A 144,179-nucleotide genomic window follows, 5' to 3' on the forward strand; every position below is an offset into this window, starting at 1 on the left:
CCTAGTTGTGCAGAAAACAGTAGTAAAGATTGTTGATCGTTTACTTGTAATCAGTTTAAATTATACCTATTTTTTTATAAGTGCATAAATTTACTATAATTAAAAGTAAGTTAGCATCAAAAAACTTGAAAAGCATATTTTACTTATTTAGCGTTTGTTTTTTTTGCTTTTCTAAATTTTGGACAAGTTTGGTTAATATAAACTAGACAATTAAAAGTTAAAAAAAAAAGTTTTCTTATAAACTAATTAAAAAATGTCTTTAAGAAGAAAAAGCTTGTGTGTAACATCATATCATAGAAAGTTTTAACAAGATATCGTAAATTTAACTATTTAATATTCAAAAAAGACATTTTTCAATTGTATTGGTTTGTAAATGATCAGCACACTTCTATACAGATATTAGTATCAAATTAAAACAACTAAATAAAAAAATTGATTATCTTCATATGTTAAGAAGTTCTTACTAAGAACTACAACTTTAAGAAAAGAAACCTAATCACCATTAAATTTAATGTAAGTTCTTAAGCAAAAGTCATTAATCATTCAGTTTCCTACAAAGTTACATTTTAAATGTAGATAATAATTTATAGTATAACATAAGCTCCTACACACTTAATGGTAAAGTTAAAGTAGTGGTGAGTAAAAAAATTTGAAAAAGAAAATAAAGCAAGAATTAACAAACAAGTTTTAACAAGACTTTTTTTGTGAATTATGGATTTACTGCCAAAAATAAATTATAGAGAATTAAAAAAGTATTTTGTGAAAAAAAAGCGAAAGTTTGTTGTTCTTGTGAAGTATAAAAAGAGAATTGCAAACGAGGATTGGAATAAGAAAGTTACGAAGAGTTTGTATGCATGCAAAACTATTCAGAAACTTTGGTTCACACGAAGTAATGGACTTGGTTCCAGTAAAACTATTTTGGGCAAAATTTTGTACTCACGAAGCTTTTATGAGATTTGAAAACGTTGAAAGTTTTAGAACTGAAGGGTAACAAAAAGAAAACAGAAACGTTTAGTACTTAAAAATATAGAAAAACTATATCATCTTGAAGCTTATTTAAGAAAATTAAAAAAAAAAACAAAGAAGTTAAAAGAAAAAATTAACTATAGTTAGTTATTTTATTTTCATAAAATATCATTTTTGTTAAAGAACTTTATAAATAAAGAGGTAGGGCCGGTAAGTTATTTCTATGAAAGTTCAGTTTTTTCCCTTCTTAAATCATGTCTACTAACTCAAAATAATTAAAATAACAGAAAATTTATCACAGACAAAACTATTTTTTAGTTTAGTGCAGCATGTCTAGTGAAACATTTATGTTTAAAAACTTTCAAAAAGATACAAGATATGGAAATTAAACAAATCTATGTATACATATGTGTGTTTAAAAGATGAAACCTCACTTTCTGTAAAAAAAAGTTATTTTGTTCTTTATTTTCATTCTAAACAAGCAACTGTTGTAATCATTGTTTTTCTAATAGCTACTTTTTTGTTGCTTTGTATTTCACTCTTTAACTTTTGCTTGTATTAAACAATAACAGTTATTTTAAATATCATAGATAGAAAAACATCCATGGCATTTAAAACTTAAAGTTTATCCATGTTTTAAGTTAGAAATGCTGTCTATGTCTATCATTTTGCATAAAACTATTAATAATATCTACTTTAAAATATTGTTAACTTTTTGCAGTATGTAATTCCCTCAAAATACTGTTACTCACTTTCTTGGATAGTTAAAGTATTAAATAGAGAATAATATAAGCTAATACTTGTAACAAGTACAAAACGTTAAGATAAAGTAATAACTAGTAAAAAAAATCAGAAAACTTACCAAAAAAAAAAACGAACAAAACACTCTCTTGGGTACTTTTCTCTTTCTAGAATTTTACCATAAGTAAATTGTTTAAAAGAAAAACTATAAAAGAACAGGAAAACAAAGAAAAGTTTAATGATTTTATTAAGTGTTTGAAAAAATCTCAGACAATGATTAAAAAAAAAAGGAAATTTCAAACAAATAATGATTCTGGGTTGATATGATTGTATTAAGAGATTTTGATTCTGAACAAACTATTGAACTGTCTAGAATACATAATTGGAGAAAAATTGAAGTTTTTAAAATTTTGAAAACTTAAAAACTTTACAATTGAATGGATCATAGTTAACAAAAAATAGAAAGGTTAAATAATGTGAAAAAATTTAGATAAAAAAGCCTGTTTCAAAAATAAAGACACTTATACTGCAACACGAGAACTTTACAGCAAAACGAACGAGGTTGTTTATAGTTTTGCATATCGAAAAGTTTCTGTGGAATACTATTAGATTAAAGAGCCGATAAATTATTTTTATCCATAATTTAAACTTAAAAGAATCTTAACCATAACTTTATGATTATTTAGTCTTTTACCTACTCAAATCATGCTTACCATTTAGAAATAATTAAGTTTATAATACTTTATTCTAATTGCAGAACTCCAAAAAATATTTAAAGATTAGAAAATTATGCTTATTGTAAGCGTTACAAATGAAATATTTCAAAACTGTTTACAAAAGAATTATCAAACCACAATTTTGGAGATCTCAAAACAAAGTTATTTTTTTCATTTATACTATTTTTTTACTTACTAGCTACATTTTGATGATTCATGTTTTTGTTAAAAACTGGTTTTATGAATGCTTTCGTGCACCCAGGTCCTTGCATCAAAAATTTTTTAGCATCTTAGTATTTGTTCAAAAAATTCGTTTATTTTTAAACTTTGCTTTCAGATTAAACCTATAAGTCGATTTTGTGTATCATAGATTACGAAGTTACTTTTATCATTTTCAAGTTTTAATGGATCTAAAAGCTAATTCATGTTAAGAAACTTCCTTATCTCCTGGCCCTTTATAATTTACGTTCTACTAGTTGTAAAAACGATTCAACTTTTAAATTTCAAATATTTTTAGATGTAAGTTATATAAATTTTGTATTTACAACATACTAAGTTGCTTCTAGTGGCATACTAGTTTATTATAAGTAGTACTCATATAGGATATTAATAATAATAATACCTATCCTTCATGAGAAGCCCATTAGCAAACTTATTACTTATCTAAATTGTTTTAGTTTGAAATCTGTAACTACATTACAAACTGTTCAAAAGAGGCTTAACTTTGAAGTTCTTTGTATTCTGGGTGTTTTCTTTTGAATTTATCCACGCGAAAGTTCAAAACTTACTATTTAAATTTAAAACAGGTTTCGTACATTCTAAAAATTTCGTGAAGCCCAAAATAAAATTCGTGCACACCGTGAAGACCACTTATATAAGGATGGGAAGTTGAAACAAATTAAAAAGTTTATGGAAAAACTCTCTTGAACTCAATTGATTCAACTTCACCACCACCGTAAAGCAGTGAGTACCATTTTACTTTAAAGCACGAAGCGGAGTTGAGAAAATTCCATATGAAAATAGTTCTGGAAACTAAAAAAAACGAACTCTTTACTTAAAATGACGTGCTTCTTCACCGGTGGAAAACGTTACGGTTGAATTAGTCGAGCAATGAGCAAACAAAAGAAGCACTTCCGGGCAGCACAGTGCAAATAAATAGTGGTTGCTCTCAAAGAGTCCGTCATGGTCGCTGGCGAAACCAAGAATCATTCATCGCCCAAGTTAACGTCTTAGACCATTCGGATAATCTTGTTGCTGAGCAGTAGGGTTGCCACTTTACCTGAAATCCTTGAATTTAAGAAATTTTGAAAAAAACTTAGAATTTGAGAAATTTTGGAAAAACATGGAATTTTTGAGAATTTTAACATGTTCAGTAGTAAAATTTCGGTTGGACTCAAAAAAATTATCATATAGATAAAAAATTTGTCATCACCAAAAAGTTTTTTATTAGAAAATACATTTAAAGTAGCTTTACAGTGTCTTTTCAATCTTTTTATACTATTGAACACGGTTTCTTACCTTAAATTTAAATTAACACTAAAAATAGACCCAAAAATGTGTACTTTTAAAAACCTGGAAGAAATTTGAAAAACCTGGAAAAATTTTGAAAAAACGAGTGGCAACCCTGCTGAGTAGTCCCAGTTTTGGATGATCAAACTGCCCACGTGCAGTATAAGTTCGCACAACTGCAGTTTTAAGTGGGCATCCGTTCAGGCAAAGTGCTAGAAAAAAAAAGAAATTATTGAAAAGTGGAGACTTGCGCTGGTTAAGCCCGTGCCATATGCAGACTCTGTGTTGAGACTTACAAAGACTTCCGTCGTTAGGTTCGTTATTAGTCATATGAACTTAATACTGTGAATCGTGTTATAAATTTAATGCAAAAGAAAGGTTGAAATCAGACAGAAGGCAAAAACCAGAATAGAACAAAAAATAGTAATGACTATCATTAGCAGTTTAAATTACCCGGATTAATATATACAGCTTATTGAACGACAAAAAAAGAAGCTTAAAATGTTTGGCCCTGGGATCTAGTGCACAAAAAAACCTTTCGGTTATCTGCTTTATTTATTAGTTATTTGCTTTTCCAATAAAACAGATGTTTGTATATATAAAGGATATATACGGAGCTAATGTAACAAAAATCATGTTTAAATACTAAACAATATCCTTTAATAATGCAAGTAACATTATAAGTTTTTATTTAAGAAAAGTACTAGGATATAAAATCTGGAGTTATGTTATAAAGGTATTAAATTAATACTCTTTAAGCTGAACTTTTAATGTTAATCAAAATTGTAAAACAAATAACCAAAAGAAACAAGTTAGTAAAGTTAAAAAACAGTTTTATACAGAAATTATAGTGCATTTAAGATAGACTCTGCACATTTGGCTAAAGGAAAGTTTACGTTGTTAATTTGTTATATGCTGAAGTATTGCAATCGAAAACAAGCTAGAATGAAACTTAAAGCCACTATTTCACAAGCATTAGACTAAAGCAGTAGTTTCTAAAGTAAAGAGGCGATATTTTGAACAAGAAACTGTTAATGCATTAATAATTAATGCTCCAAAAGGGATCACCCCTTTTATATTCCGGCAACTAAGATTGGTGCCATTGATTTTCCAGCAAAGTTTTTTACAACAAGAGGGCGATTCTGCCCATTATTTTCCAGATTTTCTTAATATATTCCAACTTTTTTGGTGCATTTTTAGTATAAAACAAAATTTAGGGTGAAAAATGTTTTATATAGTAGAACAACATTGAAAATAAAATGGAAAACTACCTTAAATGTGTTTTTAAATAAACAATATTTTAATGATTTTCCCCCTATATTATGGATTTTTATATGAAATCGAATTTTCATTACTTGACGTGTAAAGATTCTTTTAAATTTCAGGTTTTTCAAGTGATTTCTGTTCAAATTTCTAGGTTTTTTTACAAAATTTATTTAATTCCAGGTTTATTTTACCAAAGTTGTGAAATTTCAGATCTTTAGCAACTGTGTACTTTAGTAACTCAGTCTTTTTTTCAAACTTTGCTTAAAAATCAATAGTACCAGTCCTGGTTGAAATAATACAAAAGAAGTTGTCCTTATTTAATAAATAATCAATGGTTGACAACCAATTTCTTTAGAATACAAATAGTTTTCTGAATGAGGCGATGAATATAAATTGCCCCCTTACTTTCAGGATTACTAATTGATAGGGGAACGAGTCAATTATACTCGAAGACACTTTTGTACGAAGAGATATTTTTGCACGAGAGTAAAATTATATAAATATATTTATAAAACTAACAAAAAATAAAAAAATTATAAAAAGAAAAAAAATTAAGTTACCAACCGAGGGAAGGGATAACAGTGAAAGTAAAAATAACGAACTAAAACCTAAAAAAATAATTCAAAGAAAGAAAAATAATATTTTCCGAGGGTAACAGTAATAGTAAAAATAAATTAATTAAAAAACAAAATTTTACTCGTGCAAATTCAAAACCTACCCGGTTTACATAATAGTGACTAATTTCCTTCTATGGCGTTCCGGAGTTTCATACTCTAATAATTTAACTTTCTGTTACACTTAAGTTTTTAGTCACTCGTCTTAATACATGAAATCAAGCTTTGTGATTGCTTTATTTTCTAGTACTTACTTATCATGACAGCAGTAAACTACGTTATCCGGCGCAAACCTTACTACTGTTAAGTACCAAACGCCAGTTTAAAAAAAAAATGAATATGCAGGATTACCACTGGTTTTTGAGAAATTTCTTCCAGGTTTTTGGGCCTATTTTTAGTTTAAAGTCAAGTTTGAGGTAAAAAAACTGTGTTAAATAGTATAACAACGTTGAAAAGGTACTGTGAAGCTCTTTTAAATGAGCTTTCCTATACAATAAAGTTTTTGATGATGAGAAAATTTTTTTATATTTATGATCGAAATTTTACTACTTAACATGTAAAATTTATTTCAAGTTCCACGTTTTAAGTTATTTTGTTCAAAATTTCTTAAACTCTAGGTTTTTCAAGCCTAAATTGTAAAATTAAGGCAACCGGAGGTTGTTGATTACTTAATTTATTGGTACTCATCATAACTATTTAATTACTAGATGCTATTTTGGTCTACTTTATACAAATCAGACAGACAGAGTAATGTATCTGTTATAAAAAGGACCCCAAAACACTAATATAAAACTCTATTTCAAAAACATAAGTTGCTTATATAAATAACTTTGAATAAATAAATCTAAGTTTCAGTGAAAAATACTTTAAAACTTCAACTAATGTGAGCTGTAAATATTTTAGAACTTTAAAACAATGATTACTGTTGAAACAATGACACACAATAAATATACGATTAAAATACAACATAGTTCTACAAATACGTCTAATTATTACTTCAAGCAAGATCTCAATACATTCATTTGACACTCAAACAATGGAATGGCATATGAAAGATGCATCTCATACTACTTGTGAGAACCATAAATAAAGTTATTCAGTCTTTATCAAGGATGTCCTGCACCAGTCTATTACTCGGAAGGGACAAAGCTGGAGAAATATTGTAATACTAAAATTGGGATGATGCAAAAAATCTATCTTAAGTTGGATCGATCCAACCGAAATTTGTGAATAAAACATAATTAGCAAAAAACTGAAAAAAAAATACTGTAAACCAACCTTTAACATGATAATCAACCATTAGAATTAAAACAGAAAGAATTTTAAGAAGAAAAACTACAACTTAATTCTTGAAAAAAAAAACTTTGTATAGCTCAACTTTTCTAAAACATTAGACGAGTCTGAGATACACGTAAATGATATTGGAAACTGTAAAATGAGTATTTCAACCATGTTTGTTATCAATTTTTAACTTGGATCAACTTCAAAGTATTACAAGGGCCACAATTTGAAATATTGAAAACCTTATTTAGTGCTCTTTCATAGCGCTTGGTCTAAAAGAAATTATTAATTTTTTCAACACCAAAAAGTTGAACTACGAAAAAGACCTTAAATGTACAAACTAAATTGTATCTATTTTCTAAAAGGTACAAACTGAAATTATTTGACATGAGAAACTCGAAGTCAATGTAATGTTAAGGCATCAAAATTATTTTTTTATATCAGGATTCCCCCAAGTAATTCATCTTGGTTATCTGGGACTATACAATAAAGACCATAAAGTAGATAAGGAATCAACTAGTGAAGGTATCTAATAAAAAAGTGATATAATTATATTTTTAATATTTGCAAAGTGGAAAATTATGAAAACCAGATTGGGAACCCTGCTCTACAATAATCATTTATCTTTTTCAGAACATTATTAAACTTATTTCTCATTTTTATAAATAATTTCTTTATCTAAATTAATAGCACCTCATAAAACAATTTGTAAAACTTTCAATATTATATAAAAATAAACAACCAAGTAATTAGAATTTGTGTGTTTAATAAACTTTTGAGTGAAAACAAAAACTTTTGAGTGAAATACATGTTATGCAATTAAAAAACAAGTTTTAAAAAATAAAATGCAAATAAAATCAAAGACTCCTTCCAACCATCAGTTCTTTTTTCTGTTTCTATAGAACTTCAGTCTACCTACAAAATATAAATAAAACTTGCTTTATGAATTTGATTTACTTATATTAAATGTACTTAAAAATATATGTAACCTTGAACTTTGATATTGGTTAACGAAAACTAGACAAAAATTTGTATTGATACTTGATAAACTTTTATGAATAAATTTAATTTCTATTCTTATGCTGAGAAAAAAGTTTTAGTAGTTTTAGAAGCAAAGTGAAAATTTAGTTAACATTAAGCTTTTAAGTATAAAAAAAACTTCGAAATAAACAATAATTATACAAAAGTATTAAACTATAAAATAATACAAAAATATACTATATATATATATATATACATATTATCACTGCTGGTTATTAAACTCTAAAGATTCACAATTAAAAAAAACTTTGAACTAGAGTCAGAACAAGATTTTAACAGTTTAGAAAAATGTTGAAATTATTTGACTTGTATTAGTGATTTATATTTAATTTAATTTTTTTTGAATAATAAAAATCAACATATCTCGATTGTAACAGATATATAGACAAATTGTGAAAAGACAAAAGCAAGATAAAAACAGATTTATAAACAATTTTGTATTAAAAATGGTATATGATTAAATATAAAAAGTTTTACAGAATCAATATTTATTCAAAAAAATACTTTAGATCAAATGATAACAGGCATATTCATACTTTTTTACAAACTAACTTTTTTATTTCAATAATAATTATCTTTATTCTAATAGGTTCACCCTAAACTTTAAAAAACAATTTAATCAAAATATAAATAAACAGTTTTAAAGCAAAAATTTTTATGAAACGAAAGTCAAATATTTTGATGGTTTTAAGTAGCTTTATAAAACTTATGACCTTCTTATTTCAAAAGTTTTTTTGAGAAAATTTTTGTACAAGTTACTTGTATATGATTACAAATTTTAAACATTTACAAACACGTTTTTACAGGATAGGCTTTTCACGCTTAGTAACTTAATGTTTTGAGAATTATTTTTTGTAATTAAAAAAAACTAATAAAATTAAATAATTTAGTTTATAAGCACTATAAAAACTTATATTTATGACTACATATTTTCATTACAACTTTTGAAATAAGCCCAATTATCGTTGTTTACAAACAAATAGGTATTTTATTTTGTTGAAACACGAATGAATTAAGATTGCTTAAAAAATAATAAAGGCATCAGAATATTAAATTTTAATCTTTTTTATATACAAGATTGCCACTCGTTTTTTCAAAAAAAATTCCAGGTTCTCTAAACTTGTTCCAGGTTTTTAAAAGTACACTTTTTGGGTCTATTTTTAGTTTAAAGTTATGTTTAAGGTAAGAAACTGTGTTAAATAGTGTAAAAACATTGAAAAGATACTGTAAAGCTACTTTAAATATGTTTTTAATGAAAACATTTTTTGATGATGACAAAAAAATCTTATATATATGATAGATTTTTTGTGTCAAATTAAAATTTTACTACTGAAAATGTTAAATTTATTAAAAATTTCAGATTTTTTGATAAAATTCCAGGTTTTTCGAGGATTACAGGTAAAGTGGTAACCCGTATATACATATAGGACTTAATGAAAAAAAAAAGTGATGGAGTTTACAGTATTACATTTAGTTGAATTAAGTCTGTGAAAATAATATAGCAATAAAATACTTTATAACTAACAACTTTAGTGAATTATGACTTAAGCGACAAAAAATGTAAACAAGAAAATGCATAAAAAAATGTTGCAATTTCAAATTATATTATAGTCTTTACTTTACGTTTAAAGTGGAATAAAAAATAGAAACCTAATATTACTTGATGCTTTTCCATTCATTCCTCCAAATTTTCAGTTAAGATTTTCATTTTTTCCTCAGTATCTATAGTAAAATGTTTTATTTAGTTATAAATCACTTGTTAAATTTTCTGTGAATATTTAGATTATTAGTAAGTTTATATGTTTAAAAATAAGTTGCATTAAGTGATTATTGCAATGAATCAAGCAAACAAAATTGTAAACTAGCAAACAATCTTTAAGTATATTTATTTTTAATCAAAGTTTAAATTGTCAAATAGCTTTATATTTCATCAACAAATGCTTTAAACTAAACAAAAAAATGCTACTATTAAAATAATCAGACATGTTTTTGCTACATGCTTATTGTTACAAAAAACTTACTTCATAAAATGTATTTAAAAAAAGAAAACAATTTGACCAAAATTTTATTTCAATTATTTTTGGGTTAAAAAACATTGTAAATGCTTAATGTATATAATAAAAAGACTCTAGACACAAAAGCTTCACCTTAAACTAAAATACAGTTATTTAAAATTGTAACACAATTCTTGCTTTATTAACTATTTTACTATAAACGAACATATATCAGGCAAAAATTTTACTTTAATTTAGGGACAAGTATAAAAATATCATTGCTTATAAATTAAATTTTTATAACAATTTTTTTTTGAAGAACCTTACCGGAAGTTAAAATTTGCAATTAAACTGTCTTAAAGAAAGTTTTTTTTAATAACTATCAAAACAAGACACACAAAATACTAAAAAAAATTATCAGCTGAGATAATAAAAGATAAAAAACCAGTAGGAAAAATTACAACTTGTATCATTAAATACTTGAGAATAAACAAAACAAACTTTGTTGGCATCTTTTTAGAAATTACTCTCGAAGTTTTTGAGCAGAAGTGAAGTCATTTTGTGATTAACAACTTACTGAAAAAAAATAATTTTGTTAGTTAACAATATAAAAAAGAGACTATCTCAGCCATAAGGTGAAAATAGAGGTTTTACCAAGTTCTAATTATATGTTCATATTTATTTATTTATATATATAATAAGGTTATTGTTCAAACTTGAACACATTCTACAGAGCCCACTTGAAGGGCCTTTAAATAATTTATTGGAAAACTACAATTTTAAAAATACTGGTACATATGTTTCATAAAGCTAAACGCTTTAATCATCAGCCAGTTAAATTTAAACTATAAAGCATTTTACTAAACATAGATGCAAAAGTTATACAATTAAAAAAAAAACAGTATGACGTTTATAGTGCATTACAAAAATCGATCTTCCATCTAATTAATCAAACAACTAAAATTCACAAAGACCTCAATTAAGTGACTATAAAACACTTCAAAATTGATTGTATTTTAAGAGGAACTTTTTCAAATGTCGACAAGCTGATATGAATTCACTACTCTTATAACAACCTTCCTTTTTTAATGCGTACATAACGGCTGTTGATTCTTTTAAGTACAGCCTACAAACAGGTTTTACCATGTGCTATTGGCTGCGCTCTTTTTATCACCTCCCAAGTTAATTTAAAATCAGTTGTTTAAATAAGAGGAGTGATATCATATCGTCTTGTTGACATATGAAAAAGCTCCTCTTAAAATACAATAAATTTTGAAGTATTTTATAGTCTTTTAAGTGTGGTCTTTGTGAATTTTAGTTGTTTGATTAGTTAGATGGCAGATTGTTTTTTGTACTGAATTTTTGTAATGCACAATTATACGTCATACTGTTTTTTGTTTTTTTGCATCTATGTTTAGTAAAGTTTTAAATTTAACTGGCTGATGATTAAAGTGTTTAGCTTTATTAAACATACACTTAAAAAAGTCTATCATGATTTAATTTTTTTCTTTTAGTTTTTGTTGTTTCTAAATACCTTTAGTTTACTTAGAGAAAATAATTTATTTTAAAAAACTAAGTTCTTATTAAGAAATATTTTAGTAGAAGCACATGAAACTTTATTTTTTGCATGTAAGTTTGTTTATTATAAAAAACAGCTATTTTATGTTGTCAGTAATAACAACAACTTGTAAGTTGCAATTTACCACAACCAAGTCTCATTAGTATTTTCTAGTTTATAACCTTTTCCTATATAAATTTTAAAAAAAACTACTGTCTGCTAATGTAAAAAAATTTAAATCTACATACACAGTTACTTTAACTTTTATTTAATCATTTTGCTAAATTTAGTTATTGTTAATTAATTTTAAGTCAAATGTTATAATACTTATTCAAATAAATTTTTCATGACTTCAAAAAACTTTTTTTATGTAAACAAACATGATAATTTTTTTATCTATCCAACTAAAAAACCAAGCCCTAAACAAAAATGTTATTCAAAAGTTCAACCAACTGAAGATCATCCTGACACTGATTCCAGAATTGCACCTTGACTATCAGAATTCACTGGATCCAAACTATTCCAGGACTGTCCACATTAAAAGTCGAGAATTTACCTGAAATTTCATGAAAAGAACAATCGTTACTTGCAGCATTTTATTTGTCAAAAATAATTTAAACTTTTTGACCAAGTTTAGTATACCAGAAATCTTTATATGACAAATATATTATAGCAAATGTTTTTGTTCAGGGCATAGGGAAGATAAGGAACTTATTAATTAGTTTATCTCATTCACAGATTTTAAATTAAGCTTACAATAAATATTAAAATCAAAAAAAAGTTCATAAGGTGATATGATCAAAGTTGTAGTTTAATTATGGTCAAAGAAAACCTTAAATTTATAAACTTATCTTTGCCAACCTTTTAAAATATCCATAAAAACAAGTTGATTCATTTTAGTAAATATTACTTTCTAGAAACTGAAAAAATAATTTTTTAACTACTGCAATATAATCTTAACTTCAAAGTTTTTAACAGAAGTAAATGCTATTTCATGATCACCATATGGCCAGTCTATTTAATCTAATTAATGTTTAATAATATTTGATTTTTTTTAAATAGTTAATAAACTGTTGTTAAATTTAATATATGTTATAAAATATTTTATGTATTAAACTGGATAATTTTCCTAATTACTGTAGTGATAAGACTCATCTAATATTCTTATAACTTCTCCTTATTTAGGCAAAATTTTAGATATTTAAACTGTTTATGAATTCTATGATTTTACTAATCAATCAAAAACATTTAACCTTTTCCATTTTCTGAGATTTGACCTTTTATAGTTTTCTTTCATAGTTTGCTTTATTTGAAAATAAGCTTTTCGTGTTGATGCTATTAGTAACACAAAATTCTACTAAAATTTTCATAATTACAATTTTTTTATTAATAACAGCATCAGCAAAATCTTTTAACAAAACTTTCATTAAAACCATTTTGCATAAAAGAAAAACTTTCAAGAATTTTTTTACATTGATATTTTAAGAACTTTTAAAATCTAAGTTTTATTATATTAGCTTGACATAAAAAAGCATCTTTACCTTTTTTTAAATTTAATTTCTCCAGTAAAACTTTTATCAAAAACACAAATTAAACCTATAAAATTTATTGTCTACTCTAAAAGTGCACAACACTGAAACGTTAAACTATATTTACAATCAATAATCTATATTAGATTCACTTGCTGTTCTTTAAGAACAACAGCCTGATTTATGTAAAGTCATTTATTTCTTTACTGGATGCCTAACTGCTTTTTGTACATTAACATCAGCACCATCAACATTGTGCGGACCTGAATTCAAACAAATATCAACTGAATCTCTCTTTTGATAAGTGACAAAACCAAATCCCTTTGAATCGCCTGATGGGTGGGTCATGACAATGTGGTCGAAAATCTCACCAAACCTTGAAAAGTGATCCCACAAGCTGTCACTGTTGGTGCTCCTTGCCAACCCACCAATGAAAACCTTGTTTTCTTGCTTGTAATCTGATCCTGGACCAGACTTTCTGCCTTGCTGTTGAGGTCTGCCCATTGGGTTGAAACGGTCTCTTGGACCACCGCGGTTTCTCATTGGTCCTTCTCTCATTGTTGGAGGCGGTGATCTTCTGTTAGAATACCCATCATAATCCCTGCTTCTTCTTACTGGAGAATCTCTGTAGTCGTCCATTCTTGACCTTGGCAAATCTGGCTGTTTCTTCACAAGCACGTACTCATAGCCGTCTCTGTCAGATCTTGGTGGACTTCTGAAGCTCCTAGGTCCATCACCACTGCCATAATGTCTTGGCTCATCATAACCTTGACTTCTTCTGCCATAGTCACCTATGCCTGAAATTTTTCTTGGCTCATCATAACCTTGACTTCTTCTGTCATAGTCACCTACGCCAGAAAATTTTCTTGGCTCATCATAACCTTGACTTCTTCTGCCATAGTCACCTCTATCTGAAGATTGTCTTGGTTCATCATCATACCAACTACCATATGAATCATCATGGAAAGATTCCCTCCTTGGTTCCCTGTTAGAATGTCTGCCAGCGGGGTAGGGTGCCTGTCTGTTAGGCTGTGGTGGTAAATCTTGTTTTCTACCACATGGACCATAGCCCCTAGCGCTACTCTTGTGTTTGTTTTGCACAAACTCTGTTACAAAAATTGATTTTTCTCCCATTTTGTGTTGCTTTCTGTCAAGGGCTCTTAATACTGCATCTCTTTCAGAAAACCTAACAAAACAAAAGTTTTTAGGTCTATTCATAACTTTGTTAACGGGAATAACGCAGCTAACAACTTTTCCAAACTGAGAAAAGTACATTGAAATAGTTTCTTTTTCCATGTGTGACCCAAATGGAAACAATACATGAATCTCACAATTATCATTGTTGTTGCCCTTTTTGCCTGCATTAGGCGTACTGGCTTTTTTGACATTGACCTCAGCACCGTCAACTACGTGAGGGCACTGATCAAGACAATTCTCCAGTGCACTTACTTTTGAAAAAACTACAAACCCAAACCTTTTGGGTTTGCCAGTGATTTTATCAAACATAACAATGCTATCACAAATCTGACCAAATTTCTGAAAGTATTTAACAAAGCTCATGTCATCTGTACTATCTGCAAGACCACCTACAAAAATCTTGCGTGATTGAATGTCTTCATCATATACTAACGTCATTTTTTAAATTTTACCTGAATTTATTTTTTACCTGAAAGAAAAATGTAAACTAATATTAAGGCTAATATTTCTACTGACTAACAAAACAAGTTTTATTAAATATTTTAAAACTTTACCATGTTTTGTTTGCATAAACTTTACTGTGTATAAGATTTCCTTATTTTAAACCTAAACAAAATTTATTCCTGGCTCTAAGTTTGTACAAGAAATGTATAAAAAATCAATATTTAGTTCGAAAGCTAATGCAAAAGTAATTATCAAAAATTTTGTTTATACAAATATTTACAACATCTTTTAAGTCTTTTGTGATCTTTCTATTTATTAATGAATAAAATGAAGTTACAATTAAATCCAAAAATTAAATAATGAATCCATTAAACATTGTTTACATGTATATAAACTAAGAATAACACTAAAACAGACAAGTTATTTAATTAACTTGTTTAAACTTATGTTACACTGAAAGTATAAAATGGCCACTTAATTTTAATTTAGACAGATACTTGCTTGTTGGTAATTTATTCATTTGATACAAAAATAAAATCTCATAAATCAACTAAAGGTTGCACTCAAGAGTGAATTTTTTTTCAGAAGTGTGGATGTTGGATAAATAGAAATTAGTGTCCAGATTGCAGACACATACAAAATCATGACTGATTGAAATTGGTGCTTTTAACACTTGTGTTTTATTTTTCAGTACAACTGTTTCAAACTAATATGTTCCACAAAACACTTAGACAGTGTTGACACACTTTGAGGTAGAAATTCCAGGCCGAGTTATAACAAGCTAGCCTGAGTTAATGAGAACATTGAAAACAATATAAGCCTAAAACTAAAAAAATACTGCTAATCAAGCTTAAATTATTATAACTATCAAAACAGCACATCTTCTAAGAAAAACATGATTTTAAGTCAAAACTAGCCAAGAGACTTAAGAAAAATATTCAAACTAGCCTGAGTTTTGTTAAAAAAATTCATAAGCTTGAGTTGGCTTGAGTTTTTTTTAATTATACTAGTCTGAGTAATGCTTAGTGTAGCAACACTGTTATTAGTAGATAAATCTGACAAATAAAGTCTTTTAAGTAAATATAAAAAATTTTATTGAAAATAATGTCCACCTCTATTCTATCACACTATCTTATTAAATTTACCTTATTACAACTTTATTATTAAAGTAGACACTACGACATTTTGTATGGCTGTAGTGGTGTCCAATACTAAAATTAGTTCTTACACGGTTTTATAAAAGGTTAAGCAGTGTTACATATATAACACTGCTTGTATGTACAATAATACAATTATACTCAGTATTACCAGTTAATTTTGACTTAAACTTAGCTTAGAGAAATTCAAAACTAAAAAATGGTATGACAGCCTAAAGAGTAAAACTAACTCCCACTGTTTGAGTGCTTAAAATAGTTTCTTTAGAAACTTTGAGCATATTGAAGATTTTTATTTTGTTTAGCATTTGATATTTACACTAAAAAATAATCTATTTTTTTATGTTTTTAGCTAAAAAAGCTGAATTTACTTTAAAGACTTAATTCATATTTTGAATTAGGACACACTCTAAAAATAGATAAGTTTAAACAATAGGTTTTGATTTTTCAATTAAGAAAGAAAGTAAATGGAAATTAAACAAAAATGTATTAAATGACAAAATATTTTCCATAAAATTTTAAAATTATTTTAAGATAAATCAACAACTGTAAAAACTTGAAGATTGCTAAAAATATGTAGAAGATAAATTTAGTGAAATAGTTTTTTTTGTTTTGTCTTTAATTGTAAATTTAAACATTAAGTTTTTATAAATTAAGGGCATATGGGGGTTAACACTTATTTCACAATTTGATCTTATTTTATATAGTTTTTACTAAGCTACACGATGTTTTTTCCAGATTAAAAAATTCAAAATAGTTTTCAAGATATAGCTGGTCAAAGTCAGAGGCAACAATAGGTTCCTTATGGGAGGCCCAAACTAAAACAGCAAATAACTAGAAATCACTGAAAATCTATCTCCTACGTTTTTTGAGACAACTACCTTAAATTTTCAGGAAATGTTCCTTGAATTATTTAGAAAATTCTGTCAGAACAAAAATATAAACACTATATTAAAAAAAACTATTTTTTGTTTTTTTTTATATAAGTTTTTTAAATTAATATGCATTAATAATTAAAAAAAATTCTTTTTGACAGAATTTACTAAATATTGCAAGAACATTTCCTAAAAATTTCAGGTAGTTATCTCAAAAAACATAGGAGGAAATAGATTTTTAGTGATTTCTAGTTATTTGCCGTTTTAGTTAGGGCCTCCCATAAGGAACCTATTGTTGCCTCTGACTTTGACCGGCTATATTTCAAAAACTATTTTGAATTTTTTAATCTGAAAAAAGCATCTTGTAGCTTAGTAATATCTATACAAAATAATATCAAATTGTGAAATAAGTGTTAACCCCCTATGCCCATAATTTATAAAAACTTAATGTTTAAATTTACAATTAAAGACAAAACAAAAAAATTCCGCTTTTTTTGAAAAATATCAAAATCTATTAAACAAAACAATTGAATGTTCAAAGAGACTCTATCATAAACAAGTACTTAAAAAGAATAAAGAAGATTATGGAAAATTGTGAATAATGTTGTTTTAATGAAATATACCTCTAGTTGTAGAATTAAAGATGTGCTTGATGAGTGTGGAAAAATTGTGAATGACCCAAAATGGTAGGCAATCTAATGAACAATTTTTTTTTAATATTGCTGACAAATTGTTAGAAGAGAAAAAATATGTTGTTGGTGTTAAGAATGATGAGTACTGTTCTGACTCAGTAAAAATGATTTTGTCTTTAATGAAATTTCTGATAGAAAGATTCAGAATTATATCAAAATTATAAACCCAAGTAAAAGTGTGTGTTCTGATGCCCCTAGTAATTGTTTTGTGAAGCTTAGTGCAAAAAATAATTTGTCCTTATCTTTCTAAATTATATTCGAGTATGATATGTTTCCTGAATCTTTTAAATTTGCTGAGGTAATCCCAATATATAAATCTGTTAAAAAAAATATATTAATAATTACTGACCTATTTCTCTTTTTTCCCAATTTTTTTAATTTTTTGAGTTTTTAGCGGTTGAGAGATTAAAAAAATTATTTTTGTTGAATGAGGTAGTACATGAGACCAATATGGGTTTAGAGAAAATAGAACAACTAAACTAACTGTAATCAGATCTTTAATGAGTTAAGGCCATAGGGGGGGGTCCAACATTTTTTTTTACTTAAATTAACTTTGGCTTTTATATGAAAGCTTAAAGTACAAACTATAAGCCAGTTTTTATAGAATTCAAAAATATCATTTAACTTTTAAGATATTTAACTTTTTGTAAAAATTTTCCAATATAAACGTATGGACCGCAAATTTTTCGGGGTCAATTTTCTTGAAAATTTTAAAATTCACTAAAAACCTATCTCCTCCTTCATTTTTTGACCTAGAGACTTCAAATTTTCAGGAAATGTTCCTTTTAATACTTTAAAGAGATCTATTGTTGGAATTTTTGAAATTTTGAAAAACAAAAATTTTATCCACAAAAAACTAAAAAAAAGGGTAGTTTTTTGACAATAATTTTTTTTTTACTCAAAATTAAAAAAATTCCTACAATAGATCTCTTTAAAGTTTAATGATACACATTCTGTAAAAATTTGAGAAAGATTACTCAAAAAATGAAGGAGGAGATAGATTTTTAGTGAAATAGTCTTTTTTCGCATTTTTAGTTTTTGCCTTCCATAAGGAACCTATTGAATGCCCTTTCTTTGATCGCTTATATCTCAAAAATTACTTCGAGTTTTTTTAAGCAGTTAAAAGTGTCTGATAGCTCAGATTAAATTCTACAAAATAAGATCAAGTTGTAAAAAACAAAGTGGACCCCCCCCTATGGCCTTAATTAAGGCTAATGAGAAAAAATTGATAAATTCTAAACATTTTAAATAAAATATTTAATAAATGATTTTTATAAATTATTGAAATAAATTATACTTACTGTTAATTTATTTTGATGTTATCTTTTTTAGTACTGTGTTAGATTAAATATAGTTCATTTCATTATTATTAGAAATTAGTTGTAAAAGTATGACATTAATACAAATCTATTATTATTTATATTTTTATTATTTTTTGAGTTTTATGTCAAGCTAATACTAAAAAATTTATAAGATACTTGTTGTTTTATTGATTTTATTATTGATACACATATTTTTTACATAATTGCAGTACTACTATATTATAAATATTTTTTAAAGAACTTAATACATTCAATTAGATATTGGTTTATTTGAGTTTGCAATAGCTGATTATGAGTTCACATTGGTGGCAGTGATCACATGATTGGATTGTTGATGTAGCGTGGCAGATACTTGCTTGAGGATTTGAGCTTCATGATTTTCCCACACTTTGTATTTTTAAAGTTGAGATTTTAACCTTGTGAGTGATTGCCAAATGATGTGTCACCAAGGAAATTTTGATAATTACCTAGGATAATGTCCCACCAATATCAAATTGATAATATATTATATTTGATGTCTTCCTTAAACATATTTTTCAGCTAAAAGTTTATATTTAAAAAACACATTAATAAAATTCAACTTATTTATCATAAACTAATAAAACTTTAATATTTAATCGCTTTTATTTGACAATATAAAGCAATTATATCAATACAATAATTTATATTGATTATGATATTGTAAAATAAAGTTGATTAAATATTTTAGTCTATCATAAATAAATTTAATTCTTACTATGTATGTATTTATATAGCTTGCTTAGAACAAAATATCTTTAGATTAAACATATTAGCCATAAACATTGATTTTTAGCCTATAATTATGACTAAAAAAGAAATCAATTAAAATGTATTTTCAGTTTGATATTGGTGCAACATCATCCTAGGTAATTACTGGAATTTTTTCAGTTAAATAGATAGATTTTCATTATTTTATTTTCTTAGTTTGTTTAGTGTTAACTTTCAAGGAGGAGGTAGAATTACAGGTGTTGACAAATTGCTTGCTAGACCTTCAAAAAACGTTTATCGTTGTAGAGGGAAGAGTAGGTCTGATGTTTATTTACCAAAAAAAAATAACTCATTTGAAATGTCATTTACACTCTTACACTATGATTTTTTTTAAACAATAATTGCACAACAAAAAAACAACAGATTGTTTATAATACTTTAGTATAAAACTAAAATTGAAAATTAAGTTGGATTTTAAATGTAGAAAACTTTAATAAAATATTTTAAAAACTCAGAATGAACCATTACTTTTATTTGAAATGTTATAAAGTAGAACACACAAATAATACAGTAGTAATAAAAATATATTCTTATATAATTTTAGTTAATCATATTTACTTTTATAATTTCTTGAGCTGTGATCCCACTCTTTATGGAAAATTTTCTCATGAAGTATTATAGTTTTTCATGATTATCAGAAGTGAAGCATCCCATTCTATTTCTTCTCAAAAGTCTTCTTATATAAACTTAATTACGATTTTAAAAAAGCCATTTTATTATTAGTAAGGTCGGGTCGGCTGCAAATGTAAGGTTTTGATTTTTTTCATTCATAACATAATATTATGCAAATGAGGTAAAGTGATAATATACCAGTATATTAAGAACATATATGCCCTTATCTACCCACCTTACCAAAATATACAAAATAGACCAAAAAAAAAATTATTATTATTATTATTTTATTATTCAAAATACATATAAGTAAAATATAAGCCAATCAAAAGCGACCTTGGACCTGCAGCCGGCGAGTTTCTAAATGATTCTTTTTGGCAACTCTTAATTTAATCCATCTAATCTAAATGAATAGCATAATTTGTACTTTCATCAATAGTAGTACATAAGATTAAAAATAAAATCAAATTAAAAAAATATATTTCATAACTTAAATATATTATAACACCCCTTCATAACTTTTTATAAGAGGTACAGTTATTTTTTTGTACCGCAATGCTGTATTCAGCTTTTAACTGAATTTAATTCAAAATTAGACGTAGACTTTCTATACTTTAACGTTATTTTGATAGGTTCAGTAATACATCTCAATCTCAAATACGATTGACTAAAATGTGATTGTTTTTTATTTTAAGTTTAATTAATTTTCAAGTTTCATAAAGTCCACTTAAATTACTATTTGTTTCATTTTAGGTTTAGGTAGTTTAGCTGAGTAAGGGTTTATAGTAGACTAGAAAACTTAGATAAAACAAGTTAAGGATAGCGGTTTAAATGTTAGAACTGTACTGCTGCTGTATTTTACTGTTTTTCATTTGCATAAAAAAAATGATTAAAAAATTTCAAACCAGTACTACTGCAACTAAAACTGACCCAAATATAAACCGTTTTTATTTTTTCTCCTAACTTTTTTTTTATGAATTTACTAAGCTTTAAACTTAAGAAAAAATAAAAACAAAATAAACACGCTTGATTGAACAACTACAATTAGTGAAATCGTTTTTCTGAAAAGTATGCTTTTAATCATAAGTGCCAGAATTTTTTTCTTTTAATTAATTAATACGTTTATCTCAACCTAGCGCGGTAAAGCAAAGATGCCATCATTTGTTATAACTAATAATTAAATTATTCAAGTTGTTTAATCAACTAAGTTGGTTTTACCGCTGCTGCTAACGTCACAACAACCAAGAAGAAAAACTATTTCTTTAAAAAATATGTCGGAAAAAAAATTCTACCGAGTGATTTATCGTTAGTTCAAAGCTTTGAAAATAACGTAAACAATTATTTAATTATATCTTCGTAACTACAAGTTAAAGGTAATACTAAACAAAACTCGTTTCAACAAGTAAGTTCACAGCTATCTAATACTCAAAAAATTTCATTCGTTTAATACAGCGGTTCTTAACCTTTTTTTCACGTTTTCCCCATTTTGGAAGGTAATTACCCCCAATCTAAATAATAGTGTTTAACTTTGAGGAAAAAAAAAACTAGATATTTTAAGTTTTAAGCTTATTAAATATTAAAAGTCATGTAATTAAAAGATTTTGTTTAAGTTTAAAAAAATTACATTTAAAACTAACTTTTAAATTAAAAAGCGATTTATAAACATTAGTTTACACAACTTGTAATAAAGAAAATTTGCCCCTAAAACAAGGGAATTTACTTCCAGGTTAAAAATCACTGGTTTAATAGACTACCAACATTATTTTTAATATTGATTCAACTTTTTTCCGGAACTTATCGCGTATTTTACTCAGTGTTTATACCTTTTTTAATTTGTGTAGCTCGTAGTATACCTTGTCAATATCTTCCACTGTAGTTACTTGAATTTTATAATATATATACAGTTATACATTATTATACTTTATAGATAACTTACTCTCTAGTAACTAGTTCCAGTAGTTCAATAATATAGTCTGAAGAGTTCTATTAATTCAAAATATTTCAAAGAAAAATGTGCTAAAATTTATTTCTTATCTACTAAAGCTAGAGGTTTAAAAAAATTTAGACAAATAAAGTTTTGAACTTTCAAAATACTGATACTATTATTTAAATAATAAATGTTATAAATATTTTAAAATATTTAAATGTTTGATTTAAGGGGTTGCTTTTTAATAATTAAAACTTCCACACAGGTATTTAAACTACCATTTTTGTTAGGTATAAGTTATGACTATTGACCATCTATAAAACCAAGGTTTATATATTATTAATGATTTTCATTGTATTTTAGTATAGGTTTGTATTGTTGTTACATTGCTAACATTTAAAAAAATAACTTACCAATATAATTCATTTTAGTTATCTAAATATAAATAAAAATTTTAATATAAACATTTTTATTGTTTTGAAAATTCAAGAAATATTTTTTACAAATTTAATTTTACCATAATAGTTTATATGTATTAGCAGTTATTCAAAATATACTTTTTTTAAAGAAGACCCGAACACATTAAATGATTTTAAATAAATGTTTTTCATTAAACGTTTTAAATATTCCTTTACCTAATTTCAAAAGTAATAGTTAAAGTTTACAAATTGAATTTTTGAACGAATAAAAAGCGCTAAAAATTTGGTCCAAGGACCTGGTGTACGAAGTCATACACAAGGATACAGTTTAAAGTCATAACCAAGACAATATGAACCTAATGACATAAAAACAAAAATATCACTATAGATTTTTTAATAAAACAATGTTTCACTCAGCTTATCGACGAGATTATTGAGATCCTAAATTACAATTAAGTTTTTATTTAAATATAAAAATCGAACAGAATTCTATTTGAATAAAAATTTGATTGTAGTAAAAGATCTTTTTTATCTCATTTAGTAACTGAGAAAAAATTTAAAAAAAATTATGAAATAATAAAGTTGTAGCACGTTAAGATAAAATGCGCATTGTTTTTGAGGCATATAACTAAAACTGAAAAACAATATTAGATGTCTTTATTAGCAAATTTTTCCTATGAATAGTTTCAATTGCTTGTTTTAAAGCTTTTGAACATAAAATATATAGTAGTACTACTTGTATTTATTTTTTGTTTTTATTTCATGCACTGGATGTTTACAGTTGGTTTCAATTTTTATTTAAGTTGTTGTCGTCGTGATCAAAAAATTTAAATTTCACAGAAAATTACCAGTATTTATTAACAAAAAAAAAGTTGCAAGAAAAAGGCATGAAAAACATTATTTTTTCCTCGTGACCATCATCATCGTCTTCTTCAAACTCGTGACGTCATCGAACGTCATCCACTTGACGCCGTTGGCGAAACTTCCCCCATTCCGATACTCGCCGTTCAGGTTGCACCTGCTGCACCTGTTGAACCACCAGCCTCCACCGCCCCCCTTCGACGCGGAGCAGTTCACTGTGAAGTATTTCGGTAAATTTTGAAACTAAGCTCTGGGTCTTATCAATTGTCGCAAATAAACAAATGCTTATTTTTTCTTCACTTGGAAAAAAATCAAACTTGTTAACAATGAATTTTAAAAACGTTATATAGTTAAATATTATTTTGCTAAATGTTTAATTGATGCTTATTCTTATTAGTTCAAAGTTTAAGTTATAAGTAATGTTATCCTGTTTATAAGTTCTCACCATCTTCATAATTGTCGTTGTCCTGATCTTTCGTTGAAAACTTCATGCCGTTTTGATACTCCAAAGAGTTGCCTGAAAAAAAATTTTCGGTTCAAACGTGTAAGTTTAACGTTGTTCGATTTAATCAAAGCTGTATTATCTTTAAAGTTGTAAAAAAGTGCGCATTAACGAGTATACAAACTATGAGAAAATCATTAATGTTTTATAAACAAAACAAAAACGAATTCCAACCTGCGGTTCCGTTGTAGTTGTCGACGTGTAAAGTAAACTTTTCCGATTCGCTATCTATGTAGAACTCACTAAAAATAAAAAAGAAAATTGATTTATCGTATTTCAAAGTGGTAGCCGAAATCGGTTATTTTTAAATAGATCAGTAGAATTCAAACACTTGTAAAAGTAGCATAACAAGTTATTAACCCGTAATCTGCATACGCTGTTTCTTCTCTGACACTTTGCATTACTATTCTTAAAACGTAATCGTTTTCTTTCACCAATGAATATATATTTCTCAGACCTTAATTTTTAGAGTTATATTTATAGATAATAGCTGCAGAAGGTAGGCTCATAAACTTTGTTTTGTACTTTAAAAACGTTTAAAGTTTGGTAATAAGTAAAAGTAAAAGTCTTTGAAATAGTAAAAACATTTTAAGTATGACAAATGCATTTACCCAATAGAAAAAAATATTAAACAATTTTTTAAGTTGTTTTGTTAAATCTAAAATTAAAAAGTAAAACAACTTAATTAACGATTTTAAATTAACCTAAACTTTATTGTTGTAAAAAGAATTGTTTTTGTTAATTTCAAAATGAATACACACACTATGAAACAAAACTAATAGAATAACAATATAATGTTTTTAACATTTTGTTAAATTTGGACATAGTTTTTAAATACAAGCAACTACTACACTTTAAAAACTAACCCAGCCAATAATCTGTGTCTCCGAATCCAGTTAAGTAATCAGACCAATTTCTTTTAAAACTTGTTGTTCCTTCAGTTCTTGATTGTATTACCTTTTAAATTTGATTTCTTAAATGTACATGTGTAAAACTAAATTCCACAATTAAGTTTTCTAAATAAGTATAACATGTTAGTTATTTTTTTTCTATTAGATATTATGAAATTAAATAATTCTTGCAAATTATTTTTAGTTATTAATACTCATAAACAACTTGATATGTTTTATTCATCAGCAGAATTAAACTAATAAAGTATATTTCACCTAAGATGTTTATATAGTTAATTGTATGTATAACTTACAGTCCATGGAGTGCCATCGGAATTAAACAAGCAATTAACTTCAACTTGTTTTGTGACGTCATCAAACGGATAAATGCTGTAAACACCGTCTTGAGCGTCTACGTCGATTTCAATGACGTCATTACAATCGCGTGGCATGCCTTTAAACAAAAAACATTTATAAGACATGTTTTAGGATTGCCATCAACATAGTTGTTGTTAATATTAAGTTAAAGGGTTAACAACGCAAATCGTTGTTGAGAGATAACAAAAAAAAATTATTTAATCTTATTTATTATTAAAATTCTAAGCAATACCGAAAGTATAAGATAAATGTTACAAAAATAGTTAAACCTAAATACCACTTCAACTAAAACAAATAAGTAGTTAGAAAACTATACTACGTAGTTTACAAAACCAACTTAGTTTACAAGCATGTAGCACACTATCTGGTTTTATTATTTCTCCGTTTTGACAAACAGGCTTGTTGTCATTCACTAAGGAGTACCGGGAATAGCAGTTGACAAGCTCATGACCGGACGGTACTAAACTGCCCACGTTTTCAGTTAAATTTCCATTGTATATTTCAATGTCCTCGACAACACATGGCTTTTCTATCAAGTTATTTAGTTAATAAACAAAAAAGAAAACAATAAAAGTTCTTATAGTACGAAATGTTGAAACTTACAGTTTAATAATGTTAAAAACTTAAGTTTTAATGTTGTTTTCATGAAATAACTTTGGAAAATTACTGTCAAATTTATGAACAAACCTAACACAGGTTTTTCAAATTTTTTATTGTGTTCTGTAAGTTTTTCAAAATTAATTTTCAAATTTTCATGTTTAGTTTGTAGTTCATTTAGTTTATCACTCAATTGTTTTGTCATTCTGGTTAGCACTTGAATTTTATTGTTAAGTTCTTCGTTTTCTGCAAAAATTATATGATATACTGTATAAAAATACTGATCTAATTTGAACTAACATAGTGTATTTAGTGTAAAGTATCTGAATAAAAAAAAAAGTTGCTGCAACAGCATTATTAAAAGATCAAGTTTGTGTTTTCTTGTAGTAATCATTGAATTTTGCTACTTATTTTTAAAATTTACATCTTCATTTATAAGCTTTAAAACTTCCATGCGTTTTAAATTTTTATCATTTATGATCAATAAAAAAAAAACTCAACTAACGAATGAGTATTTAAAACCTTTTAAAAGAAACCATCAAGTTACGATAAAATAACACGTAATCAATAAAAAGTTTTGGCTGATGTCAACCTTTCAGCTGCTGAGAGTTTTCGTTTTTTTTAATTTCTCCATTCAACTCCCTTTTCTCATGATCGCCACCATTTGTGGACGAACCACCTAGTGGTGGAATTTCATCGCCGCAATTCAGAGTGGTCCGCAGTCGACATTGGCTCAAGTCGGGAATTTGGCCGAAACACGCGGAACAAGACAGGAAAGTGAACAGCAGAAATGTTACTGCTTGCATTTTATTGGCTGTGTTTCAAAAAATATTTTTATAAACTTTGCACAACAACTAAAAATAAAAGCTAAACTTATTTACTAGAAACAAATTTTCCAATTTCGACAAACAAACTTTATTAATAAAGTTGAAATTTGTTAAAAAATAATCTTACGCTAAATTATAAAAATTAAGCAATAAAGTGTTCAGCATAAAGACAAAATACTAATTTCACTTTCTTATAAGTGAGCCTAAATACAAAATTGTAGTACTTTATAATTGATATTTTTTTCCGGATCAGTAAATTTTAAGCTAATGGTTTCAATAATAAAATAAAATCAAGTTTACAAATTAACAATTTGTATGTCTAATAAAATACTTTAATAAAACATTTATCTGTTTTTTAACAAACTAAAACCTTAATAAAAGAACTTGAGTCACTTACTTTTTTTTTGTTTTATTTAAAAATTTAAATGTACATAATTTTTTTTTTAACTTACGATTATTAAACACCCAATTTTATTTTCATTGTAAAAAACTATAAGAAATTAATCTTAGATATAGTACTCATTAAATAACAACTATTTTGGAAAGCTATTATGAAACTTTATATACAAAACCACATATATCACTTTTTATTTGATTTCAAAGTTTTTAGTTACTTTGTAGAGTATACAAATTTTTATAACTAAATATAAATTCAAACATAACGTAAAACTTTACAACATGGAAAATTTCAAAGTTTACTCTTTTTTTGAGATTATTTTACTTGCTATATATATACTCACAATATGTTTGTATGATTTTAGTAATCCAGGATAAAGATTAAGTAAAATAACTATTTTGAACTGTAATGGAAGTGATTAGATTAAAGATATTTAAATCAAATTATTTTTTTCTCCGCCTTAAGTAATTTAAGTTAGCGGCAAAGTTTTAGGATTAAGTTAGAATAAGATTATATATGAGTAAGCTTATTTTAAGCTCAGTTTAATTTAATAATAGTTTTTTATATAAATACTTGTAAATGTATTTAATCATAGGCATTTGTTGTTTTATAATTTTAAATAAATTTTACAATGATTTTTCTATTTTAAAGAAGTGAACCTTCTTTCATACTTTAAACCTCGTATAAAACCTCGTAAAAAATCCTCGAGACTAACGCTTTATAGAACAAGTCTTTTGCAGGTCGTAATTATTCAAAATATTTGCAATAAATATATAAAAAGACCATTTTAAAGAAAAATGTGAAAAATAAACAGAAAAAAAAAGTACTCGTGTTTATTGATTATTAACTTATGAGACGACTTGAAAGTTTTTATCTCAGTATTTGTAATACTTAAAATAAGTAGTTTTTCGATTTAAAAACTATTGCCAACCCCTATTAGTTTAGTACCTTATACTGTACAAGTTCTACAATAGATTTGTTACAGTAGGCTTGAATTTGAATAAAAAGAAATTTAGTAGATTAAATAACCATACTAAATAATAAATTTAGAACTTATTTATTACCTGTAGTTATTATTTTTGTTAAGGTGCGTATTGTTAAATGGCTTATACATAACAAATATACTTCAAAAATTTTTTTAATAAAAGTAAGTTATAATATTTCACATAAATGTTGATATAATACTTTTATAGAAAAAAGATTTAGTAGTTGCTGAAAAAAAGAAGAAGTAAAAAACATTTTACCTTTTTAAAAAGAACCTTACACAATTAATACCAAAACTTGTTGTTTAATCAAAACAAGTAAATTTTTTCAAATTAAAATAGAGTTGTTGTTCTCATTAAAGTAGTTTTGTTTAAAATGCCTTAAAAACAGATAAAGTTGAAATTTATTTTTAAATTATATCCAAAATTTTTTTTTACAAAGAACTTAGTATAAAACAAGTGCATAGAAAAAACTTTAAACATTCTGCAATTTATCGTAGAGATTTAAAATTTTGTTAAACTACATAAAAAGTCCATTCTAACTAAAGAAATAAAGTAAAAACTAGATCAAAAAATTTAGCTTTACTTTCTAAGTTTCCTTCGTAAGAAAATTATAACCAACTTTGCACATTTTGTTTAACGGTTGAATTCGTTACATTGCTTAGCACATGCGTTGTCGCAAAAAAAAATATTGGAAATGTCCTAAAGAGTTTTTGTCGAGCTTAAGAAAGGAAACAAAGTTTAAAGAAACTAAAAAGTAAGTTTTCGCTAGAGTTACAAAATCTAAACTAACCACACTATAGCCTATGTTGGTGTAAAAAATTTTAAAATAAGATAAAATATATTTATGAATTATTTGTTTAACAATACTAAATTCTTTTGAAACCTTAAAAACCTCGCATACTATTTTTATTAAGTGTTATTATTTAATAAAGCTAGACTTCACCGCATAACATTGTTCTAGCATAACTGATAAGATTTATCTCATGACTAATATTATCATAATTTTTTCAACTTTACCCACAAACGGTCGCTTCAGTACTTTGTACTTAAGCCCGCTTGGTTAAGATCACAACAGCGGTTTCTCGCGACTATTCCTGCCCGATGAGTCCTAATTAGGACGAAACCGGTCGTAGGATTGTCTCGGATGCTGTTGTTGTTGATTTTGCGGTGAAGTTAATTGTTCAATATAATCATGAAGTATTAATAGTGTTTAGATTAAACCATTTTATTTATTAAAGTAATTTAAAACACATTAAAATAAATGCAAAGTAGTTAGATATGTTTTATTGACGAAGTAAATAACAACTACAGGTTAATTAAACTGTTAATGATAGTTCAAGCAGTTTTCAACAATAACAATATATTGCTATACTTTAGAATTTAGATATTAGATTACTATATTAGATATCAGACTACTTATTTGTACCAATTTTTATATAAAACATTCAATTAGCTAAACTTTTCTATAATTATTTCTAATCAAGTTTTTATAATTAAAAATGAAACCAAAAGGTTAAGTATTGTTTTTTTTTGGTTTTACGTTTTATAAGCTGTAGTAAAAAAACAATTACAAAAAGCAACTAATAAAAAATAACTAATTAAAAAATAAGCTCGAAAACTTTTTATTTATTCTTATTTTTTTTAATTATTTACGTGCTGTGATTAAATTTCAATTTCAAAATAGTTTTAATTTAACAAATAATTGAAAAAACTAAAACAAGTGTAAAATAATATACTCAGTTTTATCAAAACTTATAAGCATTATTTTATTTGTAAAATACTGCATAAACTTTTATTAATAGTTGACAAGATGCATAGTTGGTAAATTCAATAAAACTATTGAAGTATATACAAAGAGATTTTTGTTTGCTAAAACATTTAATCAGTACTGCATGGAAATTTCATTAAACATTTTATTTCTTAAGACTTTAACTTTAGACTTTTTCAATGAGGCTGTAACCCTTTTCAGTTTTTTAGCAAGAATGACATCAAGTGTTGAGTAAATAATCGGATTAAGCAAACTGTTAATCGGCAAGAGAATAATTGTTCTCAGTTAATGAATGATATCAGAAATTGGGTAGCCAAAAATTTTGCGAATGAAGACACAATTATTGGTAACCAGCAGCATATGCCTGTTGCCACGGTTAAAGATACTTTGATAAGCATAGCGTTTTCGTTTTGAACTATAAAACCCAAATATTTTCTTAATACCAACACTTGTATTTGGGTGCAGATTTCTGAAACTGTATGAATTTAAATGCTAGTCTTTGTAGTCTCTAATACTTCTAATAGTTTTCGAGTATGGTATACTTTTAGATTTTGATGTTATTAACAACTTTGTACAAATCTTCAGGTGTTATAATTCGGTCTAAGTCTTTGTTTGAAAGCAAAATATTGCTTGATATAACCATTTCTTGCGTAAATTCCTTTAAAAAACTTCATGTATAAGTGACGAAACTAGTGGGCTGATCCAACAAGTTAGCAATAAAAAACAAACTTTATTATTTTTTATATCCAAGCTTTTGAAAGGCTTATAAACGGTGTAAAGACGGAACCCACAACACTAAAATACTCAAAGAAGTTTGCGATGAAACTGAAATTATTGTTCCAATTGCATTGCAAATTAAACTGGAACGCAGTTCAAGATCTCTTGTACAAAAAAGTCCGACGTAAAAGACTATTCCGACTTGTTCGACTTAAAAGCCATTGAAGCTAAAACAAACCCGAAAATAACATCAGAGAATGATAGGTTTAAAATAAACAGCGAATTGTAATACTTTGTTGATCGCTCATCAACAACATTTTTAAGCTTTTTGAAATTATTCCTTAGTACAAATGCGTTTGAAAATATAACAAAAATAAAAATAATCCACACATACCGACTAAAGTAATAATTTTTTATCATTTGCTCTGCTGAGCTGATAGAATTTTTTACATTCATCAGAGAGATCAGCGCAATCTAGCTTTTCATCGTTAATTTTTTTCTAGCAATTGAAACAGGGTAAATACCAGGGGCTTTCAAGCAGGTTATCCTTGCACGTTTAGACAAGTTACTCTTGTCAAAGGTGAAGTTTAAGTTTTTTAGTTTGCCAGTAAAACTTATGGTTCGGTTTTTCAAAACTACTTTTTAATTAGTTCCGGTTTCAAGGAAAGGGATATAGTTTAGCACTGAATCATTAAAATAAAACTGAAAAAAGCTTCACTCGTTTGTTTCCAGTAAAACAACTTTTATTTTATTTTGTGTTTTCTATAACTAAAAAGCTTGCAGCGTTTGTCAACAAATTTATTTATGTTTAGTCAAGGTTAAACTACATTTTAGCTTGTTAATCATACCCATGTTAATCTCAGGTACAATGTAATGACGACAAAGGGGCAGATTAATTTTTCTTACCTTATTAAAATCTGCAACTATGTTATAACTGCAAAAAAAAAGCTAACCTGAAACATTCAAGTGTGTTATAAAACTGTATTTGGGGTATTAATAGTTATCTGATAACATTTAAAGTGCTAAACCCAGTTTATATTTATAACAATAACACGTATGATTTTGTTTTTTCTTTCACCAAAACCAATCAATAAACGCTTTCTATATTATAGGAGAAAACATAAAACTTAAAGCAAGTAATGTTTTGTTAAATTTTACTATTTATATTTATTTCTCTTTACGTTTAGGTTGTTAGGATTCGCATAATCCGGTTTACATTTCGTCCAAGTCTAAGCCACAAAAAACTTTTTATTTTACTTAATATTGAACTCGAAGTTTATACAATGATAAGTACTGCTAAAAAGTTTTATTTTAATTATTTAGCAAAAGATTGTCTGTTAAAACTTAAGTTAATTAGTTATGTAAAGATATATCTAAGTGTAAGATATAAGCCCAAATAATTTCGTGATCTTCTTACCATGTACATTATTTACTCTCAAACAAAGTTTGACGTAATGTTTTTCGAATCCACGTTGAGTTTCTACGAGAAAACAACTTTTAAAAGTGAGCATTAACATTATGGCCGGTCAATTACGGTGCTCAAGGCTTCTATAGTTTTATACATTTTTGAATAAACGTTTTAGTTCATACGGCTTTAATACATGTTGTGCTTTAATACAAAAATATCTTAGTTAGCTAGTACATATTAAATACATTAAGAAACAAAAGACTACTTTTTATTGTTAAAAAAACAATGATTTTTTACATAGACTTATATGCTAAAGTTTAGATCTTCAAATAAAAGATTCTTATACACAGCCAACTTTCAGTAAAAAGTTTACTTTTTTGTTTATTGCTTTAATGATAAATATAAGTGTTTGGATATAATTAGAATTTTTGACTTTGTTCAGTTTTAGGATGTCCTTTTAAAGAATTTAAGTATCCGTACAATGTTTCAGGTAATTCGAACTCTACGTTAACATCTTCTCTTTTATCAGCTGTTGTTACAAACAGTTCGTAATCTTCTAGTTCATGACTGTATGAAAACAGGTTTGCCAAAAACGTAGATTCTTCTTCCACAAAAAGTCTAAACACATTTTCATCGAAAGCAGATGGCTTTATTTGCTGTTTAAACGAAAACACGGATTTGTGCATGTCTTTAGAATACAAGCTATTAACTTGTACCCCTCTTTTTTTCAAGTTGACCCAGAGTTACCCAAGAATTTTCCTTATTCTTATCTGAACCTTCTGTAAGAGGCAGTTTTTTATTTGAACCACAAATTTTAGCACTATACAGAGGATCGTAGAGTTCAAAGCTTTGCGTTCGTAGCTATAATCCACTACAACGTATCCGTGACCGGTCTTTTTATCCGGTTTGCAGTTCAACGCCAGTATGATTCCAATTACCACTGAACTTTTGGTGTCTACCAAACACTTGATGCAGTCAACTACGCCGTCCTTTGAACCCTCCTTTTCCCAATGACGAAAACCAGTCATGCATTCGCTGATAGAAGAAAACGCGAAATTCGGATGAATATTGCTGCAACGATCGTAAGAGCCGCGGCAAGCTCGCTTCACAAAGGACTTTTCAAAATAAGAAGGCAGACTGATCTCGCCTTCACGCGCCGACCTGGCATACGCGAGCGAGTTGTTTTTACGAACCGGCAATGCGTCGTCGACGGTGACTTTCGTTGGAGCTCCCTCGCAATACATGGTGAATTTCATTTTGTCGTTGGTGCGATTGTTGGATGTAGTTCATCCGAAAACTCAGGCCGCTGTGAAACTGCTGCCAGTGCGGAGACCAGCCCGCAGTTTGGAATTTCCGCTTGAAGTCGCTCGGCAACAGCTTCTTGTTTTCGATCGACTTTTTTCTTTTCTGGTTTTTATCGCTAGGAAACTTGGATTTGCGTTTTTTGTGCTTTGCCATGAGTTTAAAACAATCATCCTTCTTTAACTTTTTCATTTTATTACATTTTTGTTTTGTATAGATTGATACTGATTAAAAATTTCAATAGTTTTAAAACAAAGAAAATAAGTAAGTGATGCTTTGATATTTGTACTAAATAAATAAAACAAACGATGATTTTTTAGTATTTTTATTGTTATTTACAAACTATTATTTTATTTATAAATTGATAATTTTACTAGACTTAGTTTTTAGTTTTGATTTTATATTTATAAAAGCTGACAAAGTCGTTACAAATTACTGTCAATAACAAAACTATCTTTAAATTGAAATTTCAAATAAAACATGTTTTATCATATTTTATTTAAAATACACTTTGATAATGTTAATGCTAAAAACTAGTGATCTACCGAATCCAAGATTCGAACTCGGATTCGGACGATCCATAAAGTTCAAAATAAGACTCGGATTCGGATTCGACCGAATCTGAAATTTTTAATTTTGTAGACCACTTTAAACTTTTTGAATTTTAGTTAATTGTTTGTCAAAAGTTAAATGAAATGTAAAACTAATTAATTATTTCACCTTTGAGTAGATAAAAAATGTTTTTTTGCATTTATAAAAGCCTTATCAATTCTATTTTAGAGTTTTGCACACAGTATAAAAACTATGATAAACTGTTTTTGTTAGACTCTCAAATAAAATTAAGTACATAGTAAAGCATTTAATCTCTGCCTTTCGGATAACCGCTTTTATATAATCATCATATGTTTAGTTTTTTTATGTTTGCTCGTTGTAATGAAAATCTGCATTATTTATACAAAAAAAAATGCAACTTAAATATGTAAAATTAAAGCAGATGCTTCCATACTTTTAGCTATATACTTTTTGTTACTATTTTATTATTTATTTAATTGATAATCTTAACTTATGACATGTATGTTATAACTTCAAACATTTTAATATCTTATTAAAAAACAATTTTCTAAAGAAAAAAAATTTGTTACTAATAAAATATTAATTAATTTGTAATGAACTGCTGCAACTACTTACAATATTCATTGTTGAACTCTGAATATTAAGAGAATATTTAGAGCCTGTGCAGTTATTAGAAATAAGGCATAAAATCAATGATGCAACATTTCATCAAAAATATTTTGCCTAGTGATTTATAAAAGATTTAAAAGCAGCTTATATTTTTTGAGTAAGAAATTTTGTAATATTGTTGTGTTGTTCTTTTGTATAATTAATACATAATCAAAACTATCTTGCCTAATTTATACAAAATAGTCTAGAATAGTCTTTAGTATTGATAGATAAAAATCACTGATACAAAAAAAAGTTAGTAAAAAAGCATTATATACTCAAGCTGCCGGCAGAGGGTCCTAAGCACAAACGTGCCTGAAAGTCACCCCGCCTGCAGGAAAAGTATTGGCAAAAAGGCCAGGTTGACAATCTACCCACAGACAGTCAACCAGACCTAACTGAGACTTTGGATGTTGGTCCATCAACATCTGTAGCTCATAAATTTTTAAATTTTTTTTATTTTATTTGATGCTCTGTTTTTGAAGTGAAAGATTGTTATGAAAACAAAATCCTAAATAACTGAAGTTATATTATTCTTATTACAGGGTTGCCAAAAAACCTGAAACCCTGGAATTCGACAATTTAGACTAAAAAACCTATAAATCTTGAATTTGAGAAAATTTTGAAAAAAAAAACCTGGTAAAACTAGAATATAAACAAATAATCACTAAAAAACCAGGAACTTTAAACAATTTTTACATGTTAAGTAGTAAAATTTTTATTGACACAAAAAATCTTTCATATAGATAGAAATTTTTTGTCATCATGACATTTTTTTTGATTAAAAACCATTTTACTTTACAATGTTTTTATACAACTTGACACAGATTTTATCCTTAAACTAAACTTTAAACTAAAAATTAAACCCAAAAACAGTTTTTAGTGCCGAAGTACAGTTTACAAAAACCATACGATTTAAAATAATTTGTTTTTTTAGCTTTTATCAATTATAGCAATCAAGGGTTGCAAAACACTCAGGGTACTCAGGGAAACGCAGGGTATTCTGAATTTTAGAAAGTCTTTCGGAGACTCAAGGAAATTCAGAGTAGTTTAATTTTTAATAAACATTTTAGGGTAGTTTTAAGACTTTCAAAATTTTAGGCTAGTTTTTCATATATTTTGAATGAGATTGTAAGGTCTCTTGTAATGTACAATTACACTAAAAACAATGATTAAATTTAAACTTAAACTATACTGAATGTTGATAATAAATAATAGTTAGGGCTACTCTATATAAAACTAGTCATGGCAATGAATGAACATATTGTATTAGAAAACAACTGCAACCACTAACAAATATATAAAGAATATCGTGCTTTAGAAACTACCTTAAATGTAGCCAAAACTTTACACAAGAATTATTCTAACAGGAATATAATTTAAGAATCTAAAAAACAAAATAAGATTCAACTACTTAAGATTTGAATAAAAATTAATATAAAAAGTAACATCATTGAAAAAGTACTTTAGGTAGCGCAAGAAAACAATATAAATATCTATACAACATGAATAACATGTTTACTGCAGCAGGCTGTGGCTACAAACACCCCCATCACTCTCTGTGGCTGGTTTATATAGCAATGGACTTCTATATAAGAACAATTTTAATCTTAAAACTATTTTTCTTACTAGATTTTACTTAAATTTTAGCTTATTTTTTATTAAAAGTTAATAGTATAGAAAAAAATACCTTGCAATGCTTAACTGTAGACTTTTTGTATAAAGATCTCAATTATATTAATATTAAATTATCTTTTAAAATTGTTCTATATAAAGTCTTAACTTAATAAAAAGTATTAAGAAAAGAAAAAATATTTCATTTTCTCTTTTATCTTTGATGGAAAATGATTGGTTTTCTAATATATGTGTCGATATAAATTAGTTAAAAGTAATTGTCTACGTTACCTAAGGTCGGTTTGAGAAATTAAGGCATCTTCTTTAACTTTCGAGATTACCAATAAAACATAAATAATATACTTACAAAACTGAAAAAAGAAAACAATCACTGTAAGGTCTAATTTTTAAGTGCTTTATCCAGCTCTAATGTTATATCTGTATCATCAAATGTAAATATTTTGTATTGTAAATTTGCTTATAAATATAATATATTCTAAAATAAAAAAGTGCTGGTTTCAAAATATTTTTTGTTAAGTAAGATTTATATTTTGTTGAACTTAATAACTGATTACAAAATTAACTATTATTGACTACTAATGGATTTTGTAAAGAGTAGTTTTATACGTTAAATCCTTATTATAAAAGTAGTTATCATTAAGTACAATTTGTTCTCATTCGTACAATGTTTATAAGAATATGATTTTAAAAGCTATTAACTATTTAATTTATATAAGTACAACATTTTCCTATTTCTAATTTTTTATCGTTACACTTTAAATTATAAATGCAAAGTAATGGTATTCTGTGCAAAAGTTGATAAAGCTTTGTAACACATATTTTTATTAAAAGCTCTAAACTACGACTACTTTAAAATGAAATATTTTGGATAAATAGATTATAAATTGTTGAAAAAAAAATTAAAACGAAAAGTAAATAAAACTTTAAGTAGCAAAATACTTTAGTAAGTTTAGTTCCAAACAAAATAAAACTACATTTTTAGACTTAAGTTAAACTTTGACTTACAAATTTGTTCTGTTTTATCAACAATAAACTGCAAAACTAATTTTTCAAAATTTCTGTTAAATGTTTAAACATGTATGCTTAAAGACAGTGTTCTCATTCAAATCTTAAATTTAATGAAACAAGGAGACGTTTTGTCAATAAAAAGAAATGAAAACAAATAAAACTGTAGTTGGTTATAACATGCTGTGTGTAGTTATCTACAATTTATTTTTCCTTTTATATTATGCGCTTATAAGGTGTAGGAACTTCAAGCGGTTCGAAGGGCGTGATTTCGCCCGTTAGTTCTGCTTTTTCGCCCGACAGTGGCTTGAAAACAAAAATATCAATTGTGCCTCCTTCGTCGTTTATTTCTATCTGTAATTTAGAAAACAACTTGTTAAAAAACATTAAACTTTGCTAATTTATGACTTACATTGAGACAAACATTTGAAAAACATTTTTTTTTGAAAACTGCTAAAGTTAAACAAGTATGCTAGTTTCCAAAAGTGTAAAAACATCAACCTTTATTATAAAAGCAATTCCGTTTTTAGCATCAATACTAAAATCGAACGCAACTACTTCGTATTTCTTGATTGTCACTTTGAATTCACTGAACTTTCGTATTACTGAGTATTTGACCTAAAAAAATTTTTTGGATAAAGGATTTACTTGTTTAAGTTAAATTGATTTTCTTTGAAGTTACTTAAAAAAAGAACACTGTTTAGAAAAAGTTTCAGTACAAGCGGTTTATGGCAGCTTTATATACCAAGTAAAACTTTTGTTAGAACGAAACAGCAATTTTGGGAGTTGTCAGTTTTTCAAAACTAAAAATGCTTCTCTGCGCTGCTTGTAACACGAAGCAACGTCCTTATTTCTAATAAATTGAGAAATTTTAAACTTATAGACTTTTAAAATTCCAATGAGCTTATTTTGTGTTATTTTCTATTTGCAAACATTAGTAAAAAGCAGTTTTTTAAATACCGTTAAAACTAAAATATGAATTTGTTCATACATAAAATTAACAAACATAAGAAATGTATATTTTTACCTCTTCAGCAATTTTTTGAATTGTATCGTATGCTGTTTCTGCTTTAGTAGATACCACGGGTGGCAAAGTTGTTGCAGCTTGAGTTGTTGTCGGCGCTGTTTTAAGTTTTTCAGTTTTAGTTGTCTATGAATTATAAATTTTTGAATTTATAATTTTTGATGTAACAAAATAAGTAAAGCAATTAATAAGTATATAAAAAACAAGCTGTAAATGTTTTAACTAGTTAAAAAATTCCAAACACAGTTAGAAAATACTTTAGATTAATAAATTTAACATATTATTTATCTTAATTAAAGCTCTAGATCTGGAGAAGTTTAAAGCTGGCACGTAAATCAAAAACGACCGGATTGCTACTTGTTCAAAACAGCATTTAAACAATTTTTTTATTTTGTATATACTTTTAAAAATTTGTTTAAACTGCGAATAAGATTTACAAGTAAGAACAGTAATATGTTATTTTAACTTGGTTGTTAAACACAGCTTTTTCTTCGGTTTGAAAAATTAAACGTTCATTAGATATCCACACTTGAATTTAGGTTTTTTTAAGCGCTGATTTATGTTTTATGTATTCGCTTATTATTTCTTTTGTATTCAATTATTTTATTAAGTATATGTGTTTTTTAAGCCAAACACTTATTTACTTGTTTAGATTCAAGTAATTTCTTATTAGCATATTTGAATATATTTTAAATTACCTTGAACTGTAGAGAGTGGTCCTTGTCCTACAAAAGGTCCTAGAAAACCTTCAAATAAAACTACTGTCCTTAAAGTTGGTACAAAAACTTTTATTCCAATAGCGTAGTCATAACCTATTTGTATCTGCAATTAAAATAACAGCTAGTGTTATAAACATAAAGCTTTGAGTTAAACAAGCTATAGTTAACTTTGTGTTAATTTTAATATTTCGTTTAAAAATCGTGTACTAAATTATCAAAAAAGCCTTGAATATAAGAGAAACTTCTCAGTTACATAAATTTTATGTAATTATTACCGCTATTATGTATTTAATTCCACCAAAAGGTCCAACAGAAGTTTGATCTTCATACTGAATTGCTTTGTATATCTTCATCGAACTTTTATACCTCCTTTTAACTATGTATTTGACCTAAGTTGACAAAAATTATATATTAATACTTTTTATAAGCTTATTAAAATTAACTTAAAATTATATAATGAGTTGTTAAAGTTTTGTATTTTCAGTAGAATCGTTTGTAAAATAAAATTAGTATTCAGTAAAGTTTATAAATTGAAAACATGTAGTAACACTTTTTATTTTACCTCATCTGCGATTTCTTGAACTTCTTTAGTTGCTGGTTTAAATCCACTCCACCTACCATGAATCTGGCATTCTGATACTAAATGAAAAAAAAAAGTTTAGTAATATAACATTTTGTAAAAAACTTTCCCGTTCTTTAAATTTTTGTAGAGTTCCCAAACTTATACTGTTGTTTATGAGACATAAAAAAAAGTTCATAACTTAGTTAAACTATAATTATAAGATAAACCGCAAGTCTTCAAGCTACGATTAAAGTGAAAACATTACTTTTATACAGATTAAAAATTTTAAAGATAAATAAATTTAACGGAAAAATTTAATTGAAATCAAGCTCTAAGTCTGATGAACTTTAAAAGCGATACATAAGTAAAAAATATATTTATTCTTTTATTTTGAAAATAATTTAGATTAAAATATTTTTATGAATTTATTATACTGTTTCAATTTTGTATTAATTTGAATTATAGTATTTTAGTAGTAGGAAAAGTGTTTAATATTAATTTGTTTATTAAATACAATGATTTTCTTGAAATGAGGGAACTTTATTTGTAAATTGCACCCTTTACTTATCAAAAGCAGCCAACCTTTTTTTCAAACAGTTAAAAACTCTTTTATTTTTTACTTAAATTGCATAGTCCTGAATTACCGTATTTGTTTTATTTAAAGTTTTGGAAAATTAAATTTAAGTTTATATACAAGTGTAATTCAAACTGTGCATAAATGTTCAAACGTATTAATTAATATTTTTTAGTTAAATAAAATAAAAAACGAACATTCGAGTTAACATTTATTTTAAAAAGGACTAAAGTTTATTGTAACAGTTTACAAGCAAGATATTAAAATTTGCTTGCTTTAGACTCAAAGATTTTTTACATTACTTTTGAAACAGAGTAGCCTTTAAACAATAGTGTACAAACAGATTTAAAATTAATACTGTATATAAACAACTCTAGTTTAATTATAAACATGGTAAAAAATTTTAAATATAAAGAGAATAATTAATTACAAACTAACCTTTAAAAAGCAGTACCAAACTGAGTAGTATCAAACAAACTTTCATTATAGCTGTTGAGAAAAGCATAAAGATAAATATTTTTTTTTAAACGAGAAAGTTATTATTGTAAAAGTAAGTATGGTTTCTTACCAGTATTTTTTGGACAAAGAGTTTTAATCGTTTTCAATGGAATAAAATACACAAAAATCAGGTTATTTAAATGCTGATGATAATGTTATAGAATAATGTTTTAAATAAAACTTAAAAAAGTAAAATCAAGTTTAGTTTTATTTATAGAAACTTTTTGTCATATTATCATTTAACAAGATTTTAATAAGTTTATAAACATGTATAAAATTAATTTATTCATCTATTCAGAAAAATTAAATGATTTATAAAAATAGGTTAAATAATTTTCACATATTTATACATTATTAAATAATGTATTAACACACTTTGAATAACTTTATAAGTTGCCCTCATAAAAATGTTTTAAAGATTTTGTAAAGTATACTTTTCAAAATTCCCTCAACCTTATGCATGTATGTTCACTTATTTACGAAAAACAACTGTTCTAACTAAAACTATCTAATACCCTTGTCTTGAAATCAACAATTTTATTATAGCAACATTCTTTCTATTTAACAACAAGTCTTTTGCCTTTATGCCAATTTTTTTTAACTAGTTAATACGTTAAGACACTAATTAACCTTAAGAGCTAAAAAAACATGCCGATTTTAGTACTGCTTTTCAGATGACGGCAAACCTTTAAAAATCTTTGTAGCTCGGATAGCTTTAGACTTCTAACTGTAAAACTTGCGTAGTCAGTGTTAGTTTTATAGTTGTTTTTTTTTGCCGCAAGGCTTTTACGTGTCATAAAATAAATAAAAAATTCCTGCCACGTTAAAAGTATTTCTACTTTTTTCAAAAGCCTTCACACAAAACTTCAATTGATAAGTTTTCTATTTTTTTATTTTTGTTTATTGCTTTGATGAAAAAATTTACAAAGTGCCTTAAATTTTTATTTATCAACACTCCCTTGTTCCCAAAAAAAAAAAACTTAACTTATTGAATTAATGAGGTTAAAAAAACACAGAGCTTGCGGTTTATACTCGTACGGTGTCCTTGCAGACTTGAGTATCATGCTTGCAGTCAATCATGTAAACCACTAATTTGGTTGGGAAATTTCGGACAAAATTTTGTGATGAAAACCGATAAGCTTTTAAGCTATTTAGAACACCTTGCTTTAAGTAATATTTTAATTAAAAAACTGTTTTTTAACTGGATTTAAAAAAAAATTAGTTTTGTTTACGCTTTTAAGAAAACTGATTGCACAAATTTCTAAGCTCTATAGGTATGTAGTTTTAGGTCTTGATTTTTTAAAGTTTTTCATACATTTATTTTTAGTTTTCGTCGTAAAGCAACTTAAACACTTTTATACTTTTCCAGTCAAGATAAGTGATAAATTGAAAATTAGTCAGAAACTGAAACAAATACATTTAGAAAAATCAAAGCTTTTTAATAGTTTCAACGCGGATCGGACATACTAATAATTGAAAATAGAATAGGTAATATTAAAAAAAAACGTATCTATTAAATCTATTTTTCATTTTAGTTAAGTTTTGAATAGTCTAAAACTAAATGCTAAATTTAAGATTTTATCTTGTTTTTCATTTTTGACACAGTTAAATTTTTAACTTTTTAAAACTTTAATTTAACGTTTATAACCTAAGCTTGTAAACTTTTATGCCAACAATTTAAGATGAAAAGTTATTAAACTGTAAATATCAACAAGTTACGTTTATTTTTTCAACTCTTTAAACAACAAAACAAAAAGTTTTATGTAAAATTAAAACTAATGCATAAGCTAATGAGCAAGCATAAAGTCGTGACATTTAGAATATTTGGAATTAAAAATTAAACAATACAAATGTTGTGAGATATAACAGTATTTACGTAAAAACAGTTTCACTGTTAAGCTGTAGTAAGTAACAAGTAGATTGTAATTTCGTGAATTTTAAAACCTCTTTTGCTCATAAGTAATTAAATATCTCAAATTCATTTTAATATATTCATATTACAAGTATAAATGACTTGTTGCTTTTACAATTCTGAATAAATAAAAAAGTTAAGGAACTAAGTTTCATGGAGTTTTTTAACGTAAAATTATAGAAAATTTATTGACTACTTTTTTTTTGAAGGACAAAAAAAAAACGCGCTCAAAGTGATTGGTCTGAGGAACTTGTTTACGAAACCACTTTACTTATAAAAACTGTTATGAGTAACTTTTAGTTTATTTTTATTTGCTTTCTTGCTTTCTTCAAAACTTGTACAAAAATTTTAAATTTTAATCTATACATATGTTCTTACTCCAATCAATTATTCAACTTAGTTTGATGAATCAATGAGGTTTAAATTAACACGCCTGCGGTTTATACTCGTATGATGTTTAAAACACTTTACAGACTTAAGTATCATGTTTTAAGAATATAAACCACTATTTTGGTTGGGAATTTTCGAACAAAATTTTTATAATAAAAAACCAATGATCTGTTGAAGTATTCAGCATACCTTGGTTTTAAGTAAAATTTTAATAAAAAAACGTTTTTTTTTAATAAACTATTATTTAGCATCTAGTTAGTTCATTTTAAAACAATATTTTTAATTCATTTGTATTTAATTACACTAAAATAGTTGAAATTTTGATAATTAAATTTTGTTTACACATATGCCAATAATGTAAAATAACAAAGTGCTAAACTATGTCTTTAAATAAGCTTTATATAACCTTTTCAGCCCTTCAAACAATCTATTTAAGTTTTAATTTAACGTAAAAATTGATGAGAAAGCATAAAGTCGTGTCATTTACAACGTTAAAAAAAAAAAGAGTACATTCGTTACAAAATATTTTTTTTTTTACTTATAACAATTTTCACATTAAAGCGGAAGTAAGTAAAAAGTAGTTATTTGGTAAATTTTAAAAGCTCTTTTGCTTGTATATAATTAAATAAATCAAAGGTAATTCTAATAGATGAACATTTACTGCTTAATTTTAGTAGAAAACGAAATGTTGGATATACTATTTTAAATAAAAACAAAATCAATTAATTTATTTTTATGGACTCCTTAAACATAAAATATAATTGAAAATTATTGGTTATAGTAAAGTTTTATGTTTTAGTAATTAATTATTTGACGTTTTTGTTTTCTGCTATTATTTGAAAAGCCATACTTAAAGTATTTCTAAATTTTTCGAAACAAAATTCGAAACAAAAAAAAAATGTTTCGTACAAAATTGTAATGAACTCTAGCTTCTTTTTAAGCTTACTTTTTTTTTCGCTTTATTTATGTGCTCTTACTTTTTGGAAGTAAATATTTCTAAGGCATATTTTTTCTATAAACCAGCTTTTGCTTTCAAACCAGCTGTTGTTAATTAGCTTAACTTAAACATATATTATCTAATAGATTAACTGATTACTCCATTGTAAAAATTACACTCGTGCAAAAAGTAACAAAAATATGTATAGATTATTTTATTATCAGAGAAAACTGGTTGTAAAATAAACTATTAAACAGCCTTATAATCTATTTTATTTATTTTTTGAATTAATTTTTTTAGAATTTTAATTTTTTTTAGCATATATCATGAAATTTTGAATCATATGTTATAACAACAGAAGTTTTATTATTGGATTTGCTATAATATTGATTAAACTATAGATTTTAAGCAAATGAATTAGTATTGATATTTATGGTTGTTGCATTTACTTTTTGTTTATCTCCAACAATCTATTGCAACGTTTGTTTTTACATACATAATAAAAACCTTCAGAACTTGTAAAGAGAAAATATTTTGTACATCAATTGTTTAACAACTAATTCCATTTGGAATTCTTGATTTATAATATTTTAAACAAAATATTTGATCTGCCTCTATTAAAGTTTGTTACAAACGTAATTGAAAAACTTTTCACTACAAATAGCTATTAAATAAGAGTTATTTAAAACTTAATATTGTAAAAAAAAGGTTTATTGTTTGATTAATGGTAAAACAAGCATCCTTTCAACGCTTATAATTAAAACTTTTTCGAATTTTTTACAAAAACAGAACATGTATATTTCTTAAACAGGTCTATTCTAACCTCTCAACAAAGATATACTTATTTGTTTAGATTTCTATTTTTCTGTTTACTAATTAGAACAATGATGCTTTAAATAACTTTTTATTATAAAAATTCTTAAACTTATAACTTTATAGTTGAATCCATTTGGCTCAGTTAAATGAACGAATTTTGTTGTTAATGAATTTAACCTTAATAGTATGCTTTAGCATGGTTTTTTTTAATACTATTTCATACTTTCAGTTGTATAGTCTTTAATTATATTAAATAAATAATGAAAATTTACATTTAGGTGCTTAAACTAACCTCTAAATACTTAATTTAATAGTTTTGTTTTTAGTAGTACTCTACACACCAACAATTTAATGACTTTTTGTTTGTTGCTTAAAAGAAAAAAAAACTGAGTTTGCACTTTCGAAAAAGATTAACTAATAAAGTTCGTATGTTTTAACAGCTGGGCGCTTTGGCAGGCGCCTGTAATCTTGATACTAGAAACTTGAAATGGCGACGACTTTACTAAATTAAAGACAATAACAAATCACTGCATAGTTGGCACAATCCTAAGAGTTCTAACTAAGGTAAATACCGGATCCGTTTTGTTTTAGAAAACTTTATCAAAAACTATATTATGAGGTAAAAATTAAAAGTTCTTTTTTTCAAATTAATCTAAGCTTATAGTTAGAAACATCATTAAAGGTAAAATATTATGCGTAAAATTGGGCCTGACCAATTTTTATAAAGTATTTGCAAATGTACGATTAACTTAAAATTGAAATACATCTGTGATAAATGATTTGCTATCCAAAAGTTTCTATTTATAATAAAAGTTCTGTAAACATTATTTATTTTTGAAGCACAGTGCCCAAGTGACGACTTGAAAAAAAATTTAAACAACTAGTTTATTCGATTGATCAGATGATTTTAGTTTAGCTTTTTTTACTAAAAGTTTTGTACTTAATTAGTTGTTTATTAGGTGTAAAAAAGTTATTTATAATCTTTCATAAGTTCAACTTTTAGCTTTTACTAAAGTTTTATTCGTTTTTTGCAATTTTTTTTTCATGCAATCAAATGCAAAACCAAGTACAAAACAAACGCGCCACCGCTCAAACAAAACCTCCCATTGGCTGAACTTTCCTGGGAAAGTCCCGAAATATCGACTTCCACCTCTTTTCCGTTCGACGCCTTCTTCGTGGTCGTGGTTTTCACAGTCGTCACAACGGGGGTTTCCGGTGTCGGCAGCGGGTTAGGCGCGACGTTGCATTTTTTTTTGTGGCAGCAATCGGCGTACAAATGTCCAGGGAATAATCTATTCAGATTCCCGCACTCGTTTACGATAACGCTGTTGCACGTTCCGTACAACTTTCCGTCGCTCTGCACCACCACCAAGCACGTGTTGGTCAGCCGGCAGGTCCTCTGCTCTCTTCTCATTTGCTGGCCCGGGTAGTTCGGGTCGTCCACCCACTCGTAGCACGTGATTGTGAACTGGCTCGCGGCTTGTCGGGCGAGCAGGGTCAAGAGGAGAAAGATTGTTTTGAACCGGAGCTTGATTTTAGTAAGAAGCATTTTTGATAGAAATGCAGACTGCAGTTTGACAGAGTTATGAATTTAAAAACGTTTTCATTTTATTTGGCAACTACGTCACAATTAATGACTTTCAAAAAACATACTGCTATACTTTTTTTGATGAAAGTATAAATTTAAACAAGTAGCTTCAGTAGCTGGTAAATAATTGCCTGTAAGTCAAATTGTTACACGATTTATCTTTAGTACAAACATATTTTACAAACGAGTTCTACCTATTATTGAATATTAATATAGTTTAAGAATCGACAAACCGAGGCCCCCGAACGTGATTTTTATTATAAGGGCATATGTCCCGCGAGAAGTAAAGCTGCGGCCCACGACCATGTAATTGGCCCACTAAACGAAACAATACTTTAAGTTGATTTTTCGTAAAAAACTGAGTTAAGTCAGTTTTGTCTCAAGTACAGACAATTTTTAAAACCACTTAAACATTTGCTGCTTAGGCTGGAAAATAAGAAAAAAGATAGATTAGGTTTCTAGCAGTATACCTTTTATGCTTAGTTTTTGTTCTAAATAAAAACTAAGTAATTAATCTTAAAATTTGGATTTTATAACTTTATTGATTGGAGCACCTTTTTTTTTCAAATAACTTTCTATGCATATTAAACTAATTCCTATGCACACTAATTTACGCAGACGCTAGTACTTGGAAACACTGATTTAATGTATACTTAATTCGGATGTTCAATTGATTAAATTTTGTTTAATGTTTTTAAAATAGTTTTAATTTATGTAAATAAACAATTAAACATTTCAAGGCATTCAGATTTATTCAGGCTAGTTTGAAGGTTTTTTAAATCTTGTGCCAACTTATGATAGTTTTTTTTAAGATTTAGGCTTTCATAAATAAATGTTCATATAGTTTCTTATAAACTCCGGTTTTTTAGCTTATAACAATTTTTCTAAACTTGTAAATTAATTTTTTTTAATGGTAAAGTTTATATATAGTTTTCCAGTTTTTGGCTTTTTAACTTTTAATAAACTCTGGCTGGTTTGGTGTAACTCAGGCTGACTTTTGTTTTATATAAAAGGCAAACCAATTTAAAATCTAAAATTGTTTTTTAAGTATTAAAGCAATATTTATTAAAGAAAAAATATTTAAGATTTTCATAATTAAAATAGCAATGAGCGTATTTTAGTTAAACGTAAAAAAATTTTTACTGAAATTTTAAGAGCGTACGAGTTATTGAATGTGCAAAGATCAGAAGTTTCAACAATTTAAATTAGGGGTGGGCAACGTTTTTCAATCAACGGGCCGGATCCTGAAAAAATTAGTCTTTTGCGGGTAGGAGCATTTCGAGCTAGTGATTTACCAGATCCAGTATCTGACTTTCTAGATCCGAATCCGACTGGATACTAATTTTAAGTCGAGATTTGGATCTAGTCGAATTCTAATTTAAATAAAAGTTTCAGATCCGACCAGAATCTAATTTTATGCATACGGTTAATTACTTTTGTTAATCCTTCAAATTCACAAAACTTTCTTAAGTCTGACAACTTCAGATGTAGATTGAGACAACTCAGATATTTCAAAAATGTCTAAAAGTAGAATTGACGTTGTAGTTGACAAAGGTACGTATATAAAATATCGTACTTAAAAAAATCCCTTTGCTTGGGGTAATTTGACAAAAAGATATTCTAATTAAGTTAAAGCAACACAAAATAGTGGACAAATTGTTTATTTATTAGTACAAATTAATTTATAAAATCATTTATTAGCATGTTTTTAAAGTCAAATTTTTAATGTTTTGTTTTGTAAAAATATGATAAAAGTTTTATAAAAATTTTGTAGCATTGACCTTTTACGGGCCTGTCACTTTGCTCGCGGGCTGATCATTTTCATTTGCGGACCGGATCCCATTAAAGTTTAAAAAACGGTCGGGGGCCGGTCATTTTCACTCTGCGGGTCGGATCTGGCCCGCGGGCTGTACGTTGCCCACCCCTAATTTAAATAAACACAAAAATTTAATAAATGAAGGTTGATTATAAAAAAAAAAAAGTGACCTAAAACTCTTGTTTAAGCTCGGTTTTTAACAGATGTGATCAATGATAAAAGGGGGTGCCTACAAATGAAACCGCGACAAGTAGTGATCTGCAACATGCAGACGACTAAAAAATAACATAATTCTATAAAAACGAAGCAGAGTAATTTTTTTGTTGCATCACTGTGTTTGTGCATCTTGTTCATAATTTTTAACACGGAACGCACCGTTGGTTTTGTCATAGGTCGCTGGTTATTAATTTAAAAAGTTAAGTGGTAATCAAAAGAAAAACAAAAACAAGTTTTTAGATAGTGATTTCATTAGGACACAAGTAAGCTATATGTATTTTTTGTAGTGACTAAAAAATAAATGTAAATTTTAAGAAGGCCCTCAACTTCAGCTAAAAGTCACTAAAACTGCGCCTATGAAAATTTTTAACTTAAAATTTGGCTTGCAAGAACCAATTGCCTGCCGACATCGCTGTTAGTTGCAAATGATACATTAAAACTATAAAGACGAATATCATGATGTAACACATATATGAACTTTTTGATAACAAATCGTAGTACAAGGGTTTTCAAAAAAACAAAAAAATTTTTTTGCTAATAAAGAAAAAATGTTTACAATTTCCTGATATTCCATAGTATTTAAGAAAATTTAACAAAAATAAATCTAATTTTTTCTTAATAATAGTGTACTAGAAATCCAGTGTGTACAGAGTTTTTACTTTTTAGCTGCACACTTTGAACATGTTTAAAAATTCTGTCATAACGAGTGGCAAATAGTAGCTGAGATGAATGTTCTGCAAGATGAAGACAGCTTCTGGAGATTTGACAGAAATGCTTGTTACAGGGATTTGTTGCTTTGGAACGTATAATTGGAGATTGGTGACTTTGGAATTGTTGAATATTTTGTTGTGAAAGTTTTAGTTTATTCAGTTTTTGCCTTGTATAAGTTTTATGTTTATGTTTATTTAATCACTGTAATTTGTTTTTTCTTTTTATGTTAGTGTCTTTCAGTTTAAGCGGCCTAGGTTTTAATGCCTAGGTCCTTCGTTGGACAATAAACTTAATAATAATAATAATAAACAACAATTTTTTCTTAAAATAAAAATAAAAGAATATTAATGCTAACATTGATATAAAAACGTTATATGGTAAGTAACCATGCAAGTAATCTAATATATAAAAAGTAGAAACAGCTTTTTGCATTTTAAAGTAGTATTTCATAACAAAAAATTGTTATAACTAATCCACTTAGAAAACTTGTTAAAACACCAGAAGTTTTTTTAACTGAAATTTAGCTAATTGGCAGAAGTTAATACCATTTCGTTTAAATTTAGAAGCCACAGAAAACATTTTTTATTGAAGGATAAAAAAAAGTGCTCAAAAAGTTTGGTCTAAGGACCTTGTGCACAAAGGAACCTATCGGTTATTGAGTCGTACACAACATGCTTATAAAACTTCTTACGAGCTATTACACATAATTTTTCATTATCTAATCAGTTAAATTTTTAGTAATAAAACAATCAATTAAACGAAAGAAAACTAAACAAAAATTAACTGAATTTTGTCTTTAAAAATGTACTTAAAAACTTGTCTCATAAATTGAAACTGTATAAATTTTAATTAACTTATAAAAGGAAACCAACAATACTAATAGCAAACATATGAATACTTGAATGATAGGTTACAACCTCTTTAAAGAAAGTAAAAGTTTAATGTGCTGAAATGTTTTTTACGTTAAATTTTATCAGTATTTTGTGCTAAGAGTGTAACTTTTCTATTAAATTTAATAATTCTACTTCAACAGTAAAAACAATTTTACATTTGAATAGATTAATAAACTATTGTATATTTTTTAATAGTTTTAAAGAAGTGAACTCTACCATAACTGAACGTTTATAAAGTTAACGTTCTACATTTTTAAAAACTTATTCCATGAGATCATATAAAAAACTACGAAAGAGGCTGAAAAAAAGCTACAAATGCAAACAAGTAGTAGTTCTTATATTATGACTGCATTCAAAAGGTTTGGAATCTGCATAGTTGATATATATAAACTTATTGTTAAACTTTTATTGCGTTACGCCGTTTCCCTGCAGAGCAGTTCATCAGACGCTAAAAAAAGCTGAAAACAAAAGTATACAGGGCGATGAATTGGAAAATAAAAATACACACATAATATATAAATGAAAATAATATTTACATTTGAAATATGAGTTTTAAATAATATGTGGTTTACAAAAGTTAAATTTTAAAGTTAAGTTAAATTAAAATGAAATATAGGTAAGTTTAGTTTAAATAATTTATTAACTATAGATTTTATATATTTAGAAAATTTATTTATTTATTTATTTACTAAGCATTTAATATATTAGGATTTTGAAAAAATGTAAATACTAAGATTTGTAGGGGATTTTTAGAAAACAGAAATGGTCTTTTTACGGGAATGTTGTAACTTTAAAACAAAATCTTTACACAATACAAACATAAATACAAAGTAACAATATAATTAAATAGAATGAAATAAACTAAATAAACTAAGTTAATGCGATAAAAAATAAACTAAAAGTATTCCTTAGGGTAATGAGGGCATTGCGTGACTAGTTCATTTCTTTTATTAAGTATTTTTCTCTGGTTAGCATTTGCTATAAACAGTCTTTCAAGGTTACATATCGAGCACATGAAGTTTGGTTTAAATCTGCTTTTTGTCTGTCGGAGAATTTTCCATTCAATAGTGGGTTTCTCGCCTTTTTCATATAATTTCCACATGTAGTTGGCGAGTTGTGTACAGTTGGCGGGTTTCTTCTTGTTTGGTTTTGGAAATGATACTCTATGTTCGTACAATCTGTTTTTGAATGCTCTTCGGGTGGATCCAATATATGACATTCTCTTATTTTTCTCAGATGAGACAATTGCTTCGTATATTACATTTTCTAATTTACATTTATTCATTACTGGACATTGCTCTCTGTTTCTGCAGTTGCATAGCTTCGGTTCTATTTGTGGTTTTTCTAGCAGTTTCTTATTATGTCCACTTATTAGTGCTTTAATGTTTGGGGAACAGCAGTATGATATCTTGGTGGAACTTCTATTGAAGATTTTGTGTAATTCTGTTGATTGTGGGAAGTGCTTGTCAAGCAGTTTTAAAAAGAGGTTTCCGAATTTGGTTTTCACTGATTCACAGAAAGGTGGGTTGTAAAATATACATTTTCTTTTTCTGTTTTTTGCTTTGTTGTTATTAATTGTTGGGTTATATTCGAGCTTATGATGGAAGTTGCTTTTGCTTAAAGCGTTTTGGTAGATTTGCTTCGCGTTATCAAATGATTCTTTGCTTTTTGTTAGTTTTGAAATTCTGTTTTCGATCATTTTTGGTATATTTTTCTTAATTGTTCTAGGATGGTTAGAATCTTTGTCAATATAGATGGTCTTTGCGTTTGGCTTTACATATGGGCAATAATCATCAGTTAGGAGGTTTAAATGTATGTCTAAGAAGTTGGTGGAGGTTTCACCTGCACTAATTGTAATGTCGAATCCTATGTCTGCTAGTTTTTTTGTAATTTTGTTTTTTATTTTGCAAATATTACTCTTATTTGTTTGATTGATAACGGCAAGTCCATCATCTCTGTAGAGTCCAATTGACTCAATGTTTATAATCGTAGACAGATGGTGTAATAGGTATAAACCTACAAGGTCACATATTTCGGCGCCGTGAAATGATCCCATAGGTACGTCGAAGTTGTCATTGGAGTTGGTTTTTTTCCACATATTATTATCGTAAAACATTACTGATTTGCATGTGTGTAAAATAGTCTCTATCTCAAACTCTGTGAACCTTGAATAAGAGTTGGAAAAGTTGATTGCATCTATTAAGTGCTTTCTTTTAATAGTTGGGTAGAAGTTCTTAATGTCAAAATTAACGAAGCATTTGTGGTTTTTGTTGTTGATTTTTTCGAACCAATCTATCACTTCTCCAGAGTTTTTCCATTGGCTAAGCATGGATTTTTTTCTTATGGTTGTTATGTGTTTTTGTAGGATGGTTCTTGACAGTTTGCCTAAGTGGGTTTTAGATGAATTAATTATTCTACAGTTGATATCGTGTGGAAAGTTCGCTTTATGGTCTTTGATAGAAAGGAATGCTTCATTGACTTCATATTTTGGAACTTTTTTGTTCTTTAAACTCATTTGTTTACTTAGGATTTGTGCTGCTTCGTTGTTAATGTCATTAATGGTATTTTCGTTGTCAATTGAATATTCGCTAGTTATGCTATTTTTCATTAGCTTCTTGTATTTATTTGCATTCATATAGTATAAGTTTGATGTTTTATCTGAAAAGACTATAATCATTTTCTTATTTAGTAGCTTTTTTATGTCTTTGTTTAGAGTCTTTTGGTACTTTGATCTAAATTTTGAGAACTTGAGGTTTCTGATGATTTCGTATAGGTCGTTTTCAAAGGCTTTGAGTTTGTCTGATTCAGGTGCTGATCTTCGGCTGTTGTAAATATTGGCAAATTCATCAGGTGGTTGGGTTGCTTCGTCTCTTAGTTGATATATATATATACAGATATGTTATTCTTAAAAGTCGTACATAAAATAATTCGGATGGACGGTGATTCAAATTCTTCTAATTCCGAATTATTTACATTTTTAATAAACACTTTTTTCAGTTTAAATTACCTTCATAGTAGTATTAGTTATATTTTCAAAGGCATTTTTTAAAATTAATTTTTTAGGTTTAGCTAGTACAATTTTTAAAAGTTATCAAAAATGGCTTTTTTTAAGTAACTATGAAATCTAATTTTTAGCATCAAAATTTTATTAATCAAACCACTATTATTTTATGAGTTCCAAATAACTTAATAGATGTCTTTAACGGTTTTCAAGTTGCTTTCAACCAGTTAATGTAAAAAGTTATTTACTTATTTGAAAAATTTTCTTGTACATATTGAGACTTTACTCAGAACTATAACTTATTTAACGAATAAAAACTTGAATAAAGATTGAAACTATAACTATTTTTAAGAAAAAACTAACAAACTTGAAATTAGTAGTATTTAGAATTTTTGATAAAATATTTTACTATTTTAGATTTCATATCGTTATGTGTATGTACTACAAAAATAAAAAGAAGCAATAATTGTAAATTTTGCAATAAATATAGACTTTGGTAGAAAATGGAAGGTAAAAACTTTCATTTATTAACATTGTCAACGTTTGTACTTTTAAAAGGTATACTTTGTATAAAATCTAGTTAAACAAAAAAAAAAAAAAAAGCTTTTATGATCTTGAAATTATAGTTTAAATAACATTAATAGATACTACTCTAAATAAAGTACAAAGCTTATAAATTAACATAAAAATCTTTGAACTTCTTTGATGAAACAATTACACCTAGGTTGTTGCAACGAAAAGTGAAATGATTTATCACACGCCTTACAATGGTCGACCAACGGAAAGCGCGCTAAAACTTCATTCTGTCCTCAGGCTATATACAGATTTCACTAATTCAACAAGTAAGCAAGTATTTTATTGAAAAAGAGTTTTTGTGACTGTATCTTATTTTTTAAACTGTATTGAAAACTTGAATGCGAATAAAAAAAAATTGTTCAAAAACACCATGATTTTGACGCTTTATTTCAATTGAAGTAACTTTAAAAAACTTAAAATACTTTCAAATTAAAATTAATTAAACTTTTTTCATAATTAAAAAAACTGATGTTACTAAGTTTGGTTAATTGTACTTCTTTAAATAATAAAGCTTAGGTTGTTGCAACAAAAGTTGAAACAAAATAAACTGTAACACGCCTATAATCTTCAACCAACGGAATTTGAATGAGCGCGCTAAAATTTCACTTTATTTTGACCCCAGGCTAAATGCAGGCTGGCATCAAACTAAATCTTAAAGTAGCAAAATAGTTTATTGGAAACGAACTTTTGTGATTGTATTTTATTTTTTTGAAACTTGACTGAACACTTGAATGTGAATAGAAAAAGAAAATTTCAATCGAAAACAACATGACTTAAACTTTTTTAGACACTTGATTTCAATTAACTAACTTGAAAATAATGAAAATACTTCCTAATAAAAATTATTCACTTTTTTTCTAGTAATAGCTGATTTTACCATGTTTGGATAATTTTATAAAACTGCATTACGACAAATTAAAGCAATGACTGCAAAAAAGTGTGTATTTTTGTATGGATTGTTGGTAGTTTGGACGTGCAGGAGTTATATGCGACAACATTAATCAAAGTAATAAAACATGATTCAAAAATAGTACGGTCAAAAAGTTCAAAAATGATAGTTCAGATTATAAAAAAATTGTTTGTGATTTTAAGCAATAAACTTGATCATGGAAAATATTAAAAACTTCTTAATGTAAGTAAAGTTGATTTATATCTTGAAATAAAACGCTTTTATAGCAAGATCGTTTGATTACAAAGTTATTGAAAATCAAACTTTTTAAACCATTCTTATTTATATGGCTCCGTGCTTTCTACCGACTTCAATGAAGCTGTCAACCGCATAATCGATATCCTCGATCGAGTGACTAGTCGATATCTGCACTCGGATCCTCGCTTTTCCGTGCGCCACCACCGGATAACTGAACGCAATCACGTATATGCCTGTGTGTGATAAAAATATTAGTTAGATAAGTACAGAATGTTTTTCAGAAATTGTATAGCTTTTGATTTGTACTTGTGAAGTTTATCAAAGAGAAAATCAATCCTTTTATGAATAAAAGCCATCAATTTTAATGAGTTTTCAGCTTTTCTTAATTAAGCAGTGTTGTAAAAACCAATTTTATTTATGGAAAATTTTATGTGAAGTATTGTACGTTTTAAAAGTTATAAATAAAAAAAAATAAAAAACTAAATTCTAACAAAGTTTTAAACTTGTACAAAGTGTTTAAAACATTATTAGACAGTCTTTATTGAAGAATAAAAATATACTTTTCGAAGTTGAAATAATATATTTTTAGGGTAGTAGAAAACTAAATATCATTTAGCAAGTTACAAGAAAAATAACTTAATTATAAAATTTTAATTTCATGGTTAAAATAGCTAAATCGAACTAAATTCAAATAAATAAAAAACAATTTTTTTTTTTAGTTTTGTATGTGCAGTGCTATAGTAATTGCGACATTTATCCGAAAAAATTAAAAACAAAGTAAGTTAGACGAAAAAGTAAAAAACGTAAAAGTTATTGCAATGTACAAACATGCTACAATCATATGATCAACCACAATTTTTTGGCGGTTAGATCAAATTTGAAAGTAAAGATGGAAATTTTTATCAAGTTTACCAAGAACTTTGTCTTATAAAAAATCATAACACAAAATTTACAACCTTGTTGTTACTTTATTAAGCTTAATGCACATAAATTTTTTTGTTGTTTTAATTTTTTAGTTGATGTTTATCTTAATTTATAGTTTTTATTATCAACACTTCATTTTACTATAAAAATATTTTTATTTATTTACTTTGAAAAAAGTATAAAATCTTAGATATGAAGTAAATTGCATTGTTGTAAAAAGCATGATGTTTTCTTTACACAACATAAAATGTTGTTTCCCTTTAAAACTAAGTAAGATTGAGTATAATAAACATTATTGTTTTTACTTTGAACTAACCTTCAAAATCTTTAAGCAAAGATTAAATTTACACAAAGTTATAGATAAAAATTAAAAATTATATGGTGTGTAGTAGATAAAATAATCACTAAAACAGCTTTAGCTAAATTTTTATTAGCTATCAAATATTAATAGAAATGCAGTTATAATCATAGATTTATCATTTTAATAAATAATTATTATTTGTAAGGTAATTATGACATTAAAATCATAAGTTTTTCCTTATTTACCTAAATCAACGCTTTGATATCTAAAATTCTTTATTTTAACTTTAGGTAAGAAAATAAATTTTGATAGTTTATAGAAAACTTTCGACAAACAAGTTAGTAAAAAATAAAACCATACTTTATTCACATCTAGTTCTTAGGTATGTATTCTATGTAAATTGTTTTGAATGAATTTACATAGTTCAACAAAACTGTATATTTATGCTAATTTTAAGTAAGTTTATTCTCTAACTTTTATAGACTAAAATTTTTACGAACAAATCATTCAAAACATTGTGGAAATAATAAAAATAAAATTTTCACAGCATTTTTGTGAATAATTGTTAGAATATAATAAAAACATAAACACTATTCAACTTGCTATAACTTTTGATACACCTAAAATCTTTCTCAGACAACTAATATTTTTGTAATAAACTTTTAAAAACTCATAAGAGTAGTTTCCAAAGTAAGGGGGCTTATAAAAATTACTAATTATAAAAATTAGGCTGATTAAATCTTTTTATATTATATAAAGTACATGTCAGACTTGCAGAAAGTGTAAAATTTTTCTATTCTTCTTTTTTTCACATCTCACATTCAACTTTTTACACCATTACATTAACTCTAATCCTAAAAAACTACCTATACAAAACTTGTAAACTTAAACTCCCAAACTATAGTCTTAAATTTTTTACTTTAACCATTTTAAATAAACTTTCAAATACAATTTTCATCTCCATATCTTACCACTTTTACCCACTTTTTAAATCTTAGTGCTTAAAATCACCAGCACTTAATCTATAATCATAATTCTAAATGTTTACCACTAACATCATCAAGACACACTTAACTTTAAGAGATCATGTTCAAAATTACCCTTGAAGACATATAGATTTACTTGAACAAAAACAGATGTTTTCAGAACTACAAACCAGTAAAAAGGATATAATGTGAAATAAAAAAAAATTATTAAACATTTTCATTCCAGGACTTTTCACTATAAAAAACAGCTCCTTAAAATGAATTCAATTCGAATATAGCTGACTCTATATCTAACAAGCAATTTATTCAAACTTTGTAACCATAAACGTTTGTCAGTCATAAACGATGAAACGTTTTAACAAGATAACAAACCTTTCTTGAGCAGGTCGTTGGAGACGTCGGTGGCCAGCTTGGCGTCCCCGAACATCACGGGGCAAATGGGGTGGTCGTCTCCGCTCAACCGGAACCCAACGCCGGTCATGCGTGACCGGAAATGGCGCGTTTTCATCATGATGTCCTCCACGAGCGTGGTGTCGCCTGCGTGGAAAAATTTTATATAAATACTAAATAAAAATAAAAATATAAATTTTATATAAACTTTCTCAAGAGACAAGTTCATACAGCTAAGATGGTGTGCGTTATCAGGTTTTCGGTGGAAGTGAAAATTATATATACACAAATGATGAAACTACGTAGAAATTAGCAAAACCAAGTTGATTTTATTCGTTTTCCACTTAGCTATACGGCTTATCTAAATTGTCTCAAAATGTTTTAACTAAATTAGGAAAACTTAATCAGTACAGTTCGATTCACACCTCATTGAGCGTTGCAAGGTTTTTTGTTAACCCACTATAAACTCACAGCATTATTCAACCAATTCAAGCGTTTATTTATCAACTTATAATCAATCGAACCTGACGAAAGTAGCGAGAATGCCTGGCTGGCGCAAGCGACCACCGGTGGCGGCAGTGAGTTGCTGAAGAGGTACGGACGCGATCGGTTTCTCAACAGGTCGATGATCGGCTTAGATGCTGCAGTGTACCCGCCTGTAAGGGTGAAATTAATTTGGAAAATGCACAATGAATTAAATTTATCCTTTTAAGTGTTTGTTGAGTTATTTTTTTTTTCAATTTAAATTAGCTAACAAAGGCAAAAGCCAGTGTACAAAATTACCTAATCAGGTTGTTTATTTTTAGAAGTTTATAGATTTATAAAAACTAACAACACATAAGTAAGAATAATTAATTAAAATTAAATGTATTTACTCACCAGCAGCGCCACCCAATGCTTTACCGAGAGTAGAATTCACAATTGCAACCCGGTCCATCACTCCAAACAATTCGTCAGTACCTCTGTCGTATATTAATACTGTAAACTTACAGAAATTATACAAAAAGTTTGGCGTAACTCTACCGATGTTTAACGTCAGAATTAGCCTGAAACAGTCGTAGTTTATGAGAATCTTGAAAAAAAAAATAGTATGATCAAAAACTGCAAATTTTTAAATATTAAAAAGATCATAATCATATCAAAAGAACTTAAGATATAGTCAGAAAATATAATTTTCCGGAAAAAGATATTGATATTAAAGTCATAAAAGCTAGTCTAAGACTAAAAAAAAAGAAATGAACACTAGCTTCAGTTTTGCCAAAACACTTACAAGATTAAAGTTCTCAGATAACCTCAAAAAGTTTAAAAATAAGCTGACTTAGCCTGAGTTTTTCAAAAACTTTATAACAGCCTAAAATACCCTGATACATAATTACTTGATCCAAAAACTTTAAAATTTCAATACATGATCAATCGAGCTATTTACACGATATATTGATATTCAACACTCTTCATACTCACGTTACTATTTACCGTCACTTATCAGACTTTTACCTACAAATATCAAAAAAAAAATTTAAAACCTGCCGGTAGCTCCCAAGAAGCCGGTGGCGTGGCACTCGTCGATGAACACCAGCGCGTCGTACTTGTCGGCCAGGTTGCAAATATCGAGCAGCGGGGCGACGTCCCCGTCCATGCTGAACACACCGTCCGTCACTATCAGCCGGTTCCTGCACCGCTGTTTGCGTTTAGGTTTGTTAGTACAGTGCTTGTTCACTTATCCGGACTTCACTTATCCGTACAAGTAAAAAAATTTAGGTTTATTAGTACAATGCTTATTCACTTATCCGTACTTCACTTATCCGGACGCTAACTTATTCGGACAAGTAAAAGAATTTAGGTTTATTAGTACAGTGCTTATTCACTTATCCGTCCGTCACTATCAGCCGGTTCCTGCATCGCTGTTTGTTCAAGTTGATAGTTGGTATTTCATTACGATGCTGCTCGAATATGATGTAATATAACTGGTCGTAAAAATGTGTTCAATTTAATTTTGAGCACCTTTACAAAGACACTTACAGGACTTTTTGATAAAATGGTAATTTGTGCAGTATTTTGGGTTTGGAAGAATAAGACTTTAAAGTCCAAAACTATGAAAATAATAGCTAGAATAGCAAATCTGCCCATTAATTCTGATACCTGAGTTTTAGTCAGTGCCTAGTCGTTGATATTAGTTTTAATTTAAAAGTGAAGCTTATGTAAACGTAAACCAGCAAATGTGTAAAACAGATCAATTAATACTAAACAAAAATAAATACGAACACAGTTAAAAATTCTGAAGTAAATGTTACCTCTGAATAGTAATGAGCTAAGAAATAACTACCAAGTTAGAACAACAAAATTTTTAAATTTAAAATTAAAAGAACAACAACTAGTAAAAACATTAAAAGCTTCCATGAAACACATACAACTTTTATAATTAACAAACATGCAACCTGGGCATCCTGCAACTTCAGTTCGAGGTCGTTGAGGTCGAGGTGCTTGTAACGGTACTTGTTCGCCTTGCACAACCTGATTCCGTCGATTATCGACGCGTGGTTCAGCTCGTCCGACAGCACCGCGTCTTCCTGTGACGTAACAATTATGACGTAACACTTTTTTTTACTTTAATCTATTACTAGTATAAAAACTTAATTTATATTACTAAACACAATTGTTTAAAATAGTTGAGCACCAAGTAAAAACACTATAACCAGAAGATTTATAATAAAACGAATGCACTGTTGTGTTTTATTAAAATTTAAAATGAAATTAAAATTCAAACAAAACAGCCAAGTTGTTGAACTAAACTTTATGTTAAAACTGCATTTTTTTATGAATTTTATTTATTATGACATATATAATCTACTCAAAACAAAATAATAAAGATTCTTAAAATTTTTTTAGAGATTCAGCAAAAGGTTTTAAGCATTTATTTTTACAAATACTGACTGATTTTAATAACTATATCTTTATTTAGAAATAAATTCACATCTCAGTTTGATCTTAAAAAGTTTTCTCAATTTTTTTTATAAACAATTTTCAAGCATTTGAACTGATAAAAACTGAGATTCTCAAACTTTTAAATAAAAAAACTGATTTAGCCTGACGTTTTTCAATTTTTTTCAATAAAACTGATTTAGCTTGACTTAGCCTGACGCATACGAACCCTGAAGGTTATTAATTATTAATGCGTATAATAATAAGAATTAAGACGTAAAAGTTTTTTTTTTCCATGCCAATACTAACTTGAATACCTTGGCTTGCCATCATCAATGTCATGAAACTAGGTATGTGTGTACATTTTTATAAAACGTGTTATTGATTTAAATCACTTTATAGACATAAATAACTTCTATATGACTAAATATTGACTTTTAAGGTAAAAGTACATGTGGTTCTTAAAAAAACCTAAATCAATTTTTTAACTTGTAACTCGGACAATATTACTTTTTAAAAATGAAAAAAAAAAGCTTTAGAAAAATTTACTTCGAACACATTCACAACTAAAAATAAGCTAGTTTACCATAACCTTATTTCATAACACGTTTGCTATCGTACATACTTTTTTCTTTCTTAAATAAAATTACTCTAAAATGTTATGGCTTGCAAAAAATTTTATATTTTGTTAAATTCATCCCATTTATCATATAGGGCTACCAATTCAGGGCTGCCACAGATCAGGCTGAAACTTTTATCCTGACTTTTCTAAATCGAATTCCTAATTATAGGTGACTCAAAAGCACATAACCAAAGACTTAAAAGATTTTAATTTATACCAATAGTTCGACTAGTCTCTGAAAAAAAAAAAATTTGCTTGCAAATGTTTTTACAAAGTAACTTTAGCAATATGCAGTTTTTAGAAATAACAGGAAAGTTTTTTAAAATAACAGGAAAGTCAAAAAGTTTTCCTATTAAGAGTATATCAAACTTTTTGACTTTCCTGTTATTTTTTTCAAAATTCCCACTTTTTCCTGACTTTTGTCATTTTTTAGTTTTTACTGACTTTGTGGCAACCCTGCCAATTCTTGCATAAAGCTTTTACATAAGAGCCGGTGATAACTTTTAAATAAAGTAATTCTTATACCCAAAAATGGTATTTAACTTCAATAATTTTTAATACAAATAAATAAATAATCGACATAATCCTTTTACCATGAAATCAGTGACTAATAAAGCATATCATGTGCCTGTTGTACACTTTTATACAAACTATAAACTTAAAAAAAACCAAACTTGATGAAAACGACAAAAAATGACCACATACTTTGGTGAGGATGGTTTCAAACAGGCCGGCGTTGGCGTCGAAACAGCTCGCGTACAAGATGGCGTCCTCGCGCCTGTGAAAGTCAGCTATCTGCTTCTCCAAGTCCTTGTGGATGGACTGAGTTCCGCATATGAACCTAATTGTCAAAAGTAATTGTTAAGTAAATTGTTTAGGTTGAGTGTTATTTTGAAACTATGCAATTTTTATCAATTGTTCAGTACATGGATTAGATGTTATGTTTTGTAAAAGTGTTAAACAAGTCTAAAACGGCTATTTAGTTTTATGATTTTTGTTTGCATGTAATCTACTCTAGCTGTTTGTTCATATATGTTAAAAATATATTTGTTTTTCAAAAATGTTTGAACAAAACTTCTTCTTTAGAATTTTCACTACAAAAAAAACAAAAAACTTCAAAAAAACGTTAAAGAATATTATTTTTACTAAATACTATTAAGAAATATTTCATAATTAAATGCTAAACTAACATTTTATCGTTCAATATTCAAACATTTAAATTTTATCTAAAATAGAAACTTTTTGTTACTAATATCATGTATAGATTGAAAATTACTAAAATAATTATTCAATGCAAAACTTACAACAAATACATAGCTGTATTTGTTCTAAACTGATTAAAACTATAGATAATCCAGTTAAACAAGTTAACTAAAATTAACTGGCTTTTCTTTAACAAACCACAATTCCAAAACAAACCACCATGCAAAAAACACTTAAAATAGCTAAATCTACAAACTAAGACATATAAAATTTGTAAACAATTAGTACTATGAAAGCAAAACCAAAAAAAAAGCAAATTTTACAAAAAACTTAATTAAAGAAGTTCTTATATACAACTAGTATATATGATATTTTTACTAATAGACTGCAAAAATATAAGTTATCATAAGTTTATTGGCTAAAAATTTTAAGATTAAAAAATGCTTGAAAAAAATAATTAAAATGCTTGAATTATGTAAATGTTATTGTTGACGTCAAAGAAAAACAGCTTGTTAGTGGATGCATTTATCTAAATTAAAGAAAAAATTTAGTTAAACAAGGTTGAAAAGAACTAAGTTAGTAGAAAAGCAGAAAACTGAACTAAAGTTAGCAAAACTAAAGCGCAATAAAAATCAAACGCATTTTTAAACCGTATACTTTGTTAGGGTTCTCTTGTCATCTGAGTTCCGTTCCTGAATATTGAAGTGGTTTCAAGTACAAAACAAATACTATTTAACTCTGTTAGACTGCGACTAAATATTAGAAATAATCTGGTTAAATAACACAATCATTAAAAAATATATTTAGTACCTTGGTAAATAAATTATTAAAATGAATATTATTGTTTAAAATATTACTACTGTTAAAGCCATAAATCATTATCTAATATACTTAATTAATTAACATATTAAATAAAAATATTAACAAATCACTTAACATTATTTTATTAGATAAGAAATTATTATTTCATTTCTAAGACAAGTTAGGAAGTATTAAAACAAATTTATACTTAACTATTAAAATTTCATAGAAATAACATATAATATACCTAACTGTCATTAGATATACTTACACCTAGGCTAATTTTAAAGTAAACTAGTAAATATTTTCATATCAAGATTTGAAGTTTTATAAACGTAGTTACACAATAGAAATATAAGGCGCTTTACAAATACTTCATACCCACAATAAACAATCAACATTTATACACGTATAGCCACCAGATAGTTAATATAGCCACCACCGAATACATAAAATCTCTGAATGTACCTGACCGAGCTCAAACCCGCCCCGTACCGCCGCAACGCGTCCACTCCGGCCTGGACCACGTCGGGGTGGCTGGACAGGCCCAGGTAGTTGTTGGCGCAGAAGTTCATTATGTCCGTCTGCCGCCCGCTCACCTGAATGTGGGGTCCTGCGAAAGTAATGTTTTGAAGAGTTTCAATGTTTACATGAATTTAGTTAACTTTCATTGGGAGTGTCGAATTAATGTTTTAAATAAAACATGAAGAAACACTTTGTTACAATAAAATTGAAAAACTCGCCTTAAAAATAAAATAGTACAACTCTTTTTACAAAAAATATAATATCAACAAAGTAATTTTCAGATACTACTTGCTTGTAGAACTAGTTTTTTGCTCACCTTGTTTAGTGGTGATGACCCGTTCGTGTTTCCACAATCCCGATTGGCTGATATCCTCCAATTGGCTCTCAACATTCTTCAGCAGCTTTGGGAGCGCTGAAGAGTATCTGCAGTTGCTGCCATGAAAACCTGCAACTTTCGTGAGACTAGTGCGGAACATGTTTGAATTTTATACTACTAAAAAGTAATAATGTTGAAGATTATATGAAGCTAAGTTTTAATTTTGGAGATTTTAAGAAAAAAAGTTCACAGTTAAAATAACAGTTGCTATGTACAAAATTGAAGCTCTACGGCACTAATCAATATTTACAGAGGTAAAACTAATACTAAAAAAGAGCAATTTTAAAGAATGCAAAACAAAAAATGTATCAAGCAAAAACATAAAGTTACAAACAAAAAATTGTTGTACAACTACATCTAAAATAAACATTATAAATAAAAAAATAAATCAAATAATCTCAAATATGTTGCTGTTTAGGTATAAAAAGAAAATTATTAAAGAACTTAGTTTGTAAAACTTTTGAATAATAAAGATTAACTTAAATTTTTGAATTGTAAAAATCTATAATTTCACATATGAAAAACCTTAGAGCAATACAACTTAATGGTAGTAAACATTTTTTTGGAACCTAATTACTTTAAAACAGTTATAATAGTTTATATATTAAAGCTCATAAATAAACAAGAGTGCTATGTTCATTGATGAGTTAATGAAACACTTCTCTACTTACACACTGATTATTTCATCAGTAATAAAAACTACACGAAAACTAAAAATCTTTAAAATTTTGGTCAGGAAAAATCATATAAATATTAAAAAAAAAGTACAGCACTTCTCAGCACTCAATGCCATACTTGTCAAAGTTCCTGAAAATCAAGTCCAGGTGAATGTGAACTTTCCCGCTCGCCCTGGTCTTCAGCTTGTACCTGTCGAAACCGCTGTACACCACGTCCGGGTTCTTCAAGTACAAGCTGCCGCCCACAAAGTAGCTCTGCACCTGCTCGCTCAAGGTGCCCACCGGCTTCCACGTCATGCACTCCAACTCGTGGTGGCCGGGGCTGGTGGGCACGTGGATGAAACCGTACCCAAACAGCTCCACCCTCCCATACAAGTCCTGGTGCCACACCTGCACGTGCAACCTTGGCCACCCCTGCACCCCCTTGGTGCCGTAGTGCAGGTCAACGGGGTGGGACCACGAGGTCATCTGGTCGGTGATGGGACGGTCCACGTGGGTCTGCCCCTCCTTTTGGCCCTCTATGAGCTTCCAGGCGCCCCCGGTGTGCATGCCCCACTTGCAGAAAAGCGAGGACTCTTCAAATTCGGAGGCGCCAACAATGCGGCCTATTATGTGCAGCTCCGCCATCGTTGAATGTTGTTAGATTTAATCTAGTGGTGTCTGGAGAGTGAATGAAAGTTATAGTCTGAGTATTTCATACATGAAAATATTAAACTTGTAATGGTTTTTTAACTTTTGAAATAATGTTTTAGCAAAAAAAAATCAAAAATAAATAATAGCAGGTGATGGAACAAGAAAATCAGTAGGTTTACTTAAATTTGTTACAGTAAGAATAAATTCTGAAAATATTAACTAAACTCTAACTTTAACCAAAAAAAGTTTAAAAGTGTATAAAACTAATAGCTGAAAAAATTTGTTATCAAGATTTAACATATTTAGTTATACTTATATCAGACATAATTTAACTTTTATTTATAGCTTAAACTTTAGTTTTACACTTAAAAATTTAGTTTATATTTTTGTTAAGAAAAAATGATTAATAAATTAAACAAGGCCAAAGGTACATTAAATATATTTATATATCATCACACATTAAATAAGTCTTTGTTATAATTTGTTTAATACAGTTTCTCTTTCATAAAGTATTATAGTGTTTCAATTCAATAAAAAGTATACTTAAGCTAATGAAACATTGTGTATAATCAAATTATATTTTTAATATTGAAAACTAAAAAAAATTATTGCTCCTTTCAAGGTTTAAAAAAACACTGAACTTTTATTACTATAATAATTTACATTAAGTTTATATAAGCTTGACAAATATTGCTAAAATTTAAATGGTTATAATTTTTAGTAATGGTCAAAAACTTTTAAAATATATATAATTAGAAAAACTTTTTATTATTTTTTTAAAAACTGTAAACTCTGTCACTTTCAAGAAAACTTTGCACAAGTAAGCTAGAAACAAAATTTTCTTATTTCAAATAAAACACATTTAATAATTAAATTTGACTAATTAAAAAAAATTTGTAAACTCCTCAAAAAATCATTTATAACACACATATTTTGTGATATAAGATTAACATTACAATGTTTGTTAAATTTTAATAATTATATTAAATAATACAATCTAAAGAAATGAACAAAAACTATTTTTGTATTTCTTTGTAGTGTTAAAGCTAATAATATTGAAATTAAAAAAGTTAACAAAAAAAAAAACTGATTTGACCTGAGTAGATATGTAGTTCATAAAAAGATACATAAATAAAACCATAAAAAACAAAGTGAATTGGTTATTATAATTTGTTAAACTGTAAACGTAATAAAACAAACTTGAGTAACCAAAAAGTTTAAAACAAATTAAAAACTAGTATTATTTTATTTAGCATATCTCTTAAGAATTTTTAAAAATCAGTTTTTAGAATGGCATAACAGAATGACAAACCTTAAAGTTTGTAAACAACAAAAATTCAATAACATTATTTTTATCTACACAGCTTTAAGATTTGCTCACATTGTGTTTTTGTATAACTTTTAGATATATTTAAAAATAAGTTAATAGTATATTAGATAGATACAAACTATAAAAAACTAGTAAAAAAAACATAGTATAATAATAGTTTGAGTAACTTTTTGAGGAAATTGTGTACTATCCTCTAAAAACATATTTTGTGTATTTAATTCTAACCAAAGTTTGAATTTTCATGTTTTATTCTAAAATTTACATTAATTTAAAAACTTTAAAATATAATTTAAAAATATCTATAATAGCTATAATACATCTAATAATAAGGTAGAAAATAAGACTAATTCCTATTTTCCCTTAACTTATTTGTTGTTGAATTATCAAAATTTTATTTAAATAATTTCTTGTTTAAAACAAAAAAATATAAATAGAAGTATTGAACAATAATTAAGGACATAGGGGTTAACTTTTTTCACAATTTAATATTATTTTATATAACTTTTACAAAGCTACAAGATGCTTTTTATAGATTTAAAAACTTCAAAATAATTTCTAAATAATGGCTTATCAAAGTGAAAGACAACAATAAGTTCCTTATTGGAGGAGCAAACTAAAATGACTAATAACTAGAAATCACTAAAAATATATCTCCTTCTACGTTTTTTGAGATAACTACCTCAAATTTTCAAGAAAAGTTCCTTGAAATATTTAGAAAAATCTGTCCGAACTAATTTTATATAAATATATAAAAAATAAACAATAAAAAAATATTTTTTTGGATTTTTTGTTGTAAAATTTATTTTTTTAAATTTTTTCTAAATATGTTTGGACAGAATATTCTAAATATTGCAAGGAACTTTTCTTGAAAAAACAAAGATGTTTGGTGTTCTAAATGCGTTAGATTCTTAGCTTTCTTATTACTAATTATTCTTATTTCTAGTGGCAGTCTAACTGTGTACTCCACCTCTTTAGTGGAAGTAGTTTTTGTTTTACAATTAGTGGTTTTAAAATGACTTAAGTGTTATACTTCTAATTCAAACGTTTGATGAGTTTTTGTATGAAGAAAATGATTTTTTGTATGCAGAAGCTCTTTAAAGAAAAATTACTTAAAAATTGAAAAGCTTGAAAAACTCTTTTAATTGCCTGAGTTTACATAGAAATTTGAAAAAAAATCTGAATTTTAATTTAATCTTAAACTTATATCCAATTGTATATTAAGTAAGTATCAGCACATATGATATGCTTGAATATCCTATTTTTACAAAACACTATGAAACATCATACCTTGGTTTTTATTTGAAAATCTGGCTTGGTGTAAACAACTGGGTTGCCACAGGTAAATGAGAATCTTATTCCAGACTTTTGGTAGTACATGTTTTTGGGTCTACTTTTAGTTTTAAGTTAAGTTTAAGATAAAAAACAGTTTAAATGGTATTTATAACATCATTGAAAAGATACTGTGAAGCTACTGCAAATGTGCTTTTTAGTAAAAAAATTCATGATGACAAATTTTTTTAATCTAAATTTGTATTATCGTAAGTTTATTGTCCAGATAACTGCCTAGGCATCAAAACCTAGGCCACTTAAACAGAAAGACACATAACAAAATAAATAAAAATCAAAAAAACTAAAATAAAAATAACAAAATAAGCTCTTTTTTTTCAAACAAAGATAAAACCATATTTTGATATAATATATAAAGAATTTTTATATGAACATAAAAGCAAAATTCTAAACCACAAACTTATACTTATTTAAGCTTTGAAGTAGAACGATAAACATGAAATATTTAAATGCATTGACAAAAACAAAAAATAAACCTAAAACCCCAAGCACATTAAGGCCATAGGGGGGGTCCAACTTATTTTTTTACAAAAATTAACTTTGGCTTTTATATAAAAGTACAAACTACAAGCCATTAATTATAGAATTCAAAAATTTCATTTCACTTATGAGATATTTCATTTTTGTAAAAAGTTTCCGAAACAAACCTACTGACCGCAAATTTTTTGGGGTCAATTTTCTTGGAAATTTTAAAATTCATAAAAAATTATCTCCACATTAATTTTTTAAGCAATCTTATTCAAATTTTCAGGAAATATTCCTTATATTTAAAGAAAAAACTTAACTTATGAATTTTAATAACTTTAAAACACAAAAATTTTATGACAAAATGAAAAAAAAAATTTTTAATCTAATTCCAAAGTAACGTTTTTTTTTTTTATTGTATAAAGATTTGACTGTTAAAGTTTGAAGAAAATTGCTTAAAAAATGTAGGAGAAGATATATTTTAAATAAAGTAGTCTTTTTTTGGTGTTTTAGTTTTTCATTCCCATAGGATACCTATTATGCGGCCCGACTTTGACCGGTCATATCTCAAAAAAATAATTCAAACTTATTAAAACATTAAAAAGCATCTTGAAACCTAGAAAACTCTTATAAAAAAAGACCAACTAGTAAAAATTACCCTATGACCTTAACAATAGACTGGCCAGATAAATAATCATTAAACATATTGAAAAAGGATACATTATTAATAATTAATAGAGGAAAGGACCTGATTTAAAAATTGAATTATGAACTAAGCTAAATCTCAAAACTAAATCAACGGTTGATTAAATTACTTACTAATTTTACTAACAAACATTTAACTTAAATAAAAGTTTTTTAACTTTAATCAAAATTCTTCAACTTATTTGCAAGAAACTAATTCATTTGGAAGTTTGTTCTATACTTAAATTAACTGATAAAAAAAGAATTATGCCAAGGTAGGGTACATTTGTTGTCCCGACCTTAGATTTAAGCTTAGTCTAACTTTTTGTGGGTGGCAATTTATTTAAAAAAAACCTCCTAGCTCTTACCACCGTCACACTACTTACATTTTTCTGAATACGACCCCTATGTAAATTGTATGGGACCTTAAAATTTTGAACTTTAAGTTCTTGGCTGAAATTATTTTTACATGTAGCAATTATCACAAAAACTTATTCCATGCGTTTTCAGAGAATTTGAAGAAAGCCTCTTGGAAGAATTTTTTTTGAGGGGCAACTGATGCACCCTAATGTGAAGCTTCATTATCGGAATGATGTTTGCATGTAATTTTTTTTTCTATTTCCTCTCAGTAAGTAATTAATTCTATAAGGTTCAAAAATTGATTGTATATTAATTGTAGTTTCATTGTGAACTAGTTGAAAAAAGTTATGAGTCAAAAACAAGTTTCCTGTATTCTAAATATTTCATATTATGTTTTGTTAATCTATCAAGGTAAGACGTATAAGAGATATTGCAGCAGTTGAAGATTATCTGGTATATTTTCTTTGAACGGATTCTATATGGTTAACATCTTTTTTTAAATATCTATACCAGATTGGTGTGTTATATTTTAACTTAGGACAAATGTACAAATGTATATGATTTTTTGAGTCAAATCAAAATTTTAGTACTTGACATGTAAAGATTGCTTTAAACTCCAGATTTTCAAATTATTTTTGTTTAAAGTTCCAGGTTTTTATTCAAAATTTCTTAAATTCCAGGTTTTTTTTAGCTTCAATTGTTGAATTCCAGGTCAAGTGGCCAGCCTGAAACAGCTGCATAGCTTTTAGAAATAAACAAACATAAACTTATGGTAAAGATGGCAAAAAAAAAATCACTATAATATAAGATTGTAGTAGATAAAATATTGGTTATTGAGTACAAAAGGTCCGCACGCATTTTGATAATCATTATTTTATGTCTTCATATTCATTATTTCATTATTTGGTTAAGAAACTTTATTACTAACTGTAAAGAATAGTGTCTTTATTACAAAAGAAGATGATGTCATTTCAACTTTAAAAAATGTTTCAACTGTGAACATTAAGATAATTAACAGTTAAAAAAAATTCAAGTTAGCAGTTAAAATGTCATTAGAAATTGTAATGACACTAGTTTTTTATGAAAACAATAAATATCAAAATGCGTGCTAACCCTTCGTAATCAATAACTAAAATATTAATGCCATCTTCAGTTTCAAGTGAACATTTATAATATCATTAGAATGGGAAAATGAAGATTAACTTAAAAACATATGTATTGAGCTGAAAAACTTTCAGAAACCTTTTTAAAGATTACCGAAAACTTAAGAAACAAATAGAAAAACCTCCAATTTTAGCTCATCTGTCTTTTTTTAATTTTGATATATCCACTTTCAAAACTCACAAATTATTAATCAATGAAGGTTGGAATGTTACTAGCATTTGTAATTATGCAAACAAATCTTTAGCGCCACTTTGTGGATAGAGTAAGTAATTATATTTTAATTTTATCGTAAAAACACACCAGGTTTAAACTAAACAAAAACTGAAAAGAGTATGAAAAATACTAATAAATAATATATTTTACGAAAAAGTTAACTTTAAAAATATCTCTCTTAATAAAATAGATTCAGTAAAATGTAAAAATACAGTTACAAATTAAAGAGGGATGAATTTTAAACTTTTTTTTTATTATTTTTGGTTTACGTTTTTCTTTCCTTCATTAGAATCTTTAAAACTTAAAAAACTTGATCATTCGTATCTCAAATATTAATATATGTTAACAAAATTGTAAAAATACCTTGTATCGATATCTGTTTTATGTAGCATTCAAAGAAATAGAAAAGTTCGTGTTTTCATTATATGTTATTCTTTATTTTTAAGTTTAAGATTTTGGTCTTTTAATTTTTATTTTAGCTCATTTCTTTACTTGATAAAACAAGCGAAGTGTTTACAATTAAGCACAATGTTTACAAGTATCACCTCTTTTGACCACACTTTATGAGCGTGAATTTGCTTCAGTTCTTATATGTGTTGTTATTGTTTTAATAATTAAAAAGAATATTAACAACATAATACAAACTTAAAAAGTAGTAACTTGAAAAATATCTGTATACATATTTACGTTAGTTTATTATAAAAAGATTTACTATAGGTAAAATCATTGCAAAAAATGATAACACAATTTATAAAAATCAAATAAATGAATAACATAAGCATTTTGTAAGTTCTAATTTTAAACAACAACATCTTTTTGTTTTTAATAAGTCTCAAAGTATATAGCTAGTTAAAGTTTCTGGAAAACCATTTGCAGCTCATTTCCTTTTATTTAGTTAGATACTTTGGTATAGTTATACTTTTGTCTGCTAAATATTCATCAAACGAAATGTGCCAATTCTGAAGAACACTTATGTATCTTCTTTTTAAAAAACTTTTAGTTGCTTGCTTAATCACCTCAAGCACAAGTTGTTCAAACCGATGCTCAGGTTTAGTATCCATTTAAGAAAATGATCGCGTTTGACTATTTTCAGCTTCTCTGACTAGAGAACCTTGTTGATAAATATGTATCTTTTGCTTTCTGAAACCTAGCAACGGTAGAGTGCAGTACGAAAACTGTTACTTTTGTCGTTTGTTTATTAATCTGTTGATTACTTGGTTACTATATAAGTTTGTAAAATCTTACTACTTGTTAGCTTTGTACTCCACTGATGAGAATTGCTCGAAATATGTTTAGTCTTATTGAAATTGTGTATCTTACATACTTTATTGTATAATTAAAGTTGTGTTCCAATAGTTAAATTTTTAAGAATACTTTCCGATTTAAAATAAAATAAGATAACTACATTAAGTTTAAAGATTCATAACCAGAATATAATTGTTTCTAATAATGATACTAATAAGCACTAATAAAGTATGTTTCTTTATTAAATTATTAAATGCAATTGTATCAGATTATAGTTTAACTAGTTAGTGAATTAGTAAAGTAAAATTTGTAACATACTTGAATTCTATTAGTTCTTGGTTTACTATGCTCTTAAAATATTATAAAATTAAATCGTTTTTTTTTTTTTAATTTTTCTACTTTCTTTAAATTATTTTTATGGTTGACAAAAAAATACTATACAGTGATCAACAAATACGGTAAAGCTGTAATAATGGTAATTTCATATTCATTTATTTTTCTTGCTTGCCACGTATGCACAGAGTTTATTTTTGTAACTGGTATCTTGGAGCCTGTGATACCCTTTAAAAAATCATAAAGAGAAAATTTAATTTTTTTCTTAAAACTTTTTTAATTGAAAAATTGACTAGCAATGAAAATTAATTTGTTTTTTTTCAACAAACTTGAAAATGGTAATAGTTTAATTTAATCTATCAACTTGCAAACTGATAATTTAGGATATATAATTTTAATAAATTTTGTATTATTCAAAAATGAGTATATTAAATAAATGTGTAATTAGTTTTAAATAATTATTTTTATCTGAGGATGTTTTAAATTGAAAATTAATCAACAGCCTAGTATAAAACCATTACCTAATTACCACAATACATTTTATTAAAAATGCTAGTAGTATAAGTACAACAATTATACATTATTTTAACATTTATCTGTACTAGAAATTTAGCGTTAAATAGTTTTGTTTAAATTAAAGCAGATTCTCTCAAAGTTTTATTATGATATTTCATTGTTAAACAAAATTTTAATATTGTTTTTCAAAACAAAACCATTATATTTTATAAAAATGTAATCGTTTAAATTAACTATTAATGTTAAAATGAAAACATTAGCGAAAAAATCTAACAGAGCATAAGCTTTGACTTTTTTATGCCTTAAAACAAGCTCTACTTAACATAAATATCTGAAGTTAGTTTTAATTAAAATAACTAAAATCTATTACTTTTTTTAATCTGACTTAATGGTCTTCTTCTGTTTTAATTTGTTAATTGTTCTAAAAAGTTATTTATAATTTTTTGTTATACTAGAGTTAAACTACAAAAACTTTTATTTAAAAAAACATTTTTAAAACAAAACTTATGTATATATATATAAATGTTTCTAGACGTCTTATATTCTTATGGAAAGTTATTTTATCTTTAAATTTGCAAACAAAAATAGTTTATTACAAGTATAAAGTAATTAATTTTGCATCATTATTGTTGTATGTAAAAAAAAATTCTACCGATTTAGCTAAATTGATTTTGAATACTAAATTTATTTTTATTGTATCAGGGTGAATAACATTCGGCTTTTAGTTATAACTGAATTTTAGAATACGTTACTAAAAATTTACAAAAACAAACAAAACAAGAAAATAGAAAATAGAAAAGTTTATTGTCATCTAGTTCTTTAATCGCACTCTATCATCAGTGTGCGTTAAAAAAAATCTGACCGAACTTATGCCTACAAGTAGGACATGTGTTGTGGTCCTTGAACCAACTATCCGCGCAAGTTCTGCACAAACAGTGGTTGACGTGACAGCCCAAACGAACCATCCGGGTTCCGACTTCAAGGTCTTCAAGGCAAACGACGCACTGTTCACCGACCATGGACTCGTCTGCCCGAAAATTTTCAAACCTGTCGATTCGTTCGGACGTCAGACCTTTCCTACGTGTACGATATCTGGGGCCGGGTTGATGAACGTTTTGATCTCTTTCGTGGGGCGCTCGTCCGTTCCGCGGTTGTCCCCGACCATCTCGACCTCGTCCGTCGGAATGACGGCGACCCATGCCAACCGGACGCTGGAATCCACGCAGGTCTTGCTGACGACCGATCAGATGCAAGTCTTCACGCGCCCCGAAAATATCTTCGCGCTCAACAACAACACGGTCTTCCGTGGTGTTTTTTGGTTTGGCTAGAAAATTAAGGTTGAGTTTTAAATGAGTTGTTAAACCCGTAGACAAGCAAGAGGTAATTAAACAGTTCTTGTATTAGAAATTACTTTTGCAAGAACTACTCGGCTCTATGCTTAGGGTTCTTTTTGAAAATGTGCCTTGTGTTATATAGCATAATTTGTTAAAATATTTAAAACGTTTTTATACGAGTCAAAGGTTGAAACTAGTCACAACAACAGTATGGAAACTAGTTGATGCATTAACCAAGGTGAATTTTATGATAGAAATTTAGTTATTCATATCTATATATAGCTAACAAGTAGTTGGTAAACAATTACTACTTATACAGCTTTTGTTATTCTGATATGGTTGATAAAGATGTTGTACTAACTTACTTATGAAATCAAAAAAAAGTATTCATATAAGAGGTCTTTTAAAATGTGCTAAACACATTTATTTATTTAAAAATCAACTTTATAAACAAAAGGTTAACTAATACAATATAAAAATGAAGTAAGTGTTAAAATAGATACAAAAATGTAATTCATGTTTCTCATACCTACGGGCTACGATTATTTATCTAGAATAAATACATAAAAAAAAAGAAACATACGTTTTAGTAGAAACTTTTTATTTAATCTAAAATTCAAAATATTTAAGATTATTGAAATATTATTTTGTAATATACCGAGTAATAATTTGAACGCAATGCTATTGTTAAAATTTAACAGTTATTTAATCTTAAAAACTTAACTTCTATTGATATTTAGATATCTTTAGTCAATTAAGTTGTCTCAGCTGAAAGTGTATACATTAATTTTATTATTAAAAGTTAAAAACGTCCATATGATACAGTTTAATGATTAAAAGATTTTTTGTTCCTAAATTATCTTTAAAGAAACACAGAACTGACTTTTACTTAAATTTAAGGTTAAGAGTAAATGTTGAAATGTCACTTTAGTAATGTATTTCAAACTACACGTATAAAAATAAAATAAATCATTGAAGATCAATAATAAAGTTATATACTAGAAATGAAATATCAAAATAAAGAACATCCAGGAATCTGTTTAAATATAACTTAAAATTTTGAACGCGTATTATTAACGTAGATAGGCTAAAAATAAACCATAATCTTTATTTTATCTACATATAGTACTTTAGATTAAATATCTTATTAAAATTAGGTAAGTTTTTTTTTTCAAATAGGCTGTTGTTAACTTTTAGCTTGTGTATCATCAGGTTGAATTAAAAATTCAAAACTAAATAAACATTATCTAATGTGTTGGTTTTTGTTTATACTATGTTTTACTAATTTTATATATTCTAGATCAGTAGTCGTCAAAGTGTACACGAAGTTTTTTTTGGGGTACATGAAACTTGTTTCGATTGCATGAATTTTTCAGGTTGTGCTAAAAAAAAACTTAATCTTTTTTCAGTTTATTAATTTTTAAGAATGAAATTTTACACTGTTATTATAGTAATTATAGCCCTAACAATTTCTTTGATCATTTTGTTGAAAAACAACCATTTTTGTTCTTTTAATACAATCAATTCAAATTAATCTATTTGCCTGAAAAATTTCTAAAAGACTTACACGTAGAAAACGTTAGTTTACAAGCTTATATTTGACTTTGTCAATTCTTGTAGCTTAAGCTTTGTGCTACAATTAAAACTACTAAGTAACATTATAATGAAGTATAAAGTATATTAATCAGTAATTTAATAGTATATCAACATACGAAATCATTTTAATAAAATAAATACTAATAACTATACATTTAATAAGTTTAGTACTAAAACGTTAATAAAACTTTTAGAGTATTAATATACTCATGCCTCTAAGGATAACTCAGTCTTAATTTTTTTAAGGTTTCCACATCTTCAGAATAGCAAGGCTGCCAAATAACCTGGAATCCTGAATAATTTTGGAATAAAACTTTAAGCAAAAAAACTTGGAAAATCCTAGAGTTTGAGAAAATTTGAAAAAATCTTGAATTGTAAACAAAAATCACCTAAAAACCTGGAGAAACCAAAAAATTTCAACAGTTTTAACATTTGTAGCAGGGACGTAGCTAGCTCAAAAAAGTTACAAATCTGCAAAGTAAAAAAATACAGTTATGTTAAAAATTAAAAAAAAAGAATGTTTAAGTACTAGTATTAACTGTATGTAAGCAAATTTATACAGCTCTTGATTACTTTTGTGTTGCCACTTTTGTAAACCCATAAACTAAAATAAGAAATTAACAACTTAATTTTGAGAATATTATTGATTTGCTTAAAATTTATAATTTTGAAAATATTTGTTTTAACAACTTAGAAAACATTTTCAAAAATTGTTGTTTTTATAAAAAAATAGAAAAAAACTTTAGGACTTGAATAAAAAACAAAATGATATACAATAAAAAAGTTCAACACATTAAATAAATTTCAAATGTACAACTATTTTTAGGTTATACAAAAAGTTTGTAAAAATATAAAGAGTATATGTTTCATTAAATTTTATTTCTAGCATTGGTTGCATTAAGTTTTTAGTTGTATAAGAGAATAAAACATTTTTTTAGCAAAACAAGTTTTTTAATAAAAAAAAATTAACATTAAAAAACCATAAACAAAAAATTAAGTTAAAAGTATATCTTTGATTACTAGTTATTTTTAGGTACTAATTAGTATAAATATATATTTACATGTATATTAAAATACATAAGTTTTTTTGAAATAACACTTATAAGTAAAAACCATAAAATATCAAAACATAGAAATTATTATCTTGAGTTTTTCATAGAAACAAAACAAAACTATCCTGAGTCAGCCTGATGTCAAAAAACAAAATTCTAAATATCCTAGAGTTATCCATAGTACTTTGAGTGTGTGCCAACCATATGCAATACAAATATTCAACCAAGCTTAAAACTGTATTAAAAAACTTTATCTAACAACCATAAATTCTTTGAAACAAATTTCAATTAAAAAAAAAAAAAAATCTCAGATAAAAAAAAATTATAATATGTTTATCTTATTTAAAAAAAATGTTCATTTTATAAGTTTTTCAATTTATCTTTTATATTGCAAACTATTTGTCTTATTGTGTATTTTTTCTGATGTTATAATTTTAAATATATGTTTATATATTCAAATTTTCTTGATAAAACAATAGAAAAAAATGTCATCACTTTTTGGAACATTTATTATTTTTTTTGTATGCTGTCAACCACAGAGATTCAATCTTGCAACATTCAACTAACAGAGTCAATTTGATTTTAATCAAAAATTGATGCTTTTTGTTAGTTTACTTTGAACCTCATCTACTTTAAAATTCAACTTGTTGCATACACTCCTTTTATCTGTGTTTGCTATTTTGTGACACAAAAAAATGTAAACTTCCAAAATATGTTGATTTCTGATTAAGTCAACAAACATTTTGATAGTACAAGAATCTCTCTCACTTTTTAACTTTTTTATTATCTCATATTTAAAAATACTATTCTTTTACACATACTATTCAGACTTTTTTATGCAAATTATATTTAAATCCCTGCTCTAATTTATCTAAGTACGATTATGGTTTCTTACATTTGTTGGGTTTCATTAAAAATATCTTTATAACTTAGCTTCTATTTTATAGTTAGTAAGTACTAAGCAAATTGAATAGAAGCAACTTGTATTTTTATATCAATGGTTTTTTTAATCATCTTTTTTATTACAAAAACATTTTAAACATGAACTTTTACAGAGTGAAAAATTGAAATAAAAATATTTTAATTGTAAAATTTTTTTAAGTTAAAAAGTTAACTTACGTTTATTATAAGTACTGAGTTCAAATTAAAAGTCTATTGAATAAGTATAACTGACAGCTGGTACAATTTTATCAAATAGAAATATGTTTAATAAAAATTCATGTATAACTACTTGAATAGATTTTAAATTCAGCAGATTTAATTTGCATTAAAAAATCTACATACAATAGATTCACTTTGAAATAAAAAATAGATTGTTTACTTTAATGTTAGTAAATAGGCTAACTATTACGATTGCAAGTCTTTAAGAAGTTCTTTTTAAAAACACAATGTTTATTGAGAAATGTTACTACTTAATATTTACAGTAAAAACTATTAAATAATTTTTATTTCTATGATTTTAAAATGCACTCATAATTTCTGTAATTTTTTTTTGAGAAAATATAAAGGTAAACGTAATTTAGTTCTTATCAAAGCAAAGTTCTTTCATTATCTTTTACAATTCATTGCTTATATATTTTGAGTTAGTAAATAAAGTAATATTATAAGTTATACTTAATTTATTTGTAGCAATATTTACATCATAAAACACATTGCACAATGGTTATTAATCATTTTTAAATTGAGTTTTAAATGTTTTATTGCTAGATTTCTTAAAAAGCTGTTTGTGCTAACTTGAGTATATAATGTATATATACTTTAAAATTTTTGGGTAAATTAAGTTAGTCTTGATCATACAATAATCAAACTATTTTTTTTCAGTAGATATATAGTCAGATATAAAAGGATCATTATACAAAAAGTTAAACATAGGTCAATAATGTAATCTATATAAACTATATAGAAAAGAATAATGACTTATACAGACTTTCAACATATAAATAACAATATCAACATTAATTACGAAAATTTTTTAGTTAAAAGTTTAACTAAAGAAAACATGTATTTTAAACTTGATCATTGTTTCGGAAATTTTTGAATAAACAGTTTAAACCATTTTTTTAATTATAAACTTACATCATAAAAACCATCCAGCCTATGTATATTTGCCAGGGCGTTAATAAGATAATGTTATAAGTTATCTAGCTAGTTATTTTGCGATAATTTGTTGTATAAGTTTAAAATACTTAAGTAGTTATATAATTTTCAAAAATATAAATAAATAGTCTAGTGAAAGTTAACAATAAGAATGTATGTGTAACCTTAGTTTCGAGCAAATATGTTTTAAATACATTGTGATTTCTCACAGAAATAAAAACTTACAACTTGATATAAAAAAGATGATTCAACCCACTGTGTTAGGTATAAAAGTTTCAACGAGAAAGTCGCCTCACAGTTATTAAAAGTAGCACATTTGAACAAGCAAACGTTGGTACAGCATCCAAAACTCTTCGTTTCTGGCAACTTTGGTTTCAGTGTGCCAATTTGACTTTTTTCACTTTTAAAACGTAAAAAATTGTTTAACGGAAAAAATATATTTTTAGAAAAACTCAAAGTAAAAATATGTCGGAAATTAACGAGTCCCCCGAAGAGCTGAGAAAAATAGTCGTGGAGGTCGGCAATAAACTGAAGCAGGCGCTGAAAAATTCAAACGACGAAGATCTGTTGAAGCTTATGAGGGAGATAAATGAAATCAACTTCAGGCCGTTGGTGGAGCACACCGCGGGTGAGAGATTTTCGTTTTGTTCGCTTCTCAGTTTCGGTGGTTTTATGTTTACCTTGTATGATAAAAACGAGTTATAATATGTTGTGGTGCTTATATATATAACTTGTTTATGCACTTAACTTAAACTGGTTAGGCTTTTCCTTTTTGTAATAACTGATAAAACTTTAACCGTGTTAAACCTTTTTATATAATTTTCAAATATTTAATTAATAGTTTTTAAGCAAGTTGGTAAAGTAAATTGTATGACCAATATGAGATATGTTGAATTATCATAAACTTTGAAAAGTTTATTGTTACATTGTATAATCTACAGGCAGAAGAAAACTTGCTAGTCTCGAGGAGATGACAAATCAGTTGGAGAAGATCAGAGATAATTATGCAAACTACGAAGTAAGGTACCAAGCAATTATTCATTGCAACTATTTTGAAACATACTTGGGTTTAATCTGACTGATTAATGTATGGATGTGACTTTAATTTGCTAAACTGATTTAAAGTATCTATTTGCATAATTAAATCAAAGCATTAATAAACATAAGTTTATGGTTAAAAAAAGGCTTTATATGTTAGTAAATAAATTTGTATATATTACATTAAAATATATTTTTAGTTTTGTTTTAAACAATGAACTTTTTGTGTTATTTTCATTTTTGATTTATTTTGTTATGTGTTTTTATGTTTGAGTGGCCTAGGTTTTGAGACCTAAGATCATTATATAGACAATGAACCTGCAATTATAATAGATTGAAAAAAGTTTTCTTTTTTTCTTTTTTTTTTATTGTGTAATAAATACGAACGAAGAAAAATATTTTTTTATCTATTTAACGTAAGCTTAAATAATGCGTATATTAATAAATACAATATAAAAGTAAGAAATATACAAAAATGTTTCGATTGTTTATTCAAATAACTTCATTAAAATACACATTTGGTTGTATCTAAATTTAATTGAATTCAGGTAAAAAATAAATACATATTTTAGTATTCTATTCATTAGAAGAGCTAGCCTAACAATGAACGGTTACGAAATTAAGTTTTATAAAAACATCATACCAAATTGTTCTACTTTTAAAAATTGACTACCCATGTGAACATCCAAAATATTAATGCAATAAAAATTGAATTACAAACAAAATACTTTGCACAATGATCATCATATTAAAATAAAAGTATTCTATAGTATTATATATTTTTTAGTCTAAATTACCATTTTGTTACGATGATACCATAAGATAATCTTTCGTCGTAGTTCAGTAAGAGTTGAAAGGTAATATCTTAGAGATCTAGAAAGTATGCTAAGTTGCTACTAAAATACAGCTAAACTAAAAAAAGTTTAAGAATAGTTTTATGTTCTACGTAAAAAAAGTGTTTTAAAAAACAAAAAAAAGTTAGACTCTTCAAAAATTTATAAACTAACTTTAACAACAAGTTTATCAATATACCTTACGAATGTTTTTAATCATAGCACAAGATAGTAAAAAAAGAAAACATAGAATAATTTTTTTTATTTATATGCTATTTTTTTAAAATTAAGATACTAATGCAGCGATTAATTAAAAATTTTCTGAAAAGGGGTCGGCAAAGTTTTATGACGAAGGGGTTAGATTAAATTAGAAATTTCCTTGCCAGATTAAAATTACTTCAATACAACAAAATAATTAAATATCGGTACAAATTATAAATAATTATTCCAAAAAAAAACAGAACTTATAGAAGACAATTATCAATTTGTTCTTTAAAGTTTACAGATTTGCAAAACAACCTAAATATAAACAACTACTAAAATTTAATCATTAAAGGCTACTGTTGAATTTTAATACGTCCGTTTATGTGGGCATAAAGTTTAACCAATTTATCTTCGATTCGATGTTTAGTTTTGGATGATTTAGAAACGAAAAGTATATTTCTTAAGTGTAGCGTAAAAACGACATTGCTACTTTTTCTCAGCAACAAACTTTCTGGAAATAACTTTTTTATTTTAAGTGTATATTTCTTTTAGAATGTCGTGTGAACCATAACTATTGGAATATAAACTTAGCATTGATATAAGAAGCGTATTTTACAAAATCAAAATTAATAAGCGTTACAAAAGTCTGATGTGTGCTATCAAAAACTACTAATAGTTAGTTACTAGGTACTTAACTTAATTTACTTTAGTTGAAATATTTACGGAAATAAATTTGGTTAGTAAGCGGTTCCTTCTGCCGGCTTGGCGAGCAGCGGTTGACGATTTTAGCGGTGACTTGTACAAGCTAATCGTGCAAAAATGACGCTTCGGGCAAAAGTGACCCTTTGTACAAAAATGACTCCACACACTATACATGCACTGTTGGTTTTGGCAAGACAATATAACACTGATTATTTTTCTAGTAATTATAAATTTAACAGTTGAGTATCAATATATTAAAACATCTAAACTTAGACTTTATGAATTATATATACTTATATGGAAATCAGGGGCGTTTTGCGGGGTAAAATATTGGGAAAATGATCCACCTAAAAAAGTTAAAAAGCTTGTTATAATATTACAAAGTTTATAAAATTATCATTTGTTGAAAAAAATTTTGTTTAAGAATCATTTGTTTTAAAAAGTATCAAACTAAGAAGTTTTAAATATACTTTTAAATTTATTGCACTACCTAACACAAATACCACGCATCGCCATTGATACAAACTATCTTTTTATAATCTCTTTCCTGTATTGAAGCCTTAAATTTTTTATTAAACCTTTTATACCTAGTTATAATTTAATTTAATTCACTTCTTTTAGCAGATAAAACACTGTGCGCAAATTATATTTTATTAGCAAATAGACGTTTCAGCTTGGTCTTTTTGAAGATACAAAATTTCTTGGTTTTTATTTGTAATTTTTTAAAGTATCCAACCTACTGCACATAATTGACGAAGAGTTGAAAAGTTTCAAAAAGTAAAGAATTTTAGATGACCAAACCTAGAAAAATACAAAATGTTCATTTTTGGAACTCAAAATCAAACTAAATATGAGATACAAAGATTTTATTAATAAATAGGGTAAGGAACTTTCTTTCAAGTACATGTTGTGTAAAGGACATCTTGTCGCAGAAAAAAAAGTTTTCCTTAATAACTGAGTGTCAACAGCTGTGCGAAATTCCAAGCAAGCATACTTTCCACGAGGAATGCATTATAGACTGGTGTAGAGAACATTAGAAAGTTGACTGCCCTGACTGTATGCACATTTGTTGCTAGTACGTGAAACTAGTAGATTTTTTGTTAAAATAAACTTAAAACCAGTGGCGACACGTGGTAGTTTTGTTAAGGGGTGCAGAAAATTTGCAAGTACTTAGAAAACCCCTTATGTTGATTTAAAGAATAAAAAACTTAGTATGATAAAACTTTTTTGCCCTTTTTCTTTAGAGATTATTCTAAATGTTCTTGACTTACTAATAATTAAATTTATTATTTTTCAAGAGTCTTGTTTTGTTTGTTTACAAATTTTTCCAGCCTACTGATGTCTTTACTATTCAATTGAGGATAAAATTTAAATTATTTCGAACAAGTGAAACATTGTTTTGAAAATGAAATCTAAAGTCTGAAGTAAGATAAAATTAAAACAACTAAAAAAAATTGTTTGTAAACAAAAGTTTACATAAAAAATAAAATTTATCAGTTTTATAACACAAAAACAATTTTCACAATAGTTTTAGAAGTAGCATTTGTTCCAATGTTCCACGCGACGCCCCAAGTTGTGACATTTTTTCTTAGCTTACTTTTAATGCAGAAAATTCCTGTTTAAATTTGTCGTTTGAAGTTTTACTACATAAAATGTTAAAACTTTTTTTTACTTGATTTTTATTGTCTCATATTTTTATTGTACTTGAGAACATCTTTTTCGCATACATGTTTTTTAAGTTTCGAAATTTACTCATTAACTGAATTTTTTAACTCAGATTAAAACACATTTTGATATAAAATAGTATATTAACTTGTTTTATATTATAAAACCTATTTTTGGTTGTTTAAAAATTAAGAACTACCATAAGGTCAGTAAAAAGTTAGTTTTAAACCATAAAACTTGCTTTCTTGAATTAGATTGAGTTAAGATAAAACAATATTGTCATCAATTTTTTTACATATGCTGTAGTAACTTATCAACTTAAAAAAAAACTTACTCGCCTACGTACTTTTTATAACTCTCGTTTTAAAAACTGAAAAACTATCATCAAAATAGGCTTTGTATATGATATGTAAACTTCAAAGAGTAGTTTTTGGTGTGAATATATACTGTTTATTGAACAATAAAAAAGCGCTAAAAGAGTTTGGTCTAAGGACTAGGTGTACAAAGGAACCTTTTGGTTATAATAATTGTTCACTTTACACAGATTTGTAAAAAAACAGAGTTTTTTTTAAGCATTTTTTAAATATTTTTATTATTGTTGTTAACACTAGTTACAACTAAATGTAGTTTATAATAAGTAGTGTCTTTTTTAGTTTTTGTGTTAGGTTCAGTTTAGTTTAATGACAAATGAGTTGTAAACATACAAGTTTTATGGTAGGTTTAAAAACTGGAAGCTGACAGTGATATAGCTATACTTTGAAGTTAAATTACTGTAATGAGACTTTACGCGGGTTACAGTTTCTATAAACCTTTGTAAATAGATAGTTTTTTTGGGCATAATAAAAAAACATAGATAACTTAATCTAACGCCTTTACATTTGGAAAATGTTTCATTGGATCAAGTACGAGTTGAAATATTTTTTACTTAAGTTTGTAAACTGACAATAACAGTTGTTAAACATGAATAAACATTTTCAAAATAGGAGGTATTGATTTTAATTTACTAAAGTTTAATTTAAATTGTTCTCTATCAATAAGTGTAATAAATTTTTTGATTTGATCTATAAAAGAGAGCTGTAAAATAAAAATTTCGTTTAAAAAGATAGTTTTATTTTCCGTATGTCTAGGCCAAAAAATATTTTTTTTTCAGAAAAAAAAGTAAGCAAGAAAAGTTTTAGTTTGGTAATTATTTTTATACAACTTTAACCATAGTTTAAACAGCATAAAGCTTTTTTATAGAAACATTTGAATTTTTCAGACACACCTTTTTTAGTTTATTATTTTTAAGAATGTTATAGTTTTGTTTATAAAATTAAACTGAGGTGTTAAAATTAAAAGAAAATTAATTTAACTTTATATAGTACAGAGTTTTAATTGTGTTTATATTTTAGGCTTTTATTTCACTTTAGGTAATTGGAAGAATACTTTATGTAAAAATTTTGGCTGTTAATAAAATCACTAAGCTTTAACCACATATGACAATAATAAATAAACATGTTAATCTTAGAAAACTAAGATCGTAAGAAAATTAAAAAAACGCAAACAAAACTATATTACTAGTACTGTTTCAATTTCTATTTTAAGCAGATTTTTCAAAGTTTATAGCTCCGACCAGAATGCATTTTTACGAAGACACTTAACCAGAATGCATGCAGCTTAGTACAATATCAAGAACAATGCAGTTGACTAAAACCACAGGATGTGACTAATCAAGCTCTCTAAACGTTTAAACACACAAAAACGCTATATTAACCATAAAAGTAATACAGTAAGTCACGGTTTTTAATTTTTTCATTTAGATGGCTTAATAAAGCAGCGCTTTAGCTTTTATCATAAAAGGTTTTCGTTACCTGGGCAAGCAGTATTTAACGTTTTTTAAACGCTTTCATGCATTAAAACGTGTATTGACATTTGAAAACCAGTGTAGCATACAATACCTGTTTCGGTACAAGTTTAAACATAAGAATGTGGTGCAATGCGTAGCAGCTTGTCAGGTTCAGTAATGCATTTTTTATTTTGTTTTTTAACATTTCATAAACTTTATTTGCAAGCCAAAATGAAAGTTCAAAAAGAGATACTTTTTATATTTTTTATTAGATTTATGAATATTAGGGTTTTACTGACACAACTTCATAAGCGCATAAGACTTATTTATATATAAATTTTGATAGTAATTAGATGCACAGATACTTTAACTTCTTATTTATAAGAAATAAAGAATTATAAAATGTACAGAATATGGAAAATATTTTAACTAGTAACAGCATCTATTTGAACTTTTTAAAATCTTTCATATCAAAAATATTATGATATCGTGGTTTTGGTAGTGCTTTTTTGTATAAGTAAGCGAAATTATTTCTTAAGAAAGTTTTAAATATTGAGCTGATTCTATTTTAGTAAAAAGTTTTTGATTAATTGTTTGTTACTATAACCAATTTTCAGCAAACTAATATGTTTTACAAAAAACTCTTCGAGAAAATTTTTAAACTTTCATAGTTTTTAATTTTCGAAAGCTACGTCATAATTTTAATTAACCGTATTAGAATATTTTTCAACTTATAACTCTTTTATAATACTAACAACTATCATTTCATTAAACCAATAATTATTTTTAAAAGCTTGCTAGATGAAAAAAGAAGCCTACACCCAGGTTTTTATTATATTTGATTTTTATTTTAATCCTTTTCAACTATTAATTACTAAGCAGAAACTTAACTAAAATTTTAACTTTACCATACATTTAACCACAAGAAAATAGTTTGATTTTTTTTGTAAGTATATATTTATTTTTGTTTAACTTTTTAGTTTTGTTTACATTCTCTTATCTTCCATGACTTTTAAACATACTTTCTTGATTTTAATGTTAGTACTAATAAGCTCATTGAACGAAACTTTGTTTACTGATAAAAGTTTTGAAAAAATAAATAATAACAGAACTAATGTTATTTTCTATGAAAGTCAAGAATAGCTCGCGAGCACATTAATATAAAAGATCAGAAAAAAAAGTTTTTAGATAAACTAAGCAAGTTACAGAACTGTAAGATAAACAATTTTGTATTAATATTTAATTAAATTGGTGATATACAGCTTATATTTTTAAAAGGATGATCTATTTTACAGTTAGATAGCTTTTGTTTCTGTTTTAGCTAACTAACTGCAGTAGTAAGGTTTTCATTCATGATATTAGCAAAGGAAGTAATGTATTAAAACAGCAGTACATTTTAACATTTGAATTTCTGTTCTTTGCCCATTTTACCAAAAACTCTAAATGTAAACCTGAACCAACCTTATCTGAAGATAAAACAAATTAATAAATATGAGTTTTTTAAATCAAGACTTTAGTTTAAAAAAAGTAGATTAGCCAATCAGAAGCGCCTGGAGTTTGCAGCTGACAGTACTTAACAGCTAATGTAAGTACGCAAGTTTTAAATCTGCAGTATATTTAATTTATCTTAGATTTTTTTTTCTATTTGGAGGTAACAAACTAGTAAAAACTTAAAAACTGTTGTTGATCTATTATAATAGCTTTTTGGTTAATCGTTTCTTACTATAATCAATATACGTTAGTTGTACATAAGAATATACCGTTTAAAGTATCAAGTTAATTTGAGTTTAAAGTTACTTGAATCTAAGTTTTATAAAAACGTTTTCACTAAAATCATTGGCAATTATTAAAATCATTAAAACAAACCCATTACTTTGTAGAAGCTTTTTTAAATTTTAAATTTTGTGATATGGGTTGCGTCTGCAAAAGAGCCAAACTGCAAAGCTGTGAAGGTGATAGAAAGCTAATAGAAAGTCAAGTTGAAAACGATGGCATTAAGATGAGTAACAGATACGATGTAAGTTTCAATATTTACTGTTAACAAACCTTTGATAAGTAGTATTAGAAATAATTATATGTATAAGGTAAAAGTACTTTAATAATGTTATGCTACTTACACAAGTTTACAAAAAAAACACTATTTAAGTCAATGATTTTTATAACTTTGTACTATTTTTTATCTATGCTTAAAAGTTTTATTTTTTGTACAACATGCACAGGTAAACAAACGTTTTGTTTATTAGAATTTGATAATTAAAACTATATTACAGTATGACAGCAAAATATTTATTTAAAAATTAAAAATTTTTATTGTTAAAATATAAACGTAGTTGACTTGATTTAAATTCATAAAAAAATCTTAAGTTTTAAACTTAAAAGACAATAAGTAAGTTGGATTCAATTTAAAAAGAATTCATGTAATACTGTTCAAAATTCAAACTTATAACTTTTTTAAGACTTTAGTCAAACTAATAATGATTATAAGTTTAAGATAAAATAGTTTGTTAATTCTTCTTGCTAATGGTTCAGTGATGTAAAATTATACTTTTAACTATTTTACAAACTTTAGTAAATTATTAAATTTTTTGTTAAAAAAGTTAAAAACAGATAATAATTTTACTAGCTATTGTTTATCTAATTTCTAAATAAGTTAATTTATCAAGGTGTATTTAAAATTTATGTAATTTTAAAATTTTGGATTACCATTAAGCATCTTGTTAAGTTTGTACCACTTGTAGCTCATGAATTTTATATTAAGTACTTGTTTGATTTTTAAAATTAAATTTTGAAAAGTTTAGCTGTGTCAAAATATTTTTCCTTCAAAGATAATAAGCTTATCTAACTAACGTTATTTTATTTATTAGATTTCAACTTTAATATTTTTAGTACTTTTTTCTAACTAATCTAAATAATTTTTATAATATTTTTAGAGTTGTGTTGTGGTTTTTTCTTTGCTTCTTATGTCTCTGGCAGTTTCTGATTTGATAGCTTATGATTCTAAAGGCCACGGATATTTCTGCTCTACTTTTGTGCGTTTATTATTAAATTTTTTATTAATTTCTGTTTACAATAAATTGTCTAAAACAAAAATTAAAAATTAATGACTTAAACGAATATAAACTTTGTTGTAAAACTTGTTTAAAAAATGTTAGGAAACCTTTTTAAAACTTGTATGATTCTTAGTTTTAAACTTATTTTGACTGTTTTCAGCTAAATGAAAGTCAATGTTTCTATAAAAGTGAAACTGTTAAATATCTGTGAAACTGTTAACTATTTGTTTTAAGCTCTTTTAAAATTAAAATAACGCTTTATATAATGTTGTATATTTAAGTAAAATACTTTTATAGAACTAACATCTAAACATAGTTATTTAAACTTTCTATAAAATCTGATCTAGAAATAAACTTTATATAAGAAAAAATTTTTCTTTAGAAATCACGGGTTATCCATAATACTATTTTATATGAAGAATTTATCCTCATTATTTAAGTTACTTTAACATGTTTAGGAATAAGGTGATTTAAATAATTGAACATTTTGATTAAAATGTAATGCATACTTAAACTAAACAAATATTAGGCACTTGTTTCTGCAAACTTCGGACTTCACTTGGCGGACAGAATAGAGAATAAAAGAAAGGTTATAATTATCTTTTGATATGAAATTTTAAGTATTATTTATAAAAAAAAATAAAATAAAATACTAAATTTATCAACAAGACTATTTACTAAACATTTTGTTTGAAACATTCAATAAACACAAATATTCAACCGATTTAGCAAATTAGTTTTAGATTGTAATTTATGGCATGAACTGTGCTCAGTCATGTATTTCAAGTTAAAGTTTATTGTTATTTTGAAAAAAATTAAAGTTTGCAGCTATAATTGTATCGTCAAATACGTTTAATTATGTCTATACAAACTTTTTACTTTGACAACATTAAAAATGTTTTCTTCAAGTATCAGTAATTTTTTATCTGTATAAACAAATATTGCAATGAAAATAAACGTTTAACTTTTTTAAACAGACCATCGAAGTAATACTATATATTTTATAACAGGTAAGTTTCATGACAAATTTATCCATCTTCGGATTAGTTTTGTGCTTTTTACTTCTGGTAATTCAACTCACAGTGCTTACTTATCGTACAGTTAGTTTTAAAATTTTTTTATTGCTATATACGTTTTATTTTTTAAACAGATTTTTTTATAAATGTCTTGTTAGACGTTTAGTACACCTTGAATAAAGTATACAGTAACTTAACTGAGGCGTCGCGGTAACATTTGAGAAGATGCTCAAACTAAAAAAATATTCAGCTTATTTTTATGATATAAATATATTTTTTTTCTTAGAGATAAACTTTTGCGTACAAACGATTTGTTTGAATTGATTACACTATCTTACTTAATTAGTTTTTTCAAAATAGTCGTTTTATAAATACTTGTAAACTTTATCAACCCCCTGAGAAAAATACTTTGCGTCGTTACATTACAAATAAATTTTGCTACTAAAGGTATTGAATGCTAACAAATTAAAGTTTTATGTATTCAGCTATGTTTATTAACACTACTGAAATACAAAAAAAAAAATTAAAACATAAATTTATAATAATCAACAGAATTCAAATGCTCCCTATGTCTTACATTTACTTTTGATGGGGATTTTAATAACAAACACATTCACCTTACTTCTGCGGATTATTGATTGTAGGAAATCCAATTGGAGAAGTTGCAAAAATGTAAACAATAGTAATAAGTATGATTATGCAACAAAAGTGTAAAATACGGATATATGATACTCACAATTAAAGTTAGTTGTTATGTTAATATTAAAGTTAATGTTTGTTGTTTGTAAACTTTAAACAATATTAATGTGTTAATCTACAATAATAAACTAAAAAACCTAAAAAAACAAACATGTGATTTTTTAATAGTTTATTTTTAGTATTTTCGTTAAATAATAACAAAAGCGCAAACTACTTTTATTTTTTATAACTCGAATTCAGTGGGGAAAATTTGGACTTGTCAAATATTAATGAAATAGTAAACCTCTTTACTTTACAGTAAATTGAGCAGTGTTTTTTAGATAAGACAAATAACTTAGTAGTATTATTGTTAAAAAAGTTTTTATTTTTATGCAAATAAAACTACTTTAAATTCCTTTTTTTAAACATTGTAATAAGTAAAGCTTTTTTTGAACATGTAAATTACTAGTTTTTGAAAATATTATTTTATCAAACCTTTAAAAACAAGGCTTGTTTTAGTTTTTATTTTCTAAATAACCAAAAGTAAGACAAGTTTACTATGCAACGTGTCTAGTAAACTAATACTTTTTTTCGGAAGACAATACATAAAAAACTTTTTAGGTAAAGATGTAAGATAAAAAAAAAATTGTGTTGAATAGTATTTAATACTTTCAGTTTATAGTGTATGCATTAATTTTAAAGAATGTTTTTTTGTATAACGTATTTAAAAAATCTTTAGAATGTTAACCAGTTATGTAGACTTTGTAATGATTTAAAGCACACTGCTTATTTTTAAATTCAGAAAACATACTTGAAGAAACATTGATTTTATTTCAAACAAGAACAACTTAAATTTTATATTACTTTCAGTACCGTAAATACGATAAAAATATAGCTAAGTTAATACATTAAAAAATTAAAAGTGTATAACAACTATGTACAAATTTAACAACGAGCTTTAAAGTAGTATATAAGGGAAAACTTTTCTATTTTCTCATTACTTGATTTTATATATTTAATGTTTTATTCAAACAAATTAGTCGTATTGGTAACTAACAGACGACTTCATCTGGAACAAACGTCACGTGTTTCAAAGTGACGCCGAGGTGTTTATGACGTCACATTTGATGACATCATCACCACTGTCTGTTACTTACTTGGGAGAAGTAGATATGCCAGAGTTGATATAACAGTATCTTAACTTGTTTTAATCAACTTGAAAAAAAATAGTTTTTCTGTTTTAAACAGATAATGTATTTTCAACTTTATTGAAATATTTAGTGATAATTGTGAAATGTTTTTTGATAATTAACATAACTATTTTTTTTAGCGTTTATGTTTTTGTTTTAACACGTTCATCCATATTAACGTGCTACCTAGTAAACTCTAATAAAAATATTGCTTCCAATTTGAACTAAAAAAAGTATTTCGAGTTTTCAATAAAATAAATTCCTAACTATTTTCTTCCTTTGAGAAGTATTTAGATGAAATTTATATAAATTTCAAAATATGACATTAAAATAAGTTGTACTATTTATAAAGCATACGATAAACATAAATTAACTATTTTCTATACATATTTTGTATTGTATTGAACAAGATTTCGAAAACCGTTTGTTATAAAAAATTAAACGTGATTTTTGAGTTTTCTCACTACAGCAGCCTTTATTATCTTATTCATCATTAAGACTAGTTTGAGTAATTATTGATTTAACTTTAAACTTACCTAGTCATATCTTTTGACCATCACAAAATGTAAAAAGTATATGAACAATTTTGCTATTTACAAACTTTGTTGAAATAGAAAACTAAGGAAATAAAATCAAGTTTAAAATCCTAGGTTTATAATCCATTTCAGTTAAAAATAAACCAAAATAAAACTTTTTATTTGTTTTCATTGTGTTAATATAGCACATTACAATCCTTTTAGTAACAAAACAAGTATTACAGTTTTTAGCAAATAACTAAATTTTTCTTTTAATAAAAACTTATTGTTAAAGAGCCCAAAACAGCTAACGCGTCTCATCCACGATAGTTATCACGAATAACATTTTATAAAAACGAAATTCGAAAACACAAAAGTAAAGTTAAAATAAAAAACTAATTTTGTTTCTTTTGTTTTTTCTTGGAATTAACACTACTTCGTTTAGCACAGTGACTAACTTAAGTCGGTTTTAATAAAAATAATGCTTCTAATTTAAGGACTTCAAATTACTTGGTTGCATGTTACTGGTAAAATGTTATTATTTTTTTTTTTTTAAAACTAAGTTTCACATGTGACATTAACAAATATCAAAACTAAACTTAATAAACATGTCAAAGTGCCAGAAGTTTTTCAAATACTAAAGTTAAAACTAATAATGATATAAAGTAGGATTACATTTAAATCTTTTTTTTTTATAGCTACGATTTCCTGTTATAAAATGCAGCAAAAGTTTTCTTTTAGAATTCATAACAAATTAACAATCTAACAGAAACAATTTTGTCTTGTAGTTGTACGTTAAAAATAGTTATACTGTTTTTCTTTTTTCAAAGGTGAAATAAAAGTGTTTTTTTATTTAATTAACCATAGCAAATTTAAAACAAAAATTTAATCGATACTTTTTGTGGAAGACATATTGTTTAAAATTAAAAAAAAATTAAAATAATGTTTTCAACTCTTCTTTTAGACAAAAAACTCTAATTAAAGTAATATTGAAAATAGTACCACAGTTTTTTATTAAAAGTTTGTCAGTACAAAAGTTTAACTAATTAATATGCTTCTTCTTTTCAAGATTTATTTAATTTTAAGCTTTTATTTTATACAAAAGTAAACATTTGTTTTTTTCAGCTTTAATAACCTATCTTATTATGATAAATGCATGTTAATTAAGAAAATTAAAAAGGAAATATAAATAATCAACGCTTTATTCATTTCATATTATTACTACAAAACATACACATAACGGATATATATTGTAGAAAAAAGTATCTAAAAAATGAAAATATAAAATGAATTGCTTTAAAAGTTGTTAAAATTTAAAGTCTACACGTTATCAATATAAATCGGTAACAAACAGATTCAAATGTTCATAAACAGTTAGTTCATTAAAAACTAAAAAATTATTAACAATTACAATTATGTCATAAAACTATAAACAGTTTATAAGTTCTTTAACTTTAACAATACATAAAAAATTAAAAAAAATATCTTTTTATTTCACATAACCCAAAAAAGGCATCAGTGCAAGGTGCATCATTAAGTTGTAAGGTCTCAGGTAAAATAATTACACAGTCTTCGTTATTTTCATAGTTGTCAGGCTGTCCATTTTTGAAGTAGTAGAGAAGTGTTTCATCCTGGCCTGCTTGTGCATTTACTATATGTCCGTTTAGATATTTGAAAACTCCTTCCTGTTCTCTATCTGTTATACCGATCCATAACTTTTTTCCTGAAGACTCCATCATTTTCCATAGTAGACTAAAAAGTAAATTTAAAAGGCTTTGTTCGTTGATTTCTACCACCTTAAACTTAAATGAAAGCTTTTTTACGATTTTTACGTTTATTAATAAACTTTTACACTAAAACTCTTATAAAACCGAGTAATATTTCAGCTATTTTAGTTATCATAACATTTTAATTCTTTCAAACAAGTTATGAAAATAAAGTATTATTTATATCATAAACTCAATTTTCAATTTTTTTTTTTAACATATATATTTAGAAAAATTTCCAAGGTTTAATTAATAGAAGACTTACGAATGATACTTCAAACCATTGATACCGAAATTAACCTGGATAAGATCTCAACCCATCTGCTGACACTGTCTTCTGCAGCTATCAAAACTTCCCTTGCTCGGAGTTATCTTGAATGTGTAGTCATAAACTGTTTAGCATATAATGATAAACTATGTTGAAAAGATTAGTGATAAACTTAGATGTCTCCTCAAACATAGGTTTAAAAGAATTTTCCTAATAGTTTTGTTTTTGTTTACTGCGCTACAATATTTAAGTGGTTAAAGCTGGTTACGTGAACTTTGTTAATTATTGAACGACAAAAAACGCTCAAAAAGTTTGGTCTAAGGACCTGGTGCATAAAAAAACCTTTTGGTTATTAAGTTGCAAACCTTTTGGATGCCTTTTAACGTCCAGGATTAAAATAGTTTATAAGGAATACGAATTAACAAGCTTCAGATGTGTAGTTTTGTTTAAAAAAAGTTGGTCGGGTAACATAAATATTTTGGTGTAAAAGATCTTTAAGATTTAAAATAAAGTGTTAAATAGTTTTTGCTTTACTTTTTTGCACCCTAAGTTTTTTTTTGTATATTGAATTATTCCTACCCAACAGTCTTGTTTTTGTATAATTTTTCATTTTTGCACTCATATTGTATAACAAGACTATTTTATTCAACTTTGGTTACTAACACAATTATAACTACTAACAAAAATTTTAATCGTGAATTTATAAGTTTTACCATTATTAACCATAGTGATTTTTTTGCAAACAGGAACGGGTCAAAATTGCATGATGACTAAATTGCACGAAGATCATTTTGACCAAAGACAAATTTGCACGAGGGCATAAAACTGCACGAGGGGATAAAATTGCACGGATTGTCATTTTTGCATGAATGTAAAAAAAAAAAAAATTAAAACAGATAAAAAAAAAACTAAAAGATAAACTAAAAATAAAACAAAAAAAATTACTGACCGAGGGTAAGGGTTAGAGGTAACAGTAATAGTAAAAAAAACTAATAAAAGTTATATAAAAAAAAAGAATAAGTAAAACTAAATTAGTTAAAAAGAAAAGCTACCGACCGAGGGTAAGGGTTAGGGGTAAGAGTGATAGTAAAAAAAAAATAAAAAAATAAAAAATCAACCCGTGCAAAAGTATCTTCGTGCAATTTTGTGCCCTAGTACTATTTTGTACGCTCGTGCAAATTTGACAGCTACCTATTTTTTACAACCTTCTTAGAGCTAAAGCCTATATAGATATCACAAATGTTATTAATTTTTAATTTTGATTTACTTATAAGATTTATTGATATAATTTTACTTACATATATGCATTTTAATGTTTACTTTTGTAAAACATATTATACTCTCTTTTGTTATTTCTCAACATTGTTCTGCAATTTGTTGATCATTATATTAAATTTTATAATAAAATTACTTAAAGAGACAAAATAGGTAGACAAAGTGTTGTAAATAAACTCAAGTAGTTATTTGTATAATAAGACAAACTTTTAAACTTTTAAAAAGTACGCTTGTATTTAAATTTTTATTTATTTTAGAAATTTAAATTCAATTTGATTAAGAAAAATCTAAAAACAATTACTTAGATATCAACTTAACAATTTATTAAAATGTTATTAAGGTAAAGCTTTTGAAAAAATAAAAATAAAAACAATACTAATATCTTTTTATATTTATAAACAGCTAACGTGTTTCGTTTATTTTCGTAATAAAATCAAACGTTTGTTCCAACGTAGACAATTTCTGACTCAAAACTTTGTTTTCGCGATTGAGAGTTTCAATCTTTCTTATGACGTCACTATTTTCACATACCTCTCCTTTGTCGCCTGAAAATATTTATGCACAGTTGCAGTTACATTATATATACTTACATTAAAGCATATTTTAATGTTTTACAAAACCTGTTTTCAAAAAAGAGATGAACGTGTTTAATTTTATATGCAAAATTTTACTTGTAAAAACTCAACAACCACCTTTAGCACCTTTTTGAAAAGTTACATTATGGCGGGTGTCATCGCTACAAAACAACTTTTTTGCTGCCTCAATTTTGAACTCCTTTCCGTCGCATGATCTAGTTTTGTCAAGTGACGTGAAAAGCAAAAACAACAAATAACATGTATTTAGCTTCATTTTAACCAATAAATTTCTGGAAATTAAGCATGGAAAGTTATGTTACTGTCTTTTGATGAGAGAACATTGTTAAAAATAAAAATATCGAAATAGTATTTTTTAAGCTAAGCTTTATAAAACTAAATCACATAAGCTGTAAAAAAATTATATACAAAAGTTTTAGAAATACGTTCACTTTTTAAGTTAGTATTATTTATATTAAAAAATCCTACATTACAAGTATGTATTTAAACTATAAGGTACCTGTTGAAGTATAAAAACTTAATTGTACTTAACAATAACAATAAGTCATCTTTAAAATTTAATTAGTCTTTAAAAAGTGTAATAACTTTTATTCTTTTGTTCATATTTTTCTAATAGTACGTTAAACTTTTGAAAAAATATATTTATATAAAATTTTTTTTTTGTAAGCTTCCTCCTTTTCCTAAATAAAATATGCTCTTAAACCTGATTAATTTATACCAAAAAAGTTGTTATGGTCACCATAGTCGTTTACCCCATAATATTTGCTTAAAGTCTTTTGTTTGTTAAAAATAAAAAATCTCTATTGAAAAGTTTTGAATAAAATCCATCTTCTGTAGCTATTGTCATTAATCAAATAAAGTTTTTTTTTTTTCAGTTTTATTTAAAATAATTAAGATGTCAAATGATTTAAACATTAAAATAAAATTAAAATAAAAGACAAGGCTGTAATTTGGTAAAACAAACCACTATTAGCGATACTTCGGATTTTTTTTTATTTTATTTGTGCTATGGTAAATAAAAAAACAAACTCATTTTTTAATTAACGGCAAAAAAATAGTTTTTTATAAATTTTAATATTACAACGAATTAATATTTGATTTAAACAATAACTTTAAACTTTAAAACGATGTACAACTAACTAAAAAAAAATGTTTTTGTAAGTTTTAAATAAAGATTAAAACATTAAATTTTCTAAAAATCAAATGTTTAAAAACAAGCTTTTTATATCGTAAGAAACATATTTAGGATAACCTATTTTAAATACTAATTTTTATTATTAAAACAGAACATAAAAATCAACGACTAACTTAGTTTACTTTAAATATATAACTAAAAAGCTTTCTAAAAAGAAAGTATACTTATAATTTTTGGTCATATACTAACTGTTTACAACTTAATCAGTACAGAAAAGTTTTTTGTTATTGTTCCGTTAGTGTTAGAACAGTAAATGTGTAAAAAAATAAATCGAAAGTAAATTTAGTATTATAATTATTTGTTTTATTTATAAAGTAACTTTTTTATTGTTTCTATAGCAGAAGTAGGTGCAGTATTTGTTTTAAAACTTTTGTTTTAAAGAATTGAAAAATACAATAGAAATAAAATTGTTTTTTTTAACACACCTTTTTAGCTACTTCAAAAGAGTAAAAAACAAGTTTTATTATTGTACTAAAGTTAAAAAAGCTTGTTAATCACAAGTAAGTGTTTAAAGTTTATTTTTTATAATAATAAGAAGTTTTCTTAGTTGATTAATGTTACCATAGAAATCTTTTGTTATTAAAAAAACAATTTGTAGTAACGAAAGTAACCACTATTCTAACAAATAAAAATTTAGATAATAGCTATAGTTTTATTTACATAAGTATTGATTGTCTACGCTTAAAACTATTATCTAAAATTCTTGGCTATATATTCCATGGGGTTTTCAATTAATATTGTTAAAAAAAAACATTCAGTAAACAATGGTATAAGAAACGATATACGAGATCCAATCAAATCTGGCTTTTTTGTTGATACCCCGATTTAAAAAAAATACTATCGAAATTTTAATTGAAAATAGCAAGAATGCTATTTTTGTAGAAAAAAAAAACATTTCTGTTTATAAATATAACATAAAATTTGTAACAAAAAAAAGCAAAACAATCTAAAAAAACTTTAGTAAACTATAAGCACAAATTAGTTCACAGTATTAGACACTTAAAGTAATTAATATTGAAGCATCCTGTAATTCTAAAAGTATCTATAAATTTATACTTTTTGCTATAGAAGTCGCAAAAGTGTTTGAAGAGAACTAAAAAATTATTTTTCAACTTGCACTTTACTGTCCGTTTTTTTTGATCAATATAAACACTTTAGTTGTTGGATTCATAACTATTTTTTATTCTTTTATTTCATCACAAACCTTTTTTTTTGTAAACTGTTTCTAGTTTTATATGAGTATTTCTTTTTCAATTTAATTTTTGTATACTTGTTTGTATGCTCTACAATATTGTAAATAATTTACTCCAATTAGTTTGTCATATTTTGTAGCTTTTTTGACATAAGGGACCAATTTTGTTCAATATATACTTTCACGGGCTTCTTTAGTTTTGTGAAACTATATTAAAAAGATAATTTGTAGTTTATCAAAGCATAAAATTATAAAGATGTTGACATAAAACTCATTCAGTTTACTCTCAACTTGATTAATACCAGTTGTCAATTTTGTTTCACTAATTTTCAACTTATTTTTGCTAAGTACATACTTTTATTATTAAAAATTTAGTTTTGGGTCGTATTTTAATTGCAGGCTATACTTTTTTCTCTTTATTCCATGACAAATTTGATTAGTTTAAAACAAACAGATCAGATTTTTTTATCTAAGTGTTAGCTTTATCACAAGCGTATGTTAGGGATGGTTAAAGTACGGTAATCCGGCCCGTTTAAACAAAAATACTTTTTCGTACAAAAAACAAATATTGTGTTAATTTTTTTCTGCTAACAGTTGTTTTTATTAAAATATTTTGAACAAAAATAATCTTTAAAAAAATCATATTTAAATTCTCAAATACCATTTGCAGCTTAAAATAACTATATCTTTAATAAATTTGTATACTTAAAGTTTTTTGGTTCGTATGTTATTTCCTTGCCAAAAATTAAATAAAGGTTTAAACGTTTTAAAGGATGTTAAAGGCTTTAAATCAGTTAAAACGTAGTTATACAGAATGTAGGATAAAAGCTATATAAAATATATAAAAACAAATAATAAATAAGTAAACACATTGTCAGTAGAGATATCTTTTCATTTACAGATATATGCCTGTTTAATTTTTCCTTTTTGATGAGCATCGATTCTCAACTACAAAGCTCACCTCTTAAGGACTTTGAAGTACTTATGAATGTTAGACTTTTGACTCTGTATACATTGATGAAAGTGATCAAAAAATCACCGCGTTTGTCTTTTCCTTTGCAAAGGATCGAAGATACGAGTCGAAAAGCTTTAATTCATTTAAATTTATCAAAATATAAAGCATAGATTTATTTAGTAGCAATTAGTACTTAAATGAAATACTTCCGACAATAGAACACTACCGTATGATTTTCAAAAACTACGCAGACTGCCAGTATTTATTTCTTGTTATGCCCGCTAAAGACTTTTCTGGTAGATCTGGTACATCCATTAGAAAAGCTGCCAACCTTCATTATAAGAACAAAAAAAAAGTAATATATAACGTGTAGTTTAGCAATAATAGAACCTTAAATATCTTGACTCAGTTGAATCTAAATTCGTAAAAATTATCCTACAAATGTTTTATTAACATCTTTATAAACTTATTTTCTATCAATTTTCTTACATAGATGCTAAAAACAAAGGCTTGTATTATTTACTTAGTGAAAGCTAATGAAAAAATTTGAGTTAATAAAGTGTTTGGATGCTTTTCTCATAAGATGCAAACTATAGTATCAATACTGAAAACTTTTGTATTCTAACAGCTCAACCGTTTTTAGGTATCATACTCTTACAAAGCTTAAATTTTTTCTTTTATGATTAAAAAAAAATCGAAACTTATTAAACTGATATGTAAGTTTGAAAAACTATTATGTATAACCAACACGATGGTGTTGCAATGGGATCAAACCCATAGAGCCTAGTTTTGCAATATTCAACGAGTTTTGTTAAAGCAAAGATCATTCTTAGTTTTAAGTAAAAGTTGCGGGCTTTATACTGCTATGTTTTAATAAAATAAGAAAATATTTATGTATTTAGTTCGAATTCTTTAAGTAGAAAGTTCGTTTTCAAAACTTATCAATTTTTAGGTTTTTTTAGCCTAAATTATCAAATTTCAGGTTTTTGGCAACATTGTAAATTTTAATATTTGTAAACTAATAGCTACTAATTGCTATTGTCTTTTATTTAAACTTCATCAATTAACTTATTGCGATTTTAATTTCACAGTCTTATTTATATTATGCATAAGTATACGACTGGTAAGAACAGCACATATGTATTTTGTATAAAAGAGTTTTTAGTGGTCTGTTTATGAAAACTTAAACTTCTTTTTTTTTAGTACAAAAAATATAATACTTATTATGGATCAAATTAAGTTTGACTTACAAAGTAAATTTTCAAAGTCTAGTAAATTTTAGTTGATCAAAGTTCAAAACGAAAAAAAAGTTTTTAACCATTTTGACATCTGAAAGACACAATATAAAATAACAATGGTGAAAAACTTTAACTTAATGCGTTAGCAATGAAAGTAAAGTTATGAAAATTTAGTATATAGCTTTAAATGTGTGGCAAATTGAAAAAAAAATTGTCAAAAAAAATTTAAAAATTGTAATGTTACAAAAAAAAAAACTTATGAAAAGTACTTGCGTGCTCTAGATTTACTGAAAAACATAATAAAAACAATAGTTTATGAAGCATTATTAATTTATAGTTGTATAAAATATGCATGCATGCAATGAAAAACAACAAAAAAAAATTTCCTAGGCGAGTTCGAAACGGTACAAAAAAACTAATACATATAAAAATTTATTCATCTTTATAATGATGAAACACTTCAATATTTTCATGCATTTTATTAATAACTTTTAATGTTTCGTCTTGTATAAATTCTACTTGGTCTTGAGGGCAGTAATCGTCAGTTGATGACCTAGAAATTATTTTAGTTTAATAAAAGTAATTATGAAAACTACTACAAAGCAAACGGTTACAGATGTACAGATATTTTACTTATGAATAACTTGTTCGGTTAAAGACAGAAAATAACTCATAAGTATTGTTAACGAGAAAATTAACCTGCAATTAAAAACACTGTAAACTTTTATACTCATTTTGAAAATAAGCAAAGCCTGGTTATTTTCTGTCCTCTTTTACAAATCACAGTATTTACTCAGTTTCAAAACTCGAAACAAGTCGGACGACTTTATAATGTAACAACCTGTAAAACGCCTAAAAGTCTAATCATTGAACGATTTTTTTTAGAAAAAAGTCTGTTACGGACCTCATTTACAAAAGTGAATTGTGACAATCAATACCAAAATAAAATTATAGACAACAATTTAATTGAAGTTAGCTATAATAAAACAGTATCAATTAATAATTTTTAAATATATAATTGTAAATTTGTATCACGAAAACAATTAATCTGAAGTTTTTATCGCAAATACTTTTATTTTAATTGTTTAAAAATGTGTGGAAAGTACATTACGGACCGCAGTTTGCATCAAATGTAACAAAAATCAACTAATGTAACCTGCTGATTGTGACGGTGATTGGTTTATTTTGCATCAATGAGATAGCTTCGAACATTGCACTCATCAGTTCGAGGATGCGATCTTCGGATGAGGGGTGATGGGGAACTCCGTGGGCGTCTCCCTGACAACACATACCCGCGTTGTGAAGCTGGAATAATTGTTTATTATTATTTTTTAACAACCATGTGGGTATTAGTTTTATTTTTAATTTTTCATCAACATTTTTATATCAATAAAGTGTATTCATCAAAAGCCTAAAAAAATCTAATTTTATACATTCTCAGTTTTTTTAAAGAAATTACCTTATATTTTATTTTCACAGTTTACTATAAACAAAACAATATTCCACTCTTATATTAAGATATAAGAGATCATCAGATGTTAAAATAAATCTTAAGAAACTACTTTAGAAAATTCAAACAAAACAAACAATATTGAAATTTGTGTCTTCTTCATTTTCAGAGCTCATCTTTCTGTAATTGTCTGTCAGTTTCAGCATTCTTTTATACCTTGACATATATGGAAATTCGTTAGACATAAAAGATTTAAAAGACAACAAACTATATTTTTATTTGTTAATTGAGAACTCTTTCATATTTTTTAAACACTTTAAAAACCATGTATTACAAAATTAGACTAACAAATCGTCTTGTACCGTGGGATGCTTTCTTTCGTACAAACATTTCAAACGTTTTTTCATTTCTTTTATTTTGTCTTGTTGAAGCTTTTGATGAGAAATTGGATCCTGAAAAGATAAAAAAAAGATATTTTATTTTGTTTGTTCAGGTTAATCGCATCGGGAAATCTTTATTTTTCGTTAGACAGAGTTGCCAATCCTCAAAACAAAAAACCAGCAGTAGTAACCAATAACTAGTCTGAGTTTATGAAAAAAAACAGTAGTACATAGAAAAAATAAATTAAACAAAAACATTACAATAATAAAATATGAATTTGGAAACTTTAAAAGAAAATAATTTGATTTTGTAAAAAATGTCTTAGTTAGTTTGGGTATTTGAAAGCTTTAAAACAGACAGCATTTCAAAACAGGAAAGAAACTTTACATTTCCGAAAAATTTGAAAGTCTTAAAAAAACTTTAAAACATGAACAATAAGTTACTATGACCTTAGTACAGAAGCACAAGTATTTCAATTGTGATTCAAAAATAAAATCAAAAGTTTTAATTAAATTGGTTTAAAAATTAGCTAATTACAGGTTACTATACCTAAGGTTTTTTGTAATTATCTTTTAGGTTTTCAAAAACAAGTTTTTTAATCCCTATTTAGTAAAAAAATAAACTTAAGTTAAAAAAACTGTCTTAAATACTATAAGAACATATAAAAGACACTGTAAAGCTACTTTAAATGTGTTTAAGAAAGGTTCATGATACAAAACATAAATCATCTTTATAATAGACTTTTTGTATCTTATCAAACCTTTCTTATTTTTTATATAAAAATACTTACAAATTCCAGGTTTTTTAGTGGTTTTATTTTAAATTTCAGGTTTCTCTTTTTTATTTTCTAAATTCTAGGTTTTTCCAGGTTTCGAGGTATTTTAGAAACCCTGTAATTAGGTATTTTTTACTATAACTCTAAAAACCTACTACTTCTTTAAAGCTGATAAGAAATACTATAACAAAAATTATTAGTCTATGAGCACATTTTTAAACAAAAGTACTTTTTTCCCTCAATTATATTCTAAATAGAAAACTATTCACTATTAGTTTTTTTTTTTTAACTTTTAATTTAAAAAAACTCACAAATTAAAACTACATGACCTTTTTTCGAATATATATTTTTTTCAGGTATGGCTAAAAAAAGTTTTTAAAATTAATAAAATACGGCTATTCTTAGTAGATATCAGTTTTACTAACATTTGTTTTTTAATTTCATTTTCCATCATATAATTTTCAATTAGACCTACATGCAACTTTAAAATTTTTTCTAAACTTAATTTTCTTTTGAGCTGTGGCCCCTTTTTATAAGCTTTTATAAGAATTTCAACTTTCTTAACTTGTATAGTCAGGTAACCTTTTTGTTTAAGTACATAAAGTTTGTAAATACATGACATACATTGGCTTATAACAATTTTTTTGTACAACTTACATTAAACATATTGGTTTCATCAACTTCATATATGCTACGAAGTTCTTGAAAGTCTTCTTCACACAGCATACCAAGAAACGGATTTTGAGTGGAAAAATAATCCAAGTCAATGTCTAATATGTAATCCTTGTTTATGAGCTTTGAAAGTTGCCTGTCAAAACAGGTTTAATATTGTAATGATATTTTTTTAATTAATTACCAATTATAGAGAATAATATATTAACATACTAGCCAGGGTTGCCAAATGTTTTTGGTAAATTTTCTCCAGGTTTTTAAAAGCACACATTTTTAGGTCTATTTTTAGTTTAAAGTTAAGTTTAAGGTAAGAAACTGTGTTAAATAGTACAAAAACGTTGAAAAGATACTGTAAAGCTACTTCAAATGTGTTTTTGAATAATTTTTTTTGATGATGGTAATTTTTTTTATCTATATGGTAGATTTTTTGTGTCAAATAAAATTTTTCTACTTAACATGCAAAAGTTGTTTAAAATTACAGGTTTTTCTAGGTCTTTTTTCAAAACTTCTCAAATTCCAGATTTTTGGCAACCCTGAGTAGCACTTCAAAATAAAAATTTATGCTTATTATTATATTTTACTTAACTTACTAGTAATTTTAACTTTAAAAAATGTCGTATTATCTTTAAAAAAAATTTTGTAACTAATAAAATAACACAAAGTTGACTTGAATAATTTATAGATAGAAGGTATATTAATAACATAATAATTTTTATGTTAGTTTTATAAATATTAGTTTGAAACAACTAACGTTTTGTCTTCACTTATTTCCACAACATGCAGTAGAACCTTGCTTTTAGACTGGAGAAATTTTTCTTCCTGATAGCAACAGTCAGCTATAAAATAATCTTCTTTTAAAGACGTCCTACAATTTACATTTTAATGACTTACAGTTTGTTATGTTTTCAAGGCCATAGGTGGGTCCGAGATGAAAAAAAAAATTACAAAAAATAAAATAAACTTAAAAAACAAATTCACTCCTAAACTTTGAAAAGCAAAGTTAGTTTTCAAACCTCTCCCTTTAAAATGTTACCAACCCAATTTTACAATAAAATATATGCAGTATTTAGTAATAAAATAGAAAATTATGACTTTAAACTTCTTTAAACCATTTATACTTGATATAAAAAAGTTTATTTTTCTAAAAGTTTAGAAAATAATCACATAAAAATAGCTTGTTAAAAATAGACACCTTATTTAAAATTTTTTTAAACTAAATGGTTTAAAACTGTTGTAAAATAAATATTTTCATTTTAACATTTTTAGTGTAATTTTGTATAAAAATAACAAGCAACTAGTAATTAGCAATAAAAACATTAAATTGTTTTAATAAATGACCTACCCTTTATGGACTAAGTTTTTTTTTTAAATGCTGTATTTTTTCTGTTAAAATTAAGACACATACTTAGAAAATTTTAATATTTATTTTATTTTTACCTTGATGTCATTTTACATTATTAGTTGCATAGTAAAAATAAACTGTTATTTTATAAAGCATAAGAACAATATACACTAGTTACTAGAATTGCAATTATTACCTATAAACTTATCTTAAATCTTAACTAAAGTAAAAAGTTTTAATTTTTGCTGTATTATATTTTAAACTTAGCTATTTAAAATAATGCATTAACGAAAAAAATCATATTTTAAAAATAATAACTATGAAAACATTTTTTATAGCAACAGACTTGTTTTTATGAACTATTAGTAACTGACATTTTTTATTCATGTATCTAGTACCTAAAAATTTAGTAAAAAAATAACCAAATATGTTAGTTTCGTGGTAAATTACAGTTTACCTAAGTACATATTCAAAAATATAAGAAATTTTACTGATTCTTACTTTGCTGTAGTTCTTACTATGTGTACCATCTTAAAAAATAGAAAACTGGAGGAGGTATATCTGTTTTTTACAAACTAATCTTCTTTTGTAGAGGTTTCATTAAGCTACAAGTTGCTTCTTACATATTTTTGATATCCAAATTTATTACAAGATAAAACCGGTTAAAGTCGGAGATTACAATAAGTTTATTGTAGGAGGAGAAAACTAAAACAGCAAATAAATAGAAATCACTAATAATCCATCTACCCTAAACTTTTTGAAACAAACAATTTAAACTTTTAGTAAAAAATAAATAATAAAATTTACCACACGACCATCACTAACAGTGTCCGAGACAACCTACGACCTGTTTCGTCCTGATTAGAACACATCAGGCAGGCATCGTTGCGAGACACCGCTGTTGGGATCTTACAAAGCGGGGTAAAGTACAAAGTACTGAAGCGACCGTTTGTGGGTAAAGTTGAAAAGTTGACACAGCTAAAATGATGTTATTAATGGTCGTGTGGTAAAGTTCATTATTTATTATTGATGGCGCGAAGCATCTCAACTTTCTTGACGATGGCCGTAATAAACACTGCTTAAATTTTTAGCTAATGTTTTTTAAATATCTAGTAAAATCTGAAGTAACAAAACTTTAAATCTTGAGAAAATAAATTAATGACGAAATATTATTGTTTATTAAACTATATAAAAAAGCGCCCAAAAAGTTTGGTCCAAGGACCTTGTGTACAAAGTAACCATTCGGTAATCAAGTGGTACACCACAAAACCAAATTAAAAATCATTTTTGTCAAAGGTTTTACAATTCCTTACGAAAAAATTGTCTAAATATTACAAGTAATTTTCTCAAAAAACGTAGGAGATATATTTTTAGTGAATTATACTTATTTACTGTTATATTTTTCTCTTCAATGAGGAACTTATTGTAATCTATAATGGCTACATTTCAAGATTTATTTTGAATGTTAAAAAATATTAAAAAGCAACGTGCAACTTAATTAAAACTTAGAGAAATTATAGTGAATCAAAAGGAGCAAGCCAAAAACACACAAAAAAAAAAACTATTTACTAAAAATCTATCTTCTCCTTTTTTTTTAACCAATCTTTGTCAAATTTTCACAGAAGTCCATCAAAATATTTTAATCTTTTTAATGCAGGATATTTTTTGAATTTTTTTTAACTGCTTTTTTTTAAGTAAAATTTCTATTTTTCTTAAAACTCCAATATTCAAAGTTTTTTAAACTATAGAGGAAATGTTTCCTAAAAATTTGAGGTCTCTATCATGAAAATAGGAGAAAAACTGTTTCTAGAGAATTGATAAATTTCTGAAAAAGCTGTCAACAAAAAATTACGGTCCATACGTTTGTACTGAAAACTTTTTACAAAAATTACAATATATCAAAAAATATAAAATTCTAAATACTAGCTTGTAATTTATACTTAGAGCTTATCAGAAGAGCTTAGGTTAATATTTGTAGGAAAAAAAGTCGGATTCCCCTATGGCTATATTTTGCTATGTCTTAAAAAAATTGTGCCTAAAATAATAAATATTGTGAAAAAATTATGTTCTAGTTATAAAAGTCTGTAACATAAGAAAAAGACATATAGGCCACTGATTTTTGACAATTTTCTTCAGGTTTTCTTAATTTCTCCCAGGTTTTTGAAAAAACATGCTTTTGGGTCTATTTTTGGTTTAAGATTAAATTTAAGGTAAAAACTGTGTTAAACAATATAAAACATTTAAAGGTATTGTAAAGCTTCTTTAAAATTATTTAAAACTAATTTTGACAATGACATTTTTTTATATATATGATAGAATTTTTTTGTCAATTTGAAATTTTCTTTCTAAACATGCAAAAATTGTTTAAAATTCCAGGTTTTTTAGTGATTTTGGTTCAAAATTCTAAACTTTTTTTAAAATTTTATAAACTCCAGGTTTTTTTTTGCAACACTGAAAAGACCAATCCTAATGCATTTTACAGGGTTGAGAAATGTTTTTTGTAAATTTTCTCAAGGTATCTGAACTTTTCTCCAGGTTTTTTAAAGTACAAGTTTTTTTTTTTAATTAAATCTATGGTAATTTTTTTTTAAATAGTATAACAACATTGAAAAGATACTGTAAAGCTACTTAAAATGTATTTTTCAATAGTTTTTTCTTAATGATACAAATTTTTCTTATCTTTATGATAGATTGTTTCTAACCAAAACTTATTACTTTACATGTAGAAATTCTCTATAATTTAAGGCTTTTATTCGAGTATTTTTTTTTGTGATTTTCGTTCTACATACCAGGTTTTTCTCAACAATTTTAAATTCCAGGTTTTTAAAAGTTTTATTTACCTAAATTTCCAAATTCCAGGTTTTTTGTAACCCTGATTTTAATGTATTTTATAGTTGAAAAAAAAAAATTACAAATTTTAAGTCTACCTAGGGTAAAGTTCAGTAGAAAACTACAAACTACCAATCTTTTCAAAAACAATAAGGTTCAGCTTACATCAATGTTTTAAAAAACTGACTTTATTCTACCATCATTCACGTCTTGACCAATCCAAAACTGGTAAGTTCCATCTTCGATCTGCTTGCACCAGGGCGCTCTCACCCATATGACCTCGCTTATGTGGCCACCAAGGCACGCTGGGAGAATCCAATTTTCTATTGATAGCTCCCTGTTTTACAGTCATTTTCATTACAAGTATAATAAAGTTTTTAATACTTGAAGGTAATATTTAAAAACAGATATTTTGAAAAAAATATAATAAAACTTGGGGTGTAGATGTTTCGAATTTGGACAATTTAAATTCTAACAATTGAATATCTTAAAAAAACATCTAAAGGACCAAAACTTAGAAAGTAATACGTATAAAAAAGGTCTAGTTAATACCTACAAATACTTTTCATTTTTATTTTATTTTTTGAGTTGTAGCTAAAATCAGTTTTTTATTTATAGTAACTTGAAAGTACTTTTGAAAATTATAACCTAATTATTTTTTATTATTTTATTATCATAATATTAGAAATCAGACCTACACAGGTACTTTTTATTTTTTCAAAAACATAAAACTTTTAAAGCTGTGGTCGCCCTTTAAACATTTTCAAATAATTTGTAAATTATTAAATTAATTTATTTATCAATTATTTTTAATAATAATATTTCAGAACTAAAATTTTCTGAATTAGAATTGTCATGTTACCTAAAATTTGTTATAATAAACATCAAAACAATTTGGTCTTAGAAATCTAGAGCAAGGGTCAGCAAACTATGGCCTGCTAATCACAAATTTATAGTTTCCTTTCTAGCTAAAATACAACTTATGCCAATTAGGGTTGTTTAAATTTTCTATAAGTATAAGCTTACAATTATAATAAGATTATATGCAGTTAACTATTTCTAAATAACTGTGGCCCACAAATAAACTTGTTTTGGTGTCAAACTCCTCTTTTAAAGCTGCTGACACTTGGCTTGTACTACAAACATGATCACTTACACAAATAATAATTGAAATTAACTTTTAGTCTATATTGGCAAAAATCAACAGCAAAATGAAAAGTAATTGTAAGTAAAAATAACAATTGTCCTCAAATTTAATTTGTTGTGTTATATTCAACTATATTTTGTTGATACAAAAAAAAGTTAATTAATATGCATTCATTTCTGTGTTAATAAATTTACCTTTTTTAATAGCAGATATTGAAACAAAAAATACCAAGATATTTTTAAATGTTTTGTGCCTACAGTAAACAAAAACATATGGAAAAGGTATAAACTTTTTGGTTTAGAGCCAAACTTATATCAAAGCACAATAAAAATTACATAAAAAAAAATGATATGTGTAAACTTGTAAAATTTTAAATTTAGAAATTTCCAAAAAAAAAACTTCAAGAAATAACAAAAAACATTTCAAATAATTAGAAATAGCAATCAAAGTTGTGCTACTAATAAAAATACAAATTACAAAAAAAATACAATACATCAAATTAGAAGAAAACTTCATAACAAAAACTTATAAAAAGAGTAACTACACTGTCATTAACAGTATAAAGAACTAAACTAAACAAAAAATAAAATAAATTAGCTTTAAAATAAATTATTTAATCACTTCCCATTTTTGCTACTTCAAACAAAAAGATCACAAGTGCAATTTACTTTCAAGTCAGAAACAGTTCAAATTAAAATATAGGACAAATTAGCAAAATAAAAGTAAAAAAAGTTACGAAACAATCAAGAAAACAAACATTTCATCCAGTTCTGAAGATGTCATAAAATGGCACAAAAGTCTAAAAAAAAAAAACTGATGAAGTTTGAAATTATGGATTTTTTTCCAAGTATAAAAGAGAAACTCTTAGAAATATACCTTTAGAATTTACTAACAAATATAAAAGAATCACCGGAAAAAAGTTGTTCCAAAAATTTTAATGAAAAGTAATTATGAACCATTGTTTTTTTTTATGTGACATGTAAAGGTCAATCTATAGTATTAAGTTTTGTTTATATGTTATACAAATTCAAACTATCTTTTTTCAGCATAAAACTGACTACTGTAATAAAAAATTTTTAAGCTAAAATTTACGAAAAAAAAACAACAACTATGACTTACTCAAAAAGTTTGTTTTTGTCAAAAATATGTTTAATGTCTAGGCGTTCAGGTATTCCCAAATCAGGATGCGAGTCAAAATGAAGTATGGTGTTGCCTTCAAAAGGAAGGTATTTTCTACCAATGTCTCTGTATATATGCTGCAACACCTGCCAAAATTAGTATTTATATTACTTATTAGTAACCATAAAAAACAACAGTCATTTTGGACAAATACAAACTTTTGATTATGCATTGAGGGCACAGTGGGAAGTGCATACATTACCTTGATAATTACCAGTTTATATTATTCTATAGAGTTTAATCCAAGCTATCAAGCATTTTTAAAAGCTTAAAAAAAAATTAAAGTAATTTTTTAGATATAAGCGATCAAAGTTGGTGACCTCAATAGGTTCCTAATGAAAGGTGCAGAAAAAAAACTTTAAAAACATTAAAAAATCTTATCTTCTCCTTGATTTTTTAACCAATCCTCTTCCAATTTTCACAAAAAGTCTATTATTAAATTTTAAAAAGATTGAACTTAAGATTTTTTTTTAAATGAAACATTAAATTTTTATTTAAAAAGACCACCTATATATATATTTTTTTTTTTTTTTCATATAAAGGTTTTATTTTTTAATACTTTTCAAAATGTAACATTCAAAGTATTTTAAACTATAAAAGGAACATTTCCTGAGGACTGTAGCTCAAAATATGAAGGCAAAGATAGATATGATTTTTTAAATTTCCAAGGAAATTGACTGTGAAAATTTGCAGTTCATACCAGGCACGTAGCTTTGTACGTTTCTGAAAATCAGCAAAAAGGTATGCTTTTGCTTTAATTCTTTAGCTTAAAAAGACCCTGCTTTCCTAGGTTTTAATATTCATTTATACTTAGTTTTGCACTCCTGAGAGATAATTTTACAATATGTATACTTAGTAGCATTTTTAAAGTCCTAAAAATTAAACAAATTAAATACATCTAAACTGTATACATTTAGCTCATTAAGATTTCATTTATCAAAATGCTACACATTGCAAAAATGATTTTAATAAAAGCCAGAGCTTTTTCTTCAAAATTCAAAATCATACAATTTCATTTTGCAAAGATTAGCATTTTATATTGATACAGCTTCATGTTGTTTTTATTAAATATTCAATTTTAAAATTTTTTCACCAAAACTTCGAAACTCTTATTTTACTGATAACAGTACTACTTTTTTTGAGTTAATTTGTGAAATTCTTATACTTATTTGTGATGAAAGTTTTATGGATTTACACAAGTGGCAACACATAAAGAATCATAGGGGGTGTAAAGCACAATAAATTTCCTTGTATACAGTTATCACTCATACTTGAACATTCCATTTATTTTGAACTATTAAAATAACTGCATATTTTAGTATAAAAAGCAATAACATTAGAGGTAATTTAAATTGTTCTGTTCTTGGTAGAACATTGTCACGCGTCATTCCCTGGTCTATACGTTTGTATTGTAAACTTTTTACAAAAATTAAAATATCTCAAAAGTTCAAAATAGTTTTTTATATACTATAAAAACTGACTTGTAGTCTGTACTTGAAGTTTTTATGTAAGAGCCAATATTATTTTTAGTGAAAAAAAATGTTGAACCCCGTATGCCTTTAAGTGATAAACTGGAAAATTAAAAACCGAGTGGTTAAACATGTGTTAAAAGTACAAATATACATGTTAGCACTTCTGACATCAAAAATATGTACCTTCTTGTCATTAATTCTTTGACAAATAACACAACAAAAAATACAAGAGAATGTGATAAGCATCTCACAACATTTATCACTTTGTTTGGTAAGTTTTGTTATACCAAAGCTCCCCAGAGCTTAGTATTGTCTGGTGATGGTTATAATCGTTGTTTTGCAGTTATTTTATCAAATTTTGAGTGAAAGGAAAGATGTGTAGATGACATCGTGTTTTATGATTCTGAATTAGAGTGTCACTGGTGGTAAACACTAGATTTCTTATCAAAAGTTGGAAAAGCAGGTATAATTCTTAATCTAGAGAAGTTTCAGTTCTGATAGAAGTCAATTGATTATGTAGGATTTAGATTTTCTAACAAATGCATAGAGCCTTTTCCAGAGTACTTGGGAAATTCCTAACTCTAAAGTCTGACACAAATACATGGAGCTTGCTTGGTATAATAAATCAAGTCCTTAACTACAGCTAACTCCATAAAGTTATGCTACCTTTTAGAGAATTTTTCTGTCCAAAACACAAATTCATGTGGTCAAAAAATTTAAACTAAGCATTTATTGAATAAAAATATGATCATTGATGCAACAAAGATTGGTGTATAAATTTTTGATCTAACACCTGATTGGCCAAATCAAGGTTTGGGCTACTTTCTTATGCAGAAACACTGCAACTGCAATAGCCAGTTACCAGACTCAGGGTTCGTGCGCGAAAATTTTTTCATTTAGCCTGACTGAGATCAATTTAGCCTGACATTTTTTTAAAGTAAGGAAAATCCCCTTTATAAGCCATTTTAAGTATTGGGGGTCTTGATTAGTACTATTGTAGCCTCCAAATTCAACCAGCTTTATCTCAAAGTATTTTGAGCTTTAAAAATCTGCAAAAAGCAACTCATAGCTTAGTTACAACTCAATAAAATAAGACTAAATTGTGAAAAAGGTGATTGACCCCCCTCCCTTTGCCCTTAACATAACAAATTCAGCAATAAGTTTTATTTAAATGTTATATCTATTCTATTACTAATGTAAAAAAATTATATATTTTACTTAACACAATTGTTCAATTTAATTATCACTAAGTAAAAACATAATAACCAGAAAATTTATGAGAAAACGACGTGCATTGTCTTTTATTAAAATTTAAAATGAAACACTTACACTAGTATTAAAACTCAAACAAACGGTTAAGTTGTTTAACTAAACTGTAATGTTTAAATATTAATATTTTTAATGAATTTTCATAATTATGACGTATATAATCAACTCAAAACAAAATAATGAGACTCTTAAATTTTTTTTAGAGATTCAACAAAAGGTTCCAAGCATTTATCTTTACAAATACTGACTGATTTTGTCTTTAATAACTAAACTTTTATTTAGAAATAAATTCACATCTCAATTTGATCTTAAAAGACTTCTCAATTTTTTTTAATGAAAAATTTTCATGCATTTGAACTGAGAAAAACTGAGATTCTCAAATTTTTAAATAAAAAACTGATTTAGCCTGACGTTTTTCAACTTTTTTCAAATAAACTGATTTAGCCTGACTTAGCCTGATTTAGCCTGACGCGCACTAACCCTGCAGACTGCTGCACAACTGGTTGGAAAGCGACAGGCTCAAGATTTTCAAATGGATCAAAAAAGTATTATGCTGCCATTAAAGGAGAGTTGCTTGTCATTGTGTAGTTCTTAGAGCAGACAAAGTATTTCATTAAGGGCTATAAAGATCTTGTTGTTGTTACAGATCATAAGCAACTAGTAAAAGTTTTTGGTGAATTTCCTTTAAACAAAATTTAGAATATACTCATATTTACTATTTAGACTGAAACTAAATATATTCTTATACTACTTTAAATGTTTTTTATAATAAATAGAACTCTAAATAATAAAAAAAAAAATAATTTTTATGATATATTTTCATACATAATCTAAGTCTCATTATTTTACAAGTAAAAATTGTCTAAAATTTCAGGATTTTTTTATTTCTTAAATTTTAGGTTTTTCCAGGGTTCAAAATTTTTGGAAATCTGTGTTATGCAAACAATTAAAAATAAAGACTCTTTGTGTGACAATTTACATATCCCTTTACATAACAAAACAAGTATAAAGTAAACCAACATAGCTTAATTTTTAAACTTAAGAATTAAAAAAAAAAAACATTTATTGGGATAAACTTCAAAATTTAAGAGCACTAGAGATAAACTAATTCAAAGTTGAATCCCTTAGAAAACAACATCCCACATGCAACTCATTAAGGGTAAAACTGAAAACTTGTAAATTTTTGAAACTTTCACTAGATGTTCTGGGATCTGAGTGAAGAGTTAAAAAAAGTCAAATGTATAATTGTTGGGTGGTTTAAAAAAAAAAAGATGTCAATGCACAGTGGGCTGGCAAACCGTCATTGACGGTTTCAGTGACTAAAAAACTAAACCAAGAGTTTTATTTAATTTTTTAGAGCTGGGGTTTTCTTTTAAAACTGGATTTGGTTCTATTCTTCTTAAGTATATTAAAGTTAGGTCAGGTTAAACTCAGCAATTTTTTACTGTTTTGAACTTTAAAAAGAACTCAAAAAATCCTAAAACTTATTTCAATACTAAGACACACAGCAACTGCTAAAAAACACATTAAAAGCTATCATAAATACTTTTTTTTAGGTTTTTACTTTTCTTTGGTTTAGTATTAACTAAGAAAAGAAAAATTCATTTAAACATCTAAATAGAAACATTTATTATTTCTTACTAAAAAACCTGCTTAACTTTCCATAATTTCATTTGTGTTTTTAAGCCTAAATAAGGCATTTTTAAGAGTTAAATATCAATGCAGAAATATATATATATATTTTCTATTTTAGCACACATGACAGGGAATCTATATTCAAATTTACAAAAAAAAATCTATTGATAAGCATATAACTATTTTTGAAAAAAATATTAACTTTTTTATTAAAAAAAGTCTTAAACTTTTTTGTTTTAAATTATTAGTCTTATTTTTTTATAAACATTAAACCATTTGAAAGAAAAATAGTAAAATATCTTTTATATATAAGTATTTTAAACGTTTTTTGTAACTTTCTCAAGCAATTTTTTGACAAAAACCAAGAAGAATTTTGAGTAATTTTTACACACTGTAAAAGGCAAAAACTGGTTGGATTTAAACTTAAACAATTTCCAAAATACTTGAAGCAGAAAATAAATAAAACCAATATTGAAACAAAGAAATCAAATTCAATCTAACTATGCTTTATTTTCTATTCAGCAAAATTATTTTAGTATAGTCAATGGTTGCTTGAACTCCCTTTTTAGCCAACTGTGCAACGAAAGTAAAATTGCAGCAGCAAAAATGTTTATTTTGGAAATGTGGTCTTTGACTCCAAAGTACCTGCCAACTTCTTCATTACCATTAAAAGTTTAATAAATTTAATCAAGTTTCTTCACATAAGTTTTACTACAACTAATTCAACTCCAAACGCATATTTTTAAATCATAATAGCTCACACTTTTATTCACTTATATAAAAAAAACTTTTCACTATCTAAATTTAAAAAACATATTTTTTGATTTTAGTGTGTAATAATATAAAATTAAAAACTAAAAATTATTAAAGTTTCTTTTTAAATATGTTTATTTATTTTAACAAAACTAACATCATTGTGGTACTCTTCAATATGGACAGGTAATGTCTTTCTTTGTTTAACCATTTTTAGATTTTTAGTTGTAGCATTTATTTTAGATATGTTGTAAGTTTTTGAAACTAGGACATTTTAATGGTTGAATAGTCACAGAAATATATATTCACTAGTCAATGAAATGCTTTTATACTTGTTCAAAAAGAGAAAACTTTTTATTGATTTAGTAAATTAAAAAAAATTTACTTAACCTTGTTGATAAAAACAACTAAAAATATTTCTTCAATAAAAAAAAGTTTTTTTATAGTTTAAAAGTGCACATAAAATGTTGGTTTAATAACAAAAGTATAAAATTTAATTACAGAACTTTAATTTTTCTATACTATATTTTTAAACTAGTTAAAGGTTAAAATACTTAACCAATAAAACAATATATCTAAAACTTTGAAATAAATAAAAACAACTGATTTATTTTGTAGATCTAAAATAGTAGTATAACACTTAGAAAAAAAAAATTATAATAAAAATCAATGCTTTACTTTGTCAACTTTGTTTATTTATAAACAATTATTTTATTTTATTTTTAGTAATTTAAACATCATAATTTATTTTATAATTTTTAATGAATAGATGAACACTCAAATTTTTCTTTCCAATATATTTCGTCAAATTCTCTTCAGGGAAATTACAATTGAAACAATACAATAAAACACAACAAGTATATATACAAAATTTTTACAAACTAATTAACTAATCGATTAAGTAAACGTAAATGTAACCAACAAAAATGTTAGCAAACAAACTTTAAAAATCAACATAAAATGGTTTCATCTAAATAAGGCTAAAGTATAGTCAAATTCTTTCTTTTTACATAAATTTGGTTTATTTAAAGTTATCAAAATGGCTTCAAGTCTAATTAATTCCAAGAAATTTAAACATAGTCGCAAACTGAAATTAGAAAATGCAAACTTTTTTCTACAACTTGAGTTATTCACAAGGTGTTCTGCTATCGCGGATTTTTTTATTACATTTTTGACTGCAACACTCTTTTTGTCTTTAATATACGAAGTGATACACTTGGAAACATGTTCCTTTATTCTAGTTGTGAGGTGTCGAGAAGTTTGACCAATGCAGCTGTTGTCACAGCAGCATTTAAATTTGTAAACTACAAGACTTTTTTCTTCTTGTGTCAGTAGGTTTTTTACCGAGCGTTGAAGTATTGGTTTGGACATGAAGAGAACCCTAGGATTCACCGCATGATATGTTTTACTTGTTATATCCACAATTTTCTTCACAATTAACGAAATATATTTTGACGAAATATATTGGAAAAAAAATTTGAGTGTTCATCTATTCGTTGAAAATTATTTTATTACCCTAAAAATAGTTTTACTATTTTTTAAGTTGAAAAAAAAATAAAAAAACGTCGAAAAATATTTCTAGAACTATTAAACAAAATTCTAAATCTAAACCTTAAAACAAGTAAATTGTTTAAATTGCTTACTTAAAAAACTTTGTTGAAAATATATATTGAAATTTAGATAATTTTGCGCACAAAACGAACACTATTGAACATCATGATCTAATTTATAAATTTATATCTCACCATTTATTTTATTATTACCAAAACATCTGTGAAAGACAAAACACAAGCAGTTTGTTTTCGATTGGATCAATTCCAGCAAGGTGCGTTACAAATATTCCAACCCTGCCATGTAACGGTTTAAACAAAAGAAATGTGTCGCATGAGGAAACGTAAACTCGCCTTCGACAGCTACAATCAACTTATTCTTTACAGCGACCGACTTGTCAGCGCGTCTTCTTTGTATCATGCTTGTCATGTTTTCAATTAAATCACCCACGATGCTTCAACAGTGTTCAATTAATCAACCACATGTTATCGTTTACTGAACAATTAAAAAAGCGCTCAAAAAGTTTAGTCTAAGGATCCGGTGCACAAGGGAATTTTTCGGTTATCGAGTCGTGCACCACGTGGTTATGAAATTTCTTACGAGCTATTACACGTTACTTTTTTTCATCTAAATATTTTAATCTTTAGTGATAAAACAATTAATTAAACGTAATGAAAGAAAAGAAAGTCTTTCTATATCCAACCCAAAAAACTATTCTTCTTCGTAACACGCAGCACGCGGCTCCTCCATTCCCGCCATTTCCTTCCAGCTCGGTATACTATAAAATCCCCCCTGCGTTCAATATCCACCCTATTTTTTTTTTACTTTTTTTATTTATCAGTTTACTTTTTTTTTTTTTTTTTTTTTTTTTTCACTTTTACTGTTACCCCTAACACTTACCCTCGATCGGTAAGCAGTTCTCGAACTTGACTGGGTGGATTTTGAACGTGTCCCCTTTCAGCACAGTGAGAAATTATAAAATAGTAAAAACACTAAGTTAATATAAATAGATAAAGCTTTGGTTTAGAACAATACATATACAATTTAAAGGTACTTTGAGTTAATCTTCAAATTACTTTATAAACAACATTAACTATTATTTGTTGACATTTATTAAATTTTCCAAAGTTTTAAACTAAATAAAAAATGTTAATAAGTCAAAATCAGTTTTGTTTGAATGATTAATACAAATTAGATAGATTAAAGAAGCACAAAATTAAAATTGTAAAAATAAAAACTTTTACTTTTATCTGAACTAAAACTGCACATTATTTACGAACTGATAAAAAATATTAAACAAACTAAACTAGCTCATAGCAGAAAAATTTAGTGAAAAGCCATATTCTCAGAAACCATATTACAAAACACATATACAGAAAATGTTGTTAAATATCACAATACAATCAACAACAAAAAGCGTTTTACGCTCGTAATGTTCGATATAGAAAATCTTTATCCATGTATCTCGAAGGGGAACGGGTCACTTTTGCACGAAGACACTTTTGCTCGAGGGGACAATTTTGCACGAGCGTCACTTTTGCACGAAGGGTCACTTTTGCACGAGCGTCACTTTAGCACGAGGGGACACTTTTGCACGGAGGGTCACTTTTGCACGAGGGGACACTTTTGCACGGTCGTCACTTTTGCACGCAGGGTCATTTTTGCACGGCGAAAAATTTTAAATATATATATGTTTTTTCAACTTAAATAATATTTGCTTTTAAACGCAAGTTGTTTTGAATGTTAATAAGGTAGTTTTAAATAAACGTAAAGATTTTACAAATTTAATCTTTTAGGAATTTATTTTACAAAATAAGTTTTGGTCAAAGACTTTGTAAGTGCTTAAATAAAGTTCTTAAATAAAAGATTTTTTTGAATTTTTACGTAAATCAATATAATAATGTACCACAATTTATTAATTCATGTTTACAACATTATCTTAATTAAACTAGATAAATACACATTTCCTAATTTCAAATAAAAATAATTTTGAATACTTTAAATAATAATAAAAATAATAATAAAAATAATTTTGAATAACGTTAATTTTTAAACGGAATAATAAACTTAACTTAGTATGGCTTAAAACACGAATCTTGAGTATTATTTTTATTTATATTCTCTTGGTGTTAAAACTAGCATTGTATAGTTGTTAAAAAAATATTTTAAATTTATAATAATTTTAAACAATTGTTAAAAAAAAAAAAAAGTTAATTTATGAAGTGTAAAGGTATTTCAGATTTTACTTGATGTTTATTTTCTAGGTTTTTTATACGAACTTTATTATTTCTTTACTATAATGTTGCATGATCTAGATAAGCCAAGAGAGAGAGAGTAACATTTGGAAGTTTGAACTTATGTCAAAAGAAAATATACCATATTAGTCTTCAACCGCTGCAATATTTCAATAATAAGGCTTGGCAGATTATTTTTTTATAGGTCAGTTAAAATATGGAACAAACTGTCAAATGATTAAGTTTTAGTTAGATTTGATGTTGATCGTTCAAATCAAAGCGTAAATAAGTATAAGTTTGTGGTTAAAATTTTGCTTTTTATCAACCTATAAATTTTATATCAAATTATGTTTTTTATCTTTGTTTTAATAAATAAACTATTTGTGTTAATTTTACTTTTTCTTTATGTGTCTTTCGGTTTAAGTGGTCTAGGTTTTGATGTCTAGGTCCATCATATGGTTGTGGATTACGCTTAAAGTATTTTTTTATCCTAGTTTGTAAATAAATTAATTTTTTATTCCCTGGTATGAATCTTTTATAAACAATTTTATTTTATCTTTTCGTTAGTTTGTTTCTAACATCAACTTTTACTGTTTATGATTTTAAATCTTTCATTTTTTGACTGTAATAGAAGTATGTTATAAAATTTTAGTTTTCAGTTTCTTTTTATGTTACAGATTTGGTACTAGCTAAAAAACGTTTTACCAAAATGCAAAATTGATGTTCCGTGCAAAAAAGTCATCGTGCGAAAATGTCGCTGTGCAAAAATTTCATCGTGAAAAAATGTCGCCGTTCAAAAGTTTCTCCTCGTGCAAAAATGACGCCGTGCAAAAATGACCCTGCATGCAAAAGTGACGACCGTGCAAAAGTGTCTCTTCGTGCAAAAATGAAGCCGTGCAAAAGTGTCCCCTCGTGCAAAAGTGACCCTCTGTGCAAAAGAGTCGCCGTGCAAAAGTGACCCCCTCCGTGCAAAAGTGACGCCGTGCAAAAGTCTCCCCTCGTGCTAAAGTGACACTCGTGCAAAAGTTTCCCCTCGTGTAAAAGTGTCCGCTCGTGCAAAAAAAACGCTCGTGCAAAAGTGACGTTCGTGCAAAAGTGACACCCACCCATCTCGAAGAGTTTGTTATTAAAACCAATTGACTTCGCCTAGAAATACACGAAAATAAGCTTCTCAGACACAGAAATTATACTTCACTCCAATTAAAATATATTTGGATAATCTAAAAATCAAAATATATTTGGATAGCAGCAAAATAGACTTTCTTGATCTATCGCTTGACTCACAAAACGAGCTATACCATCCATACAGAAAATCTAATGCAAAAAAATATATAAATACGTATGCTAACTAAACGTTAAATATTAAAAGGAAATAATATGAAACAAAACAGATGAATTGTTTACTCAAAAAAAAAAATTGATATTTTGAAACAAACATACAAGAAAGCATTAAAAAACGGTGGCTTTAAAATGTCTTAGAAAATAAAAAGCAAAATAGGGATACAGCTGGTAAAAGAAGAAAAAAAAAAAACAAGTGATTTATTTTATCTCACAAAATAATATTTAGTTTATTGGAATTAAGTTAGTCTAACGGTTGAATAAATATTGGTCAGTCTGTTCTGTTTTAGGCTTTTACTTCTAAACTGAATTTAAACATAAAGTTTATTCAAAGAAAATGATTTAAAATAATTGATGTATACAATTGAAATTAGTGCTAGCATAATTATAAGTATAGCAATTAAATTTTGCATAAAAAAAATAGCTTACAAAGATTAATCAAGAATATATCTATATTAACAATTAAAAATGTTTAACTAAGTTAGATAAAACAAAACTGTAGATCAGCGTTTCCCAAAGTGGGCGATATCGCCCCCCTGGGGGCGATTTTAGTAAATTGGGGGGCGATAATTAGTAAGGGGGCGAAAGGGTGGGCGATAACTAGTAAGGGGGCGAAAAGGGGGCAATTTTAAAATTTTGGGCTGTCATAAAATTTTTACTTTTTATATTGTTGCTATTAAATGTTTTAGCTTGCTATTAAATATTTTATCCCGAGGTAAAACTTAAACAAAAATATTTTTTTTTGTTAATGTAAAATATAGAGAAAAAAATCAAGTACTTATGGCTCCTACTTTCATGTTAATTACATATATTTTCTTATTTAACAATTACATAGATCATAGACGATCGGAATCCCTCTTACCACTTTATAACCTGACATATATGTTATTTGTGATCATAAATGGTTTGTAAAAATCTATGTTATATGTTATTAAACTTCTAGGTAAACTGGCAACCCTGTTTTTTTTTTTATTGGAAATATCATGAGGTGATAGTTATATCACCTCTTGATATTTCCAATTGTTTTTTGAAAAGTCACTAAGTTAGACTAAAAAATAAATAATTTACCTATAAACCTGGAATTTGACAATTTAGGCAAAAAAAAACCTAAAAAGATCTGAAGTTTTTAACAATTTCAACATATTAAGTAGTAAAATTTCGATTTGACACAAAAAAGCTATCATATAGATAAAAATATGGATCCCTTCGAGGCATATCTTTTTGAAGTAAACGACTTACAGGAAACCTCTCAGACTTACAAACTGACCTTGAGTTAAAAGTAGATTTTTCCAAAGAACGATATGAAAGCTTTTGGACTCAACAAAAACTAAGCCAAAAGTATTCAATTATTTGAGAGGAATTTAGATTGTTGTTTATAGTTTTTCATTCTAGCTATGTTGTTGAGAAAGCTTTCAGTTCAGTTATCAACATCTTTAGCAAAAGATCTAATCTAGATATTTGTAAATAGACTTTATTTTACTGATTAAGAATCAGATTAGAAAAACTTGCGAGCAGTCATGAATCTCATCCTTCACATTATATTAGACTATTTTTAGTATCAGACATTTTTTTATGAAAGTGTTTTTATTTTATTCGATTATTTAAAATATTTCTTATTTAACCTGGTTTGTATTGTATTTAAGTAGTCTTTTTATAATAAAATATTTATTAAGTTATTTGTTCTACAACAGGTTTTCATAACGCCTAATAAATATTAATTACGGTAGACTTCCTCTTGAGTTCGCACATTTTACTTAAAAAAGTGCAAATTTATATTTTCTTTAATTTAACTTAAATAAAGTCTATTACTAACTAAGTATTAATAAAACAAAAATACATAATATTTAATAGCTTATATAGATCTATTTTTTTAATGAATGTTTGTTTTATGTTTTAGTTGATTTTTATGTTTATGCATAACGTTATTGCATATAAGATATTTAAATTTATTATTTAAAACTAAAAATGGCAACAATTTTGAGTTTGCACTTTTTGATTTTGTTCAAAGTGCAAACTCAAGCGGAAGTCTACTGTATTTATTAAATGATTTATGTTATAAATCTGATAATAATTTTATTTTGACCTGGTTAATTTTGTAGTATATATTTGTCGTTTTACATTACACTAAAAGTTTTTATAGCATAGTAATTAAAGTATTTGTTTGAAAGAAATTTATTTGACATATTTTTGTTATTACTTGTTTAATCTGTATGAATAAAAAAATCTTGATAACCATTAAAGTTTTTATTTCAAAAATTTTTTTTTTGGTTTTAAAAGAGTATAGATTTGAGGTCTCTGTTTGAATTAATTTTGAATTTATCATTTGAAAGATTCTTATACTCAATTTTATTTTCTAACTTGATTTATTATTGTTAAAAGATCTATATACTAAAGAATTTTGAACTATTAATACAACTGTTTTTTGTTTTATCTTAATTTTAATATATTATCAATTAGATTGTGTTGTTTATTTTGATAGTTCAACACTAGCTTTTAGTTTTCCACTATTTTCTTCTGGTAAAATATTATAGGCTAATAACTAGATAAAAAAAAATTTAAACAGTATTAAATAAGCCATCAAAAAGACTGCTACAGTTACAAAACAAAATTTTAACTTAGTTAAAAGATTTTTTTAATCGATAACTTTCTGTTCACAGAATTAACTGCAAAAATTTTGATTTTATTTTTAGAATTTAATTAAGAAAAAAGATTTTTTTTAAATTAAGGTTTAGTTTCCTAAAGGTTATTCCAAGTCAAATACTATTTAATAATATTCTACTACAAAACATATAGTTTAAAAAGTTTAAAATTAAGTTTTTAACTATACAACTAACTTGCTTATAATATATCTTAGCATTGAAATTATTAATTTTACTGCATTAATGAAGCTGTTGATGAAACTACTTTTCATGTGAGATAATCAACCAGTCGGTCAAACATCCTCAAACTAGATCAGAAATTATGTTTCAATATTTATTTTATTATATGTAAAATAAACTGTTCATTCTTTTATAGCTTTTTAATCTCTGGTATAGTAATTTTAGAATATGCCTATCTTTAAATAATTTAAGTATTTTGTGCAGTTTAAATAAGTTACTTAGTATTGACTTCTAAATGTCCGAAATTCGTTATATGAGAGATTGTTATAATGTCAGGTTTAAGTTAAGATTTCAGATGGGTAACGTACGGTTAAGATCCAGTCAAATTTCGACCCGCTAAATATTTTGAAAACTACTTGTGCAAAATAAACAAAATTTAGTCTTTTGATACTTAATATTTTGAAATACACTTTCAATTTGGTTTTCAGTTCACAATAGTATTTCCTAGATCACAATAATACTAAATAGTTTTACTACAATTTTGCTCGAGTTTTTTAATTTTCATATATGTTATATTTTTAAGCTACGCAGACCGCAATTACATTTTTTTAACGAGTTGAAACTAGAAAAGATTTTTTAGTATTTATGAATTGCTAACTACAAAAGTTGTCCACCACTACCCTAAAAGTTTCATTAGTTTCAAAACAATTCATATCTAAACAGCATTGATTACAGATTACACAAGGCTTTTTAATAATTAAGTATTTTAATACACTTTACTGGGCTTATAAGAAAACAAATGTAACTTATTTTCTCAAGCCCTGTAAACTACCTTGAACACAGCCCAAAAGAGCGTGCATAAAAAGTACCAGTCTAAGTTACATTTTGAACACAACTTTTTTGGCTCAAAAGTTTGTACTCAAAAGAAAAAATACTTTGTAAAATCGTGGGGGGCGATTATTTTTTAAATTTCTGAAAAGGGGGCGATTTAGAAAATGAGTTTGGGAAACCCTGCTGTAGATAGTTAAATACATATAAATTAGTACAAAAAAGTTATAAACGACAAAAATAAACTAAAAGACAAACAAAGTGTTGTTTACTCTAATAAGTTTTATAAATTATTATTATAAGAGTTAGTTTGGTAGCTAAGTGATGAAAAAAATCGAAAAGATTTTTGGTCCTTTGAGTTTATTGTTTGTCCTTTAAAATCAAAAGGATAATTTATAAATAAAGTTATAAATTAAGTTCTTAAACTATTCAAATAATACTAGATAACTGTTACAGGATAAAGTGCTCAGCTAGTATTTGGAAACGTACTTACGTAATAATATATTTTTTAAAGTTATTTATGCGTCTGATGATAGTTCAAACTTTTAATATTCTTAGTTTGTTAATTGTTTTACTTGATAGTGTTGTTTGATAATTGATAAACAACTGTGAACAATGATTGACAAACAGATAACTTCATGTTTATTTTGAATATCATTTATGTAAATTTTACCTACCAGTTTAGTTAGACAACTTTGATATAATTTAAAGAATGTCGATGTAACTTTTTTACCATTTTGAGATAATTTGTTAACATAAAATTTTACAATAGTTGATGATCTTCAGAGAAAAAGTTTAAACACAACACAACATACTTAAACAAATATTATTGAATAAAAATCAGAAGCATTTTATAGTAACATAAGTATACACTTAAAAGTCAATGATTGGCAACAATTAAACTTACTTTACAACCACAAGTAGTAGCTTGCTTATAGTTTTAGTAAAAATATAAGACTTACTAACAACGTGGATTTAAGAATCAAATGTGACTTTAATTTTTAAAGGATATACAGTTTCTTTATACCTTCTTCAAAGCGAAACATAAATTAAAACTCATGTACACAAATCTAAGAGCTAAATAAGAAGTGAAGTTCTGTACGGAATATTTTTATGACACCAATTGATATATACAAGCTTAGTTAATTTTTTAAACCGATGTCCATGTTTCACTACCGTACTGCATAGTACTGCATACACAGAAACAATCAACTTTAGTCTTTGTGCGAATGCTTTTGGTTTTCCCGAGCTATTGCAGTCAAACGAGCGAAAGTGCCTGATGTTTTAACAATGCGACTATAGATTAATGCGTCCAACGATGCATTTGACGCAACATTTGGGTAAAGTATAGAAGGAACTTTTAAACTTTCGATTGATATTGATTGATGGTAGAATACGTATTCCATGAATCAGGACCTTACCAGTGGCGTAGCGTGGTATTTTGGTCATATTCTTTTTTTTTAACTTTCGACATCCTTACCTCTACGATATCCGCATTACCCACGCTACGCCCCTGATCCTTACGATTGATACTGATTGATGGTGGAATATGTGTTCCTTGAATTAGGATCTTATCTTTTTTGAGACTTATTTTGAGGCCGAAATCTGACGATGAAAGTTGATTTAAGAGTGTCCGCAGCACTTTTTGTTTCATAATTACACATTGTTATTTTTAAAATTATACGATTATTACGTAGTTCAAACATTTTGGTAGTAAAATTGACTTTTTTCGACTTGAATGAACTATTTGGTTTCGCCAAGATAAACAAGCATGTCTTGGAAGTATATACTGAGTTGCTTGCTTCTGTTAGTATTTTTAAGTTTTGTGAACGGACAAATAAAGAACGGGCGCAATGAAAAGAAAAGAGAAATTCCGTATCAAGTTGCTATAAGACGTAAAAAGGGCAAACATTTAAACGGAGAAATTATGAATAGAACCTTCGCCAAAAATTGTATTTTTTGCGGCGGCTCCCTGATAAACACACGTTAGGTGATGAGTGCGGCCCACTGCTTGAAAACTAGCCAGCTGTTTTATCTCACTCAGAAAGTGATCCAACAGCCGGTTGGAACTGCAGAGCTTCAGGCTGGGGAAGGACAGAAAAAGAAAGAAAAAAACTAGACATTTTGCAAGTTGGTGAACACATGCGTGTAGTTGATGACCAAATCTGTTTGCAAGCCTATGAGTTAGCCAATGAAAATTTAAAAAACCTTATTTGTTACGCCGGTAAGAACGAAAGTTCAAATAACGATTGTCAGTCCCCCTTTAAAGGTGACTCGGGAGGTCCGTTGGCTTGCCGGGAATCAGAGAAAGACAAGTTCGGTAGTGTCGTGCACGGAGTTGTGTCTACGACTAGCCGATGTTTCGACAATGCTGGTAGTTGCAAGGGGCCGTGTAGTGCAGTCAAGCCGTCCGCTCACATCGAGTGGATTGAAGAGAAAGTTCGATCGGAGACTCCGAACTCGATCATCAAGCAGCAAGGGTCGGACGCTGGAAGAGGAGACGCTCCCTATCACGTTTCAGTTCATGCGAAGTATAACAACATACGAGGGTACATGACAGTTTGCCAAGGCGCGATTGTCGGCAAAAGGTGGGTTCTGACTGCGGCGAGTTGCGTGGACGACAACCCCTTGCAGCACACGAAAGGACCTCGGCGTGCTGGATCTGTTAGAAAAAGTCCGGAAGCTCTCCAGAGTATAATGGTCAAAGCCGGTTTGTATGAGAAAACAGCTTACAAACAGCAGTAACAAAAACGTGGTACCAGCATGGAAACTACCTGGTCATTGACAAGTATGACAAGCACAATGTTGCGTTGATTTTCCTGCGAGACGGTCTCAACTTTGAAGGTGAATATGTCAAGCCGATAAGAATTCTCACGCAAGACCACGCCGCAGGCTGCAAAGTGTTCGGATGGGAACACAATTACGAAACTGTTCGTGACGGTTATGAGAACCCGTTGCAAGTGAGGCAAGTGGAAATCTTGGACAGCGAGGAATGCAGCTCTCCCATGTTGAAGCCGAGAGCTTTGCGGTTGCTTTACCGTCATCAGGTTTGCACCCGACAACAGCGCGGCAGACCCACCATCAGCGTCGAGGCGGGAACAGCTTTGATTTGCAAAGGTCAGCACGCTACAGACCATGGAATTATCGGAGTTGCGTCTTTCGGCGGGTACTGGGAACGTGTTGGCGGTGGCGCAGGACCAAAAACTTTCACAAGAATTGAATCATATGTAGGCTGGATCATGGAAAAGCAGAATGAAATTGAAAAAATAACTTGAAAACGTCAAAGTTAGACAAATACTACCCGAAAACAGACTAGCTGATATCAGTGACAAATACTTACTTTTAATTAATTAAGTACTACTTTAAAATGCAAAATAAAATAGACTCAAACTAACTTATGTTTGATTTTAAAATGTACTCTGTAAATGTTTTAAACATTGTTTGTCTTTTTTTGTGAGATGTTTATAAGTAAAAGTTATTTAAACTGTTATAATTTTGGAGAACGTACTATTTTTTAAATATAATTTTTCTAACTTAAGACATGGGTTAACTGTATGCAATAACAGTCTTGTACGTTCATACTGCTTACAAAGATTAAAAGAAGCAAGCAACTTAATATATATTTCCAAGTTTGTTTGAATTCATATTTTTATTTAATTTTTTTTAATAAAAATATTAAATAACTATAAGTTGGATTTTTTCGTTAATGTGTGTAGCTCTACTATTTTAAAGTCATTTTAGTCATGTAATAAAGTTTCAGAAATAGTGTGACAAAATTGTTTTTAAAGTAAACTCTACTTTTTATTTTTGTAACAATACTTTTTACAAACACAAATAAATTTGTATAATTATAGGCTGTAAAGATTTATATTTAAAACATACTTATTAAAAAACTTAATACGTTTTGAAAACCCTTTTTTGAGACTTTTTATTTTTATCAGCTCTAAATGCACAACTGTTTCCCTTTTTCAATCGCAATATCATGGGTGTAAATTTGTAGATATGAAGAACTTTACATACTGTATAAAATTTGGTTTTGACTAAAAATTCAAGCTCATAAATTATTGCATTGAAATCTTGAACTTACCAGCACAAATATAAAAAATGTCTTGTGTTACCATCGGCTACTGTTAATAGTTATGTAGTGTTTGCTTCAATAATTAATGGTAAAACGTGATTTTAAACAAACGTGTAAAGTCGATACAACTATCTAACAAATTTAAAAATAATTTTGCGCGCTTAATGATGCCTCTGCTTTTAGAAACTAAGGCTAACCATAAAGTAAAAGCTAACGTATATTGCAAATAAAATTAGTACACTTTAGAATTTTTTTTTTAATTTATAAATTATATATTTTTCAAATACACGTAAACTTTAAAAGTTTAGTCTAAGAACCTTATGTACATACATAATTGCTAAACCATCATCCCTATATAGGCCTATTTGGTTTGACATGATGGTACGCACAAATTAGTGATATAAGAAATGAAAATAACAAAGAAACAGAACTTTCCTAGTACATTTGGAGATTAGAAAACAATAACACACGGTACGAAACAAAATGGACCATCTAAACAAGATTAGAGAAATAAAAAAATGCAGGTAAGATCTGTAAAACTTGCAACCTTAAAAAAATTGAGATAGCACTTGCTGAAAAAACGAAATTTAAATAAAAGACGAGAACTTTTTTACACCTGTCTGCACTTTAGGAAGTTCTATTTTAAAACTTAGCGTATTCATAACTGTTATTTTTGTTTTTGATTTTTAATTTTTACCTTGCTTTTATTTGTTAAATGCTGTTTTGTATTGTGTTGTTATAAGCTACATATAAATTTGTATAAATCATATCAATAATTGTAAGTATAAAGACTGCTATTTGAAAATTTTGTTTTTAATTTTTTCTTAATTTATTAATTTTTTTTTACTTAAGTAATAATGTTATATTGACGTAATATTATTTTTTTTAATTTATAAAGTTGATTCTATAAATTGTTTTGCACTATTTTACTTAGTTATCCATCGTCTTATTTTTATTTTGCATACCTGAGGATCCCTGTGAAACGTCGTTGCCTTTGTTTAGATTAATAAATTTGATATTAAATATGGTTGTTTGTAAGTACTGAACATTTTTTTTTTGGATAATACAGATTGTCTGTTTTGTTTCATATTATTTCTTTTTGGTATTTAACGTTGGTTAGAAGTTCTAACGTAGAACTCACATATTTATTTATTTTTTGCATTAGATTTTTCGTTAGGGTGGTATAGGTCTTTTTGTAAGTCAAGCGATACATCAAGGAAGTCTATTTTGCTGCTGTCCAAATCAATCTTGATTTTTAGACTTTGCCAAGAAAAAAACTGCTCAGATTTTCTTTTACGTTCTTTTTGATACAAACTTAATTATTATGTACAAGAATAGTCTTACTGGTGTGAAGTATATTTTCTAGGTCAGAGTTGCATTATTTTTGTGTATTTCTAAGCGAATTCAATTGGTTTTGATAACAAAACTTTCGAGATACTTGAATATATTTTTTATATATCGAACTTTATGAACGTAAAACTGTTTTTCTTGTTGATAGTAAAAAACTATTTGATTACAGTATCTATATTTATCCGCTTTTGTAGTTTATTTTTTTCTTTGATTTTGAGAAAAAAAAAGCGCATTTATTACTTTTAAAGACCATAATAATAATTTCCCATATAATTTAAAATGCAGACTAATAAAATAATCTAAATCAAGCATTAAAATGTTTAGTAAAATATACTTGATGAGATAATTCCTAAAATCAAAGAAAACCATACTACAACACTGGAAAAAAAGAAGAATTACAACAAAAGTAGTTTATGTTAAAGTGTTACGTAATATGGTTTCTGAGAATATGGGTGTTCGCTAAACTTTTGTGCTATGACCTAGTTTTGTTTGTCAAGAATTTTTTAATTAGTTCGTAAATAATGTACAGTTTTAGTTCAGGTAAAAGTTTTTATTTTTACGTATTTAATTTTGTTCTTTTGTAATCTATATTATTTGTATTAATCATTCAAACAAAACTGATTTCGACTTACTAATACTTATTATTTACTTTTAAACTTATGTCAACTTAATAAATGTCAATGAGTAATATTTAATGTTGTTTATAAAGTAACCTTCAAAATTAACTCAAAGTATCTTTAAATTGTATATGTATTGTTCTAAACCAAAGCTTTATCTATTTATATTAACTTAGTGTTTTTACTATTTTATAATTTCTCACTGTGCTGAAAGGGGACACGTTCAAAATCCACCCAGTCAAGTTCGAGAACTGCTTACCGATCGAGGGTAAGTGTTAGGGGTAACAGTAATAGTGAAAAAAAAAAAAAAAAAAAAAAAAAAGTAAACTGATAAATAAAAAAAGTAAAAAAAAATAGGGTGGATATTGAACGCAGGGGGGATTTTATAGTATACCGAGCTGGAAGGAAATGGCGGGAATGGAGAAGCCACGTGCTGCGTGTTACGAAGAAGAATAGTTTTTTGGGATGGATATAGTAGGATTTTCTTTTCTCTCATTACGTTTAATTAATTGTTTTATCACTAAAGATTAAAATATTCAGATGATAAAAAATTAAAATATTTAGAAACTCGAGTTTTCCCTTCTCGAGTTTCTTCTGCTCGAGTTAAACTTGTTTATTGTTCCCGCTTTGAAGTAAATTTTCAACAACGATCATGATTCAATTCACTTGGTGCTGCAAGTTCATGTAGCTCCAGAACTCAACTCTTCAAAATTTTTTGTATTGAAATCTTGTAAACATTTACGATGCAGCTGCGCAGATTTTGCTTGCAGCTTTAATTTTACGAACATTTTGAACATTAAATACAAAAATTTGAAAAAAATAATTTAGTAGGGAATTTATCGACGTTCATGTACACATTTGGCTGTATTTTTTGTACAACTTCATGATAACATAACTTTCTTATTTTTAAGCTAATATAAAAATATTTATATCATTTTAAAGCTCATTTCCTCAAGTTAAAAACTAAATTACTTTAAAGTAGTTTGGGGTTGTACAGCTGAAGCAGGGGCCATTTAAATCAGCGTGTTTAAAGACTTTAGCTTCGAAAAAAAAAAAATACTTTTTATTTTTTTAGGTGGAGCTGCAGCTCCGGCGTTCCACCCCACGCGACGCCTCTGGCATAAACTACATAATTACTAACAGTAGCCGCTGGTTACCCGAGGTATTTTTTTAATTTGTACTGATAAGTTCAAGATTTCAATGCAATAATTTATGAGCTTGAATTTTTCGTCAAAACAAAATTTTATTCAGTATGTAAAGTTCTTCATTTCTACAAATTTACACCCATGATATTGCGATTAAAAAAGGGAAACAGTTGTACATTTAGAGCTTGTAAAAATAAAAAGTCTCAAGAAAGGGTTTTCATAAACGTATTAAGTTTTTAAAAAAGTATGTTTTAAATTTCAATCTTTACAGCCTACAATTATACAAATTTATTTGTGTTTATAAAAAAATATTGTTACTAAAAAGAAAAAGTAGAGTTTACTTTAAAATAATTTTATCATACTTTTTTTGAAATTTTATTCCATGACGAAAATGACTTAAGAATAGTAGAACTACATATAACTAATAAAAAAATTCCAACTTATGGTTATTAAATATTTCATTTAAACAACACATTTAAAACGGTTTACTGTAATCTAAGATTTGTAAGTATTATTCTAATTAAAATACTTTTAAATTATATAGAAGTTTTTTAGAACAAAGTTGAATTTACGTTTTTAATATTTTTATTAATTTCTTTAAACTTACACTATAAGAAGACTTAACAATTGCGTTATAAAAAGATTTTGAAGACATGTTGAAGGCAAAAAAAAGTGCAGAAGTTTTAATAGCAGTTTAAATTTGTCCTAAAGGCAAAAATATGAATTAAATAATATAAACTATTACTAGCAAATGGTTGATTCATGTGAAAGCATGATAAACCGTTTGTAGATTGACGACTACAAGTTTTTCGGTTGTGACTGACTGATGAGTCCTAATAAGGACGAAACCGGTCTCGGTCTACCGAAACTTGTGGTCTGATGATCGAATTGGCGTGATCAACCCTATTGATAAACTAATACATATATAAATATGAATTTAATCATTGATTAGTCATTTTCTATATGAATAAACGAGAACTTAATAAAAGCGACGTATAACGACATGTTCTGTTCATTGCATTTAACTCGTAACTGTCGTACTGACCATGTCGGTGGAAGACCGTTTAGATTCACATTGAGAGTCAGGATGTCGGCCAGCTTCTGAAGTCACGGAAGAACAACTCTTGCAAAAACCTTACCAACAATCGCATTTCCTGTAGTTGAGAAATTCCCCTGTAAATATAACAAAGAGCTTCACAAGTGCTTCTTAGTCAACAGAAATGTGCTACGCATAAAAAAGTTATAATCACTGTTAAGGCAGGAAGTTATCGATGTAACTACTGAAATTTTTGTTTCATAATTGCACTTTTTTTTCTCTGCAAAGTTATACGATTATTACGTAATGTAATCATTTTAGTATAACGCTTAATTTTTTTTTCGTCCAGACAAACAAGCTAGACTTGGAAATATATATTAAGTTGCTTGCTTTTTTAAATCTTTACAAGTTGTGTGAACGGACAAGATTATTATAGCATACAGTTAACCCATGTCTTAAGTTAAGAAAAAAAAATATATAAAAAAATATTACGTTTTTCAAAATTATAACAGTTTTAAATAAATTTCAGTTATAATCATCTAACAAAAATGACAAAAAATGTTCAGAGTTTTACAGAGTACTTTTAAAAGAAAAAACAAATTTATTTAAGTTTATTTTATTTTGCATTTTAAAGTATTACTTAATGTTTAAAAGTGAGTATTTGTCACTGATATTTCGGGTAGGTTTTGTCTAACTTTGACGTATTCCAAACATTTTTTCAATTTCTTCCTGCTTACTTCTTATCCAATACAGATTCGTTGCCATTCTTGTAAACAACTTTGGTCCTGCGCCACCGCCAACACGCTCCCAGTACCCGCCGAAAGACGCCACTCCGATAATTCCATGGTCTGTAGCGTGCTGACCTTTGCAAATCAAAGCTGTTCCCGCCTCGACGCTGATGGTGGGTCTGCCACGCTCTTGTCGGGTGCAAACCTGATGACGGTAAAACAACTGCAAAGCTCTCGGCTTCAACATGGGCGAGCTGCATTCCTCGCTGTCCAAGATTTCCACTTGCCTCACTTGCAACGGGTTCTCATAAGCATCACGAACAGTTTCGTAATTGTGTTCCCATCCGTATACTTTGCAGTCTGCGGCGTGGTCTTGCGTGAGAATTCTTATCGGCTTGACATAATCACCTTCAAAGTTGAGACCGTCTCGCAGGAAAATCAACGCAACGTTGTGCTTGTCATACTTGTCATTGACCAGGTAGTTCTCATGCTGGTACCACGTTTTTGTTACTGCTGTTTGTAAGCTGTTTCCTTCATACAAACCGGCTTTGACCATTAAACTCTGGAGAGTTTCCGGACTTTTTCTAACAAATCCAGCACGCCGAGGTCCTTTCGTGTGCTGCAATGGGTTGTCGTCCACGCAACTCGCCGCAGTCAGAACCCACCTTTTGCCGACAATCGCGCCTTGGCAAACTGTCATGTACCCTCGTATGTTGTTATACTTCGCATGAACTGAAACGTGATAGGGAGCGTCTCCTCTTCCAGCGTCCGACCCTTGCTGCTTGATGATCGAGTTCGGAGTCTCCGATCGAACTTTCTCTTCAATCCACTCGATGTGAGCGGACGGCTTCACTGCACTACACGGCCCCTTGCAACTACCAGCATTTTCGAAACATCGGCTAGTCGTAGACACAACTCCGTGCACGACATTACCGAACTTGTCTTTCTCTGATTCCCGGCAAGCCAACGGACCTCCCGAGTCACCTTTAAAGGGGGACTGACAATCGTTATTTGAACTTTCGTTCTTACCAGCGTAACAAATAAGGTTTTTTAAATTTTCATTGGCTAACTCATAGGCTTGCAAACAGATTTGGTCATCAACTACACGCATGTGTTCGCCAACTTGCAAAATGTCTAGTCTTTTTCTTTCTTTTTCTGTCCTTCCCCAGCCTGAAGCTCTGCAGTTCCAACCGGCTGTTGGATCACTTTCTGAGTGAGATAAAACAGCTGGCTGAATCCAATTGCCGTAGAAAATTCTGTCTTCTAGTAACAGCAAACCAATGTCGTACCTATGTGGTGACCACCTCTTCTTTGCGTCTATGAATTCTTCATGGTAATAAAAAGTTGTCGACAAGACAGTTCTTCTTCCATAGTCGTTATCTCGCTGCTGTCTAGTGTGAATGCTTCCCGCGGTGATTTCGTACGCTTCGACGAAGAAATCTCTTTTCGTAGTTTTCAAGCAGTGGGCCGCACTCATCACCCAACGTGTGTTTATCACGGAACCGCCGCAAAAAATACCATTTTTGGCAAAGAATGTATTCATATTTTCTCCGTTTAAATTTTTGCCCCTTTTACGTCTTATAGCAACTTGATAAGGAATTTCTCTTTCCTTTGCATTGCGCCCGTTCTTTATTTGTCCGTTCACAAAACTTAAAAATACTAACAGAAGCAAGCAACTCAGTATATACTTCATGCTTGTTTATCTTGGCGAAACCAAATAGTTCATTCAAGTCGAAAAAGTCATTTTTAATACCAAATTGATTGAACTACGTAATAATCGTATAATTTTACGAATAATAATGTGTAATTATGAAACAAAAAGTGCTGCGGACACTCTTAAATCAACTTTCATCGTCAGATTTCGGCCTCAAAATAAGTCTCAAAAAAGATAAGATCCTAATTCAAGGAACACATATTCCACCATCAATCAATATCAATCGTTAGGATCAGGGGCGTAGTGTGGGTAATGTGGATATCGTAATGGTAAGGATTTCGAAAGTTAAAAAAAAAGAATGTGACCAAAATATCACTCTACGCCACTGGTAAGGTCCTAATTCAAGGAACACGTATTCCACCATCAATCATTATCAATCGTAAGGATGACAAAAATTAAAAAAAACCTTGTATGCTTCATCTCAAATGTTGCGTCAAACGCATCGTTGAACGCAATAATCAATAGTCGCATTGGTAATACATCAGGCACTTTCGCTCGTTTGACTGCAATAGTATGATATAACCAAAAGCATCACTATAAAAGGCTTAAGTTGATTGTTTCTGTGTATGCAGTTCGGTAGTGAAACATGGAAGTCGGTTTAAAAATTTAATCAAGCTTGTATATAACAATTGGTGTCATAAAAAGATTCCGTACAGAACTTCACTTATTATTTAGCTCTTAGATTTGTGTACATGAGTTTTAATTTATGTTTTGCTTAAAGTAGATATAAAGAAACTATATATCCTTCAAAAATATAAAGTCGCATTTGATTTTTAAATCCACATTATTAGTAAGCTTTATATTTTTTTTAGATTATAAGCAAGCTTCTACTAGTTGTTCTTAAGTAAGTATAAGTGTTGCTAATCATTTACTTTTTAAGGTATACTTGTTTTACTATAAAATGCTTCTGATTTTTATTCAATAACACTTGTACGAAATTGAACATGTTTTAACTCTAGGTTCAACAGAACTAATAAAATTTGTTCCGTCAAACTATGTGAGATTAGTTCTTATAATCTTAGATAACTTTAGTTCACTTGATGTTTTAAAATGAACACAATAACTTAAACAGCACAATCATTGGATTTTTTTAAACTTTGAAAACTTATTGCTTTATTAGCAGATTGTTCGAAATATACAGTTATATTCAGACACGATTTCTTAACTTATCATAAACTAGTTGAACGACATAGTTTTTTAGTAGAAGCTTTATTGCATGTGTTTAAGATATTTAAATCTAGGATTACAAATTGGGTCGCAATTAAAATAAGTTTTAGTTTATAAATTGCTTAGCCTGGATAGTATTGATTTGATAGTATTGGTGTTCACTAAAAAGCTTTTTTTTAACATGAAAATGAAACAGCATAAAACTTATTGAGTAGTAAAGAAAGTTTGATACTCACAGATCAGAAATAAGGTATCACATTTCCTTTATCTTTTGAAATACTTGATAAAGTTGCAATTGTGTAGGCATTTAATTTTTATAGTTTTGGAACATAAAACTAAGACATATAAAATTTTATTTTTTGTTTTAATAGCACCCATAAGCTACTAAGAACTTTTGAGAGAACCTGATTAAAAATCTGAACTTTTCTGTTCAACAACAAAGAGTCCATAAGCTCTTAAAGCCATAAATTAGATTATTAAAAATATACCCTTAAGAGTCATGAAAGTAAAGTGTTAATAAATTAGCTTGAAAATTAAGGGAAAAAAATAGGCAGTACAGACTAGAACAAATTGTTATTTTGAGAAAGAAGCTAAACAACTAATTGAGTGAATAGTTTAGAAAGTTACTAAAAAAAAAACTTATGAGCTATAAGACTATAAAACTAATTTACTTTATTGAGCTTTAGTTTTTTTTTGATCAACTAATTTGCAACCTCTCACTAATTTAAACATAAAAGTTTCAACCATTACTTTACAATAATTTATTATTAAACATGAGAAGTCACCAGAGTTTTGTTTAAACTCATTCAGTAAATCGCTCACTTTCTAATTTATAATAAAAGTTACTGCTTAATTTAAAGTATATTTAGCTAGTTGTTTCAAGTCTAATTATTTATCGCTTTTTTTCATTGTATCTGTTTATTTTGAATTGAAAAGCATAATTTTTAAATACAAGGACCGATGTCAAAAAAAGAAGTCTCATTACAACTCTAAGTTTTTTTGACTCAATGAAATAACTAAAACTTTTTTGAGTTAATTAATTATCAAACGAAACCATAACACAAGCAAAATTTTAAAATTAAAATATTTCACTTCAATGTTTGAAAGTTCAACGTTACATTTCATAAACAAATCTTAAAAGATAAACTTGTTTTACTAATATGAAGTCAACAAATTTTATGCATAAACTGTTACTTAAATTAAAAGCAAATATAAAACACATTTATTCATAAAATAAAGTAAAAGTTACAAAATCATACCATTTAAAATAAATGTAGTATTTTAAAGTATTTTGTACTACTTAAACTTACAATAATTATTATGAACTTTTAGTTTTAGATGTTATTATGCTATATTGTAGTTTAGTTTTTGCTATAACTTTTCAAAGCTAATCTTGAGCAGCTTTAGCCTTTGCTAACCTACTGTAGCCTTATATAAAAAATATATAAGAAAAGTTAAATTTGTTTACTGAAAACGGAGTTGGAAGATTTGTTTGTGCTTTCTTACAAACTTTTAAAAAGTTGAATGTTGAACATTTAAGCTGTATCATTTAAGATCAGTAAAAATATTTTAGAGACAGAGCTATAACAAGTTTAAGAAATAAAATTCATTTTGACTTTATTAAAAACTATAATTCAGAAGAACCTATTTTTGTAAGGATTTTTTAGTTATTCCTATAAAGTTTTTTAGTGCTACAGTGTTGTAACACACTCAAGCTACTAAAGGTAACTCAGATTAGTTTGAACTTTTTTGAAAAATTCAACTTGAATCAGGATTGTAAGACCTTCATTTTTGCAAAACTTTCTAGTTTAGATGTTTTTATAAGTTTCAAATTAGTTTTTTTGACTTAGTTTTTTTTTCATAGAAATTATGTTTTTATTAAGTTTAATCTTATTATTTAGTATTTTAAGTATTTTTAGCTTCATTTAAAGATTTTATAAGTTTTTGATTGATAGGTTTTTTGTTCATACACTTAAGAAAACTCAGGCTAGCTTGAGTCACTTTGGTCATTTGTTTTTTGCCTTAAAGAGTGGCATGACACTAGTTTTAGTATAATTGAATTAGAATAGAAAGTTTTTTAAACTAATAACAGTAAATTTAATTAACAATTGTTCAATTCTAAAAATAAAAGTTAAACAGCATATAATTAAAAGTAAAAAGTTTATATAAGTATTTTCTTTCTAACTTTTTCTAAACAAGTAAAAATTGATCATTGGGTTAAAATAAAGAAGCTTTCTGCGCGTATAATGGCATGATAACTTGCTTTTAATACTTATTTGTTTTTTTGAACTGGCTTACTTATTTCTCTGGAAATTTACCATATTGTTTAAGCTATTAGTTACTTTATTAGTACCAAGTGAAATATTTTTAGTGATGTTTTAAGTTATATGGTGATCAATTTATTTTAAATAACTTTGTATAACTTCTTTAACTAAAAGTGTATAAATGTAAAGAAGTTTAAAAAAAAATGGCATTGTAGCAACAAGTATCTTTCATTTTTTTTAGTTATCACTTAATTCAAAAATATTTTTAAAATTCTATCAAATTTTAAAGTAGTTATTTTTTTTATAAATATTAACCATACATAATTTACTAACACTAATAATAAGTTAACACATTTTAGATGTATATTTTTTAGTTTTTATTTTATACTATAACTAACTTAATTTATCTAATATCTTAACCAATATTAAATTACTTACAGTCGCTTAAATTGTTATTAAGTAACTTATACTTTAAATTAAACCCATATCAATTCATAGTTGATTTTTATAAAAATTCAACAATTACTCTTACAATATACATTTAAAAAAGTATTTTGTAATAATATCTGCTAATTTAGCTAGTATCAGTTAATTGAATCATTAATTCTTGCTTCATACTAACAATTTATTTTGTTTTTTGTCAAAAATTAGTGTCTACTTCTACTGTTTTCTACATAACTTTTATGTTCTTTTAAATTAGTTACTTATAAAATTTAAATCATTAAACAAAACACTTTTATCAAACAAAATTTTAAGAAAATTTCAATCAAAACGTAGATAGATGATCAAAGAGTATTGTTAACAAGTTGATTAAATTTTTTAGACATTATAAAAAACAAAAGCTATAACATAAAATTAGACACTCAATTTACTTTAAAAGGTGCTCATAATAAAATATTAGAAAAAGTACTCTTATTTTTAAACAATTTAAACTATACGCGCCTATTTAAACCTAATGCCGACTTTGGACCTCTGTTGTAATAAGAATAACCTTTTTATTTATTAAACTCAGAGTCTAATTATCTTCATTTGCCTTGATGTAACACGTTTTGTGAAAATCTACCAAAAGTAGTTTTTGGAATAAAGTTTGAAAAAATTACTTTTACTTAATAGATTATTTTGATACGGGTTAAAATTTTCTACGAACATCATTGTGGTTTCTTTTATAAACAACATTAAAATTTAACAGTTGCTAATAATTACTATGGACGAGCTCACAAAGAACGTTATACTTGCTTTCTTTCTAAGTTGTGTAGTCTACTGGCTGTACAAATGCTATAGAAAAAAGAGTCAGTCCCTACTTCCAATGACCATTCAAGATGGTAAGTATAACTATTAATGAGTGTACAGAAATTTTAAGTTTCTCTAACTAATTTTGTACACTGTATTAGGAAACTTGTATGTTTCCCAAGCAGTTGGTTTTCCAAAAACTAAATTGTACGTCTCTGTTCATTCTAAATATATATTATAGGTTTTAGTTGATACCGATACACTTAAACATTAAGCTTAAGTAATGTTTTTTTTTTGTTAAATTTAAAACTTAATTTTCTGTTAAGTTATTACGAGTTGAGCAAACAAGTATTTATGTTACCTTTTATTTGATTTAATTCCTTCAAACTAAATAATCGTAATTTAACTTCGTGCAGTTTCCAGTCGACCGCATTACCACTACTTGCCGTCCTACGAGCCTGCCGTGATGAAACCTAATAAGAAACCACAGAAAAAGGCTGACGAATAGGAGGCCCTTCCATCTTACCAGCAATTCTTGTTGATGTAATTTGTACTCTCGTGTTTTGATTCTGTTTAGGTAGCGTTGCTTTTCAATAAACTTTAGGCACAAAGCTTGTTCGGTTTTTATGGAAAACTTTGACTTGAATTATTTTTAACATGTGTCACAGTGTTAATTAGTTTTAAGGTAAACTTTTTAATTACTAAGTATTAAGTGGTTGTCTGAAAAAATAATTACTAAAGCAAACTGTTATTTTTAGAAAATATGCTCTCAATAAACTGTTTGCTTAAGTATTTAGTTAACACATGTCATCTAATTTGGTTTCCACTGAAAACCATCGTAAATAAGCTAAGATCGTAGAACTATGTTTCCTTTGACTATTATAAAAATAAAAGTTTAGTTTGATATTCAAACTACACTAAGAATGCAGCTATAAAAGATATAAATTAGTTAAAAATTAATTATGAAGTAACAAAGTTTCTTATCGAAGTTTTATCAGGGTAACATAAAAAACAAAGTTGCATTTGAAGATAAGGTAGTAATTTTAATCAACTGAATTAAATATATTTTCAAGTAGCTTATCAAAATATAACTTTCAAAGTATGCTTACTTTGTTTATTATTATATATAAAAGTTAGATTACAAATTCTGTCAAAAAGTTAATTTATATTAATTTAAAATCTGTGAACATTTTATTTACAGATATTTTATTGTTTTAAATTTTATTGAAACTTAGCTCATTTGAAAATTTTTAACTTCAAATAGAATGTAAATATGTAAAAAATTATAATATTTGAATTTGTTATTGAGAGCTGTGTAGTTTATATGGAATATATCTAAACTATAAACATATGTATCTTGAATTTTTGGTGGAAACTAAGAGCATACAATACTTATTTTTATAGTTTGTACATTTTCGTAAATTTAAAAACTCTTAGTGCTAAGTTATTTATTTGCTGTAAAATTATAAATGTTTTTCGCTGGTTTTTTGATTAATCTTATCTCGTTAAACTTAAATTAAAAAACAAACAATTATAAGTAACAGTATTAGAAGTATTTTACTTTACTTATACTTTTCACAGGCAGTTATAAATGTTTTTGGTTTAAATGTGTAATTTTTGCACATTTATAAATAAGGATATGTTTTAATTTACTTATTGATGTTTTTTTAATGCCTAGCTTTACAGTTACTGTGTTTTATTTAAACTAAAATTTTACTGCGTGGTTTTTTTAGAAATAACAACGTAATTTTTAAATTTTTTATGTGTTCTTTTATCTAATTAAGAGAAATTAGAACGTACACACTGTAATAATTAAACTCTTTGTGAATTTTTGTAAAACTATTTTATAAAAAATGTTTGTAATTATTTTTAAATTTTTGAAGCTTAAAAATTTTGCTTGACTATTTATTATAGTTTTTATGTAAACTGATTTTAGTCCATTTACTCGAAAAAACTTTGTATTAAGTTTAATGAATGTTTTTTGTTTGATTTTTGATGCAATACTTTTAATTACATATTTAAAAAAAAATATTTATAAATTAGTTTTCAAGTTGTTTACAAGTAAAACAACAAATTTCAAAACAATATTTTAGTCATTATATACCACGTAAGAAGCTATGAGCTCATTGAAAATTCCCACCTGATTTTATGACGTGCTTATATTTCACAAGTGATGTTACAAAACAAAATTTTAACTCATGTAAAAATTTGCAATTACTTAAGAGAAAATTAAGCTTAACTTAAATGTTTGATTTTAAACATTATTCTTTCAGTTTGTAGAATTATTAGAAGCATGTTAAGCTTTTTGAATTTAAGTTGACAAATTTAAAAGTGTGGCTCTGAGGGATAAACTAAAGACTTATAAATAATTATTTTATTAATTATTTAATTGTTTAAAACTAATTTGTAAAAAGTCAAAGCTAATGACAAAGTTTTCATATAAACAAACTTTGCAAAACTAACTTCAATTACACCTCAAAAATTAATCCATTTTTAATATTCTTGTTAAAATTTTACAACAAAGTTTAAACCACCACTACTTAAGATAATGTTTTCAAGTCTATAAAAAAAAAACCTACACATCAAGTTTTGATTGTTAAGGCTGTAAAACGCTTCTTAATTTACAAAAATTACTATATAAAAAATAATAATTAATATACAAAAAGCACATGTAACAAACGTTGTTAAATACTATTGATGCAATTATAATTGTTTTATTTTATGATTAATAATTTTTTGAAAGTTTACAGAAAACTTTAACTTAAACCATTCAAAGCTCTGTTTAAAATATAAACTATTATTTATATAAATGGTAAAGTAGTAAAGACAAAACAATTCAAAAGTTACGTACTATGTAAAGTGTAAAAGAAAATATAAATTTTGTTGAGAAAAACATCTCCTTGTTGCCAATAACATTCGAAGTAAAGTAATTACAAGTTAAAAAATAATTTAATTGATGATTTTTAATTGGCTCATTGAAATCTCATTAAAAAATGAAAAAAAAAAATCAAATAAAGCTTTTTTTATACTTGTAAACATAACAAATATAAATCTAACACACCAATTTTCATTCATTAAAATGTTTTATAAAATTGTTATTGCAAAGCAATTGTTTTTTTTTTGTAAAACGGAATGACATTGTAGATATACTTGAATACTTAAATATTGTAATTATACTACTGTGCAATGGAATGAGAACAATCTTTATTTGGTTAAGTGATAAATGAAAGTATAAAATAAAAGCTGCAAAAGCTTTTACGTTTTTATCCAAAAAGTTTATTAAGCTGCAATTGCAGCAACAAAACTGTAAACGCCTCAATATCAAGTCGCGTATTGCTTTTTAAATGTTTGTCAAGTAAATTTGATAGAATAATAAAAACTAATAAAATAGATTTTGGTTTTTAGTAAAATAATAAAATATTTTTAAGGACGTAGCTTGAACAATCAACATTTTGGAAGTAGTTTTATTTGATAGGTTTTACTCATTAAAATTTAAGAAAATCAGCTTGTTTAATAAATAAACATGATATTAAGCGTCAAAAAAATAATTATTATCATAAATTTCAAAAAAAAATCAAACAGCGATCAGCTGTCCCGACCTGAACTCGGTCTTCCGGTCGTCACGACAACCGGTTTGCGCGTCTTTGAACGCCCTCAGCTGGTTGAAGAGGGCGGCGAAATATTTCTGGTCCCTGCTGATCTCCAGCATCTTTCCGGACATCCGGTTGACCAGGTCGCAGCACAGATCCCAGAAAGCGGCGCGGTCCGTCTGTCCCTGGCGGATGAAGGGGCGCAGGGGGTAGGAAATTTCCGCGCCCGCCACCGCGCACGACACGTACAAGCACGCCATCAGGTGGTGGCGCACTTCCTCCTCCGTCGCCACGGAGTTGGCGGCGATCGCCTCCTTGGCGACCATGAAGAGGAAGACGGCGGTGGCGGGCTGGAGGAACCTGGCGCGGTGCCAACCCTGCTCGTGCAGCTGCTCGTCGGGTCGCTTTATCCACGCGACGATTTTGGTGGGTGACAACCCCGGGACGTTCGCGCACCTCGTGAAAACGAAGTTGCCAAGGCAACAGAGCAGTTCGTCGGTGGAAGCCTCGAAAACGACGGTCCTGTTGATGACGGGGGGCTTTTCGGTTTTGGGATTTTCCCTTCGATAGTCGAAGTCCGCTTTGTGGTTGCTGAATTTTTTGTAGGAACTTTGTTTAGCGCTCTTTTTCTGTTTAAAATTTTATATTATTTTTAAGAATTTTTTTATATATTCATTATTTTCTATCTTATATTTATTTAATATGTACAATTTCTAAATGCTGAAAAGAAAATATTGCAAAAAAACAAATTTGATATGTCAAAAAAAAATTGATTACTAAAAAAATATATTTTAAGTAATTTTAAGTTCTGGTCAGTTTTAATAAAAAGCACAATCACCATTAATTTAGTTACATAAAAAAAAATTGTATTTTGTTTTACAAAAGTAAAACCTCATATTTTAGTTAGTGTAAACCAGGGGCGTAGCGTGGGGAGGGACACTGGCGCATGCGTGCCACCCAAAAAACGAAAAGAAGTAAAAAAAAAAGAATGTAATATCTCTATCCTTTATTGTTTATTTTATTCTGCTTAATTTGTCTTTTTTCAACTATTTTTATCTAGTATTCGAAAAGTTAATAAAATTTTTGAATACCAATTAGTGACAAGTTAGGAAAGTACATGTTATCACTCAATATACTGATTCGGTGCGTAATTGCAAATGCGCACCGATGTTGATGAAAAACTCCATAAGGAAAAATTTTATAAGTTTTTTAATTTCATAAGAATTTAGACTCAAAAAGCACGCAATTAATATAGCGCACCGCTATAGTATAACCTTATGGCAGATTATTTTTCTACAAAAAGTTTACAAAAATACGTCACGCTTAAAGAAAAATTAAACAATTTTACAATTTTTTTTTTATGCTACATTGTTAAGACTACTGCTAGTTTTCTGAACTTTATTTTTGTAAACATACGTGTTAACAATAAACATTTGATAAGCGTGTCGGCCTATGAGAAATAAACTTTGTTTGTGATTTTTATTTTAAACAAATACAATCACATGAATTAAATTTAAAAAGTATACTTTTAACTATTTTACAAAGTTGTAATAAACTGTAATAACAGTTATAAAGTTGGTCTATTTTAACTTCTGTGTAACTTTATTAAAATTATGTGCAATGAGGTGTTGTTATCACTGTTGTATTGTATATTAAAGAGATTGATATATTAATTGAATATATCAATTGAATTTATTGAATATATTAATTTTTAAAGATATAAAGTTTACTATATGTAATAAAAACAACTTTTATTTAGTAAGTTTACATTTTCG

The 144,179-nt window shown here is 26.8% G+C and overlaps 8 protein-coding genes across 9 annotated transcripts in view; 1 reads left to right on the plus strand and 7 right to left on the minus strand.

Moving 5' to 3' along the window:
- Window positions 1-7,873: 7,873 nt before the first annotated feature.
- LOC145829447 (uncharacterized) lies at window positions 7,874-14,874 on the minus strand. 2 transcript variants are annotated; one of them, XM_082937233.1, is made up of 5 exons: window positions 12,940-14,874; window positions 12,140-12,242; window positions 10,630-10,704; window positions 9,785-9,856; window positions 7,874-8,008 (listed from the first exon to the last, which is right to left on the minus strand). In XM_082937233.1, exon 1 carries the CDS (start codon window positions 14,848-14,850, stop codon window positions 13,411-13,413), a length of 1,440 nt encoding a protein of 479 aa, XP_082793359.1. In that variant the 5' UTR covers window positions 14,851-14,874; the 3' UTR covers window positions 7,874-8,008; window positions 9,785-9,856; window positions 10,630-10,704; window positions 12,140-12,242; window positions 12,940-13,410. The 2 variants fall into 2 exon arrangements, with proteins under 2 accessions (XP_082793359.1, XP_082793362.1); XM_082937236.1 differs by having other exon boundaries at window positions 7,898-8,008; window positions 9,795-9,856.
- An 8,669-nt stretch (window positions 14,875-23,543) lies between these two features.
- LOC145828827 (microfibril-associated glycoprotein 4-like) lies at window positions 23,544-26,680 on the minus strand. Its single transcript, XM_082936577.1, has 8 exons — window positions 26,467-26,680; window positions 25,615-25,806; window positions 25,214-25,353; window positions 24,876-24,966; window positions 24,370-24,466; window positions 24,184-24,251; window positions 23,953-24,024; window positions 23,544-23,722 (listed from the first exon to the last, which is right to left on the minus strand). Exons 1-8 carry the CDS (start codon window positions 26,678-26,680, stop codon window positions 23,544-23,546), a joined length of 1,053 nt encoding a protein of 350 aa, XP_082792703.1.
- A 10,258-nt stretch (window positions 26,681-36,938) lies between these two features.
- Window positions 36,939-40,935, minus strand: LOC145829297 (uncharacterized). Its single transcript, XM_082937057.1, has 8 exons — window positions 40,893-40,935; window positions 40,458-40,508; window positions 39,446-39,522; window positions 39,159-39,272; window positions 38,863-38,986; window positions 38,168-38,262; window positions 37,642-37,758; window positions 36,939-37,494 (listed from the first exon to the last, which is right to left on the minus strand). The coding sequence occupies exons 1-8, from the start codon at window positions 40,918-40,920 to the stop codon at window positions 37,357-37,359; spliced, it is 744 nt and encodes a 247-aa protein (XP_082793183.1). The 5' UTR covers window positions 40,921-40,935; the 3' UTR covers window positions 36,939-37,356.
- Window positions 40,936-53,502: 12,567 nt separating this feature from the next.
- LOC145829888 (2-amino-3-ketobutyrate coenzyme A ligase, mitochondrial-like) lies at window positions 53,503-63,702 on the minus strand. Its single transcript, XM_082937763.1, has 9 exons — window positions 63,508-63,702; window positions 63,135-63,279; window positions 61,368-61,503; window positions 59,557-59,688; window positions 58,645-58,799; window positions 58,001-58,083; window positions 57,646-57,777; window positions 57,104-57,268; window positions 53,503-54,753 (listed from the first exon to the last, which is right to left on the minus strand). The coding sequence occupies exons 1-9, from the start codon at window positions 63,665-63,667 to the stop codon at window positions 54,605-54,607; spliced, it is 1,257 nt and encodes a 418-aa protein (XP_082793889.1). The 5' UTR covers window positions 63,668-63,702; the 3' UTR covers window positions 53,503-54,604.
- Window positions 63,703-63,944: 242 nt separating this feature from the next.
- LOC145829889 (B9 domain-containing protein 2-like) lies at window positions 63,945-64,900 on the minus strand. Its single transcript, XM_082937764.1, has one exon. It carries the CDS (start codon window positions 64,869-64,871, stop codon window positions 64,344-64,346), a length of 528 nt encoding a protein of 175 aa, XP_082793890.1. The 5' UTR covers window positions 64,872-64,900; the 3' UTR covers window positions 63,945-64,343.
- A 21,868-nt stretch (window positions 64,901-86,768) lies between these two features.
- LOC145830019 (uncharacterized) lies at window positions 86,769-90,788 on the plus strand. Its single transcript, XM_082937911.1, has 6 exons — window positions 86,769-86,897; window positions 87,811-87,909; window positions 88,460-88,519; window positions 88,941-89,030; window positions 89,499-89,689; window positions 90,684-90,788. The coding sequence occupies exons 1-5, from the start codon at window positions 86,790-86,792 to the stop codon at window positions 89,658-89,660; spliced, it is 519 nt and encodes a 172-aa protein (XP_082794037.1). The 5' UTR covers window positions 86,769-86,789; the 3' UTR covers window positions 89,661-89,689; window positions 90,684-90,788.
- A 9,455-nt stretch (window positions 90,789-100,243) lies between these two features.
- LOC145828828 (UPF0489 protein C5orf22 homolog) lies at window positions 100,244-114,933 on the minus strand. The gene is made up of 9 exons (XM_082936579.1): window positions 114,873-114,933; window positions 109,527-109,672; window positions 107,448-107,597; window positions 103,841-103,954; window positions 103,075-103,225; window positions 101,610-101,713; window positions 101,399-101,477; window positions 100,968-101,116; window positions 100,244-100,364 (listed from the first exon to the last, which is right to left on the minus strand). The coding sequence occupies exons 1-9, from the start codon at window positions 114,924-114,926 to the stop codon at window positions 100,244-100,246; spliced, it is 1,068 nt and encodes a 355-aa protein (XP_082792705.1). The 5' UTR covers window positions 114,927-114,933.
- A 27,129-nt stretch (window positions 114,934-142,062) lies between these two features.
- LOC145829867 (cyclin-dependent kinase 5 activator 1-like) overlaps window positions 142,063-144,179 on the minus strand; it is a 4,925-nt gene continuing 2,808 nt past the window's right edge. The window contains exon 3 of the mRNA XM_082937743.1: window positions 142,063-143,033. Coding sequence (XP_082793869.1) covers window positions 142,389-143,033 — 645 coding nt within the window. The 3' untranslated portion in view covers window positions 142,063-142,388. The remainder of the gene's footprint in view (window positions 143,034-144,179) is intronic.

The sequence above is a fragment of the Thalia democratica genome, chromosome 2 (assembly GCF_965202585.1).
Source record: "Thalia democratica chromosome 2, ktThaDemo2.hap1.1, whole genome shotgun sequence".
In the NCBI taxonomy this organism is placed as follows: domain Eukaryota; kingdom Metazoa; phylum Chordata; class Thaliacea; order Salpida; family Salpidae; genus Thalia; species Thalia democratica.

What these genes read in the sequence shown, in the direction of transcription:
- LOC145829889 (XM_082937764.1), bottom strand. Translation starts at nt 64,871, where the DNA reads ATGGCGGAGCTGCACATAATAGGCCGCATTGTTGGCGCCTCCGAATTT.
- LOC145829888 (XM_082937763.1), bottom strand. Translation starts at nt 63,667, where the DNA reads ATGTTCCGCACTAGTCTCACGAAAGTTGCAGGTTTTCATGGCAGCAAC. An exon ending in GCGGGTTTGAGCTCGGTCAG is followed by an intron (nt 61,504 to 63,134) that starts GTACATTCAGAG and finishes TTTGACAATTAG; the next exon opens with GTTCATATGCGGAACTCAGT. An exon ending in TTCTTGGGAGCTACCGGCAG is followed by an intron (nt 58,084 to 58,644) that starts GTTTTAAATTTT and finishes AATATACGACAG; the next exon opens with AGGTACTGACGAATTGTTTG.
- LOC145828828 (XM_082936579.1), bottom strand. Translation starts at nt 114,926, where the DNA reads ATGGTTAAACAAAGAAAGACATTACCTGTCCATATTGAAGAGTACCAC. An exon ending in CCCACGGTACAAGACGATTT is followed by an intron (nt 101,478 to 101,609) that starts GTTAGTCTAATT and finishes ATATATGTCAAG; the next exon opens with GTATAAAAGAATGCTGAAAC. An exon ending in ATCACCGTCACAATCAGCAG is followed by an intron (nt 100,365 to 100,967) that starts GTTACATTAGTT and finishes AATAATTTCTAG; the next exon opens with GTCATCAACTGACGATTACT.
- LOC145830019 (XM_082937911.1), top strand. Translation starts at nt 86,790, where the DNA reads ATGGGTTGCGTCTGCAAAAGAGCCAAACTGCAAAGCTGTGAAGGTGAT. An exon ending in AGATGAGTAACAGATACGAT is followed by an intron (nt 86,898 to 87,810) that starts GTAAGTTTCAAT and finishes TAATATTTTTAG; the next exon opens with AGTTGTGTTGTGGTTTTTTC. An exon ending in CAGTGCTTACTTATCGTACA is followed by an intron (nt 89,031 to 89,498) that starts GTTAGTTTTAAA and finishes AATAATCAACAG; the next exon opens with AATTCAAATGCTCCCTATGT.
- LOC145829297 (XM_082937057.1), bottom strand. Translation starts at nt 40,920, where the DNA reads ATGAGGGCAACTTATAAAGTTATTCAAA. An exon ending in AACTTATAAAGTTATTCAAA is followed by an intron (nt 40,509 to 40,892) that starts GTGTGTTAATAC and finishes TTTTCTCAACAG; the next exon opens with CTATAATGAAAGTTTGTTTG. An exon ending in TTTGGTACTGCTTTTTAAAG is followed by an intron (nt 39,523 to 40,457) that starts GTTAGTTTGTAA and finishes TTTTTCATTTAG; the next exon opens with TATCAGAATGCCAGATTCAT.
- LOC145829447 (XM_082937233.1), bottom strand. Translation starts at nt 14,850, where the DNA reads ATGACGTTAGTATATGATGAAGACATTCAATCACGCAAGATTTTTGTA.
- LOC145828827 (XM_082936577.1), bottom strand. Translation starts at nt 26,680, where the DNA reads ATGCAAGCAGTAACATTTCTGCTGTTCACTTTCCTGTCTTGTTCCGCG. An exon ending in GCTACATGCTTGTAAACTAA is followed by an intron (nt 25,354 to 25,614) that starts GTTGGTTTTGTA and finishes TTTTGTTTAAAG; the next exon opens with GCATGCCACGCGATTGTAAT. An exon ending in CAACTACAACGGAACCGCAG is followed by an intron (nt 24,025 to 24,183) that starts GTTGGAATTCGT and finishes ATTTTTTTTCAG; the next exon opens with GCAACTCTTTGGAGTATCAA.